Here is a 125,936-nt window from a genome sequence, read left to right on the forward strand (position 1 = left end):
AAAGAACAGGAATATATGAGCACACCCACATCCAACATTAGTCAGACTGACAATTCACAAATGTCTCAACCAGTCACGACCCTTAACCTTTTAAAGTATAATGCCTCTCCTTTCACACAGTTACCATGTATATCTCTTGTAATAGGCAAAGTGTCACATTTTTGGTAGAGCAACATATTTATTATTATTATTATTATTATTATTATTATTATTATTGATTATTCAGTAATAAAACACTGCATATTAAAAGAATCCCCGAAAATGAGTTCATGGTCACTGCACTCCTTGGGTGTGACGGGACATTCACTATTAGAACGTTTCTCTGAACTGCTAGTTTGTGAATGTGAAAATGGGAAAAGAGTAACCCACAAATTCATAATTTCGTCTTCATGTCCAGTCAACCTTGCCAAAGAGGGACTTAATGTGTGTTTTACACTTAAATTTTATGTCTTCACCTCAGGGAGTAACTAACTGATGACTCCTCTATAGGAACTCCATTTGTTAGAGAAACAGAGCTCTGTATTTATCAATGGTCCATGCATAACAAGCCTAGAGCCTGTGCTTGCTTGTTGACGTTGGCACATAAGATGAAGGACAACTATGTTGATTTTATGCTGTCCTCTGCCCTTCATTGCACAGTGCAAGTACATGAAGGAAGAGACTTTAATTTTGAGAAAGAATGGTTTATGGATATCTCAAAGTGAAGATGAATACATGCTGAGGGACAGTCAGTAAATATCTAAAGACAGTAGATACGCCTTTTAGGTAGTACGTGATTTGGGGACTATTTGGAAACACAGGAACTTCCTGACGAGTTCAGGAAAACACCACACCACAAACTAGTCTCTGAGCTGCTGGATGCAGTCCTACTCCCCAAAACTATTGCAGTATGCAAATGTGATGCACACACTAACAAATTAGACCCTGTTTTCCTAGGAAATGCTCGAGTGGACAGTGCAGCAAAGCAAGCAGCTACATCTATGGTCCCAAAACTCAAAAGAAAATAATCACTCCTTTACAGCTTTCAGACCTCCAATTACGGGCTACGCGGATGAGGAAAAGGCTGTGTGGCGCAAAGCAGCCTGCATGATTGTTGACGGAGTTTGGCGATGCCCCCAGGGCTGTCCTTGTCTTCAAAGTTGACACATGGCAGGGCCCATGAGTCAAAAGGGGGAATGATAGCTGTGATAAAGCATTGCTTTATCTAATAACTCTTTAAAAAATAACTTTTTTTTTTTTTTTTTTTTTTTTTTTTTAAATTGTTTACACTGATTCTGCACCTCATAACGTGGGTTGTGGTTTGAAGGTAGAGAAGGCCACGTCCCTACGTCCAAACAGGACTCGGATGCGGTAGTGATAATCTCCAGTGATAATGGCACACTTTTTTTTTGTGAGCCACCTTTAAGTAGGTGGGTGAATATTTGGGTATTGAATTAAAGCAGCACTGTGCATATCATCCAGCTAGTGGTGGGGTGGTAGAGAGAGAAAATGGGACACTAAAAAACAGATTAAGCAAATGCTGTTCTGAAACAGGCTTAGGATGGGCTTAGCCCCTTTAGGATACTGTTTGGGAGACCCCCACACACAGGAATTGGACCTGTGACCGCTCCTCTTCCCGACGCTGCAGCATGTGATGATGTAATGTTAAATTATTGTGCAACCTTGTCCTCTGCTCTGCACTCTATCCACAAGCGGGTAAAAGCGGCATTTCCAGCCCTAGCCACGGTTCTACTGCATGCTCTGAAGCCTGGAGAGTGGATCATGATCAAGGACTTCCGCAGGACCAGGTGGAGCAAGCCATGGTGGTCTGGGCCATTCAAGATCCTTTTTGTCACTCGCTACATGGTAAAGGCCAGCCAGAGAGCCATGTGGATGCATGCGAGCCACTGCAGGAGGCTGCCAGAGCCGAGCACTGGGCTGGAGAAGACGGGACTTTGACAGGAGGACTAGAAAGTGATTCTCTATCAAGAGGCCTCTAGGAGGACCTACGCTCGTGAGCAATGACCTGCATATACACACCCACACATGATGCACTACACCCCGACATCTCTCATGCTCATTGAAATCACTAATGACCAAACACTGATAGTAGTTATATCATACACTTTCTGTCAAACTGTCAATCAAAGTAGTGTGTTTAATTTATGGCCCCTCTCTTTCCCTGACTGACAGGTCTGTAGGTACACTTTAATTATGACCGGTCTGGGGGGTAACCCTATCCACTGTATCAGTGGGTCAATCTGGCTAATTTGTGTCTGGTAGTGGTGGAGAGGGGTGTGTGGGGGGAATAGTCCCCCTCCCAACAAAAGGTGTTTGTTAATGAGTTTGGTTTTTTGGTTTGGGTGAAATACGTCTGAAAAGAAATAATGTTTTAATGTGGCCATGTGTTTGTATTACTGTGTGGGGTTTTTTGTGAAATAAATGAAAACAAATATTGATTACGTTTAGGGAGGCTGGTCTGCCTTTGAATAAAAAAAGTTTAGGAGGTAAAGTGTTTGTGTGTGTGTGTGTGTGTTTTTTTTTTAAAAAAAAAAAAAAGAGAATCTGCTTTTCAACTAGGGTGCCGGTGGAGCGCATGGTGAAAATCCATGTTCCTACATTCATACGTTATTATTAGATGAAAGACTCTCCTAGGTTGAAGGTACTTCATAAAAAATAATAATGAAATGAATTTTTTTTAAAAAATATGAAAATGAATCAAGACAGATCCAAATAAACAAAGTTCCAATGAACAGTAAAGCTACACGTTCTCTTCCTCTAACTTGTTCAGTACTCGTAATACAGATTAAATACGTGTGAGCAGATGATGTAAACTATGGATCTGGTCCAATGTTATTTTGGAACAAAGAGCAAGCTGAATTTTCTCAACATGAATGTTGTATGTAGTTTATCAGATTGTCTAGATGTACATCACACATCCGATGAACAAAGATTTCCTCTCCCGTGCTGTAATGATGGCTGGAAACTAGGACTTAATGTCATATGCTGTAGAAAGGGGGTCTATGAATTAGTTAATGGGCTATAAATCGCTATTAAAGTACTGCTTAAACAGATACATAGCAGACAAATATACATATAGACAGTTTTATTTTGTACATGCATATGAACTTAATCTTCACCTATCATCATTCCCTGTTAACCAAATCTGTCACCACCTAATAAAACAGTTTAAGACACTAACCAAAGTAAGTATACAAACTGAAGCTATGATAAAAGAACAAAAACAACAAACCTTTCTTTAAAAAAATTCTAAATCCTCTGACCAAGTATACGGCTGTGCCATCTGTCTATTAAATAAATGCCAGTCCTTCATGCTGAAAAAGAAGGATCAAAATATTCTGCCAGTAGTTTGGCACTGTGACTCAAAAAGTTGTCTTTCATCTGACATCTGAAACCTAACTACTCTCCCAACTGCCGTACAATGCTGATAACGCTCTTACACTTAAGAGGGCTGATTGTAAGACCTTGTTAAAAAATATTGTTTTTTCATTATAATGTCTTATATTTGATAAAATATATTCTTATACATCTCATATTACTTTTTGCCTTTTCTTATATGTTGACATGGTAGAAGACGTGTCAATGGGCAAAGCTGGTGCGAAAGTGATCCTGCACAAGGACATTTCTTTGTAACTGTAAGTGACTAGTCAACTTAATCCTTCACATGGTATTCATAAGGTGCCATAAGTTTCTGCTACTCTATGGATCACACTGAAGTTTGAACAAAATGGTTTGACTTAATATCCGCAGCAGTAGTGTACAAGTCATTTCTTCTTAATTTGTTTATTAACTTTTATTGCATGCCTAAATGGAATAAAAGTTATTTGCCAGATTCAGATGCTCCTAAACAACTTGTTATAAAGTATGAGTTTGTAACTGATCAACAAAGACTGTACTATGGTTTCTAATATGATGCCTTTAAAATGGAAAAATATTTTCACTGATATATTTCAGAGAATTTTTTTACCCTAGTTTACACTAAATGTCTATTATTCTGTTCTAGTCACGGGGGGAGTATGTACATTTTTCACACTACATTAATGGTGGGGATCCTTATAGACTGTGGAACAGAAATGTACTCGGTGTGTCTCCACCGATTTATTTCACATTGCAGTACAACCATTTTTTCTTTTTTACCATTATAGACGAAACACCCATTTCTTTTAAAACATCATCTTTAAATGTCTTTCTACCTCCTAAAAAAAACCCTCGGCCTTAAGACACGATCTTTGGAGTTGTTGGCGCCCTGCTCAGGGTTAAACAACAACGTCTTTACAATATCTTCATGAATAAATAGCCAAAGTAACATCTTGGTTTTTTTTCTTGGAGCAGAAGTCAGGTGCTCTCTCATTTCAACACGTCCTCTTGTTGGTGAATACACAGCATTCCTCTAGGGGTATAAGGATTTCTCGGAGCAGACATTGTAACAGAAAGTTGCAGAGATTCTTCTGTGTTTTAACTACAACTTCTTAACCATTATTTAAGCACTGAGATGCATGACTCTCTCCTTAATTCGTTAACATAAACACATTTGTAAGCATTCTGGTCAGCAAAACCCCCAGAAATCACATGTCTCCCTCACACACAGACAGACAACTGCCAGGAAAGATCACACATTCAGATCAAACAGTGTTACAGAGGGCCTAAATGTACACGACTTGAGTGTCAGCCAGCGGCGACATGGGATGTCAAAGCATAGACAAAATCGTATGTGTTTCAATTCAATTCAATTCAATTTTATTTGTATAGCGCTTTTTACAATAGACATTGTCTCAAAGCAGCTTTACAGAAATATCAACATGGTATACAGATATTAAAGGTGCGAATTTATCCCAACTGAGCAAGCCACTGAGTGGCGACGGTGGCAAGGAAAAACTCCCTAAGATGTTTTAAGAGGAAGAAACCTTGAGAGGAACCCGACTCAGAAGGGAACCCATCCTCATCTGGGTAACAACAGATAGTGTGAAAAAGTTCATTATGGATTTATATGAAGTCTGTATGGCCTTAGGAGCAGCCGTAGTCCCAGCAGTCTGGAATTAGAGAAGATTTGAGCTCCATCCAGAGGCAGAAAGGATCTGGATCTCTAGTATCTCCATAAATTCATGTGGGGCTCGGCGAAAGGAGAGAGGGAGAAAAAAGATTAGATTAGATGTGTTTAACGGCAGTTCTGTATAAGTATCCTCGTTGGCAAGCCATTTTCCAAAATCTTGTTTATAGTTGAAACAAAATGCACGATTCTTTTAAACAGCACTTTTAAACGTTTTACCTCCTAAAGGTTTATGTTTAGAATGTATGTAAAAACATTTTTTACATTTCTTTGGCCATATTGATGGTTTATCTGTTTCAGGGGTTTTATTTCAGTAAATGTTTATTCAAAGTCACGCCGTTCTCCCAAACACGTAATCAACAGTTGTTTTCATTTATTTCACAAGCAAACATTCTGCGCATATATATTCACATTCAACCATCATGCTTTTCTAACAATGTGTTTACACAAATGAAATAACCCACACAATAACAAAAACACATGCCCATATTAAACATTGATATTCTTTTCAGACAAATTTCATTCTCATTCTCTTATACCATAAAAAGGTATACATATATACATTGTGTGTGATTAATTCAGGGAGAAACACGTTTCACAACAGTGTCATTAACATAAACACATTTGTTGGGGGAGATCCCCCACAATACACCCCCCCCCCCCCAGGAAAGGAAGGACAGAACCTAGACATACAGGTGCCAAAATGACCCACTGATACAGTAGATAGGGTTACCCCCACCATCCCCACCACCCCTGGTCATAAATTAGGTGTACCTACAGAACTGTCGGTCAGGAAAAACACAAACCATAAATTAGTCCTACTACTTCTACCTCTACGATTGACAGCTTGACAGAACATACTGTCTACGATGAAAACACTTGTATGGGCGTGTTGAGAGAGAGAGAGAGAGAGAGAGACGTGTCTGAAAACACTTGTGTGGGTGGGGTTTAGCGAGAGAGTGAGGTGGGTTCGGTTTAACTTTCATTAATGCTTCACACAGCGAATGGAATGCACCTCTGGAAAAAAAACCTTATCTCCTAGTTTAAAACATTACGGAGATTCTTTTAGCCACCACTTTAACTTTTTACCTCGTAAGGATCTTTGTTTAGAAGTCATGTAATACGCACTATTCTTTTTAAACAACTCTTTTAAACATTTTTACCTCCTAATGGTTTTACGTGGTTTTTTTTTTTTTTTTGGTTTTTTTTTTGGAAGACATGTAATATGGATTTCTTTTTAAACAACTCTTTTAATCTTTTTAGTTCCTAAAGGTTTATGTTTTAGAAGGTATGTAATTCACGCGATTCTTTTAAACAGATTCTTTTTTTTGTTTTGTTTGTTTTTGTTTGTTTGTTTGTTTTTTTTAAAAAACGCTTTACCTCCTAAACTTTTTTATTCAAAGGCAGACCAGCCTCCCTAAACGTAATCAACATTTGTTTTTATTTATTTCACAAAACAAATATTCTACTCATATATGTACACATTTCAATCATAATGCTTTTCTAACAATGTGTTTACACAAACTAAATAACCCCACACAGTAACACAAACACATGCCCACATTAAAACGTTATTTCTTTTCAGACGTATTTCACCCAAACCAAAAAACCAAACTCATTAACATAAACACCTTTTGTTGGGAGGGGGACTATGCCCCCCACACACCCCTCTCCACCACTACCAGACACAAATTAGCCAGATTGACCCACTGATACAGTGGATAGGGTTACCCCCCAGACCGGTCATAAATTAAAGTGTACCTACAGACCTGTCAGTCAGGGAAAGAGAGGGGCCATAAATTATCAAACACACTACTTTGATTGACAGTTTGACAGAAAGTGTATGATATAACTACTACTGATGTTGACAAAGACTGATTACTATCCCTATGATGACCAACCTGACTGGGTATCAGATGCTCCCAGCGACACTAACGATGACGACCCATTGACCTCCATTTCACACCTATTGTAAATATTCCTTTGACCATGATGACTCTCATTTCACCCTAAATGAGCTTGCTTGATGACGGAATACTTTCTATCCGCAAAAACAGCCTTAGCGCCTTCATTATGACTGTATCATGTTGAATTCAGTTGAACTGTGAAAGGATTCTGAAGTTCTGATGTATTCACAGCATTGTAATTTCTCTGTGAATTTTAGTTATCATATTTTATAATGATAAAATGGGGGGAAATGTGAGGGAAATTACTCATTTTTACTTTGTAATAACTTTGTTCTTGTTCTGTTTCATTCTCATGTGAGGATAATGCCTAAGAAGGCCATGTCATGTCACTGAGATCAGTACCGAATGTTTATCTGCTTACAGAGGCACAAACATGTTCTTCTGTTCAAGGTTTGTCTCAACATCTGGATGGACTTTCCATTCCGTCATGTACAGCAGTAAAAGACCTTGTAGTGATTATTGACTCCAGTCTATCATTTGATGCTCATGTAGATAATATTACTAGGATAGTCTTCTTTCATCTCAGAAATATTTCTAAGATAAGAAATATTATCTCTACATGATGCAGAAATATTTGTTCATGCTTTCATCTCCTCTAGATTAGATTATTGTAATGCCTTACTGTCTGGATGTTCCAGTAGGAGCATAAACAAACTCCAGTTAGTCCAGAATGCAGCTGCTAGCATCCTAACTAGAACCAGATGATACTACCACATCACCCCGGTCTTATCAACACTGCATTGGCTCCCAGTGAAATCTCACATTGATTATAAAATACTATTATGAACCTATAAAGCACTAAATGATCTCGTGCCATAGTATCTAAGCGACCATTTGGTTTTCTATGATCCGCCATGCCTATTTAGATCAAAAGAAGCAGGCTATTCGACGGTACCTCGAATAGCCAAGGCTACAGCAGGGGGAAGAGCTTTCTCTTATAGAGCCCCACAGTTATGGATCAGCCATCCAATTAGTTCGGGACTCAGACACAGTCTCAGTGTTTAAGTCTAGGCTTAAAACGTATTTGTTTACTCAAGCTTAACATGATTAGACTTTCTGTTATGCTAAGCACAGTCCTAACAGTCCCTTTGAGACAATGACCATTGTAAAAAGCACTATGCACATAAAATTGAATTGTGTGTGTGTGTGTGTGTGTGTGTGTGTTCAGCTATCTCACATGCTCTTTTCTCTGTTGCTGGTTATGGAAGCTCCTAAAGGCTCACACAAGTGATCTTGGGGTAATAAGATACAGGTGAGAATCATCCTGCGTTACCTGCCTCCTCTCCATCCACAGCCGACGCTTGACCATGCCCCGCTGCGCCACACACTTCCTGTACAAGGGCAACACAGTACTGTTTATTTATAATACTGAACATTTTAGAATACAGAGTTCAATTAACTGTGTAACACAAACCTTCCAGTGCAGCGCTGAGTAATTAGCACATCAATGCAGTATCCCTGTTCCCTTTTTTAAAAAAACAATTCTGGTCTCAAGTAAAAGTTGTAAATATATTTGTATAGTTACTGAAAAACAACAAGGTTCACAACAACACCTGTAGAGGCAAAGTTGTTTATCAGAAACAGAAGGTGATGGTTATTGCAAAATAGTGCTTGGACCCCAATGATCGCCATTCTTCATTACATTCTACTTCCTCTTCTTCTTCCTGTTTTACTTCCTCTTCTGCTTCTTCTTCGTCTTCTTCTTCCGCTTCTTCTTCTTCCTCTTCTTCTTCCTCTTCTTTTTCTTCTTCCTCTTCCTCTTCTTCCTCTCTTCCTCTTTTCTTCTTTCTCTTCTTCTTCTTCTTGTAACCTTAAGCAGCGGCTGTTTCCTTGAGAGCAGGAGCTGATATGTATACAACACACACACTTGGACATATAAAACACCAATATGTATTCAGAAGGCAACACATAATCCTAACTTCCTGTGAGTGTGTGAGGGTCTTGCTAGTGTGTGAGGTTACTATATTTGTGTGTGTGTGTGTGTGTGTGTGTGTGTGTGTGTGTGTGTGTGTGTGTGTGTGATTGCGATGCTCAGTCTGTTACATTTCACACACACACAGCTGTCCTCACATCAATATGCGCAGTGTGGAAAAAAAAAACGACAGGCAGGAAATAAATAATGAAAAAGCGTGAGTGTTTCTCTCGCTTTCTCCCATTTTCTGTCGTTCTCTTATTATTTAATATCTACAGTTTTCTGCCCATTAGCACCTGTCTTACCCTCACTGTCTTTCTCTGTCTCTCTGAATTCATTTTTCAACCTCAGATAGCTTAACTGCCTTTCAAAATGAAAGCTTTAACCATAAGACAAGCGTCAACACCATCACCTCCAATTATACTACTACTACTAATAATAATCATCATCATCATCATCATCATATGTGGAAGTGGCGATCATCAAGGTCCAAGTAATGTTTTTCCTGAAAGCCCTACTTTGTCAGAGTATACCTCTCTTTCTAATCAAAAACTTTGTTTAGTTAACCTTCTTGTTTTTCAGTAACAATAATAATAATAAACAAGTAATTTTGCAACATTCTGAATTTACTCCTTTTTCATTACTAAGCTTTATATATATATATATATATATATATATATATATATATATATATATATATATATATATATATATATTAGTGTGTGTATTTATTCGGTCGCAATCAAAATTATTCACCCCCATTACAAATCAGGTTTATTGTCAAAATGTACAGACTTTCAGCTGTGTTTCAAGTGTTTCCCCAAATTCAACTGAAAATGCAAAAATGCAATAATTTCTCCAGTTTTAAAATTATTCACCCCCCTGAATAGAATCCCTCACAACAGCACAAATATGCAAAACAGGTGTTGTCTCAAGCACATCTGATGCTAAACAAATCAAGGGCTTCATTAGTTGCACCTGTCTGGAGGAAGAAGAACGAAGAAAGAACACTCTGTCCACAGTCAAGCATGGTGGTGGCTCGTTGATGCTCTGGGGTTGCTTTGCATCCTCTGGCACTGGAAACCGGCAGCATGTGGAATGCAAGATGGATTAATAAAGGGCTATTTAAGTAGTCAACAAAGACACAATTCACTTAAATTAAATTTTATTTGTATAGCATTTTTAACAATGGACATTGTTTCAAAGCAGCTTTACAGAAACATATAAACACAGGAGTAAACAAATACAAGAGGAACATATAAACTCAGGATAAACATATAACACACAAATTACCTGAGACATAAACATTTGTAAAAACAACAACAAAAAATCATATTCTGGAAGTTTAAATCGCTGGGATCAAAGTGGGGGGAAATGTTATCAGATTTGAGGGTAACAGGAGGGTTAAACAGACCGAAGCTGCCACTGTGAACAATTGTTGTCGGGTTACAAAAGGTGTGCAAGCTATGCTTTAGCACTGCTTAGTGCTTTTTATAATAGTTGTTAATTACTGAGGTATGAACGCACAACAATGCCACACAAAGAAAAAAACCAAAAGAAACAAAGACCAGGTGATTCTGTATAACTCCCTTACAGAGAAGCTGCCAAATTGAAACTTTCGCTCGTGTGCCAAACTAGTTTGAACCTGTTAGACTAGTGGAGAAAGGAACTCTGTACAGCGTGCATAAACACGGAACAAACTGTGCCATCTAGTGGATGATAAAGATATTGTTAAACACAACATAATCAAAGATAATATGATATTTAAAGAACTATCGTTGTTTTTGGAGATATGAGGTTGCCATCGCTCATGGTAACATACTGTAGTGTCCTCTTTGTGTGTGGCACGGATCAAGTCCAAGGCGAATGTTCTATTGATTTTTTGTACAGGAAATACACGCAATAGTTATTAATTCACCAATATGTAAATAGCTCTGCCAATTTTTATTTGATTCCTTATTGCTTATCACCTTGAACTGTGGCACATGATAACATTTTTGTAGTTTTGGACAAATTTTCAATGTTGGGGAAAATCTATCATCGCAGACAATTTGGGTCCCAAAGTCTTTTTTGTTCCCCATGAGAAATAAGGCATGTATACAAATTTTCAGACATTTTGGACTTATGCAGCAGAGAGAAAATCATGTAGAATTTGGGCGTGGCCTGTAGCGCCAACTATAGGCTCATGTGGGACATTTGTGGTGTGGCAGTTACTTGTTTCCTGTAGTATCAATGTGCCAAATTTAAAAACTTTTAGAGTTATTGGGAACTTTAAGGAGATGAGGAGAAAAATAATAATAATAATAATAATAATAATAATAATAATAATAATAATAATAATGTCCTCTCTTTCTTGTAGGTGTGTGAGTTGGGTGGGGGTGTTGGGTTGCTCACCGGCACTCCCCATCTGGTGGCGCCCTAGGCGACCGCCTATTTTGGCTATGCCTAGAAACAGCCCTGCTGTGATTATTTACAGTTCAATTCATTTTAACCATGGAAACTATTAATATAGTTAAACATTTTTAAACAATGCAATTGTTCAGCATGTAACCATATTTTTCACTACAACAGCATTTTTTATAAGTTGTGGCTTAATCACATTTAAGAGCTTTTTGTGCTTGCAGACACTTCTGGTGGGAGATGATGGAGTTGCATCACTGATCAATGCACACGCATGTTAAAATGAAGTTCTAAAACTAAGACAATATCTTTCCTTTCACATCCATGGACGAACTAGACAATCTGGAAAGACAATTATCTGAAAGAGGGATGATGCAAAAGATGGCAAGAATCATTGACATTTGTATGTTTAAGAATTGTAGTGTAGTAAATTTGTTACGAAACAGGAGGTGTTGCAGAAGCAGATGTAGATCAAAGTCTTTATTCAAATACTTCAAGCAATAAACAAGGAAACGCATTCTAGGCAAATCTGGCTTTAAACATGAACACTGGATACGAGGCAGGAAACAGAACAGGACACTTTAACAAGACCGCTTAGCATGCGTAGCGTATTCACACTCATTCAGCTACTAACGTAACCATCTACGAATAATACTGCGCGAAGTGCACAGCAACATGAGGGGTTTAAATAATCAACATACTCAAACTAAAATACAGACACCTAGAGTAAATTAAGACACACCCTCGAACATGAACCAACGCTTAACAAGTAGAGAATCAAAACAAACCACGGTGCGTGTCCATACACAAAAGTCTCGTGCACGCATGCACTCAGAAGTCGCGCCGCAGTGCCATCTGCCGGCGAGGGCGTGACAAAACTGTGTCCAGTATATTATTTGTGTTGTTACTTCTAATAGGTACATTCACAATGTCTTATAATATACATTTACATTACATTTACATTTATTCATTTAGCAGACACTTTTATCCAAAGCGACTTACAAATGAGAAAATACAAGCAAAGCGATATATCATGCAGAGAACAATACAAGTAGTGCTACCATACAAGATCCATTAGTTGAGTTCCAGAAGAAGCAAAGTGCGCAGTAGTGTAGAGGTGTAAGTGCCAGAGTTTTCTTTTCTTTTTTTTATGGGTTGGTTAGGTGTTCACGGAAGAGGTGGGTCTTTAGTTGTTTTTTGAAGATGGTGAGAAGGTTGGAAGTTCATTCCACCACTGAGGAACATCCATCTATCCATCTGCTACCGCTTACTCCTTCTTCAGGGTTGCGGGGGAACCTGGAGCCTATCCTATCATCCTATCCTATCATCGGGCACAAGGCAGGGTACAAACTGGACAGGGTGCCAGTCCATCGCAGGGCATGATTGATTGATTGATCGCAGATTGTGTGAGGATACATAATCCTTCAGGAGAGAGTTGAGGTAGGAGTGTGCTGTTCCAGACAAGGTCTTGTAGGTGAGCATCAAGGCCTTGAATTTGATGTGGGTGGCTATAGGAAGCCAGTGGAGGGAGATGAAGAGGGGTGTGACATGGGTGACACACACAGTACATGCAATAAATTTTAAAGGTGGAACTGTTTATACTTACTACATTAAAGATTACTTGTGAGCTTTTTATATAGACTCACACATATACATACATATACACATTATAATAATAATAATAATAATAATAATATATATATATATATATATATATATATATATATATATATATATATATATATATACACGTATGTATGTATGTATGTATGTATGTATATATACACACACATATATCAGCCACATGATGTTTAAACAGTGTAAAATGTTTTATGGACACAAGAGTGTTTTAGATATTGATCACGTATACATTTCAGCACAGTGAAATTCTTTTCTTTGCATACCCCAGCATGTTAGGAAGCTGAGGTCAGACCGCAGGGTCAGCCATGCGCCCCTGGAGCAGAGACAGTTAAGGACCTTGCTCAAGGGCCCAACAGTGGCAGCTTGGTAGTGCTGGGGCTTGAACCCCCAACCTTCCGATCAGTAACCCAGAGCCTTAACCACCAAACCACCACTTAAAAAAATCAGCCTTCATGACATGGGCTTGTGTATGTTCAGTAATTACAGATAAAATCATTTCCTTTGAAACTACATGTGTCAACAACCACATTTTCAGGTTATTTACATTACATTTATGGCATTTGGCAGATGTCCATCCAGAGCATCTTACAATTATCTTTTTTTTGTGTTAAGGGCCTTGCTCAAGTGCCCAGCAGTGGCAGCTTGGTGGTTTTGGGATTTGAACTTCTGATCAGAAGCTCAAACCACTAAGTTACCACGTCTCCTATTTGAATGCAGCATGGGTGTGGCAGCAGAAGTGGCAGGTAAAACCAGTTTTATGTACTTTAACACGTGTATAGAAGGGAGATGATGCACCACCACTGCCAGATGTTCTGTTTTGGTCTCAAAAATAGTCTTTTCCGTCAGCTTTCTGGCTTGTCCACGTGATCTTTAGCAAACTGCAGAAGGGCAGCAATGTTCTCTTTGGAGAGCATTGTCTTTCTCTTTGCAACCCTGCCATGCACATCATTGTTGTTCAGTGTTCTCCTGATGGGGGACTCATGAACATTAACAATAGCCAATGTGAGAGAGGCCTTTACTTGCTTAGAAGTTACCCTGGGTTTCTTTCTGACCTCATGGACTATTACACGTCTTTGTTGGTCTCCACTCCTGTGCAATGGTGTTGAATTTCCTCCATTTGTACACAATCTGTCTGACTGTGGATTGGTGGAGTCCAAACTCTTTAGAGATGGTTCTGTAAACTTTTCCAGTCTGATGTGCTTCAACAACTTTTTCTGAGCTCCTCAGAAATCTCCTTTGTTCGCGTCATGATACACTTCCACAAACGTGTGTTGTGAAGATCAGTCTCTGATAGATCCCTGTTCTTTAAAAGAAACAGGACGCTCACTCACTTACACCTGATCGTCATTCCATTGATGAAAAACACCTGACTCTAATTACACCTTAAAATTAACTGCTAATCCTAGAGGTGCACATACTTTTGCCACTCACAGATATGTAATATTGGATCATTTTCCTCAATAAATTAATGACCAAGTATAATATTTTAGTCTCTTTAGTATAATTTTTTTGTCTACTTTTAGGCCATATTATGCAGATATATAGAAAATTCTAAAGGGTTTACAAACTTTCAAGCACCACTATACATTACTTTATTGATCCCTGAGGGAAATTGTTTTGTCACAGCAGCAGACAATTACAGACATAACACATGACATTACAGACACCAAATACTAACCAGACACACCTGTAAGTCAATAAGTAAGGTAGATGCATACAGTGTCATGTGAAATAATGTGTCCAGGTAATAAAGTGACAGAAAAAAGATCCAAGCCTGAGGGTCACTGCAAAACACTTGAGCCCAGGGTGGAATGAATATCCAGGCCGTAATATCGAATGAATGTGTGTGGCATAGACTAACCTCCAGCAGCACAGACATCCTGTAAGGATACCTCGTTGGACAAAGCCATTGAGCAGGCGACCCCAGTAGTGGAATGAGCCCTTATGCCCAGAGGTGTATTGAGACCGTGTGCCTCATAAGCGATAGAGATTGTTTCTGCTATCCAATTAGAGATGTGCTGCTATGACACAGCATCACCGCTACTGTCACCGCCAAGCAGACCAGCAGCTGCTCCGACTTATGCCACTGGCCAGAGCGGTGGAAGTAAGTACAGAGAGCCCTTACTGGACACAGCAGGTGCATTGTCTCTTGTTGCGGTGTGAGGAACAGGGGAGGGCAGAAAGTCTGCATATAATCCAGCCTAGGATAAAGTCAGAAGCGTCTCAGAGGCTGACTCTGAGGGCTCAAATGGGGCACCTCAGGGTCCAGACCCACAGTTTTCATAGTTCCGGCTGAGGGTGAAAAATTAGCCCTCCAGCTTGAGACAGTAGATCCACCTTAAGGGCTCAAATGGAGCACCTGACAGACCTTCCAGGACCACAGAAAGGTCCCAGGAAGGTATGTGCGGCCTGCAGATGGGCCTCAGCCGCTTGACACTACGCATAAACCTCGAAGTTAGAGGATGTTTCCCCACAGAGGCTCCATCAACGGGGCGTGGCTGGCCAAAATGGCGGCCACATAAACCATGATTGTAGAAGGAGCCCACACCACTGAGAAATGTCTTTGTAAGAACTCCAGGACTGTAGCTATTGCGCAGTTCACTGAGTCTAGCTGACATTCCTCACACCACAAGAGAAAAAGCCACCACTTGAGCACATACAATTTCCTCATGGATGGTGCTCTAGTATTCAACATGGTCTCTACAACCTCAGTTGTGAGACCAGACTCTATGAGCTGGTGGCCCTCAGGGGCCAGACCCACAGATTCCATAGTTCGGGCTGAGGGTGATAAATCAGCCCTCTGGCTTGAGACAGTAGATCTCTGAGGATGGTAATCTCCCAAGGAGTGCCATCTAGCAGGGATATTATCTCTGAGAACCATACTCGAGCTGGCCAATACGGTGCTACCAGCAGCAGATGTAGACTGTCTTGGCAAACTCTCGCTAGAACTTGTGGGAGCAGAGCGATCGGGGGAAAAGCATACAGATGTGACCTCAGCCACATGTGTACCATGGCATCCAGCCCTAATTGTGGGGGAGGAGTGAGGGTGAACCATAGCGGGCAGTGTGTTGTGTCCTCGAAGGCAAACACATCCACTCCTGCTTGCCCAAACCTTGCCATATGTACTCCACCACTTGTGGATGGAGCCACCAATCCCTGGGCCTCAGCCCTCAACCAGATGTCTGCCCCCACATTCCAGTTGCTCAGAATGTACATTGCACTCACTGACAAAACCTTCCCTCTGCCCAAAAGAATTAGTTGTTCCTGCCTGAACAGGGGGCGCGGACATAATCCTCCCTGGTAGTCAATATATGAGACGACCGCTGTGTTGTCTGTAAACACATGGTGACCTCTCAACTGAGGAAGAAGGAATTTCAGTGCTAGAAATATGGCCCACATTTCTAGGCAATTTATATGCTACTCCAAAGACCATGAGCTGGACAGCTGTCTAAGACCGCGTTCCAGCCCATGAGGGAGGTGTCTGTCATTAGCGTCTTGCGCTAAGGAGACACCCCTAGAGTGTGCCCCAAGGCTAGAAACTGGTAGACTTCAAATTCTCAGAGCACGTAGGAATTGCCACATGACACTGATTACTCTCAGAGGTTTCATCCTTGGACGAAACCCCCAACTTCTCAGCCACCACTGAAACGGTCTCCTGTGCAAAAGGCCCAATGGTAAGACTTTGGCTGCTGCTGCCATAAGCTCCAGTAGTCTCCCATAGAGACTGGAGGGGATGCCAAGATCCAGCTTTATTTTGCTCAATGTTGATAGGATTGACCCTACACGTGTTGGGGATAGAAATGCCCTCATCGTTGTAGAATCCTTATAACCCCTAGAAAAGTTGTCCACTGCACTGGAGAAAGCATACTTTTCTGAGGTTCAACCTGAGCCCCAAGCCCCCTCGATGTTGAATCGCCAGTTCCCTGGATCATGCTAGAATTAACCAGTTGTCCAGGTAGTTTAGTACACAGATGCCCTGGAGTCACAGTGGAGCCAGAATGACATCCATGCACTTTGTGAAGGTGCAAGGGGTTTAAAACTAGCACGAAGGGAAGAACCCGATCTTGGTATGCGTCGCCACCAATGCAAACCACAGGAACTTCCTGTGACTGGGCGATATTTCTATGTGGAAATATGCACTGTTTAGATCTATCATCACAGACCAGTCTTCAAATTGAATTTGTGGAACGATAAGTTTAGGCATCAGCATCTTGAACCTGTATGTCTGAAGAGTACAGTTCAGATGACGCAGATGTAAAATTGGCTGCATACTCCTCTATTTTTTGCAGACCAGGAAATAACAGCTGTAAAAACCTCCCTCCCTCGGGGAACGGGGTACATGTTCTATGGCCCCTTTGTCCAAAAGGGATCTTACTTCCTGCACTAACGTTGGACTCTGGTCTGTGCTGAATACTGTGGTGAGCACACTTCTGTACTGGGGGGGTGGAGCTCTAAACTGGACCCGGTACCCTGTTCTACGGTAGACAGAACCCATGGAGACACATTTGGCAGTAGTTTCCACACTGCCAGATGGTCCTTTATTGACGTTAACTATTCCACATTCTATTGGAGGGAAAGCATCAGATGTTCGTTGCCCTGTGACAGCTCGCTGACCAGAGAACACTGAAAACTTGGGACAGCCTTGGCTAAGGGAGGCCCTACAGTAGCACTGGGGGCTAACTGCCCTAACAACCCCATGTCCCCTGATACATCCCTCCACGGCCCCTCAGGACCACTCCTCTTTGTCTGCTTGGCCTTTATGACCATTCTCAGATCAGGCCTAGTAGCAGGCCCGGTTCCCCTGGCTGTCCGTGGGGGTTGGCGGGCTGTCATACTCGCACTAGTGCTGGCCCGGGCTTCACTCATGGATGCCCCGGTGAACTCGATACAACACGGAAGGAACTGGCTGAATGCTGCCATATGTCGAGCTCACTCAGCAGGTCCGCTTGGTAGGCCTGCAACACTGTCATTGTCTGCAGTGACCAACAAGCAAGACTACTACTGCATAGTCCTTGCCCACCAATGCCACGGTTGCTTTACATGGTGGCTTGGATGGCAAAGCCGGCCCGCCTAAATTACCTGCCGTCGAGCGCCTCCTCCACATCCTCCGCAACATGCTTAATTGCCATGTCACCTGATCACGGCAGGCCTATAAATAGGCATGATTTTGCACAAACTTCAGGTGTCAGTTGTGCGCAAGGGCGCTACCATAGTGTTATGTTAAACACAACGTGGAGTTCCCTTTGAAAGCAAGCTGGGGGTACGTTACATTGCAATTTACCAAAGGCAAAAAAGTTTTTCCTTTGTGTTTTTGGAAAGTTTCGTGTACGGATGACAACACTGTCAAAACAATCCTACTTCTGTTTCCATTTACTTACAATCTCGATAGACTTGGAAAATGATTCATTGTCATAAGGAATTGTGAAAACTCACGCTTGTCAAGCATAGATTTGACTTATTTTTCTTAGTTAATAAATTAATAAATTTTTGTGAAAATTGATTTTTCTTGTTTTTAACCCATCTTTTATCTTTTCTTTTGCTCCAGGTCAGAATTCTGTTAACAAAGCTCGTTCATTTTTAAATACTGTAAAAAAAAAAAACAACTAAAAAAAAAACATTAAAAAAAAGATCATAGAAATAGTGCATCTTTAAGTGTGGTTTGAGTTTTTGGATAGTTCAATATAAATAAGACACTCAATATAGATGGGTAATAATGTTTGATATTTTTACATTATTTAAGGTTTTTATGCTAAGCATAATTCAAAATTATGTACAATTAAAGGTGCAGTATAATTACACTGAACAATTTATGTGATGTATGTGCACATATACTAATCATAGTTCAAAATATTGCTAAATTTGGTCGTAATAAATGAAGAGCCGTTTGGGAGCTGAAAGCCGGCTCCTGTTGCTGATCCAAATGAACTGGCTCAATAAAGAGCTGGAATTCCTATCACTAATTTGTGTAGCATATCTTTGATTTCTATACACATCTATAAGTCCTTATTTTTATTATTTAAAAAATGATAATTTTATTGAAATGTATGCAAAATTTACAATTTTACAGTACAGTCATATTCAGAAAAAAATACTTACACAGTCAAGATACCATTAAATATGCGTGTTTTTAGTCTCCTTAATTCTTTTTGAATGTCTTTGTCACCGCTGGATATGAAGAAGTCATTCTAGCTCTTTTTTTTTTTTTCCCAAAGCTTAGATTTAGTTAAACATATTATGAACCAGATGAAGTCATGCCAGGTTTTATAACAATTTTCTTTAAAGATACCATAAAAAAAAAATGTTCATATTTATTTCTATATTAAGACCAATTATTTTTAATTTCTCCCATGCATCCTTAGAGTGGTAACACTCTAGAAGGAAATGTTCAAGTGTTTCCTCTTCAACACTGTTGGGCACTTACTAGTTTTTACAAAGCAACTTTAACTACTGCTCTTACTGGAAGCCTTCTTACGGTGACTAACCACGTTGTATCTCTCAGATGTTTAGATATAATTTTATTCTGTAGATTTTTAAGACAATCTGTGTTTTGGTTTTTATCCAAATTTATAAAAGCCACAGAGTTTCCATAAACACAATCAACAATTAAAAGATATATTTTTTGCTTGAGTCTTCCACCCAATCAATTATCTTGTTATCCTGTATCAATTATTAAATCTTTATATTTATTTGTGAAGTTGGAAAAAATTAACTTATAATATGGTATACCTTTTCTTGAAGATCATTTTTTTTATTTCCAGTTGGAGATGTTCCATATCCATTCAGTCTGCCTGGTGATACCACTCGCAATTATTTTACACGCTGCATCACGCTGTATCAAGATACATGATAGAAATATTATTTTGAAAATATAAAAGTTTTAATAATATTTATTCTAGTTTTATAACTTAAATTGCATGATTTCCATTATCAAATTCATCTCGTGTTCTCTTCTTTTTTTTGACCAATTATGATCGACACAACCATTATTGTCTGTATGTAGGGAGGTGAAAAATATTGTGACGTGTGTACAGAGAAAAAAAGGGATGTAAAGGTGTAAGTTTAAATTATTTGTGTTAATGGACCAATCAGGAGTGAGTTACAGGTCACAGGATCGTCGGGGGAAAACAGCGCGAGAGAGAGCGTGCGTGTGGAAGGAGTGTGGATTCGCTAGCAGAGCACTATATGTGACTTTTGTGGTGGAAAAAGCTATCTGTGGAGAGTATAACTTCGGAGAGACATTATATTACCACGGAAATAATATAATAGCTAAGAGCTAGCTGTTAATACTTGAATGCTAGTGCACACGTGGACTTTGATAATAACTTAGCGAACAGCCGACTGGAGGTGCAGGGACTGTGTTTGTCACGGAGAAAGGAGCTGTGGACTTCGCGGATGACTACCTGTGTGTGAATCTCCTTTTCTTCTATCTTGCAACGACCCTGCGTGAGTGTGATGCCATTCTTGATCAAAGTACCATTTATTTGTTTTTGCCCTCGTGGTGAAGCAGCCATTTTGTTTGAGGCTTCTACGTACACCAGCTACATTCAGTCCTGAAACGGGGAACTTGGCAGTATTATTTTGTTTGTTTATGGGGTAATGCTGGCTTTTGTTGGTTAATCTGGGCGAATAGCCTATATCTTTTGAGTGTTGTGCACACATTTTCTGATGTTTAATGTGTCATGTTTAAAACTTCTTAAGGGATTCTGAGAACAGTATATGATATAAAACAAGCTGAATGTCCAATGCCTGAAATTTCTTGTTAAATACTTCGTGTCTACATTAGTAAAAAAAGGTTAAAGATTTAAACATTGGTTTGATTACTGACTTAAAAGTTAAACATAAGTGTCCACACTTTAAGTTAGTCTATTTTCCTAAGATCATAGATAGTTAATCAGTGAGAAGAGATATTATCATTGTATGATGGGATATAGTGGGCATTTCATAATGAGTATATTTACTAATTGGATAATTCTGGAATGCATGGGTAACCCAACGCATTAGCCAAGTAACACAAAGAAGAGTAAGCATTCAGTATTTCTCTTGATAAATAGAAAAGAACTCAGGGTAGCTCCCTCAAGTAAAAGGTATTACACCAAAGGGGCACTACATATATATTTAGCTTTTTTGATGGGATTCCAGTTCAGTGTCCACGTGTACCCCCACTGCATATTACAGTAAATCACCTGATGATTATTCATCTTGATCTGATGCATAAATTGAATGTCACTCACATTTAATGATGGGTTTTGCAGTTGTGTGTTCCCAGTTGTTTGTCTCTAGTTTCAAAATCTGACAGCGATGGTGGCATCCCTCATCCTGAACTCGCTAACATAACTGGCACATTATGGGCTGTATGGACAGGTAACACGTACACCGTATCAAGCTAAAGTGAATCATAGACTTCCTGTGTTTTGTAAACAATACCCTCCATCCCTCAGTAGGGAAGGGATACACCCAGTAATTTTTTTACAAGCATAATTACAGAAGGGTGTGATTGTGCCAACAGTTCCACTATATAACACATCTACTAACTACTCTAAGGCTGGAGGAAGAGGATGGTATCCATCCATCCATCTTCTACCACTTACTCCTTTTCAGGGTCACGGGGAACCTGGAGTCTATCCCAGGAAGCATCGGGCACAATGCGGGGTACACCCTAGACAGGGTGCCAGTCCATCGCAGGGCACAATCACACACACACCCATTCATACACTACGGACACTTTAGCCAATCAGCATGCTTTGGAGGAAACCGGAGTGCCCGGAGAACATGGCGGGACTCGAACCCCAGACCCTGACCCCAGACCCTGGAGGTGTGAGGCGAACGTGCTAACCACTAAGCCACCGTGCGCCCGAAGAGGATGGTAACTACATTAGTGTACTGTAGTGTTAATGTTACCTCACCCATTCCACATGATAATCATTATTTTTCTGTTGTTGACCTGTGTTCAGCTCTTTTCCCAGTGTGCCTGCACAATGTGAAAGCACAATGCCATTACTCACCTTAACATTCCAAAATCAACAATACACCTGGATGCGTCTCCCTCTGGGGCTGTGGGCTCCCCTGTGGTCTCCTCCTCTGTGATCAGAGACTCCCTCGAATTTCCCACACTCCCAATGCCGACAGAACATGATTGGGGTTATCCTCCGCCCCATACAACACAACAAATACTAAGCTTCCTGGACATTATCACTGGACATGGATCATTCCTGGACATGGATCACTGATTGCTCGGGTCATGACAAAATCCTGAGAGCTGAGTGTTCTAAGGAAAAACCTGAGATTGAGTGGACTTATGACGTGGAAATATACCATATGCTCTGCACGTGTACTGCGGCTGTCTAACTACAACAAAGACTTTCACTTATCTGTGACTACCGGGGGGGAGCCGCTGTGGGGGTCCTGGCTCAGGAGTGTGGTGGTGCTTGCAGGTATTTAGCTTATTTATCAATACCATTGGATTTGATGGCACAGGGATTGCCAACATGTTTGCGTGCCATGGCTGGAGCTGCTCTCTTAGTGTAGACCACTGGGAAAATTGCTCTTTCTCACACATTGATCTTACACTCATCACACCAGGTCACTGCCATTTTGAATTGCAACACATGACAACGACAAAGAATGGGATATGAAGTTATTCTATGTGCCGCCCAAAATATAACTATTAAACCTACTAGTGTGCCTAACACACCAACTGTATTGTTGTATTGCCTAATTAATTCTGTTGAGCGAGTCACTGAGAACACTTATGATCGCCCAGCCGAAATTCACATTTCCTCAGGCCTATGTTTGAGCTTTTTAGACATTTCATCTGAAAAATTTTGTGTCTGAAATTTCACAAACATAATGAGCACCCCTGCTCTGCTCAATTGGCTGAATTAAAAGCTGTACAGAGTTCCAACTGGTTAAGGGTAGGATTACTAACATGATATATATATATATATATAGAGAGAGAGAGAGAGAGAGAGAGAGAGAGAGATAGATGATAGATAGATATATTGTTAAATGTCAGGCACACAAAAAGGCATTGACTTTGTTATCAAAGGTAATAACATTGCAGATATGGAGGCCAAGAAGGTCGCTGCCAAGTAACAGTGATGGCACCAATGGTTCTTATTCAGCTTCAACCTAGTGTAGACGCATTGCCTGCTCACAACATCAGGCGAATGCTTATGAATAAGCAATGTGTTTACAGAGCGGTGACACTAGAGATGAAAATGGCATTTGCATGAAGGACATATGATTGTACCTACTGCACATCTCACTGTACTCATTTCAGATATGCATGGTTTTGAACATTACATGAGGGGGAAATTATGAGAACAATAAAACAGCAAGGGTATTGGTCTCCATACTTACAGGCAATGGTGGACTTTTTGTTATCTGAAGGTGAAATTTTTGCTCAAAACAATGTCAGGAAGTGAACATCAGCACCAATAGGGCACATACCAATGCCAGAAGGGCCGTTCAAGCACTTGGTCACAGACCACGTATCAGCAGACCAAGCTGCAGGAACAGTGATTACATTTTTGACCAGAGAGGTTATTCCTAGAGTTGGCATACAATCTCAAATTAGCTCTGACAATGGCTCAGCGTTTGTTCAAAAAGCAGTGAAAACAGTGTTACAGTAACTGTGAATAAAGTAGAGATTGGGATGTGTTAATCACCCTCATTCACAGGGAATGGTGGAAAAGGTAAGTATTACCTTTAGGGCTAAGCTTAATGCAATTTGTGCCGACACTACACTCATTTCGGTAGATGCTCTACCTCTTGCACTAATGAACTATCACATGCAGACTAACAAAATTACGCATCTAACACCGCATGAAATGCTTACGGGTCGACCCATGTCTGTGCCATATCTGAGAGGTCCTTATGAAGGACTGCCGCTGGAATAATTGCAGATTGAACTGAGAGCATGTATGCAATAACTAACTGCTATGTATGAAGCTATCTATTCACAGGAACAGAGCAGGGGACTGAGAGTGGAGACAGATGTTCCTTGTCCAGTGGCTCCTGGTGTACTTAGGGGTGTTCAGGTTCATAAGGGAAGAACCATACAAGGTTGGCCACCAAAGCCAGATGAGGTCTCAGAACAACTGCAGCAGGATGAAACCTATTCCAGTTCCACAAGTGAGGACAAAGAAGAATGATGACCCATGCCCTGGGTGTAAGTCCTAGCCTAAATTCTACACAAGCTATCAAGCACCTGTGTGTGTGTGTGTGTGTGTGTGTATGTGTGTATATATATATATATATATATATATATATATATATATATATATATATATATATATATATATATATATACACACACATGATAAACTTCCTTACACACACAGTTACCATTTAAAGACATGTAGGCTAATTAGTCTTCTTTAAGAAAAATAATTATGTGGTTATGTACTCTTTACACCAGCGTGTGAATGTGTTTGAGATGTAGAATGATCAGTGTGTGCTTGTGTATAGGTGTGTAAGTGTGTGTAACACAGAAAGAGTGGGAGGTTTGGCATGTGGACACACCTTGAACAACATGTAATTACTGCATTCATGACATACTTTTAATGTTTTTCTTTGTGTGTGTATAAAACAGTGACGCAGTACAACAACGTCTTTTAGTGCCACAACGTCAACATGTTGCAATTAAATATTTTTAGAAGTTGTTGGGTTTTTTCCACACATTTTACATACAATTTTCTTATTTTCTTTTTACGTCACCAGTTATACACACATCTGGTCTTTCTTATTAGTCCCTTATTAATAATGAAAAAAGAGAGATCATAAGAATTACATTTTGTTTTTTATGTAGTACTGCTAGCTTATGTGATGCTATTTCACATAAGAGATATTTACATATAGTCCACCAGACAAAATAATAACTGAATTTACACAAATGAAATAGTTCAAAAGTTTACATACCCTTGATTCTTAATATTGTGTGTTGTTGCCTGGATGAACAACGACTGTATGTTTTGTGATAGTTGTTCATGAGTCCCTTGTTTGTCCTGAGCAGTTAAACTAACCAATGTTCTTCAGAAAAATCCTCCAGGTGCTGCACATTCTTTGCTTTTCCTGCTTTTTCCAGCATATTTGACCCCTTTCCAGCAGTGGCTAATGATGTTGAGATCTGTCTTTTCACACTGAGGACAACTGAGGGATTCATACACAACTATTACAAAAGGTGCAAATATTCATTGATTCTCCAGAAGGCAACACACTACATTAAGAGCCAGCTGGCTGTACACTTTTGAACAGAATGATCGGTGTAAATTATTAATATTTTGTCTTTTGGAAAACATATAAATATCTTAACTTCTGAAGGAAAAAAAAACATTATCTCTAAACAAAATATATAATACAATATACCAATGTGTAGTTATCTTCATGTTTGACTAGTCATGAATTATTGAATGCATCGCAGTAGTTACACTGGATATAAAATACAGTCTGTTAACATGCAATATTTGATGGACCAACAATCCAAATGTTTTTTTGTTGTTTTTTTTTTTTTACAATTAGATCTTCCTCATGGATTGAGACTTTTTTTGATATAAAAGGGTTATTTACTTGCCTGAACTTCAGGGTTAGGTCACCAGGAGCTTAGTGTTCTTAACAGGGCTGCCTTGTTGAACAGGTATGAAGAAGATGTCAGACAAATGTGATCCCCATGAAATGTAAAAAAAAAGACTAAGTATAATCTGCCTGGATTATTGTTACCAAGACCCACCCCATGAGCCAGGCCTGATGGTGGTGTCTGCAGCCGAGTATTGGGTTGACCGAGTCATACATCTATCCTGAAATGGTGACTTGGAGCCATCTTGAGAGTTCATCGCCTATAAATGGTAAATGGTGGACTTATATAGTGCTTTTATCCAAAGCGCTTTACACTGTGTCTCATTCACCCATTCACACACACACTCACACACCAGTGGTAGCAGAGCTGTCATGCAAGGTGCTAACTTGCCATTGGGAGTAACGTGGGGTTCAGTGTCTTGCCCAAGGACACTTCGGCATATGGAGTCACGTGGGCCGGGAATCGAACCACGAACCCTACGATTAGTGGACAACCCGCTCTACCAACTGACAACCACCTCACTATACAGGTGCATCTCAGAAAATTAAATATCATGGAGAATTACATTTTTTTCAGTAATTTGATTCAAAAAGTGGAACTTTCATATATTCTAAATTTATTACACATAATAAATAATTAATTTCAATTTCAATAAATAATTTCAAGCCATTTTTTGTTTTAATCTTGAAATCAAAAATCCAGTATCTCAAAGTATTAGAATAAAGAATTTATAATACAGAAATGTCGACCTTCTGAAAAGGATGTTAATTTATGCACTGATACATGGTCGGGGCTTTAATCCTTTTGCATGAACTACTGCATCGATGCAGTGTGGCACGGAGGGAACCAGCCTGTGGCACTTCTGAGGTGTTCTGGAAGCCCAGGTTGCTTTGATAGTGGCCTTCAGCTCATCTGTATTGTTGGGTCTGGTGTCTCTCATAGATTCTCTATGGGGTTCGGGTCAGGCGAGTCGGCTGTTCAATCAAACACAGTAATACCATGGTCAGCAAACCAGTTACTAATAGTTTTGGCACTGTGGGCAGGTATCAAGTCCTGCTGGAAAAGGAAATCCGCATATCCATAAAGCTTGTCAGCAGATGGAAGCATGAAGTTCTCTAAAATCTCCTGGTAGATGCTGCATTGACTCTCCACTTGAGAAAACACAGTGGACCAACACCAGCAGATGATATGACACCTCAAATCATCACTGACTGTGGAAACTTCACACTGGACTGCAAGCAACGTGGATTCTGTTCCTTTCCACTCTGGGACCTTAATTTACAAATTAAACGCAAAATTTGCTTTCATCTGAAAAGAGGACTTTGGACCACTGAGCAATGGTCCAGTTCTTTTTAAAGGCTCAGGAAACTTTTGCAGGTGTTTTGAGTTAATTAGCTGATTAGAGCTCTTCTCAGGTCGATATATCTGTATTATAAATTCTTTATTCTAATATTTTGAGATGCTGGATTTTTGATGTCCTTGAGCTGTAAGCCGTAATCATCAAGATTAAAACAAAAAAAAAGCTTGAAATTTTTCACTTTATTTGTAGTGAATCTAGAATATATGAAAGTTCCACTTACGGAAAAAAATATTCTGTTTCCACGATGTTCAAATTTTTTGAAATGCATCTGATGAAGGATGGAGAATCTTCTAAATGGACTAGACCCTTGGAAATGTTACTGGCTTTGGGAACGTGGAATGTCACTTAAGAGGTATAGGAGAGCCAGATTAGCTGAAGTGAAAACATTTCAAGAAGCAAAAAGTCTAGCTTGGGAGGAGTTTCAATAGACAAAGACATTTGAGTGGCCCCAAAGAATATTCACCTTACCTGTGGTCACTAGCTGTGAGTATTGAACAAATGAATTAGGTCCTAAGTACAGGCAGCACAACTGACATTTTCTCTGCAGACTTAATCTTTGTGATAAGGTGAGGAGTTAAACAATCTGGGAGAGCCTCAGAATAGAGATGCTGCTCCTCTGAATCGAAAGAAGCCAGTTGAAATGGTTTAGTCTTCAAACAAGGTGACTAAATCTGCTAGAGCTGAATAAGACATGTTCCACTGGATGGAGACTCTGGAGCAGACCCATAAGTTATGTGCTTCATACATTGTGGCAACAGTTTGAGGAAAGCCAGCATATGTGGGTGATGATCATGTCTCCACATATTTATGGCCATATAGTATATTTTATTGGTTACCAGTTTTACCTGTTTAAATTTTATTTCTCATGAGTTGCATTTTAATTAATTTCCATAACTCACCATTTAAATTTTATTTCCAATATTATTTTAATATTCACATAAAAACATTATCTTATCATTTTTACATATTTGTGGAATAAATATACCTTTTTTTTTTTTTTACATTAAATAACTTTTTAAATGCATTTCTATTTTTTTATTCAATCCAATTTTAATTCGATAAAGGTTCTAACAATAGACAAGATCATAAAGCAGCTTTACAGAAATTTTAAATGTAGTCCATTAATGTATATTGTACAGAAAACATATCACTATTAATCTGAGTCAGTTTTAAAATTAAGAAGTAATGCACTGTAGTCTGGACTACATGTAATTTAAAAGTTAAATACAGATTCAAAATGGTTCTCTTTAACTTTTTGTTAATGTGGAAAACTGATGAAAAACTGTGTTACATAATTCTATTTCTGATCATCTCTCTATGAAGAAACACCCACTATTGTCAAGTTGCATAAAAATAGCTTTTGTCATGAGCATGTGAATATGATTCCTGAGTCACACCTTGTTACACCTTATAAAAGTAGCTTAACTTTTGGGTAAATCATCTTCCAGAGAGACAGAGCCTGTTGTCATTAAGGATATTGCTGAGAGAGTTACAGGGAACAGATTATTGTTTGAGATCAGATGGTTATGACTAAAATAAGGTAATATATCTCTTTATGTTTGTTTGTACTCTCAGTTTAGCTTCTAATCATCAATTTGCACCTTTCCCCCTCACATTTAGTGAAATAAAGCAACAGTTAAACTGCAAATTCATATATTCTGGTTTTGTTTGTAAAAATGCATAATTTTTATTATTATTATTATTATTATTATTATTATTATTATTATTATTATTATTATTGGGATGCTATTGTGATATTGTAGAGTTGTTGCATTATTGACATTTTCTAATTGCTATATTGAACATTTAAAATAATTAAAAATCCAATTTGATTTAATTGTTTATTGACAGGTTTGCCTTTTTAAAAAAGAATGGCACCAGTAACACTACTGCCTTCACAATATGTAAGTAAACCTAATTTTTCACTTTAAAATGAAATGTATGTTTATCCCATATCCATATCTTATTATTAGGGGCCAAGCACCAAAGGTTCCTATTATTATTATTATTATTATTATTCCTTCTTTTTCTCATGGCAGCCCATAGAACCACTTGTGGTAAAGTTATGACATTTGGCACACAGATAGAGGACAGTGTGATGTGTTACTACAACATATTTGGAGTCTCTAACTCAAACATTCTAGTGCCACTAACTGTCCAAAATTGCACTCACGTTTATACTAATACCTTTTGACCCGTAAGAGCTAGAAACAAAATTTATTTTCCCCGATTCCTTGGCTTGTGCCAATTCGAATGGACCGAAAACCTACTTTTTTGAACTCCTCCTAGACCATTCATCTGATTGTCATGAAATTCAAAAGAGATCATCAATCAATCAATCATATTTTCATAGAGCAAATTTAAAAACAACCAAGGTTGACCAAAGTGCTGTACAATATAAAAATAACCGCATAAACATACAGCAGGGTGAAGGCAAGTACTATAGTAAAAAGAAAATAAATCACAGTGATCACAGAATATTGAAAGCCAGGGAAAATAAGTATGTCTTAAGGGCAGATTTAAAAGTTGAGATAGAAGGGGCAAGTCTGATATGGTAGGGAAGACTATTCCAAAGCTTCGGACCAACAATCAGGAAGGCGCGGTCGCCTTGTTTTTTGTGTCTAGATCTGGGCACAGTGAGTAAACCAAAGTCACAAGATTGCAGATTATGTTATTGAGGGCTTTGTAAACAAACAATAAATTTTTTAAATCAATTCTGTACTTAACAGGGAGCCAGTGTATATTGATTAATATAGGTGTAATGGGCTCGTATTTGAGTCCCTGTGAGAAGTCTGGCAGCTGCATTTTGCACCAGCTGTAAACACCATAAAAAGCTGTAGACACCGTAGTAAAGCGAACCAAGGTCAAGGTCAACAACACAATTTTCCTTCAGTCCAAATAAGATTAATTAAATTTTGTTATCATTTAGGTTTAGAAAGCTGCTAGAAAGCCATAGCTTGAGTTCATTTAAACAGGCCACCAGTGGTTGTAAAGCGCATCTATCATTTTGTTTTAAAGGAAGGTAGATCTGGGTATCATCAGCATATAAATGAAAAAATACTTATCTTCAGGCTATACTGGCAAAAAAAAAAGCTTTTTGATAGACTCAACCGTTCTCGAACAATGTGCAAACGAATCCGGGGGCGAGCAAGCCAAAATGAACATGAGGCAATATCTCTGAAACGCTTTAGCGTATTCATACCAAACTTGGTGCATGTCATAGCCATCATGACTTGAGGGTACCTGTACAGTTTCCACCTAGTGGTCATGAGATATGAATAAAGTACATTTTTGTTTATAACTTCTGAATGGCTTATCCTAAAATCATGAAACTGTGGGACATAAGTCATTTGATATTACATTTTTTGAATATCAGCTATTTTGGTGGTCAGCCATTTTGAATTTAGTCTTAAATGTATTTTATGAACGACTTGGCACATTGTTAGAAAAATTGGTAAACGTCATCAGGCTTGTGCCCCAAAAGTACTCAAAAAGTTTCAGGACAGTACCACCTTGTGGTCAACAATTATAATGCAAATATAAAATGCGAATAGCTTTTGAATACTTTTGCGCATTGTCATGAGATTCATCTTGACAGATTCCCTGGGTCATGCAGAGAACAATGATCCCAATTACGCCTGCCGTTTGGACTTTGATGAAAAACCTACTTTTTCAATCTAGTCCCAGATCATTCATCCAATTTTGATGAAATTGGTAAGAGATCATCTTCAGACCATGCTGGTAAACTGTTTTCAAAGCTTTTTGATAAACCAAACCGTTCTCAAATAACATGCAGACGAATTAGATTTCGATCATGCTGAAACAGATGTGAAGCTATATCTCCATAGTGCATTAGCATATTCAGAACATAATTAATACCTGTGATATACATCATGACTTGAGGTACCTGCATTGTACCTGCAGTGCCACCTTGTGGTAAACAATTATAATGCAATTTCAAAAATTATAATAGCTTTTGATGACCTTTGCCCATTGTTATGATTTTCTCACAAATGCAGCTAAGAACCTTCCTCTTTCAAACCAACAGATGGTGCTATCGGTCAATTTGCACTAGTCACCCGAGAGAAGCATTACAACATGCATTACACTACACCACAATAAAGTGCAATAAATATATTTTTTTATTTATTTATATTTTTATTTAAATTTTTGTGCAATAAATAACAAAAGTGTGAAGATACAGCTTTCAATCATACACATACAATACATATAATCCCAAGCAATTATATATGCATAAACAGTAACTGTACTGCCAAGAACAAGAAAAAAAAAGAAAAAAAATTATATATATATATATATATATATATATATATATATATATATATATATATATATATATATATATATATATAACCAGAAAAAAAATTTAATCAATAAAAGTTAAAGACAAAACAACCACGTTACTCATGGCACATGAACGATTTCATCATAGCATAGTACAAAAAAATAGTAACTGCAATGATTTAATCAAATACTCCATTTCAGGTAAAATTGTGCCACAAGAATAAATAAATTCACCATAGCTTCTAGAAACTTGTTTTTATTTTCAAAATGACAAATAATGTCCTTTATGCTTAAATCATAACTTTAATTAACTTTATACAAGGAGTAATTACTCTATTCGCTACAAAAAAGAACAAATGTCTGAGGTTTTCATGTACTTTTTTTTTTTTTTTTTTTTTTTTTTTTTTACATTTTATGGCATTTGGCAGACACCCTTATCCAGAGCAACTTACATTTATCTAATTTATACAACTGAGCAATTGAGGGTTAAGGGTCTTGCCCAAGGGCCTAACAGTGGTAGCTTGGCAGTGCTGGGGCTCCTGACCTTCTCATCAGTAACCCAGAGCCTTTAACCACTGAGCCACCACTTTTCACTCTCACCATTACAAGAGGTACATGTATCAGTTACATCACAATATCTAGATAGTGCGTTGCATAGATAGATTTTGTGCAGGATTCGGAAATGAACTTCTTTGTGTGCAATACTTATATATACCAAGTTCCTCCACTGAAGGTTATCAATAAGAGACATCCAATATAATATTCCTCTTGGGGCAATTGAGGATTGAGATTGGTATAATTGGCACATACACTTATTATTGTCATAGAATAAAATGTGTAAATATATTGAGCTTGTGTTAATCACAGACCTTATTTCAGAATTTAATTGTAAAAAAACAAACAAACTATTTACTGCACTCTATAGTGGTGTAATGTGTGTTGTAATGCTTCTCCTGGGAGACTAGTGTAAATTGACCAATAGTGCCATCACATTTTTCTCTAAAAAACAAACTTTTCTTAACTCCTCCCAGATTTTCACAAAAATCTAATCAGATCATCTTCAGACCATGCCGAGAAATAGTTATGGAATTCAAGTTGATTAGTCAACCCGTTCTCGAATAATACGTGAATGAATTTGACGAAGAGCACGCTGAACTGGACATGACGCTATATCTCCACAATGCTTTTGCCTATTGAGGCAAAACTTGGTACCTCTTATCACAAGCATGACCTGGTCAGGAAATATGAAAAAAGTTTGACTCCGTATGACATTCTGAGACGAAAGATTCCATGATCCAATGTCAGCCATTTTGAATTTTGTCACAAAATGCTATATTTTTCGAAGGCATTGGCTTATCATTTCGAAACTCTATATGTGTCTTTGTCACAATGCCCTGAAGGTACAATTTTTTTTTTTTTTGGACAGTGGCACCTTGTGGTCAAAAATTATAATGACATTTTAAAAAATGCCAATATCATTTGAATAATTTTGCCTATTGTAATGAAACTGGTCTTGTTAGATTCCACGTGTCATGTTGAGAACAGTGATATCAATTATGCCATAGTCGATTGAACTTCCTGTCCACCATTTTGAATTTTAAAACTAATTTTGAGACCATTGGGCGATTTTCAATAAATTTGATTAGATATTCGGCAAACCATGCTGGCAAAAAATTATGGATTTTATGTTGATAAACCAAACTGTTATCATTTAACACATCAAGAAATTTGATGGCATGATGCCAAAATGATTCTGAGGCTGTATCTCTGCAAGGCTTTGGCATTTCATTGTGACCCCAGCCTGACCACACCACATGAATGTGGTCACAGTGCCAGTTATTGGTCAAACATGATAAGCAATTAAATAGTATAACAATTAATTGGATTCATGAATGTTCAACCATTTTGCCTAAAATCATATACAAATATCTAAAATTGCTTTTTTTTTTTTTACAGTTGGTCTTGATGCTCACTTCCATGCTTGTTTAGTTCCTTGTTTAGCTTCTTTTGTGCTTGGCCCCTTAATTGCTGATTGCAGCTGCTATAATAATAATAATAATAATAATAATAATAATAATAATAATAATAATAATAATAATAATAATAATAATAATAATAATAATAATAATAAGTCCCTTTGCCAAATTTAGTCTCTTTTGCTTTTATGTGAGATAAATGTATGCTTATATGTATACATTTATTTTGTGAGATAGTTAAATGGCTAAAATGTATGATTGTTAAATTGTTAGATGTTAGATTATAAATTATGTCTAATATAAGAGAATCATTTGATTTGGGGGTAGGCGACAGCAGTGGATTAGTGGCTAAGGCTCTGGGTTACTGATCGGAAGGTCGGTGGTTCAAGCCACAGCACTGCCAAGCTGGGCCCTTCAGCAAGGCCCGTAACCCTCTCTGCACCATGGGTGCTGTATCATGGCTGACCCTGCGCTCTGACCCCAGCTTCCTAACATGCTGGGCTATGCATAGAAAAGAATTTCACTGTGTTGTACTGTATATGTGACCAATAAAGAAACATTATCAATACCATAAACATATATTGCATCATGTAATGACTGTAATAGTGAGCTAAGAAAATAAATGGTTTTTAAATAAATGAAGAAAAAATTAAGTGAAATTACCTATACTTGTGACAGTATGTCTATGGATGCTGCTTAGTGGGATTGCAGCCCAAAGTACAATACCATTTACAACAGAAACCGCAGAAGGGACAAACACAACTGAGAAAACTACGACAGCTACAACTGTACCAACAACAATAAAAGTAACAGAACTGACCAGTACTACTGAGTACACAACACAGGCTACAAAAAACAAACAGCTCACAACAATAGAATCAACTGCATCTACAACAACTGTAGCCACAACCACTTCAAACCAGGAACCAAGTGCTACTGATGAAACAACCACAGCTACAACTGTACGGACAACAGCGCAAACAACAGAACTATCAACTACACAGGCTACAACGAGCACAGGACCAACAACAGTAGAAACAACTGCATTTACATCTACACCAGCTCCAACCACAACAATTGAGGAAGCAACAACTATAGAGGAAACAACCACAGCTACAACTAGAACTTTAACTACAGCAGTAACAACAGAATTTACCAGTTTCACACAGGCTGCAACAAGCACAGGACCAACAACAGTAGAAACAACTGCATCCACAGCTACTTTACCTCCTCCATCCACTACAACTGAGGAAGCAACAACAACAGAGGAAACATCTACAACTTTAACTACAGCAGCAACAAGAGAATTTACCACTTCCACAGTATCAGCTACACAGGTAACAACAAGCACAGGACCAACAACAGTAGAAACAACTGCATCCACAGCTACTTCAGCTCCATCCACTACAACTGAGGAAGCAACAACTACAGAGGAAACAACTACAACTTTAACGCCTGCAGCAACAACAGAATTAACCACTTCCACAGTACCAACTACACAGACTACAACAAGCACAGGAGCAATGACAGTAGAAACAACTGCATCTACAGTTACTTCAGCTACAACCAGTACAATTCAGGAACCTACAACTACAACAGTACCGACAGCAACAACAGAACTGACCACTAGCACTCTATCCACAACAGAAGCGATAACAAGCACACAGCCAACATCTGAACAAACAACTGCATCTACAACAACTGTAGCCTCAACCACTACAACTCAGGAACAAACAACAACAGTGGAAACAACCACAGCTACAAGTATACCATTAACTACAACACCAACAGAACTATCAACTACACAGGCTACAACAAGCACAGGACCAACAACAGTAGAAACAACTCCATCTACAACTACTCCAGCTCCAACCACTACAATTGAGGAAGCAACAACTACAGAGGAAACAACTACAAGTTTAACTACTGCAGCAAAAACAGAATTTACCACTTCCACAGTATCAACTACACAGGCTACAACAAGCACGGGACCCTCGACAGTAGAAACAATTGCATCTACAGCTACTTCAGCTCCAACCACAACAAGTGAGATAGCAACAACTACAGAGGAAACAACCACAGCTACAACTACAACTTTAAATACAGCAGCAACAACAGAATTACCCACTTCCACAGTACCAACTACACAGACTACAACAAGCACAGGACCAACGACAGTAGAAACAACTGCATCTACAGCTACTTCAGCTCCAACCAGTACAATTCAGGAAGCTACAACTACAACAGCACCTACAGCAACAACAGAACTGACCACTAGCACTATATCCACAACAGAAGCTACAACAAGCACAACCCCAACAATAGAAGAAACAACTGCATCTACAACAACTGTAGCCCCAACCACTACAACTCAGGAACAAACAACAACAGTGCAAACAACCACAGCTACAAGTATACCATCACAAACAACAGAACTCACCAGTACAATAGTGTCCACAACACAGGCTGCAACCACTTATGAAACAACTGCATCAACAACAACTGTAGCCCCAAGCACTAAACCCCAGGAACCTAGTACTACCGAGGAAACAACTACAGCTACAACTGTACTGACAACAGCACAAACAGAACTATCAACTACACAGGCTACAACAAGCACAGGACCAACAACAGTAGAAACAACTCCATCTACAACTACTCCAGCTCCAACCACTACAATTGAGAAAGCAACAACTACAGCGGAAACAACTACAAGTTTAACTACTGCAGCAAAAACAGAATTTACCACTTCCACAGTATCAACTACACAGGCTACAACAAGCACGGGACCCTCGACAGTAGAAACAAGTGCATCTACAGCTACTTCAGCTCCAACCAGTACAATTCAGGAACAAACAACAACAGTGCAAACAACCACAGCTACAAGTATACCATCACATACAACAGAACTCACCAGTACTATAGTGTCCACAACACAGGCTGCAACCACATATGAAACAACTGCATCAACAGCAACTGTAGCCCCAAGCACTACAACCCAGGAACCTAGTACTACCGAGGAAACAACTACAGCTACAACTGTACTGACAACAGCACAAACAGAACTATCAACTACACAGGCTACAACAAGCACAGGACCAACAACAGTACAAACAAATGCATCCACAGCTACTTCAGCTCCATCCACTACAACTGAGGAAGCAACAACTACAGAGGAAACAACTACAACTTTAACGCCTGCAGCAACAACAGAATTTACCACTTCCACAGTATCAACTACACAGGCTACAACAAGCACGGGACCCTCGACAGTAGAAACAACTCCATCTACAACTACTCCAGCTCCAACCACAACAAGTGAGACAGCAACAACTACAGAGGAAACAACCACAGCTACAACTACAACTTTAAATACAGCAGCAACAACAGAATTACCCACTTCCACAGTACCAACTACACAGACTACAACAAGCACAGGACCAACGACAGTAGAAACAACTGCATCTACAGCTACTTCAGCTCCAACCAGTACAATTCAGGAAGCTACAACTACAACAGTACCTACAGCAACAATAGAACTGATCACTAGCACTATATCCACAACAGAAGCTACAACAAGCACAACCCCAACAATAGAAGAAACAAGTGCATCTACAACAACTGTAGCCCCAACCACTACAACTCAGGAACAAACAACAACAGTGCAAACAACCACAGCTACAAGTATACCATCACAAACAACAGAACTCACCAGTACTATAGTGTCCACAACACAGGCTGCAACCACATATGAAACAACTGCATCAACAGCAACTGTAGCCCCAAGCACTACAACCCAGGAACCAAGTACTACCGAGGAAACAACTACAGCTACAACTGTACTGACAACAGCACAGACAGAACTATCAACTACACAGGCTACAACAAGCACAGGACCAACAACAGTAGAAACAACTGCATCCACAGCTACTTCAGCTCCATCCACTACAACTGAGGAAGCAACAACTACAGAGGAAACAACTACAACTTTAACGCCTGCAGCAACAACAGAATTTACCACTTCCACAGTATCAACTACACAGGCTACAACAAGCACGGGACCCTCGACAGTAGAAACAACTCCATCTACAACTACTCCAGCTCCAACCACAACAAGTGAGACAGCAACAACTACAGAGGAAACAACCACAGCTACAACTACAACTTTAAATACAGCAGCAACAACAGAATTAACCACTTCCACAGTACCAACTACACAGACTACAACAAGCACAGGACCAACGACAGTAGAAACAACTGCATCTACAGCTACTTCAGCTCCAACCAGTACAATTCAGGAACCTACAACTACAACAGTACCGACAGCAACAACAGAACTGACCACTAGCACTCTATCCACAACAGAAGCTACAACAAGCACACAGCCAACAACTGAACAAACAACTGCATCTACAACAACTGTAGCCTCAACCACTACAACTCAGGAACAAACAACAACAGTGGAAACAACCACAGCTACAAGTATACCATCAACTACAACACCAACAACAGAACAATCAACTACACAGGCTGCAACCACATATGAAACAACTACATCAACAACAACTGTAGCCCCAAGCACTACAACCCAGGAACCTAGTACTACCGAGGAAACAACTACAGCTACAACTGTACTGACAACAGCACAAACAGAACTATCAACTACACAGGCTACAACAAGCACAGGACAAACAACAGTAGAAACAACTCCATCTACAACTACTCCAGCTCCAACCACTACAATTGAGGAAGCAACAACTACAGCGGAAACAACTACAAGATTAACTACTGCAGCAAAAACAGAATTTACCACTTCCACAGTATCAACTACACAGGCTACAACAAGCACGGGACCCTCGACAGTAGAAACAAGTGCATCTACAGCTACTTCAGCTCCAACCACAACAAGTGAGACAGCAACAACTACAGAGGAAACAACCACAGCTACAACTACAACTTTAAATACAGCAGCAACAACAGAATTACCCACTTCCACAGTACCAACTACACAGACTACAACAAGCACAGGACCAACGACAGTAGAAACAACTGCATCTACAGCTACTTCAGCTCCAACCAGTACAATTCAGGAAGCTACAACTACAACAGTACCTACAGCAACAACAGAACTGATCACTAGCACTATATCCACAACAGAAGCTACAACAAGCACAACCCCAACAATAGAAGAAACAACTGCATCTACAACAACTGTAGCCCCAACCACTACAACTCAGGAACAAACAACAACAGTGGAAACAACCACAGCTACAAGTATACCATCAACTACAATACCAACAACAGAACAATCAACTACACAGGCTGCAACCACATATGAAAAAACTGCATCAACAACAACTGTAGCCCCAAGCACTACAACCCAGGAACCTAGTACTACCGAGGAAACAACTACAGCTACAACTGTACTGACAACAGCACAAACAGAACTATCAACTACACAGGCTACAACAAGCACAGGACCAACAACAGTAGAAACAACTCCATCTACAACTACTCCAGTTCCAACCACTGCAATTGAGGAAGCAACAACTACAGCGGAAACAACTGCAAGTTTAACTACTGCAGCAAAAACAGAATTTACCACTTCCACAGTATCAACTACACAGGCTACAACAAGCACAGGACCAACAACAGTAGAAACAACTGCATCCACAGCTACTTCAGCTCCAACCAGTACAATTCAGGAACCTACAACTACAACAGTACCTACAGCAACAACAAAACTGACCACTAGCACTATATCCACAACAGAAGCTTCAACAAGCACAACCCCAACAATAGAAGAAACAACTGCATCTACAACAACTGTAGCCCCAAGCACTACAACCCAGGAACCTAGTACTACCGAGGAAACAACTACAGCTACAATTGTACTGACAACAGAACAAACAGAACTATCAACAACACAGGCTACAACAAGCACAGGACCAACGACAGTAGAAACAACTCGATCTACAACTACTGCAGCTCCAACCACTACAACTGAGGAAGGAACAACTACAGAGGAAACAACCACAGATACTACTACAACTTTAACTACAGCAGCAACAACAGAATTTACCACTTCCACAGTATCAACTACACAGGCTACAACAAGCACAGGACCAACAACAGTAGAAACAACTGCATCTACAACTACTCCAGCTCCAACCACTACAATTGAGGAAGCAACAACTACAGCGGAAACAACTACAACTTTAACGCCTGCAGCAACAACAGAATTTATCACTTCCACAGTATCAACTACACAGGCTACAACAAGCACAGGATCAACAACAGTAGAAACAACTCCATCTACAACAACTGTAGCCCCAACCACTACAACTCAGGAAGAAACAACAACAGTGCAAACAACCACAGCTACAAGTATACCATCACAAACAACAGAACTCACCAGTACTATAGTGTCCACAACACAGGCTGCAACCACATATGAAACAACTGCATCAACAGCAACTGTAGCCCCAAGCACTACAACCCAGGAACCAAGTACTACCGAGGAAACAACTACAGCTACAACTGTACTGACAACAGCACAGACAGAACTATCAACTACACAGGCTACAACAAGCACAGGACCAACAACAGTAGAAACAACTGCATCCACAGCTACTTCAGCTCCATCCACTACAACTGAGGAAGCAACAACTACAGAGGAAACAACTACAACTTTAACGCCTGCAGCAACAACAGAATTTACCACTTCCACAGTATCAACTACACAGGCTACAACAAGCACGGGACCCTCGACAGTAGAAACAACTCCATCTACAACTACTCCAGCTCCAACCACAACAAGTGAGACAGCAACAACTACAGAGGAAACAACCACAGCTACAACTACAACTTTAAATACAGCAGCAACAACAGAATTAACCACTTCCACAGTACCAACTACACAGACTACAACAAGCACAGGACCAACGACAGTAGAAACAACTGCATCTACAGCTACTTCAGCTCCAACCAGTACAATTCAGGAACCTACAACTACAACAGTATCGACAGCAACAACAGAACTGACCACTAGCACTCTATCCACAACAGAAGCTACAACAAGCACACAGCCAACAACTGAACAAACAACTGCATCTACAACAACTGTAGCCTCAACCACTACAACTCAGGAACAAACAACAACAGTGGAAACAACCACAGCTACAAGTATACCATCAACTACAACACCAACAACAGAACAATCAACTACACAGGCTGCAACCACATATGAAACAACTACATCAACAACAACTGTAGCCCCAAGCACTACAACCCAGGAACCTAGTACTACCGAGGAAACAACTACAGCTACAACTGTACTGACAACAGCACAAACAGAACTATCAACTACACAGGCTACAACAAGCACAGGACAAACAACAGTAGAAACAACTCCATCTACAACTACTCCAGCTCCAACCACTACAATTGAGGAAGCAACAACTACAGCGGAAACAACTACAAGATTAACTACTGCAGCAAAAACAGAATTTACCACTTCCACAGTATCAACTACACAGGCTACAACAAGCACGGGACCCTCGACAGTAGAAACAAGTGCATCTACAGCTACTTCAGCTCCAACCACAACAAGTGAGACAGCAACAACTACAGAGGAAACAACCACAGCTACAACTACAACTTTAAATACAGCAGCAACAACAGAATTACCCACTTCCACAGTACCAACTACACAGACTACAACAAGCACAGGACGAACGACAGTAGAAACAACTGCATCTACAGCTACTTCAGCTCCAACCAGTACAATTCAGGAAGCTACAACTACAACAGTACCTACAGCAACAACAGAACTGATCACTAGCACTCTATCCACAACAGAAGCTACAACAAGCACACAGCCAACAACTGAACAAACAACTGCATCTACAACAACTGTAGCCTCAACCACTACAACTCAGGAACAAACAACAACAGTGGAAACAACCACAGCTACAAGTATACCATCAACTACAATACCAACAACAGAACAATCAACTACACAGGCTGCAACCACATATGAAAAAACTGCATCAACAACAACTGTAGCCCCAAGCACTACAACCCAGGAACCTAGTACTACCGAGGAAACAACTACAGCTACAACTGTACTGACAACAGCACAAACAGAACTATCAACTACACAGGCTACAACAAGCACAGGACCAACAACAGTAGAAACAACTCCATCTACAACTACTCCAGTTCCAACCACTGCAATTGAGGAAGCAACAACTACAGCGGAAACAACTGCAAGTTTAACTACTGCAGCAAAAACAGAATTTACCACTTCCACAGTATCAACTACACAGGCTACAACAAGCACAGGACCAACAACAGTAGAAACAACTGCATCCACAGCTACTTCAGCTCCAACCAGTACAATTCAGGAACCTACAACTACAACAGTACCTACAGCAACAACAAAACTGACCACTAGCACTATATCCACAACAGAAGCTTCAACAAGCACAACCCCAACAATAGAAGAAACAACTGCATCTACAACAACTGTAGCCCCAAGCACTACAACCCAGGAACCTAGTACTACCGAGGAAACAACTACAGCTACAATTGTACTGACAACAGAACAAACAGAACTATCAACAACACAGGCTACAACAAGCACAGGACCAACGACAGTAGAAACAACTCGATCTACAACTACTGCAGCTCCAACCACTACAACTGAGGAAGGAACAACTACAGAGGAAACAACCACAGATACTACTACAACTTTAACTACAGCAGCAACAACAGAATTTACCACTTCCACAGTATCAACTACACAGGCTACAACAAGCACAGGACCAACAACAGTAGAAACAACTGCATCTACAACTACTCCAGCTCCAACCACTACAATTGAGGAAGCAACAACTACAGCGGAAACAACTACAACTTTAACGCCTGCAGCAACAACAGAATTTATCACTTCCACAGTATCAACTACACAGGCTACAACAAGCACAGGATCAACAACAGTAGAAACAACTCCATCTACAACTACTCCAGCTCCAACCACTACAATTGAGGAAGGAACAACTACAGTGGAAACAACTACAATTTTAACTACTGCAGCAAAAACAGAATTTACCACTTCCACAGTATCAACTACACAGGCTACAACAAGCACGGGACCCTCGACAGTAGAAACAACTCCATCTACAACTACTCCAGCTCCAACCACAACAAGTGAGACAGCAACAACTACAGAGGAAACAACCACAGCTACAACTACAACTTTAAATACAGCAGCAACAACAGAATTAACCACTTCCACAGTACCAACTACACAGACTACAACAAGCACAGGACCAACGACAGTAGAAACAACTGCATCTACAGCTACTTCAGCTCCAACCAGTACAATTCAGGAACCTACAACTACAACAGTACCGACAGCAACAACAGAAGTGACCACTAGCACTCTATCCACAACGGAAGCTACAACAAGCACACAGCCAACAACTGAACAAACAACTGCATCTACAACAACTGTAGCCTCAACCACTACAACTCAGGAACAAACAACAACAGTGGAAACAACCGAAGCTACAAGTATACCATCAACTACAATACCAACAACAGAACAATCAACTACACAGGCTGCAACCACATATGAAAAAACTGCATCAACAACAACTGTAGCCCCAAGCACTACAACCCAGGAACCTAGTACTACCGAGGAAACAACTACAGCTACAATTGTACTGACAACAGAACAAACAGAACTATCAACAACACAGGCTACAACAAGCACAGGACCAACGACAGTAGAAACAACTCGATCTACAACTACTGCAGCTCCAACCACTACAACTGAAGAAGGAACAACTACAGAGGAAACAACCACAGATACTACTATAACTTTAACTACAGCAGCAACAACAGAATTTACCACTTCCACAGTATCAACTACACAGGCTACAACAAGCACAGGACCAACAACAGTAGAAACAACTGCATCTACAACTACTCCAGCTCCAACCACTACAATTGAGGAAGCAACAACTACAGAGGAAACAACTACAACTTTAACTCCTGAAGCAACAACAAAATTTACCACTTCCACAGTATCAACTACACAGGCTACAACAAGCACGGGACCCTCGACAGTAGAAACAAGTGCATCTACAGCTGCTTCAGCTCCAACCAGTACAATTCAGGAGGAAACAACAACAGTGCAAACAACCACAGCTACAAGTATACCATCACCCACAACAAAACTCACCAGTACTATAGTATCCACAACACAGGTTGCAAACACAGATGAAACAACTGCATCAACAACAACTGTAGCCCCAAGCACTACAACTCAGGAACAAACAACAACTGTGGAAACAACCACAGCTACAAGTATACCATCACCCACAACAGAACTGACCAGTACTATAGTGTCCACAGCACAGGCTGCAACCACATATGAAACAACTGCATCAACAACAACTGTAGCCCCAAGCACTACAACCCAGGAACCAAGTACTACAGAGGAAACTATTACAGCTACAACTGTACTGACAACAGCACAAACAGAACTATCAACTACACAGGCTACAACCAGCACAGGACCAACAACCGTAGAAACAACTCCATCTACAACTACTCCAGCTCCAACCACTACAATTGAGGAAGCAACAACTACAGTGGAAACCACTACAACTTTAACTACAGTAGCAACACCAGAATTTACCACTTCCACAGTATCAACTACACATGCTTCAACAAGCACAGGACCAACAACAGTAGAAACAACTGCATCCACAGCTATTTCAGCTCCATCCACTACAACTGAGGAAGCAACAAGTAAAGAGGAAACAATCACAGATACTACTACAACTTTAACTACAGCAGCAACAACAGAATTTATGGTTTCGACAGTATCAACTACAGAGGCTTCAACAAGAACAGGACCAATGACAGAAACAACTGCATCTACAACTACTCCAGCTCCAACCTCTACAATTGAGGAAGCAACAACTACAGATGAAACAACTACAACTTTAACTCCTGAAGCAACAACAGAATTTACCACTTCCACAGTATCAACTACACAGGCTACAACAAGCATTGGACCCTCGACAATAGAAACAAGTGCATCTACAACAACTGTAGCCCCAACCATTACAACCCAGGAACAAACAACAACAGTGAAAACAACCACAGCTACAAGTATACCATCAGCTACAACAGAACTCACCAGTACTATAGTGTCCACAACACAGGCTACAACCGCAGATGAAACAACTGCATCAGCAACAACTGTAGACCCAAGCACTACAACCCAGAAACCAAGTACTACCAAGGAGACAACTACAGCTACAACTGTACTGACAACAGCCCAAACAGAACTATCAACTACACAGGCTACAACAAGCACAGGACCAACAACAGTGGAAACAACTCCATCTACAACTACTCCAGCTCCAACCACTACAACTGAGGAAAGAACAACTACAGAGGAAACAACCACAGATACTATTACAACTTTAACTCCTGAAGCAACAACAGAATTTACCACTTCCACAGTATCAACTACACAGGCTACAACAAGCACGGGACCCTCAATAGTAGAAACAAGTGCATCTACAGCTACTTCAGCTCCAACCAGTACAATTCAAGAGGAAAAAACAACAGTGCAAACAACCACAGCTACAAGTATACCATCACATACAACAGAACTCACCAGTACTATAGTGCCTACAACACAGGCTGCAACCACAGATGAAACAACTGCATCAACTACAACTGTAGCCCAAAGTACTACAACCCAGGAACCAAGTACTACCGAGGAAACAACTACAGCTACAACTGTACTGACAACAGCACAAACAGAACTATCAACTACACAGGCTACAACAAGCACAGGACCAATGACAGTAGAAAGAACTGCATCTACAGCGACTTCTGCTCCAACCAATACATTTCAGGAACCTACAACTACAACAGTACCTACAACAACAACAGCACTGACCACTAGCACTATATCCACAACAGAAGCTACAACAAGCACAACCCCAACAACAGTAGAAACAACTCCATCTACAACTACTCCAGCTCCAACCACTACAATTGAGGAAGCAACAACTACAGAGGAAACAACTACAACTTTAACTACAGCAGCAACAACAGAATATACCACTTCCACAGTATCAACTACACAGGCTACAACAAGCACAGGACCAACAACAGTAGAAACAACTCCATCTACAACTACTCCAGTTCCAACCACTGCAATTGAGAAAGCAACAATTACAGGGGAAACATCTACAACTTTAACTACAGCAGCAACAACAGAATTTACCACTTCCACACTATCAAGTACACAGGCTAGAAGAAGCACGGAACCCTCGACAGTAGAACCAAGTGCATCTACAACAACTGTAGCCCCAACCACTACAACTCAGGAACAAACAACAACAGTGAAAACAACCACAGCTACAAGTATACCATCACCTACAACAGAACTGACCAGTACTATAGTGTCCACAACAAGTGCATCTACAGCTACTTCAGCTGCAACCACTACACCTGAGGAAGCAACAACTACAGAGGAAACAACCTCAGATACTGCTACAACTTTAACTACAGCAGCAACAACAGAATTTATGATTTCCACAGTATCAACTACAAAGGCTTCAACAAGCACAGGACCAACAACACTAGAAACATTTGCATCTACTACTGCTCCAGCTCCAACCACAACAACTGAGGATGCAACAAATACAGAGGAAATAACCACAGCTGCAACTACAACTTTAACTACAGCAGCAACATCAGAATTTACCACTTTTACAGTATCAACTACACAGGCTACAACAAGCACAGGACCAAGGACAGTAGAACCAACTGCATTTACAATTGTTACAGCTCCACCCACTACAATTGAGGAAGCAACAACTAGGGAGGAAACAACCACAGCTACAAGTATAACATTAAATACATCACCTACAACAGAACTGACCAATACTATAGTCTCCACAATACAGGCTGCAACAACAGATGAAACAACTGCATCAACAACAATGGCAGCCCCATCCACTACAACTGAGGAACCAACAACTACAGAGGAAATTTACACAGCTAAAACTGTTCTGTCTCCAGCACCAACAACAGAACTAACCACTACCACAGTATCAACTACACAGTCTGCAACAAACACTGATACAACTGCATCTACTCCAACTCCAATCTGTACACCTGAAGAACAAACAACTACTAAGCAAGCAACCACAGCTACAACTGTACCTTTAACTACAATACAAGCAATAGAACTGACCACTCCCACTATGTCCACAACACACGCAATAATCACAACTACACAGACTACAAAAAAAACCCAAATAACAGCAGAATTAACTACGTCTTTGACTAGCCCAGCACTAAGTAGTTCAGTTGATGTGTCAACCATTACAGAGCAAACATCAACCACATATTCAACTATACCATCAACTGCAACAGAAGTGACAAATAGCACTGTAATATTACCACAGGCATCAACATTGGTCACAAAACCAACAAGTGAAGCAACAACTACTCCAACAAAAAGTACAGTGTATTTTACTAAAGCTGAAGAATCAAGATCTACAGAGCAAAGTCCACCTACATCACCCAGAATGTCACAACCAATAATGACAACTGTTACTGAGTTCACAACACTCTCTCCAAGTTCAACAGCAACAACTTCAGTAATGTATGTTACTTTCTCACACATAAATGAATAAAGAATTATATATTCATACTGAATTATGATTAAAAAAAAAATGTGTAACGCTTTATTTATTTTAGATCTGGTTCAGCTGTAGTTCAGACCTGGATGGTCTTCAATTCCTCCTCTCCTGTTCCCAGTGAAAATTTGGTCCTCAGCACAACCTACTCGCTTCTCAGTGCTCAATTCACAAACCTCTCTGACTCTGTAAAAGTGCTGAACTTCACCTACGAGAGTATGTTTTTTTTACTAATACATATTTCAGCTACAACCCTTCACACCATTGTCCTATCCTTATGAGAGCTAAAACATTCTTATGGACATTTGATTTGTTCCACAGAAATTTCAGACAGTTCCTATGCAGTCATCTTCACATTTAGCATCAGTAATATCAGCATGTCTAAGAACAGTGACCTCAGGAACGACACCTACGACCAAGTGGAGACCATCATCAATAAAGCTGTGAGTGTACATGACCAGGCACATATGAACATTCTAACAAATATCCAGAGATAGCATTGGATCCCATTGCAGCGTTTAATAAAAACAGTTGCAAAAATCAAAAAGTGTAAAAGTCAACACAGTAACCCCTGGGTTGTATGAGGCAGGGCAGACTCACAGTGGGGTAATCATCAAAGGTCAAAACACTAGGAAGCAGATGCAGACAAAGAAGCAGATCAAGATCATAAATCAGTAATCAAATATTAGGACACTAATGGGGGACTTAAAGGGTCAGGAACATCCATCCTACATATAAAACATGATGTCTATATTCTTCAATTGAAAACCAATGAAACGGTTTTTTATTTGTAATAGACAAAATGGTTACACAAACGGTACAATGGAATGTTCTTATATCTCACAGAAAAACTGATTAATTATCTTTCCTTCTCCAGCTAAACACACTTCTAAATGAACCTGGTGCAGAACCATTCGAACCCCAGAGCTCTTTCATCACGTAAGTTCACAGCAGTATTCATTTTTCCTCTGAAAATACCTTTTGGTAATTCTTATTGTAAAGTGAATTGTGTTGTGATGTTTGTGATTTCTTCTACTGGTAACAGGAGTTCAGGAAACCAGGTTAATGGTGATATGGATTACTACTTCCAAGATGGAGCCACCAAAACACCAGCAGCCTTCCAGAATGAGCTAACACCTGTGTAAGTGTCCTGATATCAATTTCACAAGTTTCTATTTAATCAATGTGTTCTCACACTCTGTGTTTAATATCTGATTATGAATGTATATTTAATAACACATCATTTCAACCATGTGTATGTAATGGAAAATGGAATTATCATCCGGATTGTGAAGAATAATCAGCATAAAGCTTTGTATATGCAAATTACAATGACGCTCTGTCTTTTCAGATCTGGTTCAGCTGTGGTTCAGACCAGGATGGTCTTCAATTCCTCCTCTCCTGTTCCCAGTGAGAGTTTGGTCCTCAGTGCGATCCAGACTCTTCTCAGTGCTCGCCTCACGAACCTCTCTGACTCTGTAAAAGTGCTGAACTTCACCTATGAGAGTATGTTTTCTTTACTAATACATATTACAACTTTTCACATCCTTGTCCTATCCATATTCGAGCTAAAACATTATTATGGACATTTGATTTGTTCCACAGACATTTCAGACACCTCCTATGCAGTCAACTTCACATTGAGCATCAGTAACATCAGCATGTCTAAGAACCCTGACCTCAGGAACGACACCTACACCCAAGTGGAGAACATCATCAATAACGCTGTGAGTGTACATGACCAGGCACATATGAACATTCTAACAAATATCCAGAGATAGCATTGGATCCCATTGCAGCGTTTAATAAAAACAGTTGCAAAAATCAAAAGTGTAAAAGTCAACACAGTAACCCCTGGGTTGTATGAGGCAGGGCAGACTCACAGTGGGGTAATCATCAAAGGTCAAAACACTAGGAAGCAGATGCAGACAAAGAAGCAGATCAAGATCATAAATCAGTAATCAAATATAGGACACTAATGGGGGACTTAAAGGGTCAGGAACATCCATCCTACATATAAAACATGATGTCTATATTCTTCAATTGAAAACCAATGAAACGGTTTTTATTTGTAATAGACAAAATGGTTACACAAACGGTACAATGGAATGTTCTTATATCTCACAGAAAAACTGATTAATTATCTTTCCTTCTCCAGCTAAACACGCTTCTAAATGAACCTGGTGCAGAAGCATTTGAACCCCAGAGCTCTTTCTTCACGTAAGCTCACAGCAGTATTAATTTTTCCTCTGAAAATACCTTTTGGTAATTCTTACTGTAAAGTGAATTGTATTGAGATGTTTGTGATTTCTTCTACTGGTAATAGGAGTTCAGGAAACCAGATTAATGGTGATATGGAGTACTACTTCCAAGATGAAGACACCAAAACACCAGCAGCCTTCCTGAATGAGCTTAAATCACAGAGCTTACCTATGTAAGTGTCCTGATATTAAAATCACAAGTTTCTATTTAATTAATGTGTTCTCACACACTGTGTTTAATAACTGATTATTAATGTATATTTAATAACACATCATTTCAACCATGTGTATGTAATTTAGAATTACATTTTCATTCGGATTGTGAAGAATAATCAGCATAAAGCTTTGTATATGCAAATTACAATGACGCTCTGTCTTTTCAGATCTGGTTCAGCTGTGGTTCAGACCAGGATGGTCTTCAATTCCTCCTCTCCTGTTCCCAGTGAGAGTTTGGTCCTCAGTGCGATCCAGACTCTTCTCAGTGCTCGCCTCACGAACCTCTCTGACTCTGTAAAAGTGCTGAACTTCACCTACGAGAGTATGTTTTCTTTACTAATACATATTACAGCTACAACTCTTCACATCATTGTCCTATCCGTATGAGAGCTAAAACATTCTCATGGACATTTGATTTGTTCCACAGAAATTTCAGACACCTCCTATGCAGTCAACTTCACATTGAGCATCAGTAACATCAGCATGTCTAAGAACCCTGACCTCAGGAACGACACCTACACCCAAGTGGAGAACATCATCAATAACGCTGTGAGTGTACATGACCAGGCACATATGAACATTCTAACAAATATCCAGAGATAGCATTGGATCCCATTGCAGCGTTTAATAAAAACAGTTGCAAAAATCAAAAAGTGTAAAAGTCAACACAGTAACCCCTGGGTTGTATGAGGCAGGGCAGACTCACAGTGGGGTAATCATCAAAGGTCAAAACACTAGGAAGCAGATGCAGACAAAGAAGCAGATCAAGATCATAAATCAGTAATCAAATATAGGACACTAATGGGGGACTTAAAGGGTCAGGAACATCCATCCTACATATAAAACATGATGTCTATATTCTTCAATTGAAAACCAATGAAACGGTTTTTATTTGTAATAGACAAAATGGTTACACAAACGGTACAATGGAATGTTCTTATATCTCACAGAAAAACTGATTAATTATCTTTCCTTCTCCAGCTAAACACACTTCTAAATGAACCTGGTGCAGAACCATTCGAACCCCAGAGCTCTTTCATCACGTAAGTTCACAGCAGTATTCATTTTTCCTCTGAAAATACCTTTTGGTAATTCTTATTGTAAAGTGAATTGTGTTGTTATTTTTGTGATTTCCTCTACTGGTAACAGGAGTTCAGGAAACCAGGTTAATGGTGATATGGATTACTACTTCAAAGATGGAGCCACCAAAACACCAGCAGCCTTCCAGAATGAGCTAACACCTGTGTAAGTGTCCTGATATCAATTTCACGAGTTTCTATTTAATCAATGTGTTCTCACACTCTGTGTTTAATATCTGATTATGAATGTATATTTAATAACACATCATTTCAACCATGTGTATGTAATGGAAAATGGAATTATCATCTGGATTGTGAAGAATAATCAGCATAAAGCTTTGTATATGCAAATTACGATGACGCTCTGTCTTTTCAGATCTGGTTCAGCTGTGGTTCAGACCAGGATGGTCTTCAATTCCTCCTCTCCTGTTCCCAGTGAGAGATTAGTCCTCAGTGCGATCCAGACTCTTCTCAGTGCTCGCCTCACGAACCTCTCTGACTCTGTAAAAGTGCTGAACTTCACCTACGAGAGTATGTTTTCTTTACTAATACATATTACAGCTACAACTCTTCACATCATTGTCCTATCCGTATGAGAGCTAAAACATTCTCATGGACATTTGATTTGTTCCACAGACATTTCAGACACCTCCTATGCAGTCAACTTCACATTGAGCATCAGTAACATCAGCATGTCTAAGAACCCTGACCTCAGGAACGACACCTACACCCAAGTGGAGAACATCATCAATAACGCTGTGAGTGTACATGACCAGGCACATATGAACATTCTAACAAATATCCAGAGATAGCATTGGATCCCATTGCAGCGTTTAATAAAAACAGTTGCAAAAATCAAAAAGTGTAAAAGTCAACACAGTAACCCCTGGGTTGTATGAGGCAGGGCAGACTCACAGTGGGGTAATCATCAAAGGTCAAAACACTAGGAAGCAGATGCAGACAAAGAAGCAGATCAAGATCATAAATCAGTAATCAAATATAGGACACTAATGGGGGACTTAAAGGGTCAGGAACATCCATCCTACATATAAAACATGATGTCTATATTCTTCAATTGAAAACCAATGAAACGGTTTTTATTTGTAATAGACAAAATGGTTACACAAACGGTACAATGGAATGTTCTTATATCTCACAGAAAAACTGATTAATTATCTTTCCTTCTCCAGCTAAACACACTTCTAAATGAACCTGGTGCAGAACCATTCGAACCCCAGAGCTCTTTCATCACGTAAGTTCACAGCAGTATTCATTTTTCCTCTGAAAATACCTTTTGGTAATTCTTATTGTAAAGTGAATTGTGTTGTGATGTTTGTGATTTCTTCTACTGGTAACAGGAGTTCAGGAAACCAGGTTAATGGTGATATGGATTACTACTTCCAAGATGGAGCCACCAAAACACCAGCAGCCTTCCAGAATGAGCTAACACCTGTGTAAGTGTCCTGATATCAATTTCACAAGTTTCTATTTAATCAATGTGTTCTCACACTCTGTGTTTAATATCTGATTATGAATGTATATTTAATAACACATCATTTCAACCATGTGTATGTAATGGAAAATGGAATTATCATCCGGATTGTGAAGAATAATCAGCATAAAGCTTTGTATATGCAAATTACAATGACGCTCTGTCTTTTCAGATCTGGTTCAGCTGTGGTTCAGACCAGGATGGTCTTCAATTCCTCCTCTCCTGTTCCCAGTGAGAGTTTGGTCCTCAGTGCGATCCAGACTCTTCTCAGTGCTCGCCTCACGAACCTCTCTGACTCTGTAAAAGTGCTGAACTTCACCTATGAGAGTATGTTTTCTTTACTAATACATATTACAACTTTTCACATCCTTGTCCTATCCATATTCGAGCTAAAACATTATTATGGACATTTGATTTGTTCCACAGACATTTCAGACACCTCCTATGCAGTCAACTTCACATTGAGCATCAGTAACATCAGCATGTCTAAGAACCCTGACCTCAGGAACGACACCTACACCCAAGTGGAGAACATCATCAATAACGCTGTGAGTGTACATGACCAGGCACATATGAACATTCTAACAAATATCCAGAGATAGCATTGGATCCCATTGCAGCGTTTAATAAAAACAGTTGCAAAAATCAAAAAGTGTAAAAGTCAACACAGTAACCCCTGGGTTGTATGAGGCAGGGCAGACTCACAGTGGGGTAATCATCAAAGGTCAAAACACTAGGAAGCAGATGCAGACAAAGAAGCAGATCAAGATCATAAATCAGTAATCAAATATAGGACACTAATGGGGGACTTAAAGGGTCAGGAACATCCATCCTACATATAAAACATGATGTCTATATTCTTCAATTGAAAACCAATGAAACGGTTTTTATTTGTAATAGACAAAATGGTTACACAAACGGTACAATGGAATGTTCTTATATCTCACAGAAAAACTGATTAATTATCTTTCCTTCTCCAGCTAAACACACTTCTAAATGAACCTGGTGCAGAACCATTCGAACCCCAGAGCTCTTTCATCACGTAAGTTCACAGCAGTATTCATTTTTCCTCTGAAAATACCTTTTGGTAATTCTTATTGTAAAGTGAATTGTGTTGTGATGTTTGTGATTTCTTCTACTGGTAACAGGAGTTCAGGAAACCAGGTTAATGGTGATATGGATTACTACTTCCAAGATGGAGCCACCAAAACACCAGCAGCCTTCCAGAATGAGCTAACACCTGTGTAAGTGTCCTGATATCAATTTCACAAGTTTCTATTTAATCAATGTGTTCTCACACTCTGTGTTTAATATCTGATTATGAATGTATATTTAATAACACATCATTTCAACCATGTGTATGTAATGGAAAATGGAATTATCATCCGGATTGTGAAGAATAATCAGCATAAAGCTTTGTATATGCAAATTACAATGACGCTCTGTCTTTTCAGATCTGGTTCAGCTGTGGTTCAGACCAGGATGGTCTTCAATTCCTCCTCTCCTGTTCCCAGTGAGAGTTTGGTCCTCAGTGCGATCCAGACTCTTCTCAGTGCTCGCCTCACGAACCTCTCTGACTCTGTAAAAGTGCTGAACTTCACCTACGAGAGTATGTTTTCTTTACTAATACATATTACAGCTACAACTCTTCACATCATTGTCCTATCCGTATGAGAGCTAAAACATTCTCATGGACATTTGATTTGTTCCACAGACATTTCAGACACCTCCTATGCAGTCAACTTCACATTGAGCATCAGTAACATCAGCATGTCTAAGAACCCTGACCTCAGGAACGACACCTACACCCAAGTGGAGAACATCATCAATAACGCTGTGAGTGTACATGACCAGGCACATATGAACATTCTAACAAATATCCAGAGATAGCATTGGATCCCATTGCAGCGTTTAATAAAAACAGTTGCAAAAATCAAAAAGTGTAAAAGTCAACACAGTAACCCCTGGGTTGTATGAGGCAGGGCAGACTCACAGTGGGGTAATCATCAAAGGTCAAAACACTAGGAAGCAGATGCAGACAAAGAAGCAGATCAAGATCATAAATCAGTAATCAAATATAGGACACTAATGGGGGACTTAAAGGGTCAGGAACATCCATCCTACATATAAAACATGATGTCTATATTCTTCAATTGAAAACCAATGAAACGGTTTTTATTTGTAATAGACAAAATGGTTACACAAACGGTACAATGGAATGTTCTTATATCTCACAGAAAAACTGATTAATTATCTTTCCTTCTCCAGCTAAACACACTTCTAAATGAACCTGGTGCAGAACCATTCGAACCCCAGAGCTCTTTCATCACGTAAGTTCACAGCAGTATTCATTTTTCCTCTGAAAATACCTTTTGGTAATTCTTATTGTAAAGTGAATTGTGTTGTTATTTTTGTGATTTCCTCTACTGGTAACAGGAGTTCAGGAAACCAGGTTAATGGTGATATGGATTACTACTTCAAAGATGGAGCCACCAAAACACCAGCAGCCTTCCAGAATGAGCTAACACCTGTGTAAGTGTCCTGATATCAATTTCACGAGTTTCTATTTAATCAATGTGTTCTCACACTCTGTGTTTAATATCTGATTATGAATGTATATTTAATAACACATCATTTCAACCATGTGTATGTAATGGAAAATGGAATTATCATCTGGATTGTGAAGAATAATCAGCATAAAGCTTTGTATATGCAAATTACGATGACGCTCTGTCTTTTCAGATCTGGTTCAGCTGTGGTTCAGACCAGGATGGTCTTCAATTCCTCCTCTCCTGTTCCCAGTGAGAGATTAGTCCTCAGTGCGATCCAGACTCTTCTCAGTGCTCGCCTCACGAACCTCTCTGACTCTGTAAAAGTGCTGAACTTCACCTACGAGAGTATGTTTTCTTTACTAATACATATTACAGCTACAACTCTTCACATCATTGTCCTATCCGTATGAGAGCTAAAACATTCTCATGGACATTTGATTTGTTCCACAGACATTTCAGACACCTCCTATGCAGTCAACTTCACATTGAGCATCAGTAACATCAGCATGTCTAAGAACCCTGACCTCAGGAACGACACCTACACCCAAGTGGAGAACATCATCAATAACGCTGTGAGTGTACATGACCAGGCACATATGAACATTCTAACAAATATCCAGAGATAGCATTGGATCCCATTGCAGCGTTTAATAAAAACAGTTGCAAAAATCAAAAAGTGTAAAAGTCAACACAGTAACCCCTGGGTTGTATGAGGCAGGGCAGACTCACAGTGGGGTAATCATCAAAGGTCAAAACACTAGGAAGCAGATGCAGACAAAGAAGCAGATCAAGATCATAAATCAGTAATCAAATATAGGACACTAATGGGGGACTTAAAGGGTCAGGAACATCCATCCTACATATAAAACATGATGTCTATATTCTTCAATTGAAAACCAATGAAACGGTTTTTATTTGTAATAGACAAAATGGTTACACAAACGGTACAATGGAATGTTCTTATATCTCACAGAAAAACTGATTAATTATCTTTCCTTCTCCAGCTAAACACACTTCTAAATGAACCTGGTGCAGAACCATTCGAACCCCAGAGCTCTTTCATCACGTAAGTTCACAGCAGTATTCATTTTTCCTCTGAAAATACCTTTTGGTAATTCTTATTGTAAAGTGAATTGTGTTGTGATGTTTGTGATTTCTTCTACTGGTAACAGGAGTTCAGGAAACCAGGTTAATGGTGATATGGATTACTACTTCCAAGATGGAGCCACCAAAACACCAGCAGCCTTCCAGAATGAGCTAACACCTGTGTAAGTGTCCTGATATCAATTTCACAAGTTTCTATTTAATCAATGTGTTCTCACACTCTGTGTTTAATATCTGATTATGAATGTATATTTAATAACACATCATTTCAACCATGTGTATGTAATGGAAAATGGAATTATCATCCGGATTGTGAAGAATAATCAGCATAAAGCTTTGTATATGCAAATTACAATGACGCTCTGTCTTTTCAGATCTGGTTCAGCTGTGGTTCAGACCAGGATGGTCTTCAATTCCTCCTCTCCTGTTCCCAGTGAGAGTTTGGTCCTCAGTGCGATCCAGACTCTTCTCAGTGCTCGCCTCACGAACCTCTCTGACTCTGTAAAAGTGCTGAACTTCACCTATGAGAGTATGTTTTCTTTACTAATACATATTACAACTTTTCACATCCTTGTCCTATCCATATTCGAGCTAAAACATTATTATGGACATTTGATTTGTTCCACAGACATTTCAGACACCTCCTATGCAGTCAACTTCACATTGAGCATCAGTAACATCAGCATGTCTAAGAACCCTGACCTCAGGAACGACACCTACACCCAAGTGGAGAACATCATCAATAACGCTGTGAGTGTACATGACCAGGCACATATGAACATTCTAACAAATTTCCAGAGATAGCATTGGATCCCATTGCAGCGTTTAATAAAAACAGTTGCAAAAATCAAAAAGTGTAAAAGTCAACACAGTAACCCCTGGGTTGTATGAGGCAGGGCAGACTCACAGTGGGGTAATCATCAAAGGTCAAAACACTAGGAAGCAGATGCAGACAAAGAAGCAGATCAAGATCATAAATCAGTAATCAAATATAGGACACTAATGGGGGACTTAAAGGGTCAGGAACATCCATCCTACATATAAAACATGATGTCTATATTCTTCAATTGAAAACCAATGAAACGGTTTTTATTTGTAATAGACAAAATGGTTACACAAACGGTACAATGGAATGTTCTTATATCTCACAGAAAAACTGATTAATTATCTTTCCTTCTCCAGCTAAACACACTTCTAAATGAACCTGGTGCAGAACCATTCGAACCCCAGAGCTCTTTCATCACGTAAGTTCACAGCAGTATTCATTTTTCCTCTGAAAATACCTTTTGGTAATTCTTATTGTAAAGTGAATTGTGTTGTGATGTTTGTGATTTCTTCTACTGGTAACAGGAGTTCAGGAAACCAGGTTAATGGTGATATGGATTACTACTTCCAAGATGGAGCCACCAAAACACCAGCAGCCTTCCAGAATGAGCTAACACCTGTGTAAGTGACCTGATATCAATTTCACAAGTTTCTATTTAATCAATGTGTTCTCACACTCTGTGTTTAATATCTGATTATGAATGTATATTTAATAACACATCATTTCAACCATGTGTATGTAATGGAAAATGGAATTATCATCCGGATTGTGAAGAATAATCAGCATAAAGCTTTGTATATGCAAATTACAATGACGCTCTGTCTTTTCAGATCTGGTTCAGCTGTGGTTCAGACCAGGATGGTCTTCAATTCCTCCTCTCCTGTTCCCAGTGAGAGTTTGGTCCTCAGTGCGATCCAGACTCTTCTCAGTGCTCGCCTCACGAACCTCTCTGACTCTGTAAAAGTGCTGAACTTCACCTACGAGAGTATGTTTTCTTTACTAATACATATTACAGCTACAACTCTTCACATCATTGTCCTATCCGTATGAGAGCTAAAACATTCTCATGGACATTTGATTTGTTCCACAGACATTTCAGACACCTCCTATGCAGTCAACTTCACATTGAGCATCAGTAACATCAGCATGTCTAAGAACCCTGACCTCAGGAACGACACCTACACCCAAGTGGAGAACATCATCAATAACGCTGTGAGTGTACATGACCAGGCACATATGAACATTCTAACAAATATCCAGAGATAGCATTGGATCCCATTGCAGCGTTTAATAAAAACAGTTGCAAAAATCAAAAAGTGTAAAAGTCAACACAGTAACCCCTGGGTTGTATGAGGCAGGGCAGACTCACAGTGGGGTAATCATCAAAGGTCAAAACACTAGGAAGCAGATGCAGACAAAGAAGCAGATCAAGATCATAAATCAGTAATCAAATATAGGACACTAATGGGGGACTTAAAGGGTCAGGAACATCCATCCTACATATAAAACATGATGTCTATATTCTTCAATTGAAAACCAATGAAACGGTTTTTATTTGTAATAGACAAAATGGTTACACAAACGGTACAATGGAATGTTCTTATATCTCACAGAAAAACTGATTAATTATCTTTCCTTCTCCAGCTAAACACACTTCTAAATGAACCTGGTGCAGAACCATTCGAACCCCAGAGCTCTTTCATCACGTAAGTTCACAGCAGTATTCATTTTTCCTCTGAAAATACCTTTTGGTAATTCTTATTGTAAAGTGAATTGTGTTGTGATGTTTGTGATTTCTTCTACTGGTAACAGGAGTTCAGGAAACCAGGTTAATGGTGATATGGATTACTACTTCCAAGATGGAGCCACCAAAACACCAGCAGCCTTCCAGAATGAGCTAACACCTGTGTAAGTGTCCTGATATCAATTTCACAAGTTTCTATTTAATCAATGTGTTCTCACACTCTGTGTTTAATATCTGATTATGAATGTATATTTAATAACACATCATTTCAACCATGTGTATGTAATGGAAAATGGAATTATCATCCGGATTGTGAAGAATAATCAGCATAAAGCTTTGTATATGCAAATTACAATGACGCTCTGTCTTTTCAGATCTGGTTCAGCTGTGGTTCAGACCAGGATGGTCTTCAATTCCTCCTCTCCTGTTCCCAGTGAGAGTTTGGTCCTCAGTGCGATCCAGACTCTTCTCAGTGCTCGCCTCACGAACCTCTCTGACTCTGTAAAAGTGCTGAACTTCACCTACGAGAGTATGTTTTCTTTACTAATACATATTACAGCTACAACTCTTCACATCATTGTCCTATCCGTATGAGAGCTAAAACATTCTCATGGACATTTGATTTGTTCCACAGACATTTCAGACACCTCCTATGCAGTCAACTTCACATTGAGCATCAGTAACATCAGCATGTCTAAGAACCCTGACCTCAGGAACGACACCTACACCCAAGTGGAGAACATCATCAATAACGCTGTGAGTGTACATGACCAGGCACATATGAACATTCTAACAAATATCCAGAGATAGCATTGGATCCCATTGCAGCGTTTAATAAAAACAGTTGCAAAAATCAAAAAGTGTAAAAGTCAACACAGTAACCCCTGGGTTGTATGAGGCAGGGCAGACTCACAGTGGGGTAATCATCAAAGGTCAAAACACTAGGAAGCAGATGCAGACAAAGAAGCAGATCAAGATCATAAATCAGTAATCAAATATAGGACACTAATGGGGGACTTAAAGGGTCAGGAACATCCATCCTACATATAAAACATGATGTCTATATTCTTCAATTGAAAACCAATGAAACGGTTTTTATTTGTAATAGACAAAATGGTTACACAAACGGTACAATGGAATGTTCTTATATCTCACAGAAAAACTGATTAATTATCTTTCCTTCTCCAGCTAAACACACTTCTAAATGAACCTGGTGCAGAACCATTCGAACCCCAGAGCTCTTTCATCACGTAAGTTCACAGCAGTATTCATTTTTCCTCTGAAAATACCTTTTGGTAATTCTTATTGTAAAGTGAATTGTGTTGTTATTTTTGTGATTTCCTCTACTGGTAACAGGAGTTCAGGAAACCAGGTTAATGGTGATATGGATTACTACTTCAAAGATGGAGCCACCAAAACACCAGCAGCCTTCCAGAATGAGCTAACACCTGTGTAAGTGTCCTGATATCAATTTCACGAGTTTCTATTTAATCAATGTGTTCTCACACTCTGTGTTTAATATCTGATTATGAATGTATATTTAATAACACATCATTTCAACCATGTGTATGTAATGGAAAATGGAATTATCATCTGGATTGTGAAGAATAATCAGCATAAAGCTTTGTATATGCAAATTACGATGACGCTCTGTCTTTTCAGATCTGGTTCAGCTGTGGTTCAGACCAGGATGGTCTTCAATTCCTCCTCTCCTGTTCCCAGTGAGAGATTAGTCCTCAGTGCGATCCAGACTCTTCTCAGTGCTCGCCTCACGAACCTCTCTGACTCTGTAAAAGTGCTGAACTTCACCTACGAGAGTATGTTTTCTTTACTAATACATATTACAGCTACAACTCTTCACATCATTGTCCTATCCGTATGAGAGCTAAAACATTCTCATGGACATTTGATTTGTTCCACAGACATTTCAGACACCTCCTATGCAGTCAACTTCACATTGAGCATCAGTAACATCAGCATGTCTAAGAACCCTGACCTCAGGAACGACACCTACACCCAAGTGGAGAACATCATCAATAACGCTGTGAGTGTACATGACCAGGCACATATGAACATTCTAACAAATATCCAGAGATAGCATTGGATCCCATTGCAGCGTTTAATAAAAACAGTTGCAAAAATCAAAAAGTGTAAAAGTCAACACAGTAACCCCTGGGTTGTATGAGGCAGGGCAGACTCACAGTGGGGTAATCATCAAAGGTCAAAACACTAGGAAGCAGATGCAGACAAAGAAGCAGATCAAGATCATAAATCAGTAATCAAATATAGGACACTAATGGGGGACTTAAAGGGTCAGGAACATCCATCCTACATATAAAACATGATGTCTATATTCTTCAATTGAAAACCAATGAAACGGTTTTTATTTGTAATAGACAAAATGGTTACACAAACGGTACAATGGAATGTTCTTATATCTCACAGAAAAACTGATTAATTATCTTTCCTTCTCCAGCTAAACACACTTCTAAATGAACCTGGTGCAGAACCATTCGAACCCCAGAGCTCTTTCATCACGTAAGTTCACAGCAGTATTCATTTTTCCTCTGAAAATACCTTTTGGTAATTCTTATTGTAAAGTGAATTGTGTTGTGATGTTTGTGATTTCTTCTACTGGTAACAGGAGTTCAGGAAACCAGGTTAATGGTGATATGGATTACTACTTCCAAGATGGAGCCACCAAAACACCAGCAGCCTTCCAGAATGAGCTAACACCTGTGTAAGTGACCTGATATCAATTTCACAAGTTTCTATTTAATCAATGTGTTCTCACACTCTGTGTTTAATATCTGATTATGAATGTATATTTAATAACACATCATTTCAACCATGTGTATGTAATGGAAAATGGAATTATCATCCGGATTGTGAAGAATAATCAGCATAAAGCTTTGTATATGCAAATTACAATGACGCTCTGTCTTTTCAGATCTGGTTCAGCTGTGGTTCAGACCAGGATGGTCTTCAATTCCTCCTCTCCTGTTCCCAGTGAGAGTTTGGTCCTCAGTGCGATCCAGACTCTTCTCAGTGCTCGCCTCACGAACCTCTCTGACTCTGTAAAAGTGCTGAACTTCACCTACGAGAGTATGTTTTCTTTACTAATACATATTACAGCTACAACTCTTCACATCATTGTCCTATCCGTATGAGAGCTAAAACATTCTCATGGACATTTGATTTGTTCCACAGACATTTCAGACACCTCCTATGCAGTCAACTTCACATTGAGCATCAGTAACATCAGCATGTCTAAGAACCCTGACCTCAGGAACGACACCTACACCCAAGTGGAGAACATCATCAATAACGCTGTGAGTGTACATGACCAGGCACATATGAACATTCTAACAAATATCCAGAGATAGCATTGGATCCCATTGCAGCGTTTAATAAAAACAGTTGCAAAAATCAAAAAGTGTAAAAGTCAACACAGTAACCCCTGGGTTGTATGAGGCAGGGCAGACTCACAGTGGGGTAATCATCAAAGGTCAAAACACTAGGAAGCAGATGCAGACAAAGAAGCAGATCAAGATCATAAATCAGTAATCAAATATAGGACACTAATGGGGGACTTAAAGGGTCAGGAACATCCATCCTACATATAAAACATGATGTCTATATTCTTCAATTGAAAACCAATGAAACGGTTTTTATTTGTAATAGACAAAATGGTTACACAAACGGTACAATGGAATGTTCTTATATCTCACAGAAAAACTGATTAATTATCTTTCCTTCTCCAGCTAAACACACTTCTAAATGAACCTGGTGCAGAACCATTCGAACCCCAGAGCTCTTTCATCACGTAAGTTCACAGCAGTATTCATTTTTCCTCTGAAAATACCTTTTGGTAATTCTTATTGTAAAGTGAATTGTGTTGTGATGTTTGTGATTTCTTCTACTGGTAACAGGAGTTCAGGAAACCAGGTTAATGGTGATATGGATTACTACTTCCAAGATGGAGCCACCAAAACACCAGCAGCCTTCCAGAATGAGCTAACACCTGTGTAAGTGTCCTGATATCAATTTCACAAGTTTCTATTTAATCAATGTGTTCTCACACTCTGTGTTTAATATCTGATTATGAATGTATATTTAATAACACATCATTTCAACCATGTGTATGTAATGGAAAATGGAATTATCATCCGGATTGTGAAGAATAATCAGCATAAAGCTTTGTATATGCAAATTACAATGACGCTCTGTCTTTTCAGATCTGGTTCAGCTGTGGTTCAGACCAGGATGGTCTTCAATTCCTCCTCTCCTGTTCCCAGTGAGAGTTTGGTCCTCAGTGCGATCCAGACTCTTCTCAGTGCTCGCCTCACGAACCTCTCTGACTCTGTAAAAGTGCTGAACTTCACCTACGAGAGTATGTTTTCTTTACTAATACATATTACAGCTACAACTCTTCACATCATTGTCCTATCCGTATGAGAGCTAAAACATTCTCATGGACATTTGATTTGTTCCACAGACATTTCAGACACCTCCTATGCAGTCAACTTCACATTGAGCATCAGTAACATCAGCATGTCTAAGAACCCTGACCTCAGGAACGACACCTACACCCAAGTGGAGAACATCATCAATAACGCTGTGAGTGTACATGACCAGGCACATATGAACATTCTAACAAATATCCAGAGATAGCATTGGATCCCATTGCAGCGTTTAATAAAAACAGTTGCAAAAATCAAAAAGTGTAAAAGTCAACACAGTAACCCCTGGGTTGTATGAGGCAGGGCAGACTCACAGTGGGGTAATCATCAAAGGTCAAAACACTAGGAAGCAGATGCAGACAAAGAAGCAGATCAAGATCATAAATCAGTAATCAAATATAGGACACTAATGGGGGACTTAAAGGGTCAGGAACATCCATCCTACATATAAAACATGATGTCTATATTCTTCAATTGAAAACCAATGAAACGGTTTTTATTTGTAATAGACAAAATGGTTACACAAACGGTACAATGGAATGTTCTTATATCTCACAGAAAAACTGATTAATTATCTTTCCTTCTCCAGCTAAACACACTTCTAAATGAACCTGGTGCAGAACCATTCGAACCCCAGAGCTCTTTCATCACGTAAGTTCACAGCAGTATTCATTTTTCCTCTGAAAATACCTTTTGGTAATTCTTATTGTAAAGTGAATTGTGTTGTGATGTTTGTGATTTCCTCTACTGGTAACAGGAGTTCAGGAAACCAGGTTAATGGTGATATGGATTACTACTTCCAAGATGGAGCCACCAAAACACCAGCAGCCTTCCAGAATGAGCTAACACCTGTGTAAGTGTCTTGATATTTATTTCACAAGTCTGTTTCAAAAATTTTTAATCTGTGTGTTCTCAAACCATGAGATGAATGTCATGGAGTTAAAATTCATGATAGATTTTGTTATTTAGATTTTTACTCAATGTTCATTATCCCTTATTTACTTTATTCTTTTAATGAGTGGCTCACTCTTCTTCTTTATCTCCTTATTCTTGATTTCTTTCATTAATTATTTTGTATTTTTTCCTCCTACTTCAGATTGGGGAATGTCCTGATACGTATTCGTCTAGTTTTTAAGAACTTGACCAGAGTACCTAGTGAGGCTGATGTTCTCAATGCTGCTAATGCTCTGCTGGACTCAAAGATCAGAAGAGCACGAGCTCTTGTAACACAAAAACTGAGTGATCCTGTGAGCATACAGAATGTCGTCTATGAAAGTGAGTCTTGAAATTGTAATGAAAAATGTTTTAAATATAATGTATTTTCTCTGAAGGTCTCATTTATAATTTTGTTATATTCCTTTCAGAAATTGGAAACAACTCCTACATTATAAGCTTTGCATTTCAAATCAGCAATGTGACCATCTTCAAAGACTTTCAGCTGAGGAACGAAACATATGTTTTAATTCAAAACACCATCAACAGCCTGGTAAGTGTAAGCCATTGTTCTCTGTCCCAGAATTACTTTACACAGTAAAATAAGATTTACTTTGACTATGTTCATGTAAACCTTATTTTTACCCCCTTTTATTAGCTGAACACTATTCTGAATGTGAAAGATGCTCCTGCATTTGTCTTTCCACAAGCAAACTACACGTAAGTGCCTTCTTTTCACAAGTTTCTCTGAATACACCTTATATTTACTGACATCTACTTAATATCATTGCACCTTTCTGCATATTGAAATCACCTCAATATACCACATCCCCTTCACAAACATATAAACTTGTACCTGACTACAACAGGTACACCACTTACAATACCACCTACCCAGGAGCAGTGACGTCTCCGTGGTTAAGGCTGTGTTTACTGATCCGAACCAGTTCCTTAACTTTAAACTCAACTCTCTCGAGTAGAAATGAATGCGTAATTGCTTTAGCATGTTTACTTGGGTCCTGGCAAGATACATACACTAACATTGTTAGCCAGATTTCTAGACAGGAGAGCAGCACCTCTTTAACAGACCAGGTCTACTAAAAAGTGCTCTAAGGAACCTGATCCTATTTGCTGGACAGCACTTACACAACCTTCCACTCAGCAACATTCTCCTGCAATACATTTTGTCACCACACCATGCAGCGGTGGCACCAGAGTATACTTCTGACTGAGATAAAATTAGATATTGTTGATTCCTGATTGGTGAATCCACACATCACTAACAACATACATAATGACTGTAGTGACTATATTTTCAACTTGCTTTGATGTTGTGATTTGATGATTAGTGTCCCTTTGATTTGGTTTTCAACTATCCAGTTGAACACCACCCCTCTTGTGAAGAATCAGAGTCTGATCCTCCACTAATCAGTATGAATTGGATTAAAATCTATAAAGCTAGGAAGCAGTGTTGCGTCTAATACTGGAACAAAGCCAGGAATGAAAACAATAGTAAAACTGGGGAACCTTTTAAATACCACATGCCTTTAATACCACAATAGACAGCTGTGATTTGTACAGAAGAGACTACAAAGACCATCAGAGCAGCTATGTCTATAGAGGCATGAATCCCCACAACAATGTAGAGTAGGATTTGTACAGTTTATTCTGGAAGATTCCATCACTGACCAGAGGAGCTTTTTCAGTGAGAGACAGTTCAGTGTAAATAGTTCTTTGTCAAAGCCATGGGACAAAGGACACCATACATAACATACATCGGAACTGAATACAGACTCTTTTAAAACCGTTTTCTTTTCCTCCAGGTTTAATGGTACAGCAATTGAGGCTAATTCCGAATACATCTTCGTGGAAGGTGAAACCAAGTGGACACCAAGTGGATTTCTTTCTGCAATACTCAACATTAGTGGTTTGTCGACCTTCACCACTCCTGCTGCTCAAACCAATCCCCCTGTCCTGGGGCCCACAGTGCAAGCACACAGCAACACCACCACCACTGGAGGAAATTCTGCATGGATCCTGGGAATCATTATCCCCTGCAGTATAGTCATTATTCTCATACCATGCTGGATTCTACTCTGTGTAAGTGTCACCAAAATCTCTTCTAAACCCTAAATTTAGGGTAATATTTGGCATGAGATATACTCTGTATTCAGAGTATATCCCATGATCAGTTACATGTACTGAATAAGTTATTTTTATTTATTTATTTAATTACAGCAACAACTGAATAGTTAATCAGAATCTCTCCTCTAATCCCCCTTGTGTCTCTTGTTTCTCTCTGTCTCATTCAGTGTCTGCTGTGTGGTTGCTGTGCTGGTTTAAGGAGACGCTACAACAGAAGACGGTCCTACAATGTCCAATACACAACACGAAATGGACTCTTTTAAAAACAGTTAGAGTGTAAAATAATTTCACGAAAATATTATTTGCAACTCCATTAGACTATATTTTATTATATAGTTTATTTTTTAATCTGTTTCATTATATAGTTTATTTTTTATTTGTTTACCTATTTAATTATTTCATCCATTTAATTCTATCTTATTTAATCTTTATACATAATTAATTTTATTTCAACTACATACATAAAAATGAAGCTACATATGGTCTATTAAAGTGAATTATTAAACAGGATAATGTATATATTCTTTCCAAACTAATGTTCAGTTATGTTGTAATTTAACTTATTTATTAATTTAACTTATTTATTAAAGCTATTTATAATAAAGTTTGTCAAATATTGCTTGCTCAATTGAGATTAATCCACACAATTAAAATCTGTATCCTGTGTTTATATTTTTCTGTAAAGCTGCCGAGACAGACCGTTGTAAAAAGCACTATACAAATATAATTGAATTGAAATATCTGTGAATGTCTTGTGTTTCACCCCGATTATGTTTGTCATTTAAACAACTCGTATATCTTTGCACATCGTGTAGTATTGCATGTATTCTCCTTACCAAGCAGTTGTACCTTGTTTCTCATTTTTGATTCATGTGTATTGACTTTGTTTCTCGTTTCCTGTTCTGGATTATAGCCTTGCCCAGTTTACAGTGCATCCGGAAAGTATTCACAGTGCTTCACTTTTCCCACATTTTGTTATGTTACAGCCTTATTCCAAAATGGATTAAATTCATTATTTTCCTCAAGATTCTACAAACAATACCCCATAATGACAACGTGAAAGAAGTTTGTTTGAAACTTTTGCAAATTTATTAAAAATAAAAAACAAAAAAGCACATGTACATAAGTATTCACAGCCTTTGCCATGACACTCAAAATTGAGCTCAGGTGCATCCTGTTTCCACTGATCATCCTTGAGATGTTTCTACAATTTGATTGGAGTCCACCTGTGGTAAATTCAGTTGATTGGACATGATTTGGAAAGGCACACACCTATATAAGGTCCCACAGTTAACGATGCATGTCAGAGCACAAACCAAGCCATGAAGTCCAAGGAATTGTCTGTAGACCTCCGAGACAGGATTGTATCGAGGCACAGATCTGGGGAAGGGTAGAGAAACATTTCTGCAGCATTGAAGGTCCCACTCTATCATCCGTAAATGGAAGAAGTTTGGAACCACCAGGACTCTTCCTAGAGCTGGCTGCTCGGAAAAAATTGAAAAATCGGGGGAAAAGGGCCTTAGTCAGGGAGGTGACCAAAAACCCGATGGTCACTCTGACAGAGCTCCAGCATGTCTCTGTGGAGAGAGGAGAACCTTCAAGAAGAACAACCGTCTCTGCAGCACTCCACCAATAAGGCCTGTATGGTAGAGCGGCCAGACGGAAGCCACTCCTCACTAAAAGGCACATGACAGCCCACCTGGAGTTTGCCAAAAGGCACCTGAAGGACCCTCAGACCAAGACCAAGACAAAGATTGAGCTCTTTGGCCAGAATGGCAAGCGTCATGTCTGGAGGAAACTAGGCACCACTCATCACCTGGCAAATACCATCCCTACAGTGAAGCATGGTGGTGGAAGCATCATGCTGTGGGGATGTTTTTCATCGACAGGAACTGGGAGACTGGTCAGGATTGCGGGAAAGATGAATTCAGCAATGTACAGAGACATCCTTGATGAAATCCTGCTCCAGAGCGCTCTGGACCTCAGACTGGGGCGAAGGTTCATCTTCCAACAGGACAACAACCCTAAGCACACAGCCAAGATAACAAAGGCGTGGCTACAGGACAACTCTGTGAATGTCCTTGAGTGGCCCAGCCAGAGCCCAGACTTGAACCCGATTGAACATCTCTGCAGAGATCTGAAATTGGCTGTGCACCGACGCTCCCCATCCAACCTGATGGAGCTTGAGAGGTCCTGCAAAGAAGAATGGGAGAAACTGCCCCAAAATAGGTGTGCCAAGCTTGTAGCATCATACTCAAAAAGACTTGGGCTGTAATTGGTGCCAAAGGTGCTTCAACAAAGTATTGAGCAAAAGGTGTGAATATTTATGTACATGTGCTTTTTTTGTTTTTTATTTTTAATATATTTGCAAAGATTTCAAACAAACTTCTTTCACATTGTCATTATTGGGTATTGTTTGTAGAATTTTGAGGAAAATATTGAATTTAACCCATTTTGGAATAAAGCTGTAACATAACAAAATGTGGGAAAAGTGAAGCGCTGTGAATACTTTCCGGATGCACTATACAGCCGGATTTTTTTTCCTTTTTTGCAGAGAAAGGAACCGTTTTGCTTTTCAAGTACTCGGTCCCGGGTGACAACCTTTGGGGCAGTGCTACTGAGAGCGTAGCTTTTAACGAGGGTGACTGGAAAAAGTTCAGAAAATGGTGCAAGGATCTTGACTACTTTGTTAGTATGGACTTCTTTTCCCTGGATGCGTACATCCTGACTAATCAGAACAAAAGACATCTGTTTAAATAATTAGGTCATAGCTAATCAGTTATTACCAGTAGTAAAATTTAAATCCGATTCCAGTGCAATCCCACGCGCGCACACATATTGTATTCATACTTTCCCATGTATTGTATTCATACATAGTATGGTGTATTCCCATGCATATCCCCTGTTTAGGCTGTTATTTGCTTTCCTGAGTTACGCCTACATCAAAAGGTTAATGATCATTATTGTCACATGCTCTTTCCTATAGCTTTCCGGTGCAATTCCACACAACCACACATGCATACGACCCTGTCTATTAAAGCACACACACATCCAACCAAAATTATGTCACACACACACATCCAACCAAAATTATGACACACACACATCCAACCAAAATTATGTCACACACACAGATCCCAACCAAAATTATGACACACACACACATCCAACCAAAATTATGTCACACACACACATCCAACCAAAATTATGACACACACACACACACACATACTCACTCACATCCAACCAAAATTATGACACACACCTCCAACCAAAAATATGTCACACACACATCCAGCCAAAAATATGTCACACACACACATCCAACCAAAATTATGACACACACACATCCAACCAAAATTATGTCACACACACAGATCCCAACCAAAATTATGACACACACACACATCCAACCAAAATTATGTCACACACACACATCCAACCAAAATTATGACACACACACACACACACATACTCACTCACATCCAACCAAAATTATGACACACACCTCCAACCAAAAATATGTCACACACACATCCAGCCAAAAATATGTCACACACACATCCAACCAAAAATATGTCACACACACAGATCCCAACCAAAATTATGACACACACACATCCAACCAAATATTTGTTACACACACACACCACTCACACACACACATCCAACCAAAAATATCACACACACACACACACACACACACACACACACACACATACACACACACATGTTCTTTCACATAAAATGTATTCATACATAGTTTGGCCATATGCATTCCACACACACATACACACACACTTTTTTCACATTATTTAAAAGGAATTTAAGTGTTATGTACTTATTTACCATAATTATGAACACAAGTTAAGTTGACAATCATTTTTCATTAGAACTCCAATTAGATTTTCTCCAGTAGAATACAGTCTTTTAAACCAGGAAAAATTACTAATTTTAAGTTGTATAACAATAGTAACTAAAATCCGGTGTGATTTACACTACAAATATCATACCTAACATCTCTGCAGGATTTATAGACATAAAAGCACTGAATGAAATGAACAATATAGACAAAAAAGAAACACTCTGCGTCTACTACTTTTATCCCTCTCATAGAACTATCCACAGTCCAAAGGCTGCTAATTCTGCTCAAAGAGCAAACTGACTACAATGGAGCTAGAAGGTTATATGTCTGAATAACAAAAGCTAAAAAAACCCAATAAAACATATCAATACATGAAATTAGATAACACAATGTAGTTGATGTTTACACGAATAAGCAGAAATGTAATCATGCTTTTCTTTCCTATAACACAAATGAAAAGCCCTCACTAGATGAGCAGATTTGTCAAATGAAACTTTATCATTCTTTTCCACTGCTACAGTAAACTAAAGAATAGATTTTAAAATTACACTGCTAAATATGACTAGCATTAGCTATGTGTAGTAGTGCAAAATAGTCCATCAACTGTATTAGCAGGTGTAGCCTATACACGAGTGCACTATTGGTCAAATCACAATTGAGAATATTCCCAAATTCATTGCTTTAGCAGAATATAATTGTAAGTGAAATGATACACTGAACCGTCCTTTGTATAGTATTTGTTCAGTCTACAGGTCCCCTAACACAGTCTTAACTGTCTGAATTTGTCCACACATGTTAAATGGGTAGGGGAGGGGACTTGACATTAGTGACTTGAAGTTATCAAAACTTAATTTCGTTAAGTTACTACTTACTTCTAGAACTCAATTAATAGATCTTGTACAGTAGCACTACTTGTATTGTTCTCTGCTTGATAGATCGCTTTGCTTGAATTCTCTCATTTGTAAGTCGCTTTGGATACAAGCCTCTGTTAAATGAATAAATGTAAATGTACTCTAACTTAAATTTTGTTTTAAACCAATTAATGTAGAAATTTTAGTTTAAATTAGACACAATATTAAGTTGATGTAATTATCAACATTATTATGTCAACACATCTCATCAAAATAATGTTTACAACTTTAAATATTTAATTAAATCAATAAATTAGAATTTTTATCTTGCAAACCACACATTTAATAAGAACGTGTAGCTTTACTGTTCATTGGAACTTTATTGTTTATTTGGATCTGTTTTGATTCATTTTCATATTCAGGTTTTTTTATTCATTTTATTATTATTATTATTATTATTATTATTTTATGAAGTATCTTCAATCTAGGAGAGTCTGGCATCTAACATAACGTATGAATGTAGGAACATGGTTTTTCACCATGCGCTCCACCGGCACCCTAGTTGAAAAGAAAGTCAAACATGTTAAATCTTCAAAGGTCAGGCAGTGCAGGAGTAAGGAAAATAAAAGCACATCACCTATTCAGATCATATCTATGATTAAGTTCACATTCAATTAAGAAATTAAGTTCATGGTAAGGCTATTTCTTCCTCAGATGTCTTCAGAAGAAATTGATGACCGATTCCCTAGGTATTGTGTCTCAATTTAAAATAAACACTCACATGCAGATACAGAAGGTATGATATTGTGCACAGAGGCAAGACAGACAGGAATATTTGAAAGGAAATTTAGGAAGGGATGTAGATATTAGCTAGGGCAGCAGATAGAAACAGACAGAAGCTCATTGAGGCATAAGAAGGGAGTGTTGCTCAGGGAGAACCAAACAAAAAAAAGACTCTGAGTGAAATCTTTTTTTAAAAAAAGAGAAACCTTGTCCTCATAAAACCGTTTCAAGAAAAACAAATAACTGCGCATGCTCCACAAATTTTAGATAACATATAGACATGAATAAATAATTGTAGCGAAAAAGACTGGTCTGTTTTTAACGAGGAAAGGCAAAACCCCACCTAAGATGAATACACTGTGGAGAAAGGTATAAAGTTGTGTTTGCATAATTTGGACCTTCTGACGACTGTCTCACTTTATTGTTTCAATAAAGTTTAATTACTTTTTGATATCTTGAAACCCTCTGTCACTGAAGTTTTTTGACTTAGGCTGGAAAGATTGTTTGCCATGACATTTTTGGTGATCCCTGAGCGTGATTGGAAGAAGCAGAGAGGAAGCCATGAGGGTTGGCCCAGGGGAAAACTTTGCAAGCGTCACCACTCATTTTAAACTAAGCAGTTTGCTTTTCTGGGTTTTTTTTTTTAGATAAATACTTGCATGGTTTCCCTACGGGTCGGCCTGAGACGGTGTTTTTTCCCCTCATAAAAGCTCCTCCAAATTATGAACTAAATTAAGAAAAGAGGGTTTTTAGATCTCAAAAAATCAAAACTGCATGCAGAATATACAGTATCTCACAAAAGTGAGTACACCCGTCACATTTTTGTAAATATTTGATTATATCTTTTCATGTAACAACACTGACACTTTGCTACAATGTAAAGTAGTGAGTGTAACACAAGCTGTGTAACAGCTTGTGTTACAGTGTAAATTTGCTGCCCCTCAAAATAACTCAACACACAGCCATTAATGTCTAAACCACTGGCAAGTGAATACACCCCTAATTGAAAATGTCCAGATTGGGCCCAATTAACCATTTTCCCTCCCCGGTGTCATGTGACTTGTCAGTGTTACAAGGTCTCAGGTGTGAATGGGGAGCAGGTGTGGTAAATTTGGTGTCATCGCTCTCATACTCCCTCATACTGGTCAGTGGAAGTTCAACATGGCACCTCATGGCAAAGAACTCTCTAAGGATCTGAAAAAAAGAATTGTTGCTCTACATAAAGATGGCTTAGGCCTTTGGTTTTCAAAGTGGGGGCTGCGGCCCCCTTGGAGGCCGCCAGGGGGCACCCGGGGGGCCTCAACAATTTGGTATGAAAAATAAATAAATATATGATTTTCTTTTTCTCACTCACAGACAAGCACACACACACACACATACACACACAATCAATTCCTAATGTAATGTAGTGCAAAGATGCAAGATGTAATTATTAATTTTAAAAAAGCGGGATCTATTCAGAAGTCTGTATTTTTAATGTGTTTTAAAGACATCTTGCAAAAGGGGGGCCTCGGTCAAATGTTAATGCCATTTGGGGGGCCTTGCCCTAGAAAAGTTTGGGAACCACTGGCCTAGGCTATAAGAAGATTGCCAAGACCCTGACACTGAGCTGCAGCACAGTGGCCAAGACCATGCAGCGGTTTAACAGGACAGGTTCCACTCAGAACAGGCCTCACCATGGTAGACCAAAGAATTTGAGTGCACGTGCTCAGCATCATATCCAGAGATGTCTTTGGAAAATAGACATATGAGTGCTGGCAGCATTGCTGCAGAGGTTGAAGGGGTGGGGGGTCAGCCTGTCAGTGCTCAGACCATACGCCGCACACTGCATCAAATTGGTCTGCATGGCTGTTATCCCAGAAGGAAGCCTCTGCTAAAGATGATGCACAAGAAAGCCCGCAAACAGTTTGCTGAAGACAAGCAGACTAAGGACATGGATTACTGGAACCATGTCCTGTGGTCTGATGAGACCAAGATAAACTTAGTTGGTTCAGATGGTGTCAAGCATGTGTGGTGGCAACCAGGTGAGGAGTACAAAGACAAGTGTGTCTTGCCTACAGTCAAGCATGATGGTGGGAGTGTCATGGTCTGGGGCTGCATGAGTGCTGCCGGCACTGGGGAGCTACAGTTCATTGAAAGAACCATGAATGCCAACATGTACTGTGACATACTAAAACAGAGCATGATCCTCTCCCTTCGGAGACTGGGCCACAGGCAGTATTCCAGCATGATAACGACCCCAAACACACCTCCAAGACGACCACTGCCTTGCTAAAGAAGCTGAGGGTGAAGGTGATGGACTAAACCCTATTGAGCATCTGTGGGACATCCTCAAATGGAAGGTGGAGGAGCACATGGTATCTAACATCCTCCAGCTCCGTGATGTCATCATGGAGGAGTGGAAGAGGACTCCAGTGGCAACCTGTCCTTTAAGGCAGTGCTGGAAAATAATGGTGGCCACATAAAATATTGACACTCTGGGCCCAATTTGGACATTTTCACTTAGGGGTGTACTCACTTTTGTTGCCAGTGGTTTAGACATTAATGGATGTGTGTTGAGTTATTTCGATGGGACAGCAAATTTACACTGTTACACAAGCTGTACACTCACTACTTTACATTGTAGCAAGTGTAATTTCTTCAGTGTTGTTACATGAAAAGATATAATCAAATATTTACAAAAATGTGAGGGGTGTACTCACTTTTGTGAGATACTGTATGTGTATATTGTAGTGTCTTTTTTTAGCAGTGTGTTTGCAAGCCTGCAGTGTCTAAGTGTAAAAAAAGAGTCTGATTGGATACTGAGGAATGTGGATTGACATTCAAGGCCTAATAGATAGTTCTAGGCAGAACTAAGTGTTTAAGTATTGTGCCCGGGAAATCCTATGGAAGAGGATTTCATTAATCATAATCATAATCCCATGGAAGAGGTGTGTTAAAGAGTGAAATAATTTGGGGTGTACGTCTTGTATTGTTAAATGTTATATGTGCTAAAGTGTTGCTTTAAACATTTTGCAAACTGCTGATTGTTATGCTGGGTACTTCTTTAAATATTTTATATGTGCTGATTGCTGTTTTATGAATTTTGACTTCTGGGTTGTTTTATTTTTATTTTTTATTATTTTTCATTATTATTTTTGTTGAGTGATCAATCCTAGTTTGGGAGCTGTACAGTCACTGTTGCCTTTTCTTGAATGAGTTTTTGGCAGTCTGGCCACCTGGTTCTAGTCCATCCATGGCTCTCTGTGGGCATGATCTGTATCAAACACCACCGACCCATGGTATCATAAACTCCACACTGATCTGAGCAGGAAAACGCTCCAAATCTGTTGAGTCAGCGTGTCTGATTTCTTCATTTTTGAGTGACGTTCTCCTATGGTAAGGATCGTGGTGTCGTGAGGTTCAAAAACTACGGCAGTGCAAATTTGTTAGACTCTCCCCGGTAAGTGAGTGGTGGGGGAGTTCATGGGATTGTCCATGCCAAGCAAGATTACACTTAGGTGAGGGGCAGCTTCCGGGAGCCTTACGTTAGGAAGATATCACTGTTATTACATGTTTGAATCTGGTTTGAGTGATTACATCATTTGTACAGACTGTGGGGGTGTGAGTCCAGTGGGACTGTTTGTATTATAATAACTGCTTAGGTATCAACAACTGCTGTGAGTGTTTTAAAAATTGTGGCACAGCCAAGAACTTGGCATTGTAAATATTTTGGACGTCTGTCTGATTGCCCATTGTGTAAATCACTTAGAACTTCTAGGCCTGTAATATATAAAAATATTCCCAGAAATTGGATGTGTATGCTTTTTGGTCACCTACCTACATGTAGATTGTGTGATCCAGCTGGGGAGACACAACCTTGGTTGAACAATTCATGATCTGCTGTGTGTCTGCTAATTGAGCTGGGGTGTCACATATTTTGTGAACTCACAATTTGTTATTTAGGCTCAGTGCTATATATTCAGTTTGCTCTTTTTATTTAGACCGAGTGCTATACATTGTCTTTGGCATTTAGGTCAAGTGCTATATATTAATTTTACTCTAGGATTTTTGTAGGTTGAATTAAGAATAATATATTCAATATACTCTTGTATCTTTGGTATTTGAGTCAAGTTATGAATCTTCAGTAGCCTATGACCCATTTTGCACTGTATAGAAAAGGGAATCGATCCAAACCTATATTTAATCTTGCAATAATGGCGGAGATCAGTGTGATAGAGCCATATAACAACACCTTTGCTGATAATTCCGTGAGAGTGGTTTTTGACTATTTGCCATAGTGTCTGGTTGTAGATATTAGGCCAGTTAGACATACAGATAGTGAGTATGGCTGGATGTGGGTGACACAAAAGAAATTAATATCAGGAAAGAAAATAACGAAAGTGAGAAGTCAACATTTTTATCCCCTAAATTAATTGCCTGTTATCCCTTATTAGGTTTTAGGGCTGAAGTTGGGCAGCAGCAATAGAGAAGGGGTTACTTTAATGCAAGGGCGTAACCATGGCATGGACATTGGGGGGGGGGGGTCCAACGAACTCGGCGGGAGGATATGCAAGTGAATGTAATGTTAATGGTCAAAAACTGGAACTGACGTTAGCCTAGCCTACTTCGTGGGTGTGCAAGTATCAAAAGTTAATTGACGTTCTTAAGAACAAACCAAGCCATGGTATGATGCCTTCTATACTAAGCTAACGTTACCTACTATTTAGGTATCTAGTTACTTAGTGTCTGGAAAAAAGCTTGTATGCTCTGCTGAACTTTTCTACACTTGGCTGCTGTCTCCATTTTTCACAGACTGAGCTGCTAAAATATATCAACCAACTTGCGTTGAGTATGGGCACAACCAAGTGTACAATTGGAGGGGGGGGCACACACCTATTTTCCTTAACAAACGGAAATATATTAAAAAGGAATAGACATAAATAAATAGAATAGATGAAGAAAAGACAGATCCGTTGGCAGGGTTCATTAAATGGGGACATATAGAAAATATTTTGTACTGTATATTTGGGGGACAGATTGGTATTTCCTCAGCATTGGGGGGACATGACCCCCCCCCCAAAGAATGCGTGGTTATGCCCATGCTTTAATGCCTAGATACCAGCCTTATATATTATAATTTTCAGTTCCACATTATTGGAATTGTAATTCACTAATATCACTTGGCTTTAATCAAATCCAATTAGTGTATGCCACGGATAGTCCCCACGTACCAGAATGTTCTCCATCCACCACCCAAATATTAAGAAAAGCTATACAGAAAGGCGGAAGGATTAATATCTGCTGTCTGAAGTTTAATTTTTGTGGACATCAGGCCAAGGATCATTTTAGACAGCTGAGCATTTACGAGTATAAAAGAAAGCATGTTCATGAGCATACATACTCATTCAACTACAGAAGCACATTAAATTAAGAATTAAAGTGTTTTATGGAAGCAGAGTTAGTTACATTGCTCCAAGTAACAGAGGGAGTCAGCAATCATTTCTAGAAGAGGCGATTTTATTTTGATCTCAGAGGGTCGAGGCAGCCTTTAACAGAGCAAAGAAAAAACACATTTTTGCTGCAAATAACTAATATATTAAATCATATTAAAACAGAAGAACAAGAAGAATTTCCCTAGGTTAATTGGCGGAGGCTGATAGAAAATACCTGGAGAGTTGATCATTTGGAAAAACTGCTAGACAAGTTTTTCCAACCTGATTCTCCATGGTATTTTGCCTAGGCATCCATAGCTCCCCAGGTTGAGCCATACCTCAGATTAGGGGAAGAAAGAGGTTTTGAAAGAGGAAGAGGGGGAACTGGACAGATTATAAGTGATCCCGTAATAGAGGCATCCGCACTATTGAGACAAGTTTTTTGGTAAAACAAACAGCAGAGGGTGGAATCGAGTTATTAGATAAACACATGATTTGTGGTAAATTGTGGGGAATTGTAGTAAAAATTATACCAAACAGATATGAGCATCATCTGTCACTCAGACTGGCTCAAGGAAGCGTTAAGAGTTGGGGCAGATAAATTATAAGTTGGAGTTCCTGTGGCATTAAAAAGGGTGACTGATTATCTAGGCTTAAGTACTTTTGGTATTTCGGAAGTGTGACAAATGGCATCTACCTCTGTAGAACAAATGATATCTACTCTTGTACAATTGTTGGGGTCCAAGTACCCACTGTGTAAGGAGTACATTGCCAAAATCTCAGAAAAATGGCACAAAAGAACTAAGCTCTTGAAAACAAAGTGGCCAAAAGAAGGGACATTTGACGTGGCATTGTGGGAAGAGATGGAAACATTGATAAAAAAAATTATAAGGCCAAAGACAAAAGTAAGCTGAGAGAACAAAAGCAGGAAAAAGAGCAAGAGGTTCTGAGGCTGTTCAAAAAAGAAGGAGAAGACTCATGGAAAAGCATTAAACAGGCGAGGCAGTTGATAAGAAAAGATGGTAACAAATCAGATGAAAAAGCAGAGGTGGTGGTTAGGCCACCTCCTTATGCGTTATTCGGGCCATCAAATCCATTTGCATCCTCTAACCCGTCTGCGCCTCCTAAATCAGTTGTGTCCCATAATCCTTTTTTGCATGTTGAAGGTCAGTACCCAATGATAAAGGGGTGCAGGTAGCTGCGGATGTAGAGATGGTTGAGAAAGAGAGAAGCATGTCTGGGAAAAGGAGAAGGAGCTCAGACGGAAGGAATGAAAGACAGGGTAGGGAAAACAAGAAGAAATATATAGATGCTTATTCTCAGATAAACACTGCTGTTGGAGAATCAACAGGTATTGCAGAGCAGGGGAAGACTATCCGAAAAAAGCTGTGATAATTTAGCTAAAAACCTGTGGAAGAGTAGAGGAGTCAGATTATGCCGGGGATGATGAAACAGATTCTGAAAAGGTGAGAGAGGAAATCAGTCTAGATAGGGCCGAGGGGGGAACGGAAGATTCACACAGACACCACAGTATGGTAGGAAAACCCTCACTAGAACAGTGTAGATCACAAGAAGTAGAACACAGGGAATTGTAGGCGGAGACTTGTATTTTGGGAATGTTGAGGAAGAAAATACTCCATCAGGGACACTGCTCAGACCAAGCGATATAACTCCCCGTTGCCAGATGAGATCTCAGAAAAACTGCAGCAGGATGAAACATATTCCAGTTCCACAAGTGAGGACAAAGAAGAATGATGAGCCTTGCCCTGGGTGTAAGTGTTAGCCTAAATTCTACACAAACTATCAAGCACCACTGTGTGTGTGGGGGATTGTGTGTGTGTGTGTGTGTGTGTGTGTATATTATATTTTATATATATATATAAGAAAATAAGAAAATTGTGTGTGTGTTTGTGTGTGTGTGTAAGGAAGTTTGTCACATATTATATATATATGTTTTGTGATAGTTGTTCATGAGTCCCTTGTCTGTTCTGAACAGTTAAACTGTCCAATGTTCTTCAGAAAAATCCTCCAGGTCCTGCACATTCTTTGCTTTTCCAGCATATTTGACCCCTTTCCAGCAGTGGTTAATGATGTTGAGATCCGTCTTTTTACACTGAGGACAATTGAGGGACTCGTACATAACTATTACAAAATGTGCAAACATTCCTTGATTCTCCAGAAGGCAACACACTACATTAAGAGCCAGGGGGTTGTAAACTTTTGAACAGGATGATCAGTGTAAATTATTAATATTTTGTCTTTTGGGAAACATGTAAATATCTTAACTTTTGAAAGAAAAAAAAACATTATCTCTAAACAAAATTTGGTTATGTACTTGCCTGAACTTCAGGGTTAGGTCACCAGGAGCTTAGTGTTCTTAACAGGGCTACCTTGTTGAACAGGTATGAAGAAGATGTCAGACAAATGTGATCCCCATTAAATGTAAAAAAAAAAAAAAAAAAAAAAAGACTAAGTCTAATCTGCCTGGATTAGGGTTACTAAGACCCACCCCATGAGCCAGGCCTGACGGGGTGTCTGCAGGCAATTACTGGGGTGACCGGGTCATCCATCTATCCTGAAATGGTGACTTGGAGCCATCTTGTGAGTTCATCGCCTATACATTTGCATCTCAAAATATTAAATATCATGGACAATTAAATTTTTTTCTGTAATTTGATTCAAAAAGTGGAACTTTCATTTATTCTAAATTTATTACACATAAAGAGAAATATTTAGAGCCTTTTTTTGTTTTAATCTTTATGATTAAATGATGTGGCATGGAGTCAATCAGCCTGTGGCACTGCTGAGGTGTTCTGGAGATCCAGGTTGCTTTGAAAGTGGTCTTCAGCTCGTCTGTATTGTTGGATCTGGTGTCTCTCATAGATTCTCTATGGGGTCCGGGTCAGGCGAGACGGCTGGCCAATCTAACACAGTAATACCATGGTCGAAAACCAGTTACTAATAGTTTTGCCACTGTGGGCAGGTGAAGAGTCCTGCTGGAAAAGGAAATCAGCATCTCCATAAAGCTCATCAGCAGATGGAAGCATGAAGTGCTCTAATATCTCCTGGTAGATGCTGCATTGACTCTCAACTTGAGAAAACACAGTAGACCAACACCAGCTGATGACATGGCACCTCAAATCATCACTGACTGTGGAAACTTCACACTGGACTTCAACCAACTTGGATTCTGTTCCTCTCCACTCTTCCTTCAGACTCTGAGAGCTTGATTTCCAAATGAAATGCAAAATTTACTTTCATCTGAAAACAGGACTTTGGACCACTGAGCAATGGTCCAGTTCTTTTTAAAGGCTCAGGAAACCTTTGCAGGTGTTTTGAGTTAATCAGCTGATTAGAGCTCTTCTCAGGTCGATATTTCTGTATTATAAATTCTTTAATCTAATATTTTGAGATGCTGGATTTTTGATGTCCTTGAGCTGTAAGCCGTAATCATCAAGATTAAAACAAAAAAAAAAAGCTTGAAATTTTTCACTTTATTTGTAGTGAATCTAGAATATATGAAAGTTCCACTTATGGAAAAAAAATTCTGTTTCCACGATGTTCAAATTTTTTGAGATGCATCTGATGAAGGATGACCAATCTTCTAAATTGCCTAGACCCTTGGAAATGTTTTGGGAATGTGGAACGTCACTTCAGTGGCAGAGAAAGAGATTGATAAAGACAAAAAGGTATGTACTACATATAGTTGGCCTTACATTCACACACAGTAAAGGGCTCCAGTCTTGTTCAGGTTGCTCTTGCTCCTTCTGCAGCATGGTTGTAGAGATGCTCACCAGTTGCACATCTTCACTCTAGGATTTTTTTCTTTCACAGTGGACAAGAGATTTGCCTTTGTGAGATTTTGAGTCACAGGAAGCAAATCTCTGGCTCTTGTTTGTGGGTATGCACTCAATAGCAGCTTGGAATAGTCAGTCCTTTTTGAGTAGGTGGAGAGGTGCTTACTACTGACTCCAATGTGATCAATGGTAATAATGATATATGATGGGATACCAGATTTACCTGGTAAACCCAGGTGAGCCTTCCAAGCTCCTTGGGAGAATCTTTGATGAAAGTTACTTTACAGCAACAGTAGGAGGCCTTCCATGTAATGCTCATGAAGGGCTCTCATTATTCAGTTAAGAGGTATAGGAGAGCCAGTATGGAACATTCATGAAAACATTTCAAGAAGCAAAAAGTCTAGCTTGGGGGGAGTTTCGAAAGACAAAGACATTTTGAGTCTCCCCAAAGAATTTTCACCTTACCTGTGGTCACTAGCTGTGAGTATTGAACAAATGAATTAGGTCCCAAGTACAGGCAGCACAACTGGCATTTTCTCTGCAGAGAAGGTGAGGAGTTAAACAATAAGGTGAGGAGTTAAACAATCTGGGAGAGCCTCAGAATAGAGATGCTGCTCCTCTGAATCGAAAGAAGCCAGTTGAAATGGTTTAGTCATCAAACAAGGTGATTAAACCCGCTAGAGCTGAATAAGACATGTTCCACTGGATGGAGACCCCTGAGCAGACCCAGAAGTTGTGTGCTTCATACAATTTGGCAACAGTTTGAGGAAAGCCAGCATATGTGGGTAATGATCATGTCTCCACATATTTATGGACATATAGTGTATTTTCTTGGTTACCAGTTTTACCTGTTTAAATTTTATTTCTCATGTGTGGCATTTTAATTAATTTCCATAACTCACCATTTAAATTTTATTTCCAATATTATTTTAATATTCACATAAAAACATTATCTTACTATCATTTTTACATATTTGTGGAATATCTATCTATCTATCTATCTATCTATCTATCTATCTATCTATATATATATATATATATATACATACATATACACACACTGTATATATATATACTGTGTATATATATATATATATATATATATATATATATATATATATATATATATATATATATATATATATTACATTAAATAACTTTTTAAATGCATTTCTATTTTTTTTATTCAATCCAATTTTAATTCGATAAAGGTTCTAACAATAGACAAGATCATAAAGCAGCTTTACAGATATTTTAAACGTAGTCCATTAATGTACATTGTACAGAAAATCATATCACTATTAATCTGAGTCAGTTTTAAAATCAAGAACAAGTAATGCACTGTAGTCTGGACTACATGTAATTTAAAAGTTAAATACAGATTCAAAATGGTTCTCTTTAACTTATTGTTAATGTGGAAAACTTATGAAAAACTGTGTTACATAATTCTATTTTTGATCATCTCTGTATGAAGAAACACCCACTATTGTCAAGTTGCATAAAAATAGCTTCTGTCATGAACATGTGAATATGATTCCTGAGTCACACCTTGTTGCACCTTATAAAAGTAGCTTAACTTTTGGGTAAGTCATCTTCCAGAGAGACAGAGCCTGTTGTCATTAAGGATATTGCTGAGACAGTTACAGGGAACAGATTATTGTTTGAGATCAGATGGTTATGACTAAAATAAGGTAATATATCTCTTTATGGTTTTTTGTACTAATACCTTTTGACCCGTAAGAGCTAGAAACAAAATTAGGACCGAAAAAATGGACCGAAAAACCTACTTTTTTGAACTCCTTCTAGACCATTCATCTGATTGTCATGAAATTCAAAAGAGATCATCAATCAATCAATCATCTTTTTATAGAGCACATTTAAAAACAACCAAGTTTGACCAAAGTGCTGTACAATATAAAAATAACCGCATAAACATACAGCAGGGTGAAGGCAAGTACTACAGTAAAAAGAAAATAAATCACAATGATCACAGAATATTGAAAGCCAGGGAAAATAAGTATGTCTTAAGAGCAGATTTAAAAGTTGAGATAGAAGGGGCAAGTCTGATATGGTAGGGAAGACTATTCTAAAGCTTCGGACCGACAATCAGGAAGGCGCGGTCGCCTTGTTTTTTGTGTCTATATCTGTGCACAGCGAGTAAGCCAAAGCCACAATATTGCAGTGTTCTAGAGGGAGTGTACGGGTGTAGCAAATCACTCAGATACTGTGGGGCCACATTATTGAGGGCTTTGTAAACAAACAATAAAATTTTTTAATTAATTCTGTACTTAAAAGGGAGCCAGTGTATATTGAATAAATAGGTGTAACGGGCTCAAATTTGAGTCCATGTGAGAAGTCTGGAAGCTGCATTTTGCACCAGCTGTAAACACCATAAAAAAGCTGTAGACAGCGTAGTAAAGCGAACCAAGGTCAAGGTCAACAACACAAATTTCCTTCAATCCAAATAAGATTAATTCAGTTTTGATATCATTTAGATTTAGAAAATTGCTAGAAAGCCATAGCTTGAGTTCATTTAAACAGGCCACCGGTGGTTGTAAAGTGCATTTATCATTTTGTTTTAAAGGAAGGTAAATCTGGGTATCATCAGCATATGAATGAAAAAATACTTATCTTCTGACTATACTGGCAAAAAAAAAAAAAAGCTTTTTGATAGCCCCAACCATTCTTGAACAACATGCAAATGAATCCGAGGGCGAGCACGCCAAAATGGACATGAGGCAATATCTCTGAAACACTTTAGCGTATTCATACCAAACTTGGTGCAGGTCATAGCATTCATGACTTGTGGGTACCTGTACAGTTTCCACCTAGTGGTCATGAGATATGAATAAAGCACATTTTTGTTTATAACTTATGAATGGCTTAGGGTTAGGGTAAAAAAGGGTTAGGGTTAGGATTTTCCTTAAATCATGAAACTGCAAAATCGAAAAATTGGTACCTGTCATCAGGTTCATGCCCCAAAACTACTCAAAAAGTTTCAGGGCAGCACCACCTTGTGGTCAACAATTATAATGCAAATATAAAATGCGAATAGTTTTTGAATACTTTTGCGCATTGTCATGAGATTCATCTTGACAGATTCCCTGGGTCATGCAGAGAACAATGATCCCAATTACGCCATGGTAGGCTAAAATTCCTGTCTGCCGTTTTGACTTTGCTGAAAAACCTACTTTTTCAATCTAGTCCCAGATCATTCGTCTAATTCTGATTAAATTGGTAAGACATCATCTTCAGACCATACTGGCAAAAAGTTATCAAAGCTTTTTGATAAACCAAACCATTCTCAAATAACATGTAGACGAATTAGATTTCGATCATGCCAAAACAGATGTGAATCTATATCTCCATAGTGCATTAGAGTATTCAGCACATAATTAGTACCTGTGATTTACATCATGACTTGAGGTACCTGCATTGTATATGCAGTGCCACCTTGTGGTAAACAATTATAATGCAATTAAAAAAATTATAATAGCTTTTGATAACCTTTGCCTATTGTCATGATTTTCTCACAAATGCAGCTAAGAACTTTCCTCTTTTAAACCAACAGATGGTGCTATCAGTCAATTTGCACTAGTCTCCAGAGAGAAGCATTACAACATACATTACACTACACCACAATAAAGTGCAATAAATAGTTTATTTATTTATTTAATTAATTTTTATGCAAAGAAATAACAATACTGCGAAGATACAACTTTCAATCATACACGTACAATACATATAATCCCAAGCAATTGTATATGCATAAACAGTAACAGTACTGCCAAGAACAAGAAAAAATTATATATATACCAGAAAAAAATGTTAATAAAAGTTAAAGACAAAAAAACCACATTACTCACGGCACATGAATGATTTCATCATAGCATAGTAGAAGAAGATAGTAACTGCAAGGATGTAATTAAATACTCCATTTCAGGTAAAAATTCCAAAAATCTAGGTAAGAAACCTTTGCTTGTCAAGGGAAAATTTTGCCACAAGAATAAATAAATTCATCGTAGCTTCTAGAAACTTGTTTTTATTTTCAAAATGACAAATAATGTCCTTTATGCTTAAATCATAACTTTCATTAACTTTATACAGAGTAATTACTCTATTCGCTCCAAAAAAGAACAAATGTCTGAGGTTTTCATTTACATTTTTTAAAAAAAAACATTTTAAGGCATTTGGCAGACGCCCTTATCCAGAGCAACTTACATTTATCTAATTTATACAACTGATCACTTGAGGGTTAAGGGTCTTGCCCAAGGGCCCAACAGTGGTAGCTTGGCAGTGCTGGGGCTCCTGATCTTCTGATCAGTAACCCAGAGCCTTTAACCACTGAGCCACCACTTTTCACTCTCACCATTACAAGAGGTATATGTTTCAGTTACATCACAATATCTTGATAGCGCTTTGCATAGATAGATTTTGTGCAGGATTCAAAAATGAACTTCCTTGTGTGCAATACTTGTATATACCAAATTCCTCCACTGAATGTTATCAATAAGAGACATCCAATATAATATTCCTCTTGGGGCAGTTGAGGATCGAGATTGGTATAATTGGCACATACACTTATTATTGTCATAGAATAAAACGTGAAAATATCTTGAGCTTGTGTTAATCACAGACCTTATTTCAGAATTTAATTGTAAAAAAATAAAAATAAATAAAAAATAACAAAACTATTTACTGCACTCTATACTGGTGTAGTGTAATGTGTGTTGTAATGCTTCTCCTGGGAGACTAGTGTAAATTGACCAATAGTGCCGTCATTTTTTCCCCCACAAAACATACTTTTTTTAATTCCTCCAAGGCTGTTGCACTGATTTTCACAAAAATCTAATCAGATTATCTTCAGACCATGCTGAGAAGAAGTTATGGAATTCAAGTTGATTAGTCAATGCGTTCTCGAATAATGCGTGAATGAATTTGACGAAGAGCACACCGAACTGGACATGAGGCTATATCTCCGCAATGCTTTAGCCTATTGAGGCAAACTTGGTACCTGTTATCACAAGCATGACCTGATCAGGAAATATAAAAAAGTCTGACTCAATACGACATTCTGAGTTGAACGATATCCAATGTTTGAATGTCAGCCATTTTGGGCATCAGCCATTTTGAATTTTGTCATAAAATGCTATATTTTTTGAAGGCATTGAAGGCTTTTTGAAGGCTTATCCTTTCGAAACTCTGTATGTGTCTTTGTCACAATGCCTATAAGGTTCTGAACAAATTTTTGGGATAGTGGCACCTTGTGGTCAAAAATTGTAATGAAATTTTAAAAAAATGCCAATATCATTTGAATAATTTTGCCTATTGTAATGAAACTGGTCTTTTAGTTTCATTTTTTTATTGAACATTTCTGCTGTACATTTCTGCTGAACATTTCTTTGATCATAGAATTTTTACTGAAAATGTACATTTTACATAACACCCCACCCAACAACCCCAACAAACAACCACAGCCAAAACCAAAAGAAAGGGGGAAACAAAAAACAATAAACAAACAACCAGAGAAAAAAAACAAACACAAAAAAACAAACACATACAAACAACAAAAAACCTAACAAACATAAAAACCCAAAACAACAACAACAAAAAAAAAAAAAAGAAAAAAAAAAAGGGGGTAAGATGATAAGGAATTAGAGTCTACCTCTCCTCAATCCACTACCAGGGTTGAAGTAGGTAATAAATTGTGCCCATTTTCCCAAAAATGAGTCACCCCTGCCTCTGATGTTGTACTTGATTTTTTCAAGTTTTAAAAAGAAGATTAAATCTTTAAGCCAGACTGATATAGAGGGGGGTTGTGGAGAGGTCCAAAAAAACAGTATTATGCGCCAAGCAAGTAACGATGCAAAGGCCACAAGTTGATGCTGAGATGGAACACCAAAGATGGCAATTAAAGGACAGACATCTAATTTGATTTTAAGAACGTCAGACATAGTTTTGAATAGAGTTCCAAAAGTTCTGCAATTTGGGACAGAGTGCAAACATATGACTGAGGTTACAGGGCGAAAGTTTGCATTTTTCACACGTCAGGGACATTGGGATATATTTTAGATAGTTTACTCCTAGAGAGGTGAGCTCTATGGACCACTTTAAATTGTATGAAACTAAGTTTAGCACAGGACGTGGTGGTACGTATTTTATCTAACGCTCTGCTCCAGTAATCATCCTCAAGCTCCTGGCCCAATTCCTCTTCCCAAGCACTAATGGTTTTGATATTATAAGAATCGTCCTGTGACCAAATCGTTGCATATATCCGTGAGATAATGTCACCCTTATTAGGATTCAGCTTGAACACCTCTTCCCATGCAGACTTTGTAGGTAAGGAGGGAAAACCAGCGAATAGGGAGGAGACACAATGCCTAACTTGAATGAAACGGAATAGGTGAGACGGAGGCAGGCTGAATGACGAGGATAATTCAGAAAAGTTTGCAAACACATTATTAATGAAAAGATCCTCAAAGCCTTTCAGACCCTTCTTTTCCCTCAAAGAGAATGTGGAATCTATAAAGGAGGGGGGAAAGAGGTGGCTATTACATATAGGTGCCATGGTTGAGGCAGAGATGGATTTAAAATGATGGCGAAACTGATAGAAAATTTTTAGAGAGGTACATACTATTGGATTATCTGTGTATTGTGAAAGGGCTATAGCAAGGGAGGAGAACACCATAGCAGAGAGGGAGGTTGAAGTACAAGACTTCGCTTCTAAGTGGCACCATGGAAGAGAGGGGGCCTGCACCCAGAGCACCAGTTTCTGAATATTAGCTGCCCAATAATAATACGTGAAATTGGGCAAGGAGAGGCCACCACTTAGTCGACTCCTCTGAAGTGAAAATTTGGAAACCCTGGGAGTTTTCCCTGCCCATACAAAAGAGGAGATTAATTGGTCTATATTTTTTAAGAAAGATTTGGGTAAAAACAAAGGGATGGACTGGAAAAGGTAGAGGAATTTTGGAAGAATGTTCATTCTACCAAGAGGGGATAATGGTAGAGCTGCCCATCTTTGGAAGGCCGACTTCATGTATGAAATTAAGGGTGTAAAATTCGCCGCCATTAACTCAGAATAAGAATGGGTGACATTAACTCCGAGATATTTGAATTTTGAGTCCTCCAAATGAAAAGGTATTTCAGTCTGTTTTATTTTTTGGCCAGATTGGTTTATGGGTAAGCATTCACTCTTCTGTAGGTTCAGTTTATACCCGGAAAATTTCCCAAAGTCATTTAATATGTGTATTATCTCAGGACTAGATGCAATCGTATCTGTAACATAAAGTAGTAAGTCGTCAGCATATAGGGCTAGTTTATGTACAATTCCTTTGCGAATTATACCCTGAAATACAGGAAGAGTTCTAAGCGTTATCAAGAGAGGCTCAATTGCTATGGCAAAAAGTAAGGGGGACAGAGGACATCCCTGGCGCGTACCCCGTGACAAGAGTAAAATAGTCAGATTTAGCATCATTGGTATATATGGAAGCCTGCGGTTCCACATATAATAAACGGATCCATGATATCAGTCCATCCCCAAAGCCGAACCTCCTTAGCACCGTAAAAAGATATTCCCATTCGATCCTATCAAATGCCTTTTCTGCGTCCAAAGAGATGACCACTTCAGATGAGGCGCTGTTTTGTTTTGAATACAAAATAATAAGTAGAGTACGAATATTAGAAAAGGAATGCCGTCCTTTTATAAACCTGGTTTGCTCCTGTGAAATAATGCTAGGGAGAACCCCCTCTAAACGAGAGACAAAAGTTTGGCTAAAATCTTGACATCAACATTGAGGAGGCTAATAGGTCTGTACGAATTACATAATGATGGGTCCTTCCCATCTTTGAGCAATAGAGTTATAGACGCTTGTCTCAATGTTTGTGGCAGCATCCCTAGTTCTAAGGATTCCTCGAATACAGCCAGAAGTAATGGGGCCAATACAACATGAAATTTCTTATAAAATTCGGCAGGAAACCAGTCCGGGCCAGGTGATTTCTTAGATTGCAATGAATTGATTGAGTTAGTGATCTCATCTAAGGTGATGGGGCTGTCAAGCTCAGATGCCAATAGAGGGTCAACTCCGGGAAAATCAATATTTCCAAGAAAATGGTCCATGTTACCTGAATTGTCAGGAGAACTTTTAAAAGTTGAATTAATTTCTACAGGATCCGAGGTTAATGCACCACTGGACTGCATAATCTGAGTGATAGAGCGCGAGGCCACTCGGCTACGCAGTTGGTGAGCCAACAACCGACCGACCTTATCTCCATATTCATAATAATTGCCACGCATATGTAACAACAGCCTCTCCGCCTCACCTGTCGATAACAACTCGAACTCCGCCTGCAAATTAAGCCTTTGTTTATGCAGCTCAGGAGTCGGGTTGAGAGCATATTGGTCATCAATGGCTCGAATATTATCCGATATCTCTTTTTAGTTATCCTTGCGTTGCTTATTGGCATCAGCAGAATAAGAGATTATCTGTCCCCTTAAGAAGGCCTTTAAAGTTTCCCAAAGTAAAGAGTAAGAGATTGAATCAGTTTGATTAGTAAGAAGAAAATCATCTATTGAAGTAGAAATATACTTGCAAAACGCTGAATCGGATAGAAGTAGAGAATTAAGCCTCCATGGTGGACGAAAGGCGCAATGTGAAGGTAGAAGAATGTCAAGACTTAGAGGAGCATGGTCTGAAATAACAATTGGTAGATATTCAGAGTTTACAACCCGAGAAATTAGAGAGTTATTAATAAAAAAGTAATCAATGCGAGAAAAAGATTTATGTACATGAGAAAAAAAAGAATACTTTCTCACTGTGGGGTTAAAATACCTCCACGGATCAATGTAACCATTCTGAAAGATAAACTCAGAGAACACCTTTGCCATTGCAGAGGGAGCCTTTGCAACAGTGCTAGATTTGTCCAAAACCGGGTCAGTAACACAGTTTAAATCTCCCCCAAATATCAAGAGATATGTGTTCAAAGCAGGAATTTTTGATAAGAAATTCTGAGCAAAGGAGCACTATCAAAATTCGGGGCATATACATTCACCAAAACTATTGGCGTTTGTGAAATTTTCCCTTCCACAATCACATATCTACCATTTACATCAGAAATAACGTTATCAAAAGAAAAGGGCACAGTCTTACTAATCAAAATAGAAACTCCCCTGAACATGGAATCAAAATTGGAGTGGAACATATGCGATGTCCAGCGAGCTTGGAGTCTGCGTTGATATCTGAGACGGAGATGAGTTTCCTGAAGAAATGCAACGTCAGGTTTTTGTAGTTTTAAATGTGTCAAAACCTTGGATCTTTTAATGGGACCATTCAGACCTTTCACATTCCATCTTAGGAATCTGAATGAGCTTTGGGTATTTTCCATCAATTTAGATTAGTACAGAATGGAGTACAGAGAGGTTGATATCAATAAGGAAAAGGGGGGAAGGGAAAAAAAAAGGGAGAAAAACCCACAACAGCAACACACCCCACCCCCCTTCCCCTCCATCTCCCCCCCCCACCCCCCTCCCCTCCATCTCCCCCGCCCCCCACCCCCCATCCCCTCCATCTCCCCCACCCCCCATCCCCCCCATCCACCCACCCCACCACCCCCTGACCATCAATTATCTTCTCTCCATTCCCAAACAATGGAGGCAGAACCCTACAACACTGGAACATCCGATACTTGTGAACTGTACCTATTCTTGTTGTGTGAAGTCACTCCCGAGCAAAAAAACCCAAAATACAGTCATTATGTATCACAGGCAACCTGTAGATTTACATGGAAACTAATATAGGTGTCCACACCCGCATAGTTTTACAGTCCCATTACAGGTATTAATAAATCGGTTAACTGTTATGTAGACAGATTAAGATGGAGGAAACCGTTCATTAAACCATCGTTGCGCTTTTTGGGGACAGTCGAATTGTAGCGTCTCATCACCGAGGTCTATCCGAAGGCGAGCAGGGTATCTGAGAGAAGACCGCACATTTCTCTCACGCAAGCTGTTTCTCACCGCAGCGAAGGCCGCTCTCCTCTTAGCGACGCTGGAGCTGAAGTCAGGAAAGATGAAGACCTTACGGCCCTGATGGAAAAGTTGATTCCAATTCCCGCATCGAACAACTTTTTCTCTGTGGTGAAAGTAGTGAAACCGCACAATCATCACTCTGGACCTCTGATTCTCTCGCTGCTCCTCCAAGGGCACAGGGCCAATGCGGTGCGCTCTATCCAACAGTGGAGCAATCGGAAAGATTTCTGATCCGAGCACATCCTGGAAAAATTTAGACATAAATGTTACCGGATCGCTCCCTTCTTCTTGTTCCGGAATACCGATGACCCGGAGATTGCAGCGCCGCGAGCGGGACTACAAATCCTCAACTTTCTTGGTGAGTTGTTTGTTAGCCGAAGTTAGCTTCAGCACCGTCTGTTCCAGTGCTACAATGCGGTCACTGTAATCGTTCAGGTGCTGGTCAAGCTCGTCAATACGTCGTCCTTGTGATTCAGTGCCCGATTTAAAACTCTCAAACGACTGGGGCCAGAGCGGTGTCAATAGCTGCTTTCACCTGTACTGCGATGGTAGATGTTAGCTCCGCTATTAAAGTGTTGCGGAGATTTTCAAAATCCAGTGGTAGCTTGTCGCCATGACTCGTAGTGCTCAGTGAATATTTAGGTTTCCGTAGTCATTCAAAAGCCATAATTCGTTTCTGGTTATAGTCGTAGACCGAGTAATTGAAAATGAACGCACCAAATGCCTTAGAAAAGATTCAGGTTGCCTGAAAAGCACAATTAAAAGATAAAATGCTTGGGAGCTCACTCCACTCGTGCCTTCTCACTTACATGCTCAGCCAGAAATCCCCTCTGTTGAACATTTCTGCCGAACATTTCTGCTGAACACGTCTACCAAACATGTCTGCTGAACATCACCTTTTTTTCTTCTCTCCTCCCCTCCCTTTCCCAAATATTCCATTGAGAAGAAAAAAACAAAACAAATTGAGCAACACACAGCAGTAAACATTCACAGGTTTTTTTTCTTTTTATACTAACAAAGGAAAACAAAATTAAAAGTACCCGCCCCCCCTGCTCATCATGGCTACCCAATAACTATCGCTGGTTATATAGATATTGTAAGACCCAACAACAGGCACAAAAATTTAAGTGGGAAGTGTCTGTAACTCCATAAAGTATACGATAAAGGGATGCCATTTATTTAAAAAAAAAACTTGTCCATACAACCCTTCATCGTATACCTTATTTTCTCGGGTTTTACAAAAAACATCACGTCCTTTAGCCACTGGGATATAGATGGGTATTTAGCAGACTTCCAATGCAACAGTAGGGAACGTCTTGCTATAAGGGATGTGAAAGCAATAACATCCTTTTGTATCGAGCTCAATGGAACTGAGTCATCAGGAATCCCAAATACAGCAATCAATAGGCAAGGTTTTAAATCTACCCTGAGAATAGTGGACATGATGGTAAAAAAAAAAAAAACAGACCAAAAACCATGGAGATCAGGGCAGAAGAAAAACATATGGCCAAGATGGCAGGGAGAGCCATGTCATTTATCACACTTGTCCTCTACGTCCGGATACATCACAGAAAGTCTCGACTTGGACAGATGGACTCTGTTTAAAACTCTGAACTGTATAAGTCCAAGACAAGTACAAGTGGTAGACTGTACCCTCCCTATAGCATGTTCCCAACACTCCTCACTTATCTGTACTCCTAACTCCGTTTCCCACGCATTCCTAATTTTGTTACTCGACTCACTACCTAGCGCCAGAATAAAATCATAAATCCTAGAAATCATTCCTCTCTGATGCGGATTGTTTGAAAATAAGCTTTCCCAAGCCTGTTCAGGAGGTGCAGAGGGGAAATCAGGAAACCATCTAGAAACAAAATTCTGAATTTGAAAATAGCAAAAAAAAATGCGTCACAGGGAGGTCATGAGTGGATGCCAGATTGGCAAAGCTATCAAACACACCATCGGCATACAAATCTCTAACTTGTTTAATACCCTTGTCATACCATGCTGAAAATGTGGAGTCCAAACATGATGCAGGAAATAGATGGTTGTTGATTAAAGGACCCAAAGAGGATGCACCTACAAATTTAAAGCGCCGTCTAAATTGATACCAAGTCATAAGTGTGTTGAGCACAACTAGATTATCAGTATATAGGGAGAGTTTTGTAGGTAAAGAGGATTCCCTACAAGAAGATAGTTCCAATTTAGACCAAGAAGATCCAGGAGATTTAACCCAGTAGCAAAGTTTATGAATGTGCGCAGCCCAGGAATAGAATTGAAAATTGGGTAATGCAAGTCCTCTACTAAGTCTACATTTCTGCAATAAAGATTTACTAACCCTTGGTGGCTTCCCTCCCCAAATAAATGTACTAATTATCTTATCCAATGAATCGAAGAATGATTTTGGCAGAGAAAGCGGCACTTGCTGGAACAAGAAAAGAAACTTCGGTAATATATTAATTTTGACGACATTGATCCTGCCAATTAGAGAAAGGGGTAAGTTACCCCAACTCTGAATGTTAGATTTAACCTTTGAGATAAGGGGAGTTAAGTTAGCTGATAAAAAATTAGATAAAGAACGTGTCACGTTGATACCTAGGTATTTAAAACCTGACTGACTACATCGAAACGGTAAATCTGACTGTTGGAGAGAAAATGCTGCAGTATTGACAGGAAAACAGTTGCTTTTATCTAAATTTAATTTATAACCAGAGACAACACCAAAGGACTCCAGAACACCCAAGACAGCTGGCATAGAGGCAATAGGATCGCTTACATACAATAACAAATCATCGGCATATAGCGACAATTTGTATTCTACACCATATCGAACTATTCCTTTAAACAAGGGAGAAGATTTTAGTGCAATAGACAGCGGCTCGATAGCGACAGCAAAAAGCAGAGGGGATAAAGGACAACCTTGACGATACCCTCGTCCGAAAGCAAAATAATCCGAATAAATATCGTTTGTCTGAACCCTGGCATTAGGGGATGAGTAATGGAGGCTAATCCAAGAAATAAACTTATCCCCAAATCCGAACTTCCTCAAGACTGCAAACAAATACTCCCACTCAACCCTATCAAATGCTTTTTCAGCATCTAATGAAATCACAATCTCAGGGAGCACAGACGAATGCTTTGAATAAATTATATTAAAGAGTGTACGGGTATTAAAAAACAATTGACGTCCCTTTATAAAACCGTTCTGCTCTTCAGATATAATATAAGGGAGTACAGTCTCTAAACGAGATGCGATTACTTTCGCGAACACCTTTACATCTGCATTAAGCAGAGACAGTGGTGTATGAGAACCGCAGGAAGATGGATCCTTACCCTCCTTAAAAAGCAGAGGTATCGTGGCTTGTGTCAATGTTGGAGGCAAAGACCCACATTCCAAAGATTCGTTGAACATAGCCAAAAGCAATGGAGCTAGTTTTCCAATAAACGTTTAAAAAAATTCAACTGGAACCCGTCCGGGCCAGGAGCTTTGTTAGATTGCATAGTTTTAACTGAAATTAAAATTTCTTCAAGAGAGAGTGGGGAGTCCAGTTGTATAGCAGTATTCGAATCAATAACAGGGTTACAAAGATTTTGAAGAAATGCATTCATTCACTTTAGTATCTTCTGTTGGAAATTCGGACTTATAAAGCAAAGAGTAAAACGATTTAAAAGTAGCATTAATTTCCATGGGATCTGTAGTGACAATATTATAAGTGTTTTTAACACTAGGTATCAGACGGGAAGTGGCCTGTCGCCGTAGCTGATGTGCCAGTAAACGACTCGGCTTGTCACCATGTTCATAAGATGAACCACGAGTATGTAACAATAAGCGTTCCGCCTCTTTAGTCGAAATAAGATTAAATTCTGCCTGCAAGTCAAGATGCTGTTTAAGAAGTTCTGGAGAGGGGTTCAATGCACATCTTTGATCGAGGTTACTGATCGCAGATGTAAGTTCATTAACCCTAGCAGTGCATTTTTTATTACAGCGAGCAGAATAAGAAATAACCTGCCCTCTGATATAGGATTTAAGTGTCTCCCATAACAATGAATAAGAGGTGGAGTCATTCTGATTGAAGAAAAGAAAGTCATCAATAGAAGTGGAAATGAATTCACAGAATTCACTGTCTGCTAAAAGAAGAGAATTAAATCTCCAAGGCGGTGGGCTACGTTTATAAATAGAAAGATGAATATCTAATTGTAGAGGTGCATGGTCAGAAATTACAATACCCAAATAGTCAGAAGAAACTACACAAGAATCAAGAGTGCTGTCTATAAAAAAAAATAATCAATCCTCGAATAGGAATGATGCACCTGGGAAAAGAAAGAAAACTTTTTAAGAAAGGACTTACGGGATCTCCAGGGATCAACGAGACCATTCTGACACATAAAATGGGAAAATGTTTTAGACATTGCAGATTGATTCAGAGTACGGGGATTAGACCGATCTAAGTTTGGGTCAATTACACAGTTTAAATCTCCACCGAAAATCAACAGGTGAGTATTTAAGAAAGGGAGATTGCTCAACAATCTGTTAGCAAATCCCACATCATCAAAGTTTGGAGTGTATACATTTACCAACAACACCTGTCTTTGCATTAGAGTACCAGCAACTATAATATATCTACCATTCACATCAGCAATAACATTGGTGGACGAAAACTGTAACCTTTTGTCAATTAAAATAGTGACCCCCCTCTTGCTTTTGAATTAAAGTTCGAGTGGAAGACTTGACTCACCCAAGGGCAGTGTAGCCTTTGAAGATCTTTAATACATAGGTGCGTCTCCTGTAAAAATACTATATCGGAGTTTAAACGTTTCAAATGTGTAAAAACCTTAGATCTCTTGACAGGATTACCCATACCTCTGACGTTCCAACTAATAAATCTTAAAGGCGTGCCTGTCCCAGCTATGCTGGGATCCATCTTACTACTAACCATTTAAATAAAGTAAACCATAGGAATATAAATAGCCAATTAGAGCCGAAGTGGGACCTCCCCCAACCCCCAAACACACACCCAAAATCTCCATAAAACAAGGGAGACAGCAGTGTTTCCCACCAAAAATTGTCCACAATGTGAAAACAACTCAAAGAGTAAGCTGAATTAACAAACAAAATTACCTAAACAAAAAAATTCCAGTAAGAGAAAAGTCCCCTACTGACTTCAAATCTGATAAATAGTCTGCGCACATTAACAAATATAATGTCCTTACCTTTTAAAGACTTGTAACAAAAAATATAACCGTGTAGCACATAAAGTTGAGGAAATAACACTAATACAATTAAATAAAAAGAAACTCTAACCCAGTCAGAGCAACAAAACAGAGAAGCACATTAATACAGAAGTAGATTTAAGAGGAGTGAGTCCACAAAATCTAGACGAAGTAATGCATCAACAATATCTTCAATAAGAATCCGAATTCTGTAGAGCTGGAAGGCCGAGCGCAAAAAAAAATAATAATAATAATAAAAATAATAATAATAAAAGAAAAGTAAAGAAATACTCCACTATATAGGTGATGCAGTTCACCCTGATATCAAGAGTTTAACATAGTCTCCTGCTTCCTCTGCTGAAATAAAGTCCTTCTGGACACCGTTATATGTAATGCAAAGCCGAGCTGGGTGAAGTATTCCATAGCGAGCGCCCTAAATACCACGAAGTTGACACCGAACCTCGTTAAATGCGGCCTGTCTTGGCTGTGTAGTTAGGAAAAACGGAGATGGTCAAATCCCTCACTTTAATCCGCTGGATCTCTCTCGCACGGCGTAAAATGTCAACATAGTCACTGTGATAGTGGAATCTGCACACAATAGCTCGTGGTCGTTCACCAGGCTTGGGCTTCGGCTGAAGGGTCCGGTGGGACCGGTCCAAAACCGGCTCCTTCTCTAGATCAAATGCCTCTTTTAACAAGGCCGCTACAGCAGCAGTTGTACATGTGTCAGCGCCCCCTGGAACTCCCACTATCCTAACGTGACCTCGACTCCAAATCCTCACAGTTATTCTCTAATTGAGTCACGGTCGCAGTGAGAGACTCGACAGTAGTCTTCATAAGAACTATGTCATCGGTGCAACCGGAGAGAGCGTGCTGCATTTCCCCAGCAGTACCTTTCAGTGTTGATATGGTAGCCTCGGTAGAAACTTTATTACTTTTATTTGATAAACATATAATGCATGATTTAATGACTGTTATACTGAGCTAAGAAAATCAATGGTTTTGAAATAAATGAAAAAAAAAAGAAATTACCTATACTTGTGACAGTATGTTTATGGCTGCTGCTTAGTGGGATTGCTGTCCAAAGTACAATACCATTTACAACAACAGAAGGGACAAACACAACTGAGGAACCAACAGCAACAGAGGAAACTATCACAGCTACAGCTATACCAACAACAACAATAAAAGTAACAGAACTGACCAGTACTACTGAGTCCACAACACAGGCTTTAACAAACAAACAGTTAACAACAGCAGAATAAACTGCATCTACAACTACTGCAGCTCCAGTCACTACAACTGAGGAACCACTAAGTACAGAAGACACAACCACAGCTACAACTATAACATTAACTACAGGAGCAACAAAAGAACTGACTAACTACTCTAACCCCAACCACTACAAATGAAGACACAACAACGACACAAGCAACAGAACTGACCAGTAGTTCTGTGTCCACAACACAGGTTACAACAACAGATGAAACAACTGTATCAACAACAACTGTAGTCCCAAGCACTACAACCCAGGAACCAAGTAGTACAGAGGAAACAACCACAGCTACAACTGTACTGACCACAGAACTAACCACTACCACAGTATCAACTACACAGACTACAACAAGCACAGGACCAACGACAGTAGAAAATACTGCATCTACAGCTACTTCAGCTCCAAGCACTATAACTGAGGAAGCAACAACTTCAGAGGAAACAACCACAGATACAACTACAACTTTAACTACAGCATCAACAACAGAACTGACTACTACCACAGAATCAACTACAAAGGCTATAACAAGCACAGGACCAACAACAGTAGAAACAACTGCTGCGTCTATGACTACTCCAGCTCCATCCACTACAACTGAGAAATCTACCATAGCTGCAACTGTACTGACTACAACAGAACTCACCACCTCCCCAGTATCAACTACACAGTCTGCAACAAACTGATACAACTGCATCTACTCCAACTTCAACCTGTACACCTGAAGAACAAACTACTAAGCAAGCAACTACAGCTACGACTGTACCTTTTAACTACAATACAAACAAACTGTAGTCCTCTTCTGCCATGTTTAAGTTTGGTGCATCCTGGGAAATGGAGTCATTGGTTTGCTGTGATATGACAGAAATCCCCCCCCTGGGGCAATTGAGGAGAAGCACCAAAATACACTCCCTCCCCCGGCGGTCCTGGCCAAATGTCTTCACAGCCCGTCAGGTTCCAATGCACACATTGTCTGACAAGTAGCAGGTTGTAACATGGTAGACCGTCTCTTCGACCTCGGACAGGAACTTGGCTTGAGAGGCCGTCTCTTTGACCTGGGACAGGAAAGTGGTGTGGGAGGCCGTCTCTTCGACCTGGGACAGGAATGTGGCGTGGAGGCTGCCACGTTGACCTGGGACAGGAACTTGGCTTGAAAGGCCGTCTCTTCGACCTCTGACAGGAACTTGGCTTCAGAGGCCGTCTCTTCAACCTCAGACTGGAACCTGACTTTATGCTGGAGCTCTGGAGATGAGACAACTGCATCGGGCTTGTTCTGGGGCTCTGGGGAGGAGGCCGGCATGTTGACCTCTGGCTGGAGCTGGACAGGTGAGATCACCTCGTGGGTCTCAGGCGGGAGGTCTGCTCTTGCTCTCTTGTGGAGCCATTTGTGGGCATGCCAGCTGCCCTTGAAACATTCCTGAGAGCAGAAATATGATCCGGGTATGCCAAGATTACTGCATGTAGGACACTGTAGGATGGCTTCTTTATGGCAGCCCACGGACTTGCATGCCTGTATCACCCCTATTGCTACCCTGTTGGCCTGGTGCGGGAGCTGATCTGTGGAGCCTGCCCTGTTGATCCACTCATAAAAGGTGTGGAATGGCAAATCAGACTTGCTCATCACACTGACTCCCCTCAAAAGTTGATCCAGGTTGTAGCTTTGCCCTGGACACCCAAAATCCTTCATTAATAGTTCCGCAACTGAGTTACATTGTTGAGGGCACTTGACACTGTGCTGGCCAGATGCTCCGCCCAATCGCAGCCTGGGACACAATGAAACCGAGCCACTGCCTCTTGTCCGGTTTGGGGTTTAGCAGGCTCGAAAAGTACATTTGGCAGTGGAACATGAACTGCCTTGGGTTGCCGCCCAATCCATAATTCGGGTTCAGGAGTTCTATGTCCATCCACTGGGGAAACTGGACTGACTGGCGTAATGCAGCAGGAGAGCGAGGAGAGCATCCATAGTGAGGCGAAGTATTCTGTCATGTAAGGAGGTTGAGGACGGATGCAAATGTAGATAAGAGTTTTATTATAGGACACATGGGCAGACAAATCCATATCATGAAACAATAGGGTGGTCAAAACAATCAAATGGTCAGTCGATCAGCAAACAGGATAAATTAGACTAAGGCAAGACTCAAATAATGAGGACGAGAACCAGATCAAAACCATGACACATAAAGCTATGAATAAAGGCTTGGTACACGACAGAGACTATGGCAACTGAGCGTAACACTTCGCAAAGTCAGAGTGTTCAAAAAGTCTCTAATATAGCATGAGTGTGAGATTGGCAATAGGTCTGTGTGATTAGAATTTCGCTGAAGGTGTGTGTGGGAAGTGTAATCATCTTCGGCCATGTTTGTAGTTTGTGTTGCATCCTTGGAAATGAAGTCACTGGTTTGCTGTGATATGACAGTATATGACCATATCAACATTCTAACAAATATCTATAGAGATGGTTGAATTCAATTCCAGAGTTATGACTTGCTCCAAAAATTCAGTGAACACAGGGCTATCTGAGACACGATACTCTCATGGAGAGGAACCAGGTAAAGATCCAAAACCCTAGAAGGCAGATGCAGACAAAACAGCAGGGCAGAATCATAAATCAGTAATCCATGGACCTGCAGTGGAGGTATTAAAACGGGTCAGTACTGCAGAACATAAATAGTGGCAACATGTTTCAATGGCAGACATCTAGGTATAAATTCATACATTTAACACCTATATCCTGAATTTATATTTTTCTGTAAAGCTGGGACAAAGTCCATTGTTAAAAGTGCTATATAAATAAAAGTGAATTGAATTGAATCCAACATGCTACATAAATACTGTAGTAATATACATGAGTGCAAATTACTGTCAGGTGTGCAAAGTAGTTCAGAATTGAGGATTAGGCTGACCTCCTGTGGTCGGTGGGAGAGGTCCAGGTAGTGGTTGTTACCAATGAATCCTTGTGTTCAGAATTTGTTCTAGTACAACATACCGTTACACTTGGTGCACTTACAAGACCCAACATCAATTTAACATTGACACCTAAATTGTTTCTGAAAATCAAATTTAAGTATAAAGTGATGTCTATATTCATCTTTTGAAAACCTTTACAACTTTTTTAAATTATAAGGCAGAAAAAATGTTCCAAAAATTGTCAAATGGAATGTTCTTTTATTAGCGTAGCTTAAATCCCATTATTTATCTTTCTGTCTCCAGCTAAACACGCTTCTAAATGAACCTGGTGCAGAACCATTTGAACCCCGGAGCTCTTTCTTCACGTAAGTTCACATCAGTATTCATTTTTCCTCTGAAAATATATTCTGTAATTCTTATTGTAAAGTGAATTGTATTGTGATGTTTGTGATTTCTTCTACTGGTAACAGGAGTTCAGGAAACCAGGTTAATGGTGATATGGAGTACTACTTCCAAGATGGAGACACCAAAACACCAGCAGCCTTCCTGAATGACCTTAAACCTGTGTAAGTGTCCTGATATCAATTTCACAAGTCTGCATTTTTAATCTGTGTGTTCTCACACCGTGTGATGAATGTCATGTAGTTATAATTCATGATAGATTTTATTATTTCGATTTTTACTCAATGTTCATTATCCCTTATTTACTTTATTTATTTAATGAGTGGCTAACTGTTCTTCTTTATCTCCCTCTTATTCTTGATTTCTTTTATTAATTATTTTGTATTTTTTCCTCCTACTTCAGATTGGGGAATGTCCTGATACGTATTCGTCTAGTTTTTAAGAACTTGATCAAAGTACCTAGTGAGGCTGATGTTCTCAATGCTGCTAATGCTCTGCTGGACTCAAAGATCAGAAGAGCACGAGGTATTGATACACAAACACTGAGTGATCCTGTGAGTATACAGAATGTCATGAGAGTGAGTCTTGAAATTGTAATTAAACATGTTTTAAATATAATGTATTTTCTCTGAAGTTCTCATTTATAATTTAGTTATATTCTTTTGAGAAATTGACAACTCCTACATTAGAAGCTTTGCATTTCAAATCAGCAATGTGACCATCTTCAAGGACCTTCAGCTGAGGAACGGAACATATGATTTAATACAAAACACCATCAACAGCCTGGTAAGTGTAAGCCATTGTTCTCTTTCCCAAAATTACTTTACACAGTAAAATAAGATTTATTTTGACTATGTTCATTTAAACCTTATTTTTACCCCCTTTTATTAGCTGAACACTATTCTGAATGTGAAAGATGCTCCTGCGTTTGTCTTTCCACAAGCAAACTACACGAAAGTGCCTTCTTTTCACTAGTTTCTCTGGATACACCTTATTTTTACTGACATCCACTAAATATCATTGCACCGTTCTGCATATTGAAATCACCCCCATATATCACATCCCCCTTCACAGACATATAAACTTGTACCTGACTACAACAGGTACACCACTTACAATACCACCTACCCAGGGGCAGTGATGTCTCGGAGGTTAAGGCTGTGGTTTACTGATCAGAACATGTTCCTTAACTTTAGACTCAACTGCGTCTCTCGGGTAGAAAGGAATGCATGGTTGCTTTAGCATGTTTACCTTCTTCTTGGCAAGATGCATGCGCTAACATTGTTAGACAGATTTCTAGACAGGAGAGAAGCACCTCTTTAACAGACCAGGTCTACTAAAAAGTGCTCTAAGGAACCTGACCCTTTTTGCTGGACAGCACTTAAACAACCTTCAACTCAGCAACATTCTCCTGCAATACACTTTGTCACCACACCATGCAGGGGTGGCACCAGAGTATACTTCTGACTGAGATAAAATTACTTAATGGTGATACCTGATTGGTGAATCCACACATCATTAACAACATGCGTAATGATTTTAATTTCAACTATACTTTCAACTTTTGAATAGTTAATCAGAATCTCTCATCTATTCCCCCTTGTCTCTCTTGTTTCTCTCTGTCTCGTTCAGTGGCTGCTGTGCTGGTTTAAGGAGACGCTACAACAGAAGACGGTCCTACAATGTCCAAAACACAACACGAAATGGACTCTTTTAAAAACAGTTAGAGTGTAAAATAATTTCACAAAAATATTATTTGCAACTCCATTAGACTCTATTAAATAGTTTATTTTTTAAATCTGTTTCATTATGTAGTTTATTTTTGATTTGTTTACCTATTTAATTATTTCATCCATTCTATTTTATTTAATCTTTGTACATAATTAATTTTATTTCAACTACATACATAAAAATTAAGCTACATATGGTCTATTAAAGTGACTTATTAAACAGGATAATGTATATATTCTGTCCAAATTAATGTTCAGTTATGTTGTAATTTAACTTATTTATTAAAGCTATTTATAATAAAGTTTGTCAAATATTGCTTGTTCAATTGAGATTAATCCACACAATTAAAATCTGTATCCTGTTTATATGTTTCTGTAAAGCTGCTTTGAGACAATGACCGTTGTAAATATAGAAAATATCTATGAAGTGTAAACAATATGTGTAACTAACATTTGGATATGTTAACGAAGTGTATCAGTATGTAACCAACATTTAGACTTATTACTTGAGCATAATCGTATAATCAATATTGGTTAAAAAAACAATTTATATGTATAATCAAGTTAGAAGCATAATCTAAATCCATAGAACTATGTTTGATCAAGTTATATTCTGAGTGGATTTGAGTTGAATGAACTCTGTGTTTTAGTGTACAATAATTGTTCTTCTGTATTAGCTAGCACCTGTCTCCACAGCAATAAATTGGCATTAGACATTCGCTTTTGTGGGAGAATAACTTTGAAGCCAGGTGCCAGTTAGGGAGTTGGAAGAGGGCCTCTGGAAAGGAGGTAGTTATCAGCGGGGACAACCGATAGAGACAGACAGATGCTCATTGAGGCCTAAGAAGGGAGTCAGGGTCAGGACACACAAACCTGTGTGAAACCTTTTTGTAAAAAAGAAACCTTGTCCTCATAAAACCTTTTCAAGAAAAACAATTAACTGCGCATGCACCCCAAATTTAAGATAACACATAGACATGAATGATTAATTAAGGCTATACGGATTGGTTTGTTCCTAGAAAGAAAAGGTGAATGCCCCACCTAGGGATAATTTTACTGTTTCCAAAGAGTATATAAAGACGTTTGTGTATGTATAATTTGGACTTTCTGCAGACTGTCACACTTTATTGATTTTCAATAAAGTTTATTTACTTTTTGACATCTACTAAACTCTCTGTCTCTGAAGTTTTTGACTTAGGCTAAAAGGGTTGAATTATTCACGACATAAGCGCTATACAAGTAAAACTGAATTGAAATGTCTATGAATGTCCTCTGTTTCACCCCGATTATGTTTGTCATTTAAACCGCTCGTGTATCTTTGCACATCGCGTAGTATTGCGTGTATTCTCCTTACCAAGCGGTTGCTCCTTGTTTCTCGTTTTTAATTCCTGTTTATTGATTTTGTTTCTCGTTTGCCGTTCTAGATTATAGTTCACGCCTGCTTGTAGATCGCTTGACCCCTTGCCTGATTTGACCACGCTCTTGTATCATGATTTGGATTTGTCTGCATGTCTCTCTCAAATAAAAGTCTCTAACTGCACTTGCATCCGTCCTAACCTCCATTACAAGGATTATGTGACAGCAGACAAAAGCATGCAAAAATACTATCTGAAAAATCTTGTTCAATTGGATTCGAGTCAGGTGATTGACTGGGCCATTCTAACACCTTAATTTTTTTTTGCTTTGTCGGTGAGTTTTTAGGTGTTTGCAGGTGCTTTATATTTGATGCAGCAGCTACACAAAACCTGTGGATGGAATACAGCAAAAGGGGTGATGAGGCAGAACTTGGGGAAGATGTACACAATTCATCCAGCTGCATTCTGGACTAGGTCACATGGTTTGCAGGGGCAGACCTGATAAGAAGGAAGTCTCACGCAACACAGATACAGGGAAATGGAGGAAGCCCAATATTGGCCAGTGTGTGTTATATTTGGAGAAAGGAAAACACTGCATTCCAGCATAAGAACCTTACCCCAAATGTTTATCTGCAGTCATTGCTGCACAAGGGGCTCACACCACAATTTTTCCTCAATAAATACATGACCAAGTGTAATATTTTTCTCTCATTTGTTTAATTGGGTTCTCATTATCTACTTTTAGGACTTGTGTGAAAATCTGATGATGTTTTAAGTCATATTTATGCAGATATACATTATGCATTTGTAACATAAAGGAGGCACCGAAAGAAGCAAGTGCAGGTTATGTAGTTTAATATGATCAGGCAAACAGGTACAAACTAGGCAACATAGAGAATCAAGATCAATAGAGTAAACAAAGTACAAAACCAGAATATTAAGACTTAGAACTGCTTGGTTAAAGTGACAATATCAACTGAACTTATACTTCTCAAAGACATTGTGTTCAAACTTTTTTTTATGTGTGGTGTGATTTCGAGTGTAAATGGGAACAGGTGTCTCTGATTAGAACACCAGATAAGGGGTGTGTGTGTGTGTGTGAGAGAGAAGTGTAGTCCTCTTTGGCCATGTTTGTAGTTGATGGTGCATTCTGGGAAATGGAGTCACTGATTTGCTGTGATATGACAACATTATTTCACATAGCAGCAAATAATTCCTGGAAGCATATTTGAGTTAGTCCTTCCTCAAAAATAATTGTGATATTGATCAATAAATCTCTTGAAAAGATTCTGCTGAAGTTTACCTATGAGTAGTGCTTTTAAAAAGAAATATAATAAAAAACCTAATGAAACAATTAATTTATTTTTTATAAAAATATATTCATTTACTAGCATCCAACAACATTTACATTTACATTTATACATTTAGCAGACGCTTTTATCCAAAGCAACTTACAAATGAGAAAATACAAGCAAAGCGATATCAAGCAGAGAACAATACAAGTAGTGCTACCATACAAGATCCATTAATCGAGTTCCAGAAGAAGCCAAGTGCCAGAGTAAGATTTTTTTTTGTTGTTGTTGTTTTTTAAATGGGTTGGTTAGGTGTTGGTTCGATTCCCAGCGTGTGTTGGTTCCCTTCCCTGTGTGTGCAGAGGTTGCATATTCTCCCCATGCTGCGGAGGTTTCCTACGGGTACTCCGGTTTCCTCCCCCAGTCCAAAGACATGCATGGTAAGCTGATTGGCATGTCCAAAGTGTCTGTAGTATATGAATGTGTATGTGGTTGTGCCCTGCGATGGATTGGTACCCTGTCCAGGGTGTACCCCGTCTCATGCCCGATGCTCCCTGGGATAGGCTCCAGGTTTCCCCGTGACCCTGAAAAGGACTAAGCAGTATAGAAGATGGATAGACGGTTAGGTGTTCACGGAAGTGGTGGGTCTTTAGCTGTTTCTTGAAGATGGTGACAGATTCTGCAGTCCGGATTGAGGTTGGAAGTTCATTCCACCACTGAGGAATGTGGAGAGGAATAATGTGATAAGCTTCCTTACACACACACACACACACACACACACACACACACACACACACACACACACACAGTTGCCATTTAAAGACATGTAGGCTAATTAGTCTTCTTTAAGAAAAAGAATGATGTGCTGAAGTACTCTTTACACAACCGTGTAAATGTGTTTGAGATGTAGAATGAGCAGTGTGTGCTTGTGTATAGGTGTGTAAGTGTGTGTAAGACAGAAAGAGTGAGAGATTTAGCATGTGGACACACCTTGAACAGCATGCAATTACTGCATTCATGACATACTTTTAATGTTTGTTTATGATCCAAACTGACACATATTATTTGGACATCTGACAAAGTTGTACGTATCTGATCTATGGAGACATTCAGACTCACCTTTAGCTACGAATCTAACAATTTTGACAGACACTAGATCAAGAAACACACTAACAGCATTCCTGCACTGGGTGAATCATTTTCAGTTTGTATTGAAAACACATTGTATAAAACAGTGACTCAGTACAACAACGTCAACATGATGCAAATATTTTTAGAAGTTGGTGGGGGTTTTCCCCACATTTTACATACAATTTCCTTATTTTATTTTACATCACCAGTTCTACACACACCTGGTCTTTCTTATTCCTTTATTAATAATGAAAAAAAGAGAGATCATCAGAATTGCATTTTGTTTTTTATGAAGTACTACTAGCTTATATGAAGCTATTGTACATAAGAGATGTTTAAAAGTTTACATGCCCTTGATTCTTAATACTGTGTGTTTTATCTGGATAAACAACGACTGTATGATTTGTGATAGTTGTTCATGAGTCCCTTGTTTGTCCTGAGCAGTTAAACTGCCCAATGTTCTTCAGAAAAATCCTCCAGGTGCTGCACATTCTTTACTTTTCCAGCTTTTTCCAGCATATTTGACCCCTTTCCACCAGTGGCTAATGATGTTGAGATCCGTCTTTTCACACTGAGGACAACTGAGGGACTCGTACACAACTATTACAAAAGGTGCAAATATTCATTGATTCTCCAGAAGCAACATACTACATTAAGAGCCAGGGGGATGTAAACTTAGGGCGCATGGTGGCTAAGTGGTTAGCACGTTCGCCTAACAGGGTCAGGGGTTCGATTCCCACCGGGGCCATGGGTGTGCGGCATTTGCATGTTCTCCCCGTGCTGTGGGGGTTTCCTCCGGGTGCTCTGGTTTCCTCCCCAGTCCAAAGACATGCATGGTATGCTGATTGGCGTGTCTAAAGTGTCCGTAGTGTAAGAATGGGTGTGTGAGTGTGTATGTGATTGTGCCCTGCGATGGACTGGCACCCTGTCCAGGGTGTACCCTGCCTTGTGCCCGCTGCTTCCTGGGATAGGCTCCAGGTTCCCCCGCGACCCTGAAAAGGAGTAAGCGGTTGAAGATGGATGGATGGATGGGATGTAAACTTTTGAAAAGGATGATCAGTGTAAATTGTTAATATTTTTTCTTCTGGGAAACATGTTAATATCTTTAACTTCTGAAGGAAAAAAAATGATCTCTAAACAAAATATACAATAAAATATACCAATGTGTAGTTATCTTCATGTTTGACTAGTCATGAAGTATTGAATGCATCGCAGTAGTTACACTGGATATAAAATACAGTCTTTTTACATGCAATATTTGATGGACCAACAATCCAAATGTCTTTTTTTACAATTAGATCTCCCTCATGGATTGAGACTTTTTTAAGGTAAAGGGGATATGTAGTTGTCTGAATTTCAGGGTTAGGTCACCAGGAGCTTAGTGTTCTTAACAGGGCTACCTTGTTGAATAGGTATGAAGAAGATGTCAGAGAAATGTGATCCCCATGAAATGTACCAAAAAAAAAAAAAGACTAAGTATAATCTTCCTGGATTAGGGTTACTAAGACCCACCCCATGAGCCAGGCCTGATGGTGGTGTCTGCAGGTAAGTATTGGGGTGACCGGGTCATCCATCCATCCTGAAATGGTGAAAATATTTCTCTTTCCGATCATCCCTGTATGAACAAACACCCATTACTGTCAAGTTGTATAAAAATAGCTTTTTTCATGAACATGTGATTATGCTTCATGAGTCACACATAGTAACACCTACAACACCTTGTAAAAGCAGTTTCTCTTTTGGGTAAATCACCTTCCAGAGAGACAGAACCTGTTGTCATTATAAGGATATTGCTGAAAAAGTTACAAGGCACAGATTATTGTTTGAGATCAGATGGTTATGACTTTGAAGAATAAAACAAGGTAATATATCTCTTTGTTATTTTTAACTCTCAGTTTAGCTTTCGATTATCAGTTTGCTCAATTTTTCTCACATTTAGTGGAATAAAGCAACAGTTAAATTGCAAATTCATATATTCTGATTTTGTTTGTAAAAATGCATGATTCTGTTTATTATTATTATTATTATTATTATTATTATTATTATTATTGTTATAATGAATACCCCTATTGTTTTCATTCGTTTTCTTATTATTAGGGGCCAAGCACCGTAGGTGCATAGTTGTAATAATTCTAATAGTGTTCTCTTCTTATTATTCTTCTGCTCTGTAAGTCTATGGCAGCCCATAGCACTGTGTGGTAAAAAGTTGTGAAACTTGGCACACTGATCAAGGAGAGTCTGATCATTAAATACAGCCTTTTTGGTGTCTCTACCTAAAGCCCTCTAGCGCCACCAATTGTCCAAGTTTGCACTTACATTTATGTTAATAACTTTTGAACCATGAGTCTTAGAAAGAAATTCCTGATTCCCTGGCTCAAAACAATTTGATTGCACCCTATGAGGTCATTTTCCATCACAAAAATCTTTCTGCCATTTTGAATTTTTTAATAACCTACTTCTTTGAACTTCTGATTTTCACCAAAACTGGCACACATCATCTTCAGACCATGCTGGCAAAAAGGTATTAAAGCTTTTTGATAAACCCAACCGTTCTCGAAAAATGGGTGAACAAATTTTACGAAGAGCTTGCCAAATTGAAGTCTAAAAAGTTCAAACTTAGGCTCGAGGAAATATGAACTTCGGCTAGGCAATCGTGAGTGTTCTCAGTGATTGGCTCCACAGAATTAATTAAGCAATACAACACTACAGTTGGTGTATTAGGCACACTAATAGGTTTAGTATTTAAATTTTGGGCGGCACATAGAATAACCTCATATCCTGTTCTTTGTTGAGCTGTCATGTGTTGCATGCGGATATAATTAAAATAGAAATGACCTGGTGTGATGAAAGTAAGATCAATGTGTGAGAGAGCCAGTTTCCCAGTGATCTGCACTAAGAGAGCAGCTCCAGCCATGGCACTCAAACGTGCTGGCAATCCTTGTGCCACCAAATCCAATGTTTTCGATAAATAAACTAAAGACCTGCAAGCGCCCCCATACTCCTGAGCCGGGACCCCCTCAGCGGCGCCCCCTCTCTCAGTCACATATAAGAAAAAGTCTTTGTTGTAGTTTGCCAGCCATAGTACAGGTGCAGAGCATAAGTCCATTCAATGTCAGGTTTTTCCTTAGAACAGCCAGATCTCAGGATTTTGTCATGAAGAGAGCAATCAGTGATCCACCGAAGACCATACTTGATAACGTCCAGGAAGCTTAACATTTGTGTGTGGTATGGGGCGGAGGATGACCCCAATAATGTCCTGTCGGCCTTAGGAGCTTGCCAGGGAGTCTCTGACCACAGAGAACAGACCGCGTTGGAGTCCACAGCCCCCGAGGGAGACGCACCCAGGTGTATTACTGATCTTGGAATGTTAAGGGGCATAACAGCCTTGAGCTCTCACATGCAGACACACTGGAAAAAGAGCTGAATACAGTTCAACAACAGGTAAATAATGATTGTCATGTGGAATGGAAAAGGACACATTAGGGACATCAGGAAGTAATGGAGTTACTGGGATGCCTAGTTCATTGATTTTGCAAATTTTGTGTAAAATGCCATCCTCTTCCAGCCTTAAACATTGGTTACTGGGTGTGTTGTATTGCAGAACTTATCACAGTTGTTATCACAGCTTGCTGTAATAATGCTAGAATAATTGGACATGTCCCTTCATCCTTTTCTGAGGACAGAGGGTATTGTTTACAGGACACAGGATGACTATGCTTCACTTTAGCTTAATACAGTGTACATGTTACTTATCGTGCTTCGACTTTATGTAGCCCATAATGTACCAGGTATGTTAGCGAGTTCAGGATGAGGGATGCCACCATTACTGTCCGATTTGGTTACTGGAGACAGACAACTGGGAACACATAACTGCAAAACCCATCATTAAATGTTCAATTTATGCATCAGATCAAGGCCTATTAAAAAAGGTGAATAATTATCAAGTGATTTACTGTACATTGATTTTAATAATGCAGAAAGTCATTCCAAATGAGGAGTTAAATTTTTAACACATTAAGAGTTCTGATGTTTACAGAGCACTCAAATTGCTCGATATAAACAAATCATAAGGCCCTGATTGTGTGGAATCTATGTTTTTGAAATTATCAGCTGATATTATTTCATCTCCTTTAACTTATCTTTTTAATATTTCATTAGACACTGGTGTTATACTAGAAATTTGGAAATCAGCTTTTGTTGTTCCTTTATTAAAAGAGGGAAATCCCACTATACTAGATCATTATAGTCCAATCCCAAAGCTTTGTGTCCTATCAAAAATTTTAGAAAGCCTTATCAGTGAACTGTTGACATGTTATCAGATTGCAAAAAAACTTTTCTAGTAATTAAAGTTTCATAAAAAACATAGCACCACAACAGCCATTTTGAAAGTCTTAAACAATATCGCGTAATCTCTAGATAAAGGTAATTACTGCACTTCCCTTTTTATCGATTTATCAAAGACTTTTGACACAGTGAATCATGAAATATTGCTGCAGAGATTAAATAATGTTGGTCTATCAAATCATTTAAAAAATATTGAAGTAATCTCTAAATCTCTAATAAAAGGAATAACAGCTCTCATGAAGGTGTCTTCTACTCTCATGTTCAGTTAATCTGTCAAAGAGTTCTAGTCTGTTTACTTAAAAAATACAACCCCAAGTGGCAAAGTTCATTCTTATCCCTTCCTCAATTCCGTTCTTAATATGCTTCTGGTGAATGAAAAAAAGAAAAAAAAATAGACCTTTAGTCTAGGACTATTTGTGATGTACACTAACCTAACATGTTAATATCCCATCTGTGCTAACAAGTGATAATCCCAATAATACAGAACTAAAAAATTGAGAAAATGAGATAAAAACATCAAACATTATTACCCATGTGTATTGAGTGTTTTATTTAGCTTGATCTATCCAAAACTCAAACCATTCCAAACAAATCACACTATTCCACTATTGATCATATCACAATTGAGAATATACCCAAATTCATTTCTTTTGTAGAATTTAATTGTAAGTGAAATGATACTCACTTTTAAATGTCCTCTGTATAGTATTTGTTCAGTCTACAGGTCCTCTAACACAATCTTAACTGTCTGAATTTGTGCGACTAATCTTGTGACTTGAAATTAGTGACTTGAAGTTACCAAGCCAACTTCATTAAGTTACTCTAACTTAAATTTTGTTTTAAATCAATTAATGCAGAAATTTCAGTTTACATTGCACACAATATTTAGTTGATGTAATTAACACTATTATGTCAACACAACTCATCAAAATAATGTTTACAACTTTAAACACCTAATTAACTCAATAAATTAAAATTTCTATCCTGCAACCACACATTCAATCAAGTTGTGGCAATAGGTCCCCTAAATTACTTTTTAGAGTGTAAACCCTGCTCTATATGTTATTTTTTACCTTACAGATTCTACATTTCACCTTTATTTTGTCTATGATATTAAAATATGTCTTAAATGTATTAAAACGGGGAATGTTATCACACGTGATTTGTCACACGCACATGTATGTCAACACAACATTCAGTTAGTGCATGAAGTGCGCGTGTCCGTGGAGTGTGGCTAAAAGATCATCCTGTTATTCTGTCTTGTATTAATTCACAAAAATAACTAACATGTGAGATGACTCATAGAGCTGACTCATTCACAAACGACACATCCCTAACACAACCTGGCCATGTATTCTATAATCTTTTTATCTCTCTGCTCACAAGGCATAAAAAGAGAAACCCTTTATCACTTAATTTATGGGATATAAATGAAAGGTCCAAATGGACTCTTTCCTCCACATTCTGAGTGTCTGACTTATTAATTTCTCAACAAAGGCTTAGAGGCATTTTACACAACAACAATGTTTTGGGGCCTGAAAATGCACACTTTTGAAAAGAGTTTTCAAAGTGCATATTTCTATTATTGTTATTTATTTATTTACTTTCAGTATTTTAAATAAATGAGCACACGAAAGGCTAAATATGGGATTGAAGACAGAAAAATCCATCTCCACAATTAAAATAAAAATAAGACAAATCTATGCTTGACAAGCGTTCACAATTCCTCATGACAATGAATCATTTTCTAAATCCAACTATCGAGATTCTAAGTAACTGGAGAAACTTTTCCGAATTCAGTAAATCGTCATGTAACGTACCCCGTCTCCTTTTCGGGATCACACAATCTAGGAATATTTTTTACATGTTACAGGTCTAAAAGTTCTAAGTGATTTACACAATGGGCAATCTGGCAGATGTCCAAAATATTTACAAGCCCAAGTTCTTGGCTGTTCCAGGATTCCTTCTTCTTCTTCAAAGTAATTATGATACACCCCACAGTCGGTACAAATGATACAATCACTCAAACCAGAATCAAACCTTCAATGAAAAGGCAGAGTTCTGTGTTAGCCCTCTCAACCTGAGGACCACACACACTCTCACACACACAGTGTCCACGCGCAGATAGGAAGCCACACACATGCACACTGAGGCTTCCACCCACACTTGTCTCCAAAACTAATTTTCCAAGCTTATCAAACTCACCTATCTCCTTATGTATGAAGCACATATTCATACACTGATCAATGCAACATTCACACTTGTCTCCAAAACTAATTTTCAGAGCTGCTCCAGCACACATGTCTCCTTATTTATAGAGCTCATTTACACACTGTAAATTTACACACAGCATCGAACCCCACAACACCGCAATCCTTACCACAGGAGAACGTCACTCAAAAATGAAGAAATCAGACACTCAACAGAATTGGAGCGTTTTCCTGCTCGGATCAATGTGGAGTTTTACGATACCACGGTTCGGTGTCAATTGATACAGACGCGCCCACCGAGAGCCGCGGATGGATCAGAGTCACATGGCCAGCCAGCCAGAAACTCACTCAAGAGAAGTAGACAACAACCGTACAGCCTCCAAACTAGGAGCAATCACTCAACAAAATAATAATGGAAAAGAATAAAAATAAAAAATAAAAAAAACAATAATGTAGAAAAAATAATAGAAATAAGACAAGAGTCAACTCCACAAAAGAAAAAAAGGAAAAAGAAAAAAATGCTTAAACCAACACCTATAGAACTCTCAAACATCCATCAGCCTGTTAAAACAGCATTCAGCACTCATAAACAGCATAGCAAATATAACCAGCATTCAGCACATAGAACATATAAGACAATACAAGACTCACACCCCAGAACATTTAACATTGACAGACAAGACTTACTCCCATATCTCACTTCAGCACGCCTCTTGCGTGACCCCACCTGGGGTTTATTGGGCCCAATGCGTTCACTCTCTTTTGAAGGTCTTATCACTAAGTTCTCCCTAGAACTTTTAAACACTACGTTCTCCCTAGAATGTCACATCAGCTGCAGCACTTCTTCTCTAAGAAACTTCACAACACATAACACACCTCTTAACCCCCTCGGCACAGTGTACAGTGTCAATTGCGTCACTCTGTCTAGGATTCTTCTACTAGTACAGCAGTTCAGCCAACTCGCTGTATATCACTGTTAGGCCTCGAGTGTCAAATCCTCATTCCTCAGTATTCTATCTGACTCCATTTTTCACATAGACACTGCAGGCTTGCAGACACACTGCTCAAGACAAAACACTACAACAGACACACACAAACACACATTATATATATATATATATATATATATATATATATATATATATATATATATATATATATATATATATATATATACACTGCAAGCAGTTTTGATTTTTTGAGATCTAAAAAACCCTCTTTTCTAAATTTAGTCCATAATTTAAAGGAGCATTTGTGACGGAAAAAACACCGTCTCAGGCTGACCCATAGGAAACCCACGCAAGTATTTATCCAAAAAAAAGCAGAAGACTGCTTACCTAGTTTTGAGTGGCCACGCTTGCAGGGTTTCTCCAGGGTCAGCCTCGCCGGCAGAGTCTCCCTCTTTGCTCCTAGACCGATCACGTCGGGGTCACCAATTTGTTGTGAATAAAATCAACCTTTTAAAACTAAGTCAAAAACTTCAGAGACAGAGAGTTTAGTAGATGTCAAAAAGTAAATAAACTTTATAGAAAACCAACAAAGTGTGAATGTCTGCAGAGAGTCCGAATTGTACATACACAAGTATGTCTTTATGTACCTCCCTGACGCAGTAAAATTATCCCTAGGTGTGGCATTCAACTTTTCTTTCTAGACCAGACCAATCACCATTGCCTTAACTAATTATTCACATCCATATAATACCTTATATTTGTGGTGCATGCGTAGTCAGTTGTATGTTCTTTAAAAGTTTTACCAGACCTGGTTTTTTTTTTACTATGTCACGTATTTCACCCTATAGCCACATCTTGGTGCTTTTCCCTTGACTCTTATCTCTTCTTTTGTCACTGATTTACAAGCTTAGGAGGGTTTGTTTAGAAACCCAGTTCTGGAATGTGTCTAATTGATTTTTTATTGCCACAAAGTGAAGCTGCTTTAAACAACACAAAGCACTTAATGTACACACTTAGAATATCACGTGTTTGAAAGTGTTTTATAGTTTTAGATTATGCTTGCTGTGCAGAGAGGTACAGACTGACACAGAATTCCTCCAACTCAATCCACACTTAGAACACAACCCGATCAAACATTGTTCTATGGATTTAGATTATGCTTTCCAACCCATACAGATTATTCGATTAAGCTTCTCAGAGGCTGACTCTAAGGGCTCAAATGGGGCCCCTGACAGACCTTCCAGGACCACAGAAAGGTCCCAGAAAGGTACGTGTGGCCTGCAGATGGGCCTCAGCTGCCTGACAGAGGCTCCATTAACAGGGGCATGGCTGGCCGAAATGGCGGCCATGTAAACCCTGATTGTAGAAGGACCCCACCCCACTGAGAAACATCCTTGTAAGAACTCCAGGACTGTAGCTATTGTGCAGTTCACTGGGCCGTATGACAAGGATTACTCTCAGAGGTTTCGTCCTTGGACGAAACCCCCAACTTCTCAGCCACCACTGAAACGGACTCCTGCAATAGGCCCGATGGTATGACGTTGGCTGCCCATAAGCTCCAATAGTCTCCCACAGAGACTAGAGGGGATGGCAAGATCCATCTTTATCTTGCTCAATGTTGATAGGATCAACCCTACACATGTTGAGGATAGAAATGCCCTCATCGTAGTAGAATCCTTATTAACCCCTAGAAAAGTTGTCCACTGCACTGGAGAAAGCATACTTTTCTGAGGTTCAGCCTGAGCCCCAAGCTCTTCATGTGGGCGAGAACAACATCTCGATGTTGAACTGCCAGTTCCCTGGATCGTGCTAGAAATAACCAGTTGTCCAGGTAGTTTAGTACACGGATGCCCTGGAGTCACAATGGAGCCAGAATGCCATCCATACACTTTGTGAAGGTGCGAGGGGATAAAGCTAGTGATAGTTCTATGTGGAAATATGCACCTTTTAGATCTATCGTCACAAACCAGTCCTCAAACTAAATCTGTGGAACGATAAGTTTGGGCGTCAGCATCTTGAATCTGTATGTCTGAAGAGTACAGTTCAGATGATGCAGATCTAAAATTGGCCGCATGCTCCAATTTTTGTGGACTGGGAAATAACGGGTGTAAAAACCTCCCTCCCTCAGGGAACGGGGTACATGTTCTATGGCCCCTTTGTCCAAGAGGGATCTTACTTCGTACGCTAGCATCAGGCTCTGGTCTGTGCTGACTACTGTGGTGACCACACCTCTGAACCGGGGAGGGTCGAGCTCTAAACTGGACCCAGTAACCGTTTTCTACAGTAGACAGAACCCATGGAGACACATTTGGCAGTAGTTTCCACACTGCCAGATGGTCTTTTAGTGATGTTAATTATTCCACATTGTATTGGAGGGATAGCATCAGATTTTCAATGCCCTGTGACAGCTCGCTGTCCAGAGAACACTGAAAACTTGGGACAGTCTTGGCTAGGGGAGGCCCTACAGTAGCACTGGGGGCTAACTGCCCTAACAACCTCATGTCCCCTGATACCTCCCTCCGCACCCCTCCAGAACTGCTCTTCTTTGTCTGCTTGGCCTTTATGACCATTCTCAGATCAGGCCTAGTAGCAGGCCCGGTTCCCCTGGCTGTCTGCGGGGGGTTGGCAGGCCACCATAATCGCCTTCTGTGTCTCCCTCACACTTGTGCTGGCCTGGGCTCCACTCGTGGATGCCCGGGTGAACTCAAGACAACAGGGAAGGAACTGGCTGAATGCTGCCATATGTCGAGCTCACTCAGCAGGTCTGCTTGGTAGGCATGCAACACTGTCATGTGTCTGCAGTGACCCACAAGCAAGACCACTACTGCATAGGCCTTGCCCACCAGTGCCACTGTGGTGGCTTGGAATGCACAGCCGGCCCCCCTAAATTACCTGCCGTCGATGGAGAGAGGTAGCTCATAAGTGCCTCCTCCACCTTCAGCATAGCTAAATAGCCATGCCGTTCATTCCCCACAATGGCCGAATAATCCAACATCGAAGGGTTATAAATACGGCTTATGCATGGTTTTCCTCCAGAAGCCTGATATGTTGTCATGCACTTCTGGAAGAAAGGGGAGTTTTCTGCAGTGTGAGGGATTTACTTTCACTGATGAGAAAAAAGCTCACCCAGCCTTAGAAATCAAGCAGCTCTTTATATGCTGCTCTCAGTTTATAGTACACCATTCTAGCTCCTCGGAGTCAGAGAGGAATTATTACTATTATTTTTTTGTGCATGTTTTTTCTCTCTTTTTTTCCTTTTTGCCTTTCCATAGAGGAAGGGGGAGTCACGACGCGAACTTCAAAATCCAGCAGCGAGCCGGACCCGGAAGACAGAGCGAGAGACAGGCTCCTCTTCCGGATCCATAAGAGATCCCCCAGACCCGAGACGGCCGGCCCAGATCCACGAGGCTCTGAAAACCAACTCACTTCGGCTTCCGAGAAGAGAGCGAGTTGCGAGCGGAGTTACCTAGTGTAGGCGTTACCTAATGTAGGCGTTACAATGCGCAGGCTCTCAAGGCTGCCATCACATGCTCCATCCTAGACACTTCACATAGAAAGTGTGCACTACTTCCCGTGCAGAAATAAGAGCAGGCTGTAACGCACTTCCTGAATTCTCTCACTCATATTTTTCTCTCTCGTTCATTCTTTTTTTTTCTTCTCTTTTTTTAAAGGGATAGAAAAGTTCTGAGATTTTGAGAAGTTCGCGCACTACGTTTCACCTAAATGTATGAAATTCAGGAAACATGTGTAAGATGCCAATACGTACAAAAACTTTTCTTTAACCCATACCCTTAACTCAACAGGAAGTCAGCCATTTTGATTTTTCTCTTAAAATTTTGCTCCGTTTTTTGCCATTTCCAGGCCTCGTACTTTAACGTACTCCTCCTAGAGCTTTCCTCAGATCGGCATCATATTTGGTCAGTCTCATCTAAAGGCATTGACGATGCTAAATTGCGAAGCTTTTGAGTTTTCGCTGCACGGTGTGGGCGTGGAGGTCTCACAAATTCTGATGTTTCGCCATGAAAAAGGAAGTTGTTATAACTCAAACATAGAATGTCCAATCTGTTCCAAACTTCACGTGTTTGTTAACAGTCCTGAAGACATCTACATGCCAATGTTAAGTTATAGTCAAAGTGCCACCTGCTGGCAACATGAACTGTCATGATTTACACTAACTCAAACATACAATGTTCAATCTGCACCAAACATCACATGTTTTGTACAAAAGCTGGACTGTGGCCAATATTCAACCTGGCCTGTGGCCTGTGGCCAATATTCAATTATAGTCATAGCGCCACCTACTGCCAACAGGAAGTGACATGATTTACACTTACTCAGACAGTCAATGTTCAATCTGCACCAAACGTAACATGCTTTGTACAAAAGCTGGCCTGAGGCTACATGCATGCCAATATTCAGTTATAATCATAGCGCCACCTACTGCCAACAGGAAGTGACATGTTTTACACTAACTCAAACATTATTTTCAATCTTCACAAAACTTCACATATTTGATACGAATCCTGCCCTGAAGACATCTACATATCAATATTCATTCATCATTATACCGCCACCTGCTGGCAACAGGAAGTGACATGTTAAACACTAATGTATTCCTAACAACATATAAAAATGTGCCAACAAATTCTAAACATGCTGGCAACATGCTAGCAACACATAGTTAAGTGATAAAATGTGCTATTACTGCTATTAAACAGGATGTTTTCATAACTCAAACATACAATGTTTACTTTGCACCAAACTTCATATATCTTATACTAATTCTGGCCTGAAGACATCTACATGCCAAAATTCAGTTATAGTCATAGCGCTACCAGCTGGCAACAGTAAATTACATGTTTTACTTCATGATACACTCCTAACAACATGTAAATGCTAAAAAAAAAAAAAATGGAACAGAGTGCCCCTGGCAGAGCAGACCCAACGTGCATCCGGGTACGATGCACGTTCATTGCAGCTTTAATTATTATTATTATTATTATTCTTTTCTGAAATTAATCACATTTTAGAGGGCCTAAACATACCCGAAAACTCACGAAACTTTGCAGATGCATCAGAACCGGTGAACATTTACATCTGATAGGGGTTCCAGAATTGACTGTGGCAAAATGGCTTGATATCGCCACATACAAAATTTCAATGATGTGCTTCACATGTGCTTCAAACTTCACATGTTTGATAAAAGTTCTGTCTGAAGACATCTACATGCCAAGATTCAGTAATAGTCATAGAGCCATAATGTATCAACAGGAAATGATGCCTTTTAAATCCTGATACACTCCTAACAACATGTAAGTGCTAAAAAGTGCTAAAAAAAAAAAATGGAATGGCATTCCCCTGGCAAAGCAGCCCTAATGTGCAATCGGGTTCGAAGGCCTGTTCATTGCTGCTTGCAGCTTTAATTATTGTTGTTTTTGCTATTGCTGCTGCAATTGTGATATTGTAGGGTTGTTGTAATACTGAAATTTTCAAACTGCAATATTGAACATTAAAAATAATACTAAATTCAATTTGATCTCATTTATAATTGACAGGTTTGCCTTTTTAAAAAATAATGGCACCAGTAACACTACTGCCTTCACAATATGTAAGTAAACCTTATTTATCACTTTAAAATTGTATGTATGTTTATCCCATATCCACAGCTTATTAAAAAGACGATAACAATGGTGATTATCATCATTATTATTATTATTATTATTATTATTATTATTATTATTATTATGTACATATTTGAAAGTAGTATTGCACAAATTTAGTCTATTTTGCTTTGACATTAGATAAATTAATGCTCATGAGTGAACATTTAGTTTGTGATTTATTTAAATTATTATGGTGGAATTTTGAATTGTGGGTTGTGAGGTCTATGATCTAATGTAAATGATGGCTAATATAACAGGATCATTTGCAACATATGCTGCACAATGTAATGACTGTAATATGGTGCTAAGATAATCAATAGTTTGAATTAAATGAAAAAATAAAAAACAAAATAAAGGAAATTATCTTTGCTTACAGTATGTCTATGGGTGCTGTTTAGTGGGAATGGAGTCCAAAGTACAACACCATTTACAACAGAAACCACAGAAAGGACAACTGAATCCAAATTACCAACAATAGAACTGACCACTAGCACTCTATCCACAACAGAGGCTACAACAAGCACACAGCCAACAACAGAAGAAACAACTACATTTACAACTACTGTAGTCGCAAGCACTACAACTAAGGAACAAACAACATCAGTGGAAACAACAACAGCTACAAGTCTACCATCAACTAGAATACCTACAACAGATCTGACCAGTACTATAGTGTCCACAACACAGGATGCAACAAAAGAATTTACCACTTCCATAGTATCAACTACACAGGCTACAACAAGCACAGAACCAACAACAGAAGAAACAACTGCATCTACAACTACTCCAGCTCCAACCACTCCAACTGAGGAAGCAACAACTACAGAGGAAACAACTACAGCTCCAACTACAACATTAACTACAGCAGCAACAACAGAACTAACCACTACCACAGAATCAACTACACAGTTTACAAGAAGCACAGGACCAACAAAAGTAGAAAAAACTGTATCTACAACTACTCCAGCTCCAACAACTACAACAGAGGAAGCAACAACAACAGAGGACACAACTACAGCTCCAACTACAACATTAACTACAGCAGCAACAACAGAACTAACCACTACCACAGAATCAACTACACAATTTACAACAAGCACAGCACCAACAAGAGTACAAACAACTGTATCTACAGCTGCTCCAGTTCCAACAACTACAACTGAGGAAGCAACTACAACAGAGGAAACAACCACAGCTAGAACTGTACTGACAACAGTACCAAGAACAGAACTAGCCACTATCACAGAGTCAACTACACAGTTTACAACAAGCACACAGTCTACAACAGAAGAAACAACTGCATCTACAACAACTGTAGCCCCAACCAGTACTACTCAGGAACCAAGTACTACAGAGAAAACAACTACAGATACAACTGCACTGACAACAGCACAAACAACAGAACTAACCACTCATACAGAATCAACTACACAAGCTACAACAAGCACTGAAGCAACAACAGTTGAAACAACTGCATCTACAACTACTCCAGCTCCAACCACTCCAACTGAGGAAGCAACAACAACACAGGAAACAACCACACCTACAACTACAACATTAACTACAGCAGCAACATCAGCACTAATCACTACCAGAGAATCAACTACACAGTTTAGAACAAGCACAGGACCAACAATAGTAGAAACAACTGTATCTACAACTACTCCAGCTCCAACAACTACAACTGAGGAAGCAACAACAACAGAGGAAACAACCACAGCTACAACTGTACTGACAACAATACCAACAACAGAACTGACCGGTAGCACTCTATACACAACAGAGGCTACAACAACCACACAGCCAACAACAGAAGAAACAACTGTATCTACAACCACTGTAGCCCCAACCAGTACAACTCAGGAACCAAGTACTACAGAGGAAACAACTACAGATACAACTGCACTGACAACAGCACAAATAACAGAACTAACCACTAGTACAGAATCAACTACACAGGCTACAACAACCACACAGCCAACAACAGAAGAAACAACTGCATCTACAACAACTGTAGCCCCAACCAGTACTACTCAGGAACCAAGTACTACAGAGGAAACAACTACAGATACAACTGCACTGACAACAGCACAAACAACAGAACTAACCACTAGTACAGAATCAACTACACAGGCTACAACAACCACACAGCCAACAACAGAAGAAACAACTGCATCTACAACAACTGTAGCCCCAACCAGTACTACTCAGGAACCAAGTACTACAGAGGAAACAACTACAGATACAACTGCACTGACAACAGCACAAACAACAGAACTAACCACTAGTACAGAATCAACTACACAGGCTACAACAACCACACAGCCAACAACAGTTGAAACAACTGCATCTACAACTACTCCAGCTCCATCAACTACAACTGAGGAAGCAACAACAACAGAGGAAACAACCACAGCTACAACTGTACTGACAACAGTACCAACAACAGAACTGACCAGTAGCACTCTATACACAACAGAGGCTATAACAACCACACAGCCGACAACAGAAGAAACAACTGCATCTACAGCCACTGTAGCCCCAACCAGTACAACTCAGGAACCAAGTACTACAGAGGAAACAACTACACATACAACTGCACTGACAACAGCACAAACAACAGAACTAACCACTAGTACAGAATCAACTACACAGGCTACAACAACCACACAGCCAACAACAGAACAAACAACTGCATCTACAACTACTGTAGCCCCAACCAGTACTACTCAGGAACCAAGTACCACAGAGGAAACAACTACAGATACAACTGCACTGACAACAGCACAAACAACAAAACTAACCACTAGAACAGAATCAACTACACAGGCTACAACAAGCACAGAACCAACAACAGTTGAAACAACTGCATCTACAACTACTCCAGCTCCAACAACTACAACTGAGGAAGCAACAACAACAGAGGAAACAACCACAGCTACAACTGTACTGACAACAATACCAACAACAGAACTGACCGGTAGCACTCTATACACAACAGAGGCTACAACAACCACACAGCCAACAACAGAAGAAACAACTGTATCTACAACCACTGTAGCCCCAACCAGTACAACTCAGGAACCAAGTACTACAGAGGAAACAACTACAGATACAACTGCACTGACAACAGCACAAACAACAGAACTAACCACTAGTACAGAATCAACTACAGAGGCTACAACAACCACACAGCCAACAACAGAAGAAACAACTGCATCTACAACAACTGTAGCCCCAACCAGTACTACTCAGGAACCAAGTACTACAGAGGAAACAACTACAGATACAACTGCACTGACAACAGCACAAACAACAGAACTAACCACTAGTACAGAATCAACTACACAGGCTACAACAACCACACAGCCAACAACAGTTGAAACAACTGCATCTACAACTACTCCAGCTCCATCAACTACAACTGAGGAAGCAACAACAACAGAGGAAACAACCACAGCTACAACTGTACTGACAACAGTACCAACAACAGAACTGACCAGTAGCACTCTATACACAACAGAGGCTATAACAACCACACAGCCGACAACAGAAGAAACAACTGTATCTACAACCACTGTAGCCCCAACCAGTACAACTCAGGAACCAAGTACTACAGAGGAAACAACTACAGATACAACTGCACTGACAACAGCACAAACAACAGAACTAACCACTAGTACAGAATCAACTACACAGGCTACAACAACCACACAGCCAACAACAGAAGAAACAACTGCATCTACAACAACTGTAGCCCCAACCAGTACTACTCAGGAACCAAGTACTACAGAGGAAACAACTACAGATACAACTGCACTGACAACAGCACAAACAACAGAACTAACCACTAGTACAGAATCAACTACACAAGCTACAACAACCACACAGCCAACAACAGTTGAAACAACTGCATCTACAACTACTCCAGCTCCATCAACTACAACTGAGGAAGCAACAACAACAGAGGAAACAACCACAGCTACAACTGTACTGACAACAGTACCAACAACAGAACTGACCAGTAGCACTCTATACACAACAGAGGCTATAACAACCACACAGCCGACAACAGAAGAAACAACTGTATCTACAACCACTGTAACCCCAACCAGTACAACTCAGGAAGCAAGTACTACAGAGGAAACAACTACAGATACAACTGCACTGACAACAGCACAAATAACAGAACTAACCACTAGTACAGAATCAACTACAGAGGCTACAACAACCACACAGCCAACAACAGAAGAAACAACTGCATCTACAACAACTGTAGCCCCAACCAGTACTACTCAGGAACCAAGTACTACAGAGGAAACAACTACAGATACAACTGCACTGACAACAGCACAAACAACAGAACTAACCACTAGTACAGAATCAACTACACAAGCTACAACAACCACACAGCCAACAACAGTTGAAACAACTGCATCTACAACTACTCCAGCTCCATCAACTACAACTGAGGAAGCAACAACAACAGAGGAAACAACCACAGCTACAACTGTACTGACAACAGTACCAACAACAGAACTGACCAGTAGCACTCTATACACAACAGAGGCTATAACAACCACACAGCCGACAACAGAAGAAACAACTGTATCTACAACCACTGTAACCCCAACCAGTACAACTCAGGAAGGAAGTACTACAGAGGAAACAACTACAGATACAACTGCACTGACAACAGCACAAACAACAGAACTAACCACTAGAACAGAATCAACTACACAGGCTACAACAAGCACAGAACCAACAACAGTTGAAACAACTGCATCTACAACAACTGTAGCCCCAACCAGTACTACTCAGGAACCAAGTACTACAGAGGAAACAACTACAGATACAACTGCACTGACAACAGCACAAACAACAGAACTAACCACTAGTACAGAATCAACTACACAAGCTACAACAACCACACAGCCAACAACAGTTGAAACAACTGCATCTACAACTACTCCAGCTCCATCAACTACAACTGAGGAAGCAACAACAACAGAGGAAACAACCACAGCTACAACTGTACTGACAACAGTACCAACAACAGAACTGACCAGTAGCACTCTATACACAACAGAGGCTATAACAACCACACAGCCGACAACAGAAGAAACAACTGTATCTACAACCACTGTAACCCCAACCAGTACAACTCAGGAAGCAAGTACTACAGAGGAAACAACTACAGATACAACTGCACTGACAACAGCACAAATAACAGAACTAACCACTAGTACAGAATCAACTACAGAGGCTACAACAACCACACAGCCAACAACAGAAGAAACAACTGCATCTACAACAACTGTAGCCCCAACCAGTACTACTCAGGAACCAAGTACTACAGAGGAAACAACTACAGATACAACTGCACTGACAACAGCACAAACAACAGAACTAACCACTAGAACAGAATCAACTACACAGGCTACAACAAGCACAGAACCAACAACAGTTGAAACAACTGCATCTACAACTACTCCAGCTCCAACAACTACAACTGAGGAAGCAACAACAACAGAGGAAACAACCACAGCTACAACTGTACTGACAACAGTACCAACAACAGAACTGACCAGTAGCACTCTATACACAACAGAGGCTATAACATCCACACAGCCAACAACAGAAGAAACAACTGCATCTACAGCCACTGTAGCCCCAACCAGTACAACTCAGGAGCCAAGTACTACAGAGGAAACAACTACACATACAACTGCACTGACAACTGCACAAACAACAGAACTAACCACTAGTACAGAATCAACTACACAGGCTACAACAACCACACAGCCAACAACAGAAGAAACAACTGCATCTACAACAACTGTAGCCCCAACCAGTACTACTCAGGAACCAAGTACTACAGAGGAAACAACTACAGATACAACTGCACTGACAACAGCACAAACAACAGAACTAACCACTAGTACAGAATCAACTACACAGGCTACAACAACCACACAGCCAACAACAGAAGAAACAACTGCATCTACAACAACTGTAGCCCCAACCAGTACTACTCAGGAACCAAGTACTACAGAGGAAACAACTACAGATACAACTGCACTGACAACAGCACAAACAACAGAACTAACCACTAGTACAGAATCAACTACACAGGCTACAACAACCACACAGCCAACAACAGTTGAAACAACTGCATCTACAACTACTCCAGCTCCATCAACTACAACTGAGGAAGCAACAACAACAGAGGAAACAACCACAGCTACAACTGTACTGACAACAGTACCAACAACAGAACTGACCAGTAGCACTCTATACACAACAGAGGCTATAACAACCACACAGCCGACAACAGAAGAAACAACTGTATCTACAACCACTGTAACCCCAACCAGTACAACTCAGGAAGCAAGTACTACAGAGGAAACAACTACAGATACAACTGCACTGACAACAGCACAAATAACAGAACTAACCACTAGTACAGAATCAACTACAGAGGCTACAACAACCACACAGCCAACAACAGAAGAAACAACTGCATCTACAACAACTGTAGCCCCAACCAGTACTACTCAGGAACCAAGTACTACAGAGGAAACAACTACAGATACAACTGCACTGACAACAGCACAAACAACAGAACTAACCACTAGTACAGAATCAACTACACAAGCTACAACAACCACACAGCCAACAACAGTTGAAACAACTGCATCTACAACTACTCCAGCTCCATCAACTACAACTGAGGAAGCAACAACAACAGAGGAAACAACCACAGCTACAACTGTACTGACAACAGTACCAACAACAGAACTGACCAGTAGCACTCTATACACAACAGAGGCTATAACAACCACACAGCCGACAACAGAAGAAACAACTGTATCTACAACCACTGTAACCCCAACCAGTACAACTCAGGAAGCAAGTACTACAGAGGAAACAACTACAGATACAACTGCACTGACAACAGCACAAATAACAGAACTAACCACTAGTACAGA

General features: G+C 39.4%; 3 protein-coding genes and 2 long non-coding RNA genes across 5 annotated transcripts; all 5 read left to right on the forward strand.

Moving 5' to 3' along the window:
- Nucleotides 1–28,360: 28,360 nt before the first annotated feature.
- On the forward strand, nucleotides 28,361–34,395 carry LOC128606187 (uncharacterized). Its single transcript, XR_008385645.1, has 3 exons — nucleotides 28,361–28,441; nucleotides 28,753–28,805; nucleotides 33,861–34,395. It is a non-coding gene; the product is annotated as an uncharacterized LOC128606187 (long non-coding RNA).
- Nucleotides 34,396–36,134: 1,739 nt separating this feature from the next.
- Nucleotides 36,135–41,025, forward strand: LOC128605760 (mucin-5AC-like). The gene is made up of 6 exons (XM_053621474.1): nucleotides 36,135–36,160; nucleotides 36,414–36,500; nucleotides 36,954–37,021; nucleotides 37,110–38,456; nucleotides 40,634–40,793; nucleotides 40,884–41,025. Exons 1-6 carry the CDS (start codon nucleotides 36,135–36,137, stop codon nucleotides 41,023–41,025), a joined length of 1,830 nt encoding a protein of 609 aa, XP_053477449.1.
- Nucleotides 41,026–47,304: 6,279 nt separating this feature from the next.
- On the forward strand, nucleotides 47,305–60,945 carry LOC128605761 (uncharacterized). Its single transcript, XM_053621475.1, has 37 exons — nucleotides 47,305–47,370; nucleotides 47,805–47,866; nucleotides 47,973–48,068; nucleotides 48,279–48,433; nucleotides 48,533–48,654; nucleotides 49,086–49,147; nucleotides 49,254–49,361; nucleotides 49,572–49,726; nucleotides 49,832–49,953; nucleotides 50,386–50,447; nucleotides 50,554–50,649; nucleotides 51,842–51,937; nucleotides 52,148–52,302; nucleotides 52,402–52,523; nucleotides 52,956–53,017; nucleotides 53,124–53,219; nucleotides 53,430–53,584; nucleotides 53,690–53,811; nucleotides 54,244–54,305; nucleotides 54,412–54,507; nucleotides 55,700–55,795; nucleotides 56,006–56,160; nucleotides 56,260–56,381; nucleotides 56,814–56,875; nucleotides 56,982–57,077; nucleotides 57,288–57,442; nucleotides 57,548–57,669; nucleotides 58,102–58,163; nucleotides 58,270–58,365; nucleotides 58,576–58,730; nucleotides 58,836–58,957; nucleotides 59,390–59,451; nucleotides 59,558–59,653; nucleotides 59,864–60,018; nucleotides 60,124–60,245; nucleotides 60,678–60,739; nucleotides 60,846–60,945. The coding sequence occupies exons 1-37, from the start codon at nucleotides 47,305–47,307 to the stop codon at nucleotides 60,943–60,945; spliced, it is 3,912 nt and encodes a 1,303-aa protein (XP_053477450.1).
- Nucleotides 60,946–62,161: 1,216 nt separating this feature from the next.
- On the forward strand, nucleotides 62,162–66,582 carry LOC128605763 (uncharacterized). The gene is made up of 7 exons (XM_053621476.1): nucleotides 62,162–62,229; nucleotides 63,422–63,517; nucleotides 63,761–63,939; nucleotides 64,029–64,150; nucleotides 64,256–64,317; nucleotides 65,421–65,697; nucleotides 65,910–66,582. The coding sequence occupies exons 1-7, from the start codon at nucleotides 62,162–62,164 to the stop codon at nucleotides 66,003–66,005; spliced, it is 900 nt and encodes a 299-aa protein (XP_053477451.1). The 3' UTR covers nucleotides 66,006–66,582.
- Nucleotides 66,583–107,214: 40,632 nt separating this feature from the next.
- Nucleotides 107,215–119,416, forward strand: LOC128606186 (uncharacterized). The gene is made up of 3 exons (XR_008385644.1): nucleotides 107,215–107,639; nucleotides 118,837–118,889; nucleotides 119,321–119,416. It is a non-coding gene; the product is annotated as an uncharacterized LOC128606186 (long non-coding RNA).
- Nucleotides 119,417–125,936: the final 6,520 nt, after the last annotated feature.

Source organism: Ictalurus furcatus, chromosome 3, assembly GCF_023375685.1.
Source record: "Ictalurus furcatus strain D&B chromosome 3, Billie_1.0, whole genome shotgun sequence".
Classification (NCBI taxonomy): Eukaryota; Metazoa; Chordata; class Actinopteri; order Siluriformes; family Ictaluridae; genus Ictalurus; species Ictalurus furcatus.

Excerpts from the sequence above, each read along its gene's own strand:
- LOC128605760 (XM_053621474.1), top strand. The coding sequence starts at position 36,135 with ATGAAACAACTGCATCAACAGCAACT. Across the intron at positions 36,501-36,953 it reads TCCAGCTCCAACCACAACAA|CAACTGTAGCCCCAAGCACT; the intron begins GTGAGACAGCAA and ends CTGCATCAACAG. Across the intron at positions 37,022-37,109 it reads AAACAACTACAGCTACAACT|CTACTTCAGCTCCATCCACT; the intron begins GTACTGACAACA and ends CTGCATCCACAG.
- LOC128605761 (XM_053621475.1), top strand. The coding sequence starts at position 47,305 with ATGTCTAAGAACAGTGACCTCAGGAACGACACCTACGACCAAGTGGAG. Across the intron at positions 48,069-48,278 it reads CAGAATGAGCTAACACCTGT|ATCTGGTTCAGCTGTGGTTC; the intron begins GTAAGTGTCCTG and ends CTGTCTTTTCAG. Across the intron at positions 58,366-58,575 it reads CAGAATGAGCTAACACCTGT|ATCTGGTTCAGCTGTGGTTC; the intron begins GTAAGTGTCCTG and ends CTGTCTTTTCAG.
- LOC128605763 (XM_053621476.1), top strand. The coding sequence starts at position 62,162 with ATGGATTACTACTTCCAAGATGGAGCCACCAAAACACCAGCAGCCTTC. Across the intron at positions 62,230-63,421 it reads CAGAATGAGCTAACACCTGT|GAGTTCAGGAAACCAGGTTA; the intron begins GTAAGTGTCCTG and ends TACTGGTAACAG. Across the intron at positions 64,151-64,255 it reads AAAACACCATCAACAGCCTG|CTGAACACTATTCTGAATGT; the intron begins GTAAGTGTAAGC and ends CCCTTTTATTAG.